At 44.3% G+C, this 144179-nt stretch overlaps 1 protein-coding gene across 2 annotated transcripts; it reads right to left on the reverse strand.

Annotated features, from left to right (window-relative positions):
- Positions 1-20793: 20793 nt before the first annotated feature.
- On the reverse strand, positions 20794-96244 carry C6QH4orf36 (chromosome 6q C4orf36 homolog). 2 transcript variants are annotated; one of them, XM_069630286.1, is made up of 5 exons: positions 96103-96200; positions 90749-90797; positions 87824-88052; positions 74044-74204; positions 20794-21030 (listed from the first exon to the last, which is right to left on the reverse strand). In XM_069630286.1, exons 3-5 carry the CDS (start codon positions 87904-87906, stop codon positions 20822-20824), a joined length of 453 nt encoding a protein of 150 aa, XP_069486387.1. In that variant the 5' UTR covers positions 87907-88052; positions 90749-90797; positions 96103-96200; the 3' UTR covers positions 20794-20821. The 2 variants fall into 2 exon arrangements, with proteins under 2 accessions (XP_069486387.1, XP_069486386.1); XM_069630285.1 differs by lacking the exon at positions 90749-90797 and having other exon boundaries at positions 96103-96244.
- Between the last annotated feature and the right edge of the window lie 47935 nt (positions 96245-144179).

Raw genomic sequence — 144179 nt, forward strand, 5'->3', positions numbered from 1 at the left:
CCTTAGGTTAAGGGTCTTGACCACTATAATACACTGTTTGAAGTGTGGGTCTCTGCTCACAAGAATCTCTGATATGTGGCATTTGTTATTGATAGGCAACGATATACTGCAGTAGGGGTCTAATGTTAGTTGGGTATCTCCTAGGTATGCATCATGGCGTGGTCAGTGGTCTGGCACATGAAGAGACTACCTTACAGGGACACAGGGTCAGAATGGCAGTACGTTTCCACTGGCGAGGGTGCGTGGGCAAGGACACGTTTGTGGAGATGAACGAGCTATGTGCTTAGTTCAGGCTGGTTCACATGCAGGACAGTGATCTCAGAGGAAGAGTGATGTGTTACATTTATTAGCTGTTGCAAATACCTCTGGAGTTTTCCAGTCAGAGTGGGAACGAGAGTGGGGGCCATGTGCTCTGCGCAGTGAGGCCTCGTCACCAAGATGGAGTAGAAAGGGGGTACAAAAATGGATGCCCCGTGTCCTGCTCAGTGGTCCCATCTACGCGAATGTCAACCAAAGTTAACATCACATAAGGGCAAGGGGCGGACCCACTACTGGAGGCACTGGGTCCGAGTTTCTACTGAGAAGTAAAGGATGAGAGGGGCCTGATGGCTCCTCGCTCCCACACACTTGCCTGCATGCCCACCGGCCCATCCATCCCACCCCCCTCTATCAAAGGCGGTTCGCATCCGGGGATGAGCGCTGGCATGGGGGGCTGTCACGGGCGCAAACGGCCTAGGTGCCAACCAAACAGTATGTACACTTCAAAAGGTATCCCACGCCCAGGGGCCATCGCTCACATGGCCGCCTCAGACCCCGTGTCTCCAGGCAGGCCTCCCCTGAGGCAGGCTGCCCCCCTGCAATCCACAAAAGTGTGTCTCCATTCAGCAGTCTTCCTGTGCCTTATCTGCATGCCCACAGGCCCATCCATCCCACTCCCCTCTATCAAAGGCGGTTCGCACCCGGGGATGAGCGCTGGCATGGGGGGCTGTCACGGGCGCAAACGGCCAAGGTGCCAAACAGCATGTACACTCCAAAAGGTATCCCATGCCCAGGGGCCATCGCTCACATGTCCTCCTCAGACCCTGTGTCTCCAGGCAGGCCTCCCCTGAGGCAGGCCGCCCCCCTGCAATCCACATAAGTGTGTCTCCATTCAGAAGTCTTCCTGTGCCTTATCTGCATGCCCACCGGCCCATCCATCCCACCCCCCTCTATCAAAGGCGGTTCGCACCCGGGGATGAGCGCTGGCATGGGGGGCTGTCATGGGCGCAAACGGCCAAGGTGCCAAACAGCATGTACACTTCAAAAGGTATCTCACGCCCAGGGGCCATCGCTCACATGGCCTCCTCAGACCCCGTGTCTCCAGGCAGGCCTCCCCTGAGGCAGGCCACCCCCCTGCAATCCACATAAGTATGTCTCCATTCAGCAGTCTTCCTGTGCCTTATCTGCATGCCCACCAGCCCATCCATCCCACCCCCCCTCTATCAAAGGCGGTTCGCACCCGGGGATGAGCGCTGGCATGGGGGGCTGTCAGGGGCGCAAACGGCCAAGGTGCCAAACAGCATGTACACTTCAAAAGGTATCCCACGCCCAGGGGCCATCGCTCACATGGCCTCCTCAGACTCCGTGTCTCCAGGCAGGCCTCCCTGAGGCAGGCCGCCCCCCTGCAAACCACATAATACCACAACATACACATGTCATTCATTCACAAGCACACCCCTGTTTCTAATACTTTATAAGCCACTTGATATGTCTCATGAGAACATTTTTGTGCTTTGCAAGTCAACTCCTGAACCTTCTACCTGAGAAGCGCTGAGATCTATGCTAATCTGCTCGTCGTCGTGCTATCTGTGACCGCTTCGAGCAAACTCGTCAGTGTGCTACCTGTGGCCATCTACCTGTTCTCCTGCAGCATACTGCCCGGCCTGCTGAATCCAACTGTTTGTTGGTCAAGGTAAGGCCATGTATCCTAATCATATTTCGGTCATTTTTACATTTCTATCTATTTGTGATTACAGTACCCAATAGTACTATGGTCATTGGTCTCATTGCTATTGACTTGAGTTTCAATTGTTATGCTATCAATAGATCTATTTGTTTACATCTGTGTCAATTGTCATCGAATTGCATCCTTCGGGGGTCCAGTCTATAATGTAAGCATGTTTCCTTTTCGTGCAAGACAGAACATCCAAGGGACGAGTCACATGTTCAGAGTTTAGTCACATCATTAAAAAAAATTCTGTAACTTATGCAAATACTAAGCCGCACATGATGAACTGGTATAGTTCCGGCGACCAAAACAAACCTTGCATTGAACATGGTATGGTTCATTTACTTTTTTATGACATTTTTATTCATCAAGGTTTTATAATAATCTTGATATTTACTTTTCAGAATTTTCAACAATGCCTGCCTGTTCGATTAGCGGTTGCCCTTCGAAGACCCATGCTAAATCTGAAGGCACTACAATGCATGTATTCCCGAAAACTGTTGATCGAATAAGAGAATGGGTCAGACATTGCGGATATCCACTGGATGAGCTGGAAAGTAGAGTCCAACAAGTCTTAGAGGACAAGAGGGGTGATCAATACCGCATCGGCAGCCGGCACTTTTCCTCGAACATGTATGCCACATCTTGGGTAACAAAGAAGAATAAACGGCGAACGACACGAAAATTGCTCCCAAACGCTATTCCAACTCTATTCGTCCACATTCTGCCACTGGTGAGTCAAGTGTCCGGATTTAGCTTTAGGCCTTGCGGTAGTGTGTAGGTAGCCGAATGGATTAATTGATATTTTAGGTGTTGTGTCCCATGTAATACTCCCTTGTAATACTTTCGATATTGATATGAGTGTATAGCTTTTTGATTAATGACATTTATCAATAAATTATTTTTCGATTTTATAACCCCCAAAGGAAATCTATTTATGGGCACAGGGAACTGTACTATATTGCACATTTTCAATAGCATTATTCTCAAGTATTCTGTCAGTTTACATGGCAATTTTTTAATATTTGCATTTCATTATCAAACAATAATTTACCTTTACAACTGCTTGACTATCCACTGAATCTGAAGCAAGAACATTCTACATCCGTGACGTACCCGCAGTTATCAACCACTTCTAGCGCGTATCAGGTAATCATACTTGGCTATTCCGCTACAGACTTGTTTTATGCATGTCAAGTAATAGTTTTTATGTATTGTGTGATTATTTTACCAATTGTTTGGTTAGTGCTTTCCAATTGATATACACCTTAGTTGTCGTCCCCTGGTGTTTGTTTTCAGTTATAATTAGTGTTATCCATACTAATGCAAGTACTGTCTTTCAGGGAGATGCTGAAGCGTCCACCACATTGACAACAGCCCTAGATGTTCTTCAGCAGCACGAGGTATGGATACTGACAGCTCCATCAACCATGATCATCAGGACTGGAACACTTGTCGTTTCATTGTTCTACACCATGTTTCATTTGTGGTTAGCCATTGATATGTACCTGTGCGGTCGACCCCAAGTGTGTGTTGTGTTTTCAATATTGTAATCCTTAATAATGCAAATACTATTTTTCAGGCAGTTGTTGAAGCGTCAACCCACGCACTTGATGCAGAGCCTAACATTCAAGTAATTCCAGGGGAAGTGGTAGCGGGACCATGCGGATACGAATCGGCGCAACAGCTTTCGAAAGTGCGCACTACATTTACAACATCCATAGATATTCTTCAGCAGCACAAGGTATGGATACTGACAGCTCCATCAACTGTGATCATCAGGACTGGAACACTTGTCGTTTGATTGTTCTACACCATGTTTAATTTGTGGTTAGCCATTGATATGTACCTGTGCGGTCGACCCCAAGTGTGTGTTGTGTTTTCAATATTGTAATCCTTACTAATGCAAATACTATGTTTCAGGCAGTTGTTGAAGCGTCAACCAACGCACTTGATGCAGAGCCTAACATTCGAGTAATTCCAGGGGAAGTGGAAGCGGGACCATGCGGATACGAATCGGCGCAACAGCTTTCGGAAGTGCGCACCACATTTACAACATCCATAGATATTCTTCAGCAGCACGAGGTATGGATACTGACAGCTCCATCAAGCGTGATCATATAACGTGATTCCATTTGCTATACTTTCTTCCCTATTAACGCAAGTAGTGTGTTTCAGGGAGACGATGGAGCTTCCACTACAATCACAAGATCCCATTTAGATGATGCAGATGTAAAGAAATCGGAGAAATAAGTCGATTAAATCTGATCATACTTAAATATTCCTTGATTCTTTTAGACAATGCAACATTAGTGGTTATCTCTTTATATGTACCTGTGCCGTCGACCCGAAGTGTGTGTTATGTTTACAATATTGAAAACCATAACGAAAGTACTGTGTTTCAGGGAGTTGCTGATGCCTCCTATCCAATACAATCATTCATGGAAGTCCATGCAGAGCCAGAGGTATGGATACTGACAGTTCCATGGAACTAGGTCATCAGAGCTCAAATACTTGTTGTTTGATTGTTCTACACAATGTTTAATTCGTGTTGAGCTATCGAGATGTACCTGTGTGTTGGTCCTCACGTGTTTTTTATGTTATCAATATTGTGATACATAGTAATGAAAGTACTATTTTCAGGGAGTCGATGGAGCCTCATTCCGTGCTGTCTATGCGGATACAGAAAATATAGTCGTTGCAGGGCAAAAGGAAGGGAAGAGATGCGGAAAAGAATTGGAGCTACAGCGTGCAGATGTTGAAGTTCGAGTCAAGAAAGTTGCAAAGAAAAGAAAACAAAATAATGTTACTTACAAACAGTTCATATTTTTATAAATTGTTTTGTGCTGGGGACTATATTATGTTTTTTTCTGTCAATTGTACTATACTTTATCTTGTGTTTAAACTGATCATCCCTTTTCCAATCTGTCCTGTAGTTACCCGTGGGTCTACGCACTATACATACACAGACAGTGAAGCGAATGAGAGATGTTGCTTGCCAGACCATTTACACTATGGAGGAACTATTAATTCAGACGCCGCGTGTTGAGACTAGAGATGCTCATATCTAATGGCCAGAACATGAAATGATTGTGTCCGGAGAATTCAGTAGAGTTGTAATGGACCATTGCTAGAGTGCGACTGCACCACCACAAGAAGATGATACTGAATGTATTGAGGATAGCTCGGAAGTAGTCGCAGATCAATTCACACAATCTACACCCGCCAAAAAATTGCCACCAAAAAAGCTATCGACAATGTTGTGTTCTCCCATCAATGTTGAAGTAACAGATGTTGAAAGGACAGAGAATGAACCAGCAGCAGCATTCACTGATGCATCAGAACCTGATATTGGCGATATTTCTTTCACTTGTGGTGAAATGTCCTCAACGATGCAGTACGAAACAAGTGTGACACCGGATGACAGTCTATTGAAAGAGGGCAAAAACACAGTATTCGACAGTTGTTTGATTGATATATTATAAGTATGCTGAAATGTGGGCATTCCGTCAGAGGGAAAGTATGTCGGAGGCCATTGATTCAGGTGACTCGTCAAAAACAAGGCAGTAACGTCAAAATACAGGCCGCCTGTAGATTTAATAATGCGTTTTCATGGTCTGCACAACCGATGCTGGGGAAGCTGCCAGCAGGCAATCTATTGTGTGCAGCTGCATCACTTTTTAGTGGGTCCAGTTTTAGAAAGTTAGTCTTTTTTCAGTTTATGGGACTTCATTTCATTTCTAAAATGCAGTAGTACAAATACCAACATGATTATCTGTTTCCGGCCATTAGTGATGCTAGGAAAATTGAACAATTGTCTCTAGCAAGTACATTTGAAGGGAAACGATTCAGGCTAGCCGGCGATGGACAGTGCGACAGCCCTGGATTTTCTGCCAAGTACTGCACCTACCACTTTCAGGACATGGATAGTAAGAAAATTGTGAGTTCGGTGGTCGTGCAGGTAACAGAATGTACATCCTCAGTGGCCATTTAGAAACTAGGATTTATAAAATCAGTGGAATATCTACAATCGAGGGGAATGCACATCGACCTCATAGCCACGGACAGACACATTTCAAATGCCAAGACAATGAGAGAGCAGTTCCCACATATTAAACAACAATTCCAAAACTTGTGAAGGGTCAGTGGAAATACCACTTGAAAAATGGCGGTCACTGATGCACCACTGTACCAACGATCACCGCTGGTCAGAAAACCTACATTTCCACCAATGTGAACATGGCCCTTTGTCCCCAGAGGAGGCAAGGAAGAAGAAGTGGTTGATTCCATCTTCACCGACACACAAAGCCATTGAGAAGATTGTTTTCGATAAAACTCTATCAAGAGATTTGAGGGGACTTACAGAATTCTGTCACACAGGAGGTTTGGAGGTGTTCCACAATATGTGTCTAAAGTACCGGCCAAAGCGCTTGCATTTCAGCAAACAGGGCATGAAACGTAGGACTCTACTTGCGGTCTTGGCCCATAACGAGAATCTCAGCCGTGAACAATCTAGGACTACGGGTAATGTTAGGATGCCTCGCTACACTAAGGTGTTTTCTAAAAGAAGTAAGCAATGGGTCATCAAACCAGTCTATGAGGAAATGGAGTTCGACTTTGTAAAAAGCCTTATTGTTGCTGTATTCGAGAAGCACAGATATGGAATTTTGAACGTTTCTGTGCAGAGCACTGATGCATTGCCACCGAACATTGCCACTGTGCCATGTCCACGCAAAGCAGCGCTGGTTGTGAAGTACAAATCCCGGTTTAAATAATTGTAATATGATTGTCTTTTTGTAAATAAATGTTATTGTACAGTGTACTTACAAAGTATGCTAACCCTAACCCCTCCCTTCACCATCCTGGTTGGCGAACAACCTGGGTGTCATGTTTGAATTCTCTCTCTATTCACCTCATATCGATGACCTTGTCAATATGTGTATGTATATATTTTTGTTGCTGTAACTAAGTTTTGCAAGGCTTGCGTATTGCAAATAATAAAACAAACAATAAATCTCACTTTCAACTCAACTCCTCGGGTACGTTATACTTTCCCTGACCTTCCCCCAAAAAGTCAATGTCTCCATAGTTATGGTTCTCTAGGGCTGCAAAGCTCGCGGACAACAAGGACAAATTTGGGGGCCTCAGAACGCACCAAGCGAGCCGTTGCAGATGGGAGAGAAGCCAGTTCACATTTGCACATTGAGGCCTAGTACATAGATGTATTCGAAAATTCAAGTTCTCACAGATGGCTTTACTACGGGATGTTGCAAAGTAAGAATGTATGCTCCTTTAGAGTGAAGGTCAGCGGCTTTGATTTTCAGCTGGCGGCCTGAAGAGGCCCACAACTCACACTGGCAGTATAAGGTTCTATTGTTTTTTGACCTTGAGAGACAGGGACCATGCCGAAAGGACTTCATTTGAAGGAGGGGTGCAATAACATAAAAGACGATAAGGCAGAAAATTCTGAAACTAGACTGAGTTTCATGTTAGTTCAGTATACGAAAAATCGTTGTCAAGAGCACAGTGGGATTTACGGACTGCATTACGCAGAGACACAATGGAAATTGCAAATATAATGTAAGTATCTCTTTAGACGCTTTTATACTGGAACGAAGAATTAATGAATGGATGAATGAATGAATGAATGAATGAATGAATAGCAAGTTAAACGTTTGTGGGATCGTCTTTGTACTGGGCACATGGGCATGCAGGTCCACATTCCAGACGCATGTAGACAAACAGTTGTTTCGCATTGTGTGTTAACCTCGATTTATTTCGTTAGTTTTCGCATTGATTTTAGAGCCGAATATACTCCATTGCACTATCCTTGAAAGCAAATAGTTTCGGATCGGCCGTAATAAATAAAATGAATAATATTAATAAAGATCGGCTGGCGAGACTGATTATAATTTTTATGTTTTCAAAACAGGTATATCCTACCCTACTGCTACTGCCACCAGTTTCAGACCCCGGCAGATGGTTTCTTCAACTGCCAGCTGCAGCTTATCGTAAACAACTTCACCACTTTGACAATCTTATGGGACGATCGCCAAGGGCCCATATGCCCTTACGCGGTACTAGCGGCTAGAAGCAACATATCAACCTTTACGCTGGCCTAGTGCCTAGTTGATGGAACAGCCTTGTGGTTCACCGTGCGACCAAAGTGCTTCTTTTAACGAAAACCAACACCCTGTGTACCATAAAGTAACAGCGCGTGATTCACGATAAAACGGAACAGGATTTGCGAATAGGGAGAAAAGAAAAAAAATGACATTCCGATGTAATATGCCAATTGCTGAATAGTCTATAAACATTTAATGTTAAATAAATGTACTTTACCAAATGTACCGTGTTGCTGTTTGATTTGAAAGTACAGTTTCATATTCCGAATTGTGGCGCACTGTGTTGTGAGTTGATCTGTGTTGGTTTCTGGGTTCTGTGTGAAGTCGCATAGAAGACGACTGGGCGCGTTTGCCTACACAGCGCAGTAACGTCACGGAGAGAGGTGGGGAATATGAATGTTTTGATAATGTCAGGCTCAGGGGCGGGGGATATGATTTAGTGCCACAAAAGCAGGTCAGCCAGGGCGATGGGGCCAGTGATAGGATTATCACAAAATGGCAGCGCCCTTGTGCCCTTTTTTCACGTACGTTTAATGGACGAAAACTTGGGTAAGGTCCATAGGAAATTTTTCTAAAATCGACCCACTTAGGCTTAAAAACACATGGCCGACCCGTTGGGACAATACAAATGTTTGACCGAACCATTCCTTTAAATACATATTAAAGAAAATTAACGTTTTACCATTTTGGCATTGCTATTTTAATAACTGACAGTCTCGGCTTGATGTTTCAATTTAGCAATTTTCACCAGACGAGCCTCAGATCCCCAGACCATCAGTTCTCCTCTGGACGCCCCCTAACTCCTTTACTTGCTGGTAGAGAATTGCAAATAAAATGCTCATGAAACACTTTATCTTAATACCATGTTTCCTGGAATGGAATGATGTCTTTTACTTCAATGAAAGACCACCATTCTGGGTTGTAGGTTTGACTTACATATCCTGCCACATTCCAAGACAGTATTTCCAGTGTGGGAAGATTTATACATGGTGCTCCACCTTGAATGTTTAAATTTGACGGTGGCAAACGGGTGAACCTGAATTAAATCCACCTCATGAAGGCTCTCTGCTCTATCTGATGACACCTACACATGTAGTAGACCATGTAGTTTAATTGCAGCCCTACCCGTTTCAGGGATCAGTGTTGTAGTAGATCCATTTCTTTGTATAGCACCTCTTATTTGAATGTTGCTGCCTCGGGGCGGGGTGGGTTCTGAACTCAATTGCCAAAAGGCCTTCTGCAATATCTTTTTACCCTGCAGTTATTTGTACAATATCGTTTATATGGTTCAGCAATCTTTCTGCTGTTAATATATCGCTCCTGATTACAAACAACCTCAATTGTGTCTAAACCAGTAAATACATTTGTTTATCAGTGAGTCAGCAAATTCTATCTTACCTCTTTCAAGTTGTGAAATACCAATAAGATACACGTGGAATCCCAAATGGTGTTTTGTTCTCATAACATCCCTAGTTTGCTCAGGCAACCTGCGAGCCGTCAAACTGCTCTTCAGCAATAAATATTTTTCGGCTGGGTTCTTGATTTCCCATGACTTCTTTGTTGAGTGTGTTGATTCTTATCAAGAGCTTTAGGATCTGTGAGTGGGGCATATTGCAGTTACCTTTATTACCATTACCGATTTATTTATTGGGACAGGTGGTATTCTCTTCTAGAAGCTTTCTCGATAGAGCCACATCCATGGTGTGCACTTTTTCTACCATGTAAATCAAGCTCATTGTGTTTTTTTAAGTGATAAGAATTAATTTACATGGTGATTACACAGCCCGCCGCTAGTGGTAAGGGAAGTGTTATTGTGCATAAGATCTATACATTACATTGATTGTACAAATCTAGATGATGGATGTGTGGTCTCTGGGTGTGCATTAGTTTTAGAGCTTAATGGAACAACATTAGTATTAAAAATTGGCTTTGTAACATCATCAACATCCTCTTGAGCAAGACCTTGAAATCTATATGTACAGATTATATCATCGGCCACCATCACTTCAGTCTCTGCATTTTGCAGGGAATCAGGTAGCAGCAAATGTGACCATTACCCTCATGCAAGATGGAAGATCTAGACGACTGTGCCTTTAGGGCTTCTGGCTTTTGATTTTTAGCCACCTTATCTAAGATAGAACTAGTGTCTTGATAACCACGGGATCCATTCCTCAACAGAGATAAGATAATTTGTCCCCCCATCTTGTTGTTCCATACAGGGTATTTTGGTCAATATTTCTGCAGCAGGGGGCATTGGGATAATTATAGGTGCCACATTTCCCTTTTCTGATGTTGATTTTAGGGTCATGGAAGAGATGGGCGGGGTAGATTGCAGCAACGGTTACTTTTAATATATAAACAATGCCTTATCTATAACCGGCAGTACATCTGACTTGCTCATACCCTTACTCTTCTGCTTAACACCAGTTAGAGTTAGTCTTGGTGCTAGCACAGGCCCTTCTGGTACATGGCCCCTACTTTCGATTGCAGCTTCACCAAGATCGCTAAGTAATAGTTCAGTTCCATTTATCAGGTTCTTAGCTCCATTGCTATCTTATTCCATTTTCTCTGTTGCAAGGGCACAGTTACTGCTTTTCTCTTGGACTTAACAGCATTCAACTATTTCAGAGGGTTTTGCGAAGATAGATATATCAAGTATTTTCTTGGTCAGTAAAAGTATTCCGGGTCCCCTGATGTAAGTACTTGCATGTTAGGTGATAGATATTGGTAAGCTCTTCTTCAGTGGGATTATTAGTATCCCATCTTTACCTTCCATTTTTGTTAAGCCATTTTTGTTAAGCCTACTTGGAGTTTCTCTCCAGGTTGGGGTGTCATGTGGAATGGCTTGTGGCAAAAGCAGTCACTCAGTTGAGGCTTCTAAGGTATTTTGTGTGGGGTTTCCTTGCCCTCTTTTGCTGTGGGTTTATCTCAAGGTTATTCCTTTCTTGGTCGGGATTTGGTGAAGAGCCCCTTTGGTAGCTGTCACTCTGGATTTTTGTCAGGGCAGTTACATTAAGGGGACTCTTTAGATCCTGGTAATTTCTGGACAGTACTAATGGATGTTACATGCCCTCCACTTATCCGTGGCATTGCCTGTCAATTGTTAGAGAGTAGCCCATTTTGATCCTTCCCCTTAGAAAGTTCAAGCTACTCACATCTCCAAAGGCATCTCCCTTACGAGGGTTAACAGATCCCGGCAAAAGTTGATCCATCGTTCTGCTACGAGACAACAGGACTAGGACAAGTGCTTCAAGGAGGTGCTGTAGAACTGGCTCCCTCTCAGGGTTCTCATGAACAGAGGGGAAACATTCTATACCTGATGACAGCACAAAGAGCGGCAGCCATGGATACCATGGATGAGCTTTAGAGCACCCAGCATTTCTTGTGGAGCAGAATCCAGAGTAAAAGAAATGTGTTTTTATGAAAAGCTGCATCTTTTCATTAATGCATAAATAAAATCAGGTTCAAATTCAAATAAAATCATAGGGTACATTAATCCAGCTCTAAAGAAACTTAGCCTCTGTGTGTTTTTTTAGTTTGTGATCTCTTTATATAATTACAAAACTCCAATCCAGTAATGTGATCACATAATAACCATCTTAGTCCAACATTCCTGTTTCTGCCCTAGCACCCATATGGGAATAATTTCCATCCTCCCAACATCGGCATGCCTTAAAACATGACGTCCCTTGTTTGAAAGTTGTAATCTGCCCTTGGCTCAGTTTACTCTCACAGCAAAACCAATTCCTCGATATACTTCAATGGGCACACCAGCCTTAGAAAAGCGCTGTCTCCCAATGTAATTGGTCCCATTGACTTCAATAGGATTGCCACCAAACCATTTGATTTTGCCCACCTTGGAGACTCAACTGGATGTATGAATACACTATGCCTGATTGAATGCTGCTTGAAGTACTTTAAAAACATACAGGCTAGCATGTCACAGTCCATTTGAGAAATGTGAGTGGTGTAATCGGTCCTGGTTTTTGCCTAGCTTTCTGGGGATCGCACTCTCTAATTCTGGCTCTTTTATCCCAGCACTACCATTTCCATAATGCAAAGTAAAAACAGAAGCACACACGCATCTCAGAATGGAATCTGGAATGTTGGAATGTATGTAACAGGTATTTACATCATGAAATATGTCTTTTCTATATGCATTTTGTTAATTCTGTCAGTGTTCATTATTTACAAATGTGTAGTGGGTGGTATTTGGGAGTCTGAAGAACATGGACGCATAGTTATAGAGTTCGGAGGTGTGCCATGCAGATCAGAGCTGCTACATGGGTCAGTAAATGTGTCCACAAAAAGGTGTCGACAAGACCCTGCAGATGTAGGCATTGCATTAAACAACTGCAGTGGAAGCCCCGGCTATGATTTGCGGCAAGGACTTCAGTTGACACACTGATGAGAAAGATGTGTAATGCAAATGGTGGATGGCAACCATGGCCCCAGGTAGATACTAGCGCTGCAGGGGCGAACTATCAAGAGCCTGGAAATTCTCTGCGGAAAAGCGGCCCAGCTAAAGATACTTTGACAATGGAAGGAATCAGTACAGCAAGATGGTGGACATCACCAAGGTTCTGTTTATCATTGCCAATACCCATTTGGAACTTTGCTAGGTAAAAACCAAATTTTAAGTACAATATAACGTGAATACCAAGGGACTTGTCGTAAAAAGTACAAGACCTGAATGAGTTGGACTACATTTTCAATTGATGCATGATAAAGTGAAGAGAAAATAAAATAAATGATTAACCACCCAATTTATATTCTTCCAGGTTAGCGCAATTACAATTGTAGACTGCCTCTACGCTATGAACTGAAGGAGGATGCATACTGATAATGCCTCCTGCTTCTGCTACTTTTCAAGGATGGGCATCAAAGCCAATTATGCTACTTCCCTTAGCTTTATCTACCCACTAACAATGTATTTGACCTTGAGGTATCTGGATTTGAATGGAACACACAAAGCACCAACTAGTATGCAGTTTCACTTTGATGAAATCTGAGAAATCTCCACTCACTTTATATTGAATTCTATATGATCATGAAAGTATACATGCTTGTTTGATTCTGAGGGATGGGAGGGGGCTTAATCTTCTGTTAAAGTGGTCTCTTTATCAATTTTTAATTAGTCCCCCACAGTGCTACAAATTAGAAACAGAGGTTCCACAGAATGGGTGGACAAGGGTGCACTGAGCCAGTCAGGAAAGATCTTGTAAAGACATAAAGAGATGACTTAGATGAGGAAGGAAACGTCATGGGTGTTTGAGAAGCACATTGTCACGCCCTCACTGGATATGCATGATAGGAATCACTGATTAGCAGATCTACCCAACATCCTCAGCTTGAAGCTCAGAACATGCAATGAGGAAGAAGTTACTATCAGGAGCTGCCTGGCGTACCCAACTCGAAAAAAAAGAGGATCTTCCTGGAATCATTCTGAAGTCACCCGATGACTTCAGTGCAGTTAAAGTTTATTTGGATGATATTTTATCCATAAAACTTACAAATAAAATACAGCACAGTAAAATATACAAAATAATAAGCAAATTGTATATAAAGCATACATTTATATAAACCCCGTATGATTGCTATCCACTAAAGTTACAGTTTCTATTTGGATGAGGTTAAATCTTGCTCATATAATAAGAACGCGTTGACTAATTTTGACTAATCCCACTACACTAAAGAAGATGTGGCTGAATTCTATCACCTGTGGGCTTGCAATGCCATGAGCCTGGTTCTTACTTTTTTATCAATTTCTAGTTCCCGTTGTTTGACTGTACATCCTGAAACAGCATATTCTTTGGTACATATAGTAGTATAGTTTCAGGACAGAGAAACCAGCCATCGCAGTTGATTGTAAACAAAGGTTTTTTAATTTTTCTAAGCCAAGGTATGATATGATGAGTCATTTATAACGTGCCTGTACACAAGTGTTTCTAGGTGTGACAAGACAAGGAAGGGAAGACAGAGGGAGGACAAAACAAATGATCTTACTAGGCTTTGTGTCATTCAGATTGTGCAAGTGCGATACACAAAAGTGCAGGGAGGAGAGAGAGGGGAAGTTCCAGGTGGAGCTAAGGGGGAAGTGCAATCAGGGCTGCACTGCTCTGAGTAAGTGCAGCCAGGGCGACACGGATCTGGGTAAGTGCAAGGAGGCAGGGGACTGTAGGGTTCCAGATACAGCCCCTGAGTGTGCGGCAGGCCTGGAGGTAGTGCAGGGTATGCTGGTCAGGGGGAGCCTGGTACCCAAGAGACTCTGAGGGTAGCCAGGCAACCAGTCAGCACAGCATACAGTTTGGTCAGGAGGGGAGCGAGAGAGAGAAATCAGAAGCAAAAAGGAAGGTCTTGAGCTGCTTCTGGAACTTCAGGTGGTCCGACTCAAGCTCATGGAGGCCATTCCAGACAGATTACCTGCATAGGAGAGAGATCTACCCCCAATCACTGCCTGGAGAAGCATCTGACCCTCAGAGAGTTGGAGGTGGTTGAGCGAAGGGCTGAAGAAGGAAGGTGTTTGGGAAGAGAGAGTCGAATGTAGCATGGGCCCCTGCCCCAGAAAGCCTTGTGGACGATGCAGAGGGCCTTGAACTTGATCCTTGCAGCCAATGGGAGCCAGTAAAGAGATTTCAGGGCTGGAGAGATACAGTCCCTCGGCCTGAGGCCAAGGATGAGTCTTGCAGTCCTGTTCTGGCTTAGTTACAGAGGGCAGATAGCGGTGGAAGGCATATTGAGAAAGAGGCTGTTGCAATAGTCCGGGTCTGTACCTTTTTACCGAATATAATGGTTTACATGAATCAAAAGTTCTAAAAATGCTACCACTAAAGGTTCGAACACCAAAAGTTCGATCCTTTGGTGGTAGCATTGTAAAAAAAAAAAAAAAGAAACGGGGGTTCAGTGTATACTTTATAGTATAGTGAGCGGGGGTTTCAGGGGATAACCCGACAGCCTTCTGTAAAAAAAAATAAAAAAAATAAAAACGGGAGCTGCGGCGCCAGTGTCCGATCACGGGACCCAACGTGAAGAAGAAGGTAAGTGGGGTTTGTTTAGGTTGGGGTGTGGGTGGGGGTGTGTTGAGGGTCTGGGTGGGGGTAAGTCATGGGTGTTGTGGGTGTGGGTGGGGGTGTGGGTATGTACGTGTGTCCGCATGAGAAAGGTGGAAACTTTTGGTAGTTTGCACCTTTCTCATGCAAACTTTACGACCGCGGGACATTCAGCTGCAGTCGGATCACGTAGATCCAGTAGTCCAGCCAAGAGACAGCCAAGGCTCTGGAGACAGTGAGCTTCTCGAGGAAAAGTGAGGAAAAGAAGAATACATATGAGGAGGTGCAGCTGGTAGTGGGCCTTCTTGGCAAGGTCGGTAAGTGAGGGGAGAATGATAGATGGAGTCGAAGATGACACCAAGGTTTTTAGCCTCACAGAAAGACAGAGGAAGAAGGCCCAAAGACGGTGCCAGAGTGAGAGAGGGAAAATGGGAGCAGGGGTCACAATGAGGAGGATCTGGCATTATGGCAGAGATTGTTGGAGGCGCACCACTCCTGAATCGCTGACAGAATGTCAGGAATATGCTAGAGAGGAGAGCAGGCCGAGGGTAGCCTTAAGGAGAGCTGAGTGTCATCCGCATAAAACGGAATTTTAGAGGAGAAGGTAGAGATAAGGCAGGCCAAACGGGCCAAGTAGACAATGAAGAGCCATGGAGGTCAACCAAGCCAGGGCCTGGTCCGTTATGCCCAGGTTCTCACTGAGACAATTGATCAGGATGGCATGATTGACTGTTTCAAAAGCAAAGTAAAAATCAAGAAGGATGAGGACAGAAGGAAGGCTAGAATCGAGATTAGTGAGCACATCTTCATGGGTCTTCAGGAGAGCAGTTTCAGTGCCACTGGCTGCTCTGAAGCCAAACTTATGGTCATGGAGAAAATGCACATATTCAGCTTGGCCAGTAAGAGTAAGTAATGATTTTAATTAGCTGTGACAGGGAAATGTTGAATAGTAGTGGTGAGAAGGATGATCCTTGTGGGACTCTGCAAGATGATTCTCGTGGGCTTGATTTGTAAGTTTTCATCCACTTGTTTCTGTTCTGTTTGTTAGGAAGGATCTGATCCAAAGTAAGGCGTCGTTAGTGATTCCGAATTCTTCCAGTCTCATGATCAGGATGTTGTGGTTAACTGTGTTGAATGCCGCGGAGAGGTCTAAAAGTATCAGAGCGGTGCTGTTGTTTGAGTCTGCGCTTGCCTTTAGATCATCACAGATTGAAATAAGTGCTGTTTCTGCTTTTCTCATTGGTCTGAAGCCTACTTGTACCTGGTTTAATAGGTGGTGTTATTCTATGAATCCTTGGGTTGTTCTATATGTATGTGTTTCCAGGAGTTTAGCTGGGTAGTGGATGTTGGAGATGAGACTGTAGTTGGAGAGGTCCTCTACGTTTCCTGCTGTATCCTTGAGGAGTGGTTTGATGTATGCTGATTTGAAGGCTTGAGGCACTCTCCCTGTTGAGATTGATTGGTTGAGGACGTTCCTGTAGTATTCCATTGATGTTCCTTGTGAGAGGATTGATTTGTAGATGTCAGGGGGGCAGGGATCCATGGGGGAGCCTGATTTGTTGCTTTGATATACTAGTTTGATGAAAGTCTCCACTGATGTGCGTGAAGTTTCAGCGTTTGTTCTGATGTTCCTTGCATCAGTGGGTGTCTTCACTGTTGTGGTTGCATGGTCTGTTTTGGATGGTCTGTTGGATGGTCATGATTTTATTTTTGAAGTGGTCTGCGAGGTCATTGCATAATTTCTTCGATGGTATTGGAGTGTTGTTGTAGCCGGGTGTGTTTTTTATTTTGTTTATGATTTGAAATAGTTCTTTTTGGGTGTTTGGTGCTTTGGGGATTCTGTTGTCGTAGTATCTCCTTTTTGCTATTTGTATTTACTTTTTGTATGAACGACTATGTTGTTGAAGTTTGAATTTTTTTCTGAAGTCTTTATTGATCCTATCCTCAGGGTCGGACTGGGACAAGAAATAGGCCCAGTCTCCCAAAAAAAAAGTGGCCCAGCCCTCGCCTCAAAAAAGTGGCCCACCCCTCGCCTCATGACCCTTGACCTCTGATGACATCACTGGAAGTGAAGTCATTTGACCCCACCCCAAAGTGACATCCCGGGAAGCATGAAACACAACCTTTCACCCCTTGACAAAACAGGAAGTGGCATTAAATAGCATTATTCCTAAGAACACTAAATTACTGTGAATCCAAGCAGACGTCCAAGACCAAATGATAATGTTATTGTATAGCACTTAAGCTTAAGCTCTTTTTTATAGAACAAATATGTATGCAATATCACCCAACCTTTGTTGGTACTCATTTATCGACCTAAGAAGGAGGAAAGGCTTTTTGAAGAAAAAAAAAATTGGAAAAAGTTTTTTTATTTTCATTTTTTTTTCTTCCAAACCGTCCCAGGCATGACCGGAAACAGGCCCCCGCTCCCCAGGGACGATTTCGGCCCAGCCACGGGCCAAAAGACAGAGGGGCCATTCCGACCCTGTTGATCCTCCATTCTAGTTGTAGTTTTCATTTTTTCATTTTCATGGTGCCTAGTAGTGGGGTGAACCATTTTGCCTTTGCTCTTTTGCAAGATGATTGAAAGGTTTTTCTTTGGCGATCTTGTCTATTGTTGTGGTGATCCAATTATGAAGTATATCTATGTTAGTGTCTAGGTCAGCTTTGTCCATGGTTGTTTGTGGTTTGGTGATCTCCAGTCGTTCCGTTAAGTTGGAGTTTTTTATGGTTCTCCAGTTTCTTTTCATGATGATCGGTAACTTTTCTTGTTTCTTGGTTATTGTGGAGGGCAGTGTGATTACAAAGGGGATGATGAGGTGGTCGCTCCAGAGGATCTGAATCAGTGGCGCTGTGGTAATGAGTTTTCTGTTGGCAAAGATTGCGTCTAGTGTATGTGCTGCCATTTGTGTTGCTCCTTTGACCAGCTGGTATGGTTTCATTGTTGTTAGTTGGCTGGTAAGAGATTTCTGTGAGGTTGTGGTTTCTTCATCGAACCAGATGTTTAAGTCTCTGAGGATAATCAGGTGGTTACGCTCGATAGCTAGGTTGGTGATATCTTCTATGAAGTTGTCTACAAAGGCCGCATCATGCGTTGGTTGTCTTTATACCAGTATGAATTTCAGGTTTGTTCTGGGATTTGTTGATAGATGTATGATTAGGGATTTGCATTTGTTGATGTTTAGTGGGTCTTCCGCTTTAATTTCAAAGTGTTCCTTGTGTATGATTGCCAGTTCACCACCTATTTTTGTTTTCCTGTTTACTTGGATGCACTTGAAGGTATTGGGCAGGCAGTTATTGAGGGTGATCTTGTATTTGTCATCTAACCATGTTTCGGTTACGAAAAGGATGTCGATGCCTCTGTCACTTAGGAGGTTGTAGATTTTGGTGGCGTGATTGAACATTGATCCTGTATTAATCAGATTGCAGTGGATCTTTTTAGTGTCATTTGGTTTATTTGTTGTTCCTGGATTTGATTTGTAGGTGTTCAGTTGGGGTGCTTTTCTGTTGGCTCCAGGCGGTTGAGGTTCTGTGAAGGCGGCTTTGTCATTGAATTGGTCTATGAGGTTGATAATTGGGTTGCTGACTTCTATTGTTTTTTCGTCTCTTGTCATTTGATGTGGGTATCAATAGTGCCCTTCTGTTCTTGTGATGTAGGGATTAGGGGGGTTGGCATCATCCCATTCTCTTCTTGGCTCCACTCTTCTTTTGTTCCATTGTTCGGGTGGGTTTTATATCTGTCTGGAAATGTCAGTGTCATTGAATTATCTAGGTCCTTTGGTTGGTGCGAGGTACGGTGTAAGGTATAAGGATTTTTCTCTTGCGATGTTTGTTCTGTCGATAGTATTATTTTGCAGGGTGTGTTCTGTATTGAAGGCACCTTTTGGTCGGGGCGGTTGGCTTGTGTGTCTGTATTATTTGTACCGTCTTCCTTTTCTCTTTGCGTCCAATTCTGTGTCAGGCATTTTGGGTCTTTGGTGGGGGGAGTTGGTCTGGGTGTTGGGTTTATAGGGGCAGTTTTCGAACTTTGGTGTATTGCGCCAGGCTAGTGTTGATTTTAATCCTCTTAAGTTGTTCCATCTGGATGTTTTAGAATGTGTGTCTTTGTTAAGTCAGTTGGGTCTTGGGTCAGTGGTTGCTTTTCTTTCAGTTGTTTTTAATCCTCTTAAATTGTTCCCCCTCTGTGTTTTTCAAGGGTGTGTCTTTGTTCAGTCAGCTGGGTTGGGGTGTTCCTTTTACAATGGAAGGGCTCTCCTGGGGGGTATTGTACGTTGTAGGGTGGGGCGCCTGGGTATGGGCTATGGGTGCAGGTAACTTGGGTGGGGATTATGGTAGTAGTTACTGCCTTTGGTGCTTGCTGGGTGTCCTGGATGTCAGGTTCCTAGGATCCAATTGTAGCAGGTACTGAATACCCAGACGACTGAGAAGCAAGAGGTGGAGAGCTTAGAATTTTACAGGTGGTTTACAATGAGATGGTATTCTTGGGAGTGGGGTGCCAGATGTCCGAAGCGATGTAGGTTTCGGCAGGAGCCAAAAGATAATCGAACAGCTTGATTTCTGATCCTTGGACAGTAGGTAGTAGGACCGGTTCCGCAAAGGCAGGCAGTGATCAAGAATGGGACATCTAGATATCAGGAAGGGGGTTTGGCTTCTCACATGCAGGAGGTGATCAAGTATCAGGTTGGGGACGCCTGGATGACAGGGGAGGTTTAGGTTTGAGTGAGGTAGGTGGTAATTAATGCCCAATATTTAAGACGCCTAGATATCGGGAGGAAGGTTCAGGCCTCTCAGCGGGGCTGGTAGCTGTTGAACACCTAGACTGGGAACACCTAAGCAGCAATTGAACACCTAGACTGGAGTACCTGGATAGAGGGAGAGGGTCCGGCCTCACAGTGTAGCAGGTTTAGGGTAGGAGATGGAGGTGGAGACACCTAGAGTTGTCTTTCGTGTATAGTGGCGGGGAGGCCCAGGTTTCACAGTGCAGTTCAGGCACAGGGACGTACACCTAGGTGTAGTGGTACAGGAGAGCACACCCAGATGTGAGTTTTGCATAGTAGGAGAGGCCTAGGTTCTACACACACAGATGTGAGTTTGCGTAGTGGGAGAGGCCTAGGTTCTACAATAAAGTTTGGAGGCACCCAGGCTTGACAGTCCTGCACCGTGAGGGAGAGGGTCAGGCCTGACAGTGTGCGTTGATACAGGGGAGGTCCTGTATTGAGGCCTAGGTTTCAGAGTGCAGTATATTACAGGAGAGCATGCTGAGATTCGAGAGTCCTGTATAGTGCAAGAGAGGTCTAAGTTTCAAAGTGCAATTTCACAGGTAATTTCAGGCGCGGTTTCAATATAGGGGAGTATACTTAAAGGGTCCTGTATAGTGGGAGAGAGGCCCAAGTTTCACAATGCAGTTTGGTACAGGGGAACACACTGATCTTGAGAGTCCTGTATAGTGGGATAGAGCCCTAAGTTTTAAGTCTGCCTAAATTGTTAAAATCCACTTGCACTTAATCGCCTAAATTTTAGAATTTACTGAAGCACCTCATGAAAAAGGTGCATGGCCTTTCTTTTTAAATAAATAGAAGCCAATTCATTTGCACCATGAAAGCAGCACCAAATAAGAACGACAATTGTATATCAGATTCAGGAATGTACTTTATTCAAGGTCAATAAGAGCTGTTCTTCTTCTGCACTCCCATACGACACGCTGCCCTCCGAGCAACAACTGGCACCTCTTGAAATGGACTATGACATAACAAGCTGCGTCCTCTTGCATGTGTTCCCCGCAAACTAGACTGCATTTGGAAAGCTACCATGTTCTGTTTCTCTAGCTCGTTTAACCGTTTGGCTTCGAGCACCTTTTCTGTCTCAATGGCTGAAAAAAAAAGAAATACAGGTTTTACTGGCAGATATAGTTTTGTGTAACAAAAATAATATAAGTGAAGTTAAAGGGGACCAAGCACAACTCCTGACATTTTATGTTGCGTATAAAAGGGCTATGGAGTCTGGAGAGGCCTCCTCCTGACATTCAGGGGGCTTTTCGGTGCAGAGGTGCAGGGATATCTGAGTGGGGATCCACCAATCAGCAATCACTTCATCTGTCCTTGCCACCATGTCCAATTTGGTAGTGTGCAGTTAAAGCAGTCATTGGAGTGTGATGTGTTATGGAGCTGCAATGAATTAGGCAGTTTGGGCAGTCATTGCATCGATAAAGTTAGAGGTTGGAGGGACTTAATGAGGCAATATGCGCCGATATATAGCGGGCCGACATTGTAGGTAACAGCATACCAGCCAAGTTAAGGGCCTGAGCACAGTGAGGAACCCTTAACGAGGGTGGCGGGCTGTTAACTAGAGGGTCGACCCACCACCTAGAGGCATATAGCCATTAGCACACGTGTAGTTTGCAACATGGGTGCTGATATTTTTTGTAGTTTAAAATGGAAAGTTCTTTCTCTCTGTGTCTCGCCTCGTCCTGTTAACGGACAGAAAATACTATACAAACATGGCCGCCATGGAATAGGAAGCAGGGCTCCATACGGAGCTCCTCTTCCATTTCCATGGCGGCCAAATGAAGTGGGGCCAGGGGCTGCAGGAGCTGCAGCAGTGGCTTCCGCTGTTGCACTAATCAGGTAAGTGGGACTTGGGGAGGGAGAAAAAAAAAGGGTCAGAGGGGGAAGATAACGGGTGGGAGAACCGGTCATCAGGCGACTTGGAATGTGGGATAACACTAGCAGTGTTAGCCCGCATTTCATGCCTCCTGATTGACTGGCTCCCCCTCACAGGGTGCTAATGCTAAATGTGGGAACAAGGATAGGCGTCCCCAACCACGTGGACCCAGAGGAGTAACCGAACAATGAGCAAAGGAGAAGGGGGGGTCACGTGAATCAAACCGCTGAAGAATCAAGCGGGGTAAATTGATCTCAATGTAGGAGCTCAATGAGGGGATAGGCCAGGCCAAGAATCATATAAAATCAGTCAATCTTTATTATACATATATCTAATAACATTAAACATAGTGCTGAGATCATGATAAAACAGCATGCAATCAGACAACCAGTGTTGGATATCTCCAATTAAAGTGCATATTGATCTAGTAGGCATCCTATGAGCTAAAGTGAACATAAGGTGCATAATGCAATTATAATTCAAGAACATATTGCACAGAACCAATTTCCAATCTCAAAAGATGACACCGGAAGGCTGTGGCACCTGTTCTGGTAGACTAGAGAAGAGGGGAACAAGGCTGTAATGGGCAAAACAACACTGCTGTACTAAGGGTTGGAAGAGGACTGGGCAGTAAAACACCCAGTAATCAGCAAGAGACAGGCCGCAGAGAGTGATGGTGGTGGTCCTGGAGCCAAGAGTTGAAAGAAGTGTTGGGAAACAGATGAATATGTCATCCGTAGATTATGACCTGCCCCTGATCCAATAATGTACAGGTAAGAAACACTACTCACTAAGACAACCTTATTGCCCATTTCCCAGGCAGGTACAACAGGACATAGAGACAATTTAAGCTGAAGATGGCAAAAGCAGTCTAACTAACATTGCAACATAAGCAGGCGCATAGATTAGCCACGAAGTAAGCATGCACTCCACATAAAGAACATGTACACTAGGTAAAATATGAATTTTTACATTAAATTAACATAGATATGAAGAACACTAACAGAACCAATGTATAAATTGAATGCAACATGAACGACATGTGTATATAGCTAATTAACATCTCTTAAATCGACAAAGGCCTCAAGACTTCGAGAGAACTAAAACATCTGAAACCACAGAAATATAGAGCTATGCAGAGGTTAAACGGTAGCTGGCAATTAGAGCCAAGGCTAGAATGAGATAGGAAGGATGGGAACAGCAAAACAAAGGCACGAGATAACAATTCCCAAGGCGCAAGCTGGATACTCCCAGATTAAATAAAGGTTTATAAGAATACAACCAGTCTTTGTAACCAGGTGCAGTAAAATAGCAAGCCAAAACGCTCCATGAAGAATAACTCGAGAGTGTCCCTGGTGGAAACAGAAAACACGACACACACATTAATATTAGCTAAAATCCCATGAAATAGGAGCTAATTCCATGTTATTTACAGTCCTCTACCATGTGACTCATAATTGGAGAGCAAAGGCTATTCATTAGGAGCAAGAACGAGAAAGGACACCTGCAAGACTCCCTAAAAGTACATAGGCTGCCCTGCAAGGTCAAGTACAAAGAGACTGCCCAGTCTCATGTGCTGAAGATGAGGGATGGTATCTTCTTTAAATGAGCAGACAGTCTAAGGACCTCGCTCCCCGTAAACCCCATCTGGCTCATATCGTGATGACCTGTCAAGTGTCGAAGGTTGGTTAGTAAGATGCCAACCTATAAAAACCCATAGTGTCATGCCACCTATCGAATCATATCCCAACCAATCCTGTAGCATAGAGATGATGTGTTTTTAGCTTTTTTTGAAATAAGGGTGGTCTCAGGTGGAGCCATCCGATATGTTTAACCCAATCAAATGTTTTACCCTTTTATGATCTATATGTAGCCATACCCATTAACCAATCCCCTTTCCCCATAGGTTTTTGTAACTGTGATTATGTTATGATGTCAGTGATGACACAGTTGTTCTACTTAAATTAGTGTTTTTGTATTCGCTCTCGGAGAGAGATAGAAGATTTTAATGCTTGTATGTCCCTGCTTTATTTGAACAATAATAAAGCTGGGTTTTACCTTGCACTTTATCTATTTCGTCATTGAGTCTGGTTCGGGTTGACTCCAGCTCCTCTGGCATACTTGGGACTTCTGCGCCCGCTTTAACAGAAGTGAGGGAGGAGGGGATGGTGGACAGCCAGTCACAAAGGACGAAAGCACAGAAGAAGGAGAAATTGGAGGTGGCCTGAACAGGAGTGTCTATGGTAGGGGAAGGGCACGGAGGAGATTCCAGAGTTCAGAGTGGGGTGATGCAGTGGAGGTATCCCAGTGGTCAACCCAGGTAAGTGCAAAAAGGAAGAGACCCTAGGAGAGGGATAAGAGGTAGCTATGGGTGAAAGGATAGGATGGCGAAAGGAAACTATGAGACATTTGGAGAGGGGCATGCAACATAGAGAATGAGCTTGACGTCCCAGGAGGTAGTAGTGTAGCAAATGGACTGGACTGGCTAGAACATCAAACATGATTGGAGAAGAAAAGATAAAGGTTAGTCATTAATAGAACTGGGCCTTAAAAGAGGCATGGAACAAGCACAGGACTTTGAAAAATGTAAATACATTGAGAGGTGGATGATAAACGATAGGAAGCAAGGAGTTTGTGGCCCCTTGCCTGGCTAGAGCTAAAGGTGGGACAGGCGTTGGATGAGAGGATGGGAAACAGAAAATGGAGTTTGGTGGCAAGCTGGTAAGTACACATTGAGTCACATACAGACAGTGTTAAGGATATTAAGGTTCAGGGCAGCACGTCTGCTTTGGTTTGGCAGGACAGAGTTCAAGGGGAAAAGGCAATAGCCCCAGTCACAATAGCACAGAGGTTGGGTATACAGGCATCTCAAAATCAATGGAGCTACATGTTATGTCTTTAACAAATGGCAACATCTGGCCGGGACAAATTATAGATATACTGAAACTACTGCATAAAAAAGTTAGATGCAAGTAGGGAGTACAAGGAGGGGGAATGAACTGGTTCACAGGCCGAGGGTCCATACGAACATCAACAATTGGCCTTGGACATTGGCTTTACTGATGTATGTGAGCATCTACTGTCAAAAGCTGTGATAGGGGTGTGTTTAAAGATTGCCATGCTATTAGATGGGCACAGATGAACAATTGGGGAATGGCCATGTGTTGCTATCATGAAGCGCACTAGTCAAAATTCAGAAGCACCAATCCATGACTTGTGGAGCTTGTGATAGAACTGTGCACCCCCTGCATAGCATCCACAAGGCTGTTGTTGACTGTACGTACATAAAATGGTCTGCTTTCACATGCGCTCCTTCTAAGGACCGAAAAAGGGGTGCAGTTTGCTCCTCAGGGAGTAGTCAGGAGGGGTAGACTGAGAACCAAAAGAGGCCCTGGAAACAATTTTCAAAGTGGCCCAATATTAGAAATTTCCAGCAAGCTCAACCCTTTTCCTATGAGAAAATGTGGAAATAAAATAGGTTACCAGACAAAAGAGACAAATGATGCAGAGGCCCACCAGGAAATCTCCAGAGTTCCCATGGACCAGCCCACCCCTAATAGGCAGGATGGGAAGGAGAATTCTGAATGTTCAAAAAATGAAAGAGAAATCAGCAGAAATACTCGAAGTGGACAGGCCAGCATCCAGTCATGCAATGCTACAGTCAGGTTAGGAAAAGAAGTCTGGAGCAAACAACTAGAGTATGGGTGAGGAAAGGGGGTTTATGTGAAAGCTCTTCTTCGCCAGTTAGTTTAAATACATTTATAGGGCACACCAAACACAAACATGTATCTTGGTGATATTGTTACCCCAATTCAGGGCGAGTTGAACCTGTGAGTGCAAGTTTCAGACAGATGTCAGAGGTAAGCTCTTAAACAGCTGTGCTGTCTTCGCGGCTCCAGGGAATGCCTACGTAGTTTGGCAAAGGAGACATCTTTTACTGGCTGTTTCTGACAGCAATATTTCTGGACTGTCAGGCCAATATAAATGTGCCTATTAAAAGCTGTATTAGCGACATATGTGTAAACAATACTCTCTAGGCACCCTGCCACCTGCCTCTTTATGTTTCTTGTTATACACATTAGCAAAGGAATACGTTTAAAGTCCACACTGTTACCCGCCTCTGCCGCTTTAAGGCAGAGGCGGCACAGTTGGGGGTGTGTGGTGTGATGTAGGGGGAAGAAGGGAGGAGTGGGAACGGCACAGCAGTTCCGAGTTTGTATCCAAATAAAGGAGTTGTGTTAACATTCCCTCTGGTCTTGCATCCGATCATTTAGAAGGCCCAGTACGGGCAACAACAGGCGACGAGGACGTCTCCAGCAAGCCGGAATCCATCCCTCTCCAGCGGGTGATCCCACTGCACTCCGGAAGATGTCAGCTGGTGATCCCACCACGACGTGAGTCCATCATCCTCCGGCTGTTGATCGCACCATGTGGCTCCTCCGTTCCTCCTGAATGAAGGTGCGCAATCCGCGCTCCGGGCAGTGCTACGCCTGGCTCCTATTCTTGATTTCTGCCGATCCCGCCACCCTCTTGCACGCCATTGCTCGGGTATCTCCAGCAGGGTATCCACGATCCCGATGGATCAGAAGGCTCAATCCGAGCCCAGGAATACAGCTGGCCACAGATGTCAGGGTGAGAGCGACCGGGGCCGCACCCTGCTAACATCTCACGCATGTGACGGTGCAACGGCGGCCTACTGTTCCTGAAGGTGCCATCAAGGAAGTTGGTAAACTCCAGGCCACACACGCTTTTCACCCAACCTCCTCCTCCTCCTACCATGACATTTCACGTGCCTGCTGCTGCACCTACCTGCTACCAGGCTCTGGCCATAACACAGCGCCATGCTGCCGGCAAATTATGCAACCCACATGCCATATGTGTTAGTGTGTGAACTGGAGCAAGCCACATCTCTTCGCCCAAACATGGCCCAGACCCACACTATCATCACAAGGAGGTTCAAGGTGACACGCACCCGCCTGACATTTAATGTGCACGGCAGTGCAACAAACCCAGGAAAGGACACATCTGGCAAGCCCGCTAGTGTACCCATCCACCATGACTGACCCCACAACGCTGCCTCCCGTGCGCAGCACCAAATCTGTCATGCTACGCAAGCCACTCCCTTTCTCAATGACCCCTCAAGCCGACAAAGGTCCAGTTGGGCCAACTGGATGGAAGACTTTCACCACTTTGTGCAGGGTTCGGGGGAGGGAGACTCACCACACCTACGACATGTGTTCATTAATCTTGTGGGGAGTGAAATAAAGACGATCATTAAAACTATCCCAGCTGCTGACCAGATGGATTTCGCTTCTTTGATCACTGCCCTGAATAAGATTATTGATCCGAATAGGGACTACGAAAGATACCTATTCAACCAATTCACACAGAGGCCTGAAGAAACTGTGGATGAATACATCAGCCGCATGAGGGCCAAAGGGGCACATTCCCAATTCGATGCCTTTTCCCTAGTTGAGGCCATACGTCTGCGCATCATTGAAGGCTATCACCCACCCTCAAACAACAGCTGTTGAAAAAGCCCCTCTCGATAGATGAAGTCAGCCAACACGCGAGGATCTTTGAGAGAGTTGATGCTCAAGCGGCCTCTATTTCAGGCACTTCAGTCGTGAAACATGACAACACCAAACTCATAGCCGCAGTCCAACAAGCTACCACACGGTCAGGGGTGAGGGGAGCCATGCCCTACAGAGCGACCAACCAACCCAGACCTAGGTTACAAAGGCAGTGCTACAGGTGCGGAATGGCTTTCCCCCCACACAGGGTCCTGTCCGGCCCTGGCGCAAAGATGCACCAATTGTAGGAGGGAAGGTCACTTTCAGTCCATCTGCAGGGAAGGGAGACCGTTCCCAACCCCAAGACCTCAGATGCCCTACAGGATGCCCTACCGGCCACCGCACCCTCAGCACTACCAGAACAGGCTCTACCAGTCCAATCAATGGCACTATGTCAGGGCGCTTGAAGAATACCACACTCCAGACTTCCCGCATGACTATGGCTACTACGATTAGCCCTCTCACCTGTTCAATGAATATGACGAACCCCTGCAGAATTATCATGAATATGACAGTCCATACCCTACTTCACCATACCCGACCACCAGCTACTATGACCAACCACCACATGACGAGTATGTCAACCTCATCCAAGATGACAAAGAGGCGGAGGAGGCCGTCAGAATGGGCAACTGCCTCTTCCACTTCCTAGGGGACTCTGGTGCTACTGTCAACAACATGGGGGAGCAAGAATTCCTGAGCATCCCGGACAAACCATCACTGGAGAAGACACAATTGAGAATCTTCCAATGGGGAGTGGCAACACCTCTGCATGCCATCGGACATTTCAAATGTTGCCTCCTTCACAAAAGAGTGCAGACTGAGACTATCATACATGTCATCAGAAGCCCGACCAAAGGACGCTGCCTTCTCAGCTATAACACTGCCTTGCGCCTGGGCTCATCAACATTCACTTCAACGAAAATGGCGTAATTGTGTTGTCTGCCATGGGCGGTGGACGGAATGACATTGTGGGCATCATAGATGCTGTCAGACCCCATAGACTTATCACCAAACTCAATATTGTGGAGATGTTTTCCCAGTTGTGCACAAGACTAGGCAAGCTGAAGGGTCCACCCGTCAAACTACACATTGACCAGTCAGTGCAATCTGTTCCCCAGCACCCTAGAAGAGTTGGATTCCACCTCCAAGAAGTGATCTCCAGAGAACTGAACCAACTGCTTGCTGATGGCATCATCGAACCGGCCAAGGGCCCGACTCCATGAGTGTCCCCACTTGTCATAGTCCCAAAGGAAGGGGGGCAACTACGTCTCTGCGTAGACATGAGGATGGCGAACACTGCCATCCAGCAGGAGAGTCACCTTGGCACGTGCATTGAGGACATGATTGTGCAACTGAGCAAGTTAGTGATGTTTTCCAAGCTTGATCTAATCCAGGGATACCACCAGCTGGAACTCCATCCTGAGTCAAGAATTATCACAACGTTTGCCACTTACAAAGGCCTATTTCACTATCGACGACTGAATTTTGGCATCTCATCGGCAGCTGAGATTTTCCCAGAAGCTATTCGACAGATAATCAGGCCAATCAAGGGTGCGCTAAATTACAGCGATGACACCCTAGTGTTTGGCACATCACAAGAAGAACATGATGCTGCACTGCTCGCCACATGCGCTGCAATCCAATCTGCGGGCCTGACACTCAATATCGACAAATGTCGGTTTAGCAAATCCAAATTTAAATTTTTCGGCCACATCTTCTCCATCGACAGGATGACTTCTGACCCTGACAAAGTCGACACCATTACTAAGCTGAATGAACCCCAGCAAGTAGTAGATGTGCGATCATTCTTGGGAATGGCTGGTTACTGTGCGAGATACATCTGCACTATGCGTCGATCACTGAACCCCTCAGGAGGCTTCTGCAGAAGGAAGCTGTTTTTGACTGGTCCCCCACTTTCCACTACACCTTTGAATCCATCAAGAAGGCCCTGGCTGATGGCCATCACCTTTCATACTTTGACCCGAGCTGGCACACCGAAATCACTGTTGATGTCAGCCCTGTTGGCCTCAGGGCCATACTAGTGCAGACTAGAAGTACGGACACATTTCCTCGACACATTGTCGCATATGCCAGCAGAGCCCTGTGAACCCCTGAGGCTGCATACTCGCAAGCTGAGAAGGAGAGTCTGGCGGCCGTCTAGGCCTGCAAACATTTTCATAACTTTATCATTGGGAAAAAGTTCACCTTAATTACGGACCACCAGGCACTGTTATTCTTGTACGGCAATCCATGCCCAAAAATTCCCCCCAGGATAGCATGATTGGGCAAAAGACTACAGGAATATAACTCTGACATAATTCACAGACCTGGTAGCGACCACAATCCAACAGACTACCTGTGCCGCCACCCAGTGGGTCCTCCTTCTACCTGGGCCGGTGACGTTGAATACATCAATTATGTTGCAGTCAGCTCACTGTCTCTTGCTCTGTCCCTTGAATCAGTTGCAACCGCATCGGCGGCTGACCCTACGACCACTCTGGCAAACAGTTTGACGTACAACAACAGGTGGAGAGACTATCGACGAGCGATGCTGAGCCACCCCGGGGTGTGCAAAGAAGAGATGGAAAGACTAGCTAGGATACACACCGAGCTGGCTGTCAAAGACCACAACATACTACTAAGAGGATGCTGCCTAGTTATCCCTGCAGCTCTCAGGGCCGAAGTGGTCAGACGGCCCAGGAAGGACACTGAGGGGCGGAGAACACAAAAAAACAATTGTGCTGCTTTGTCTGGATCCCTTTCCTAGACTCACTAGTTGATAGGTGGGTCAAGAACTGCCTGGTGTGCCAGTGCACAGCACGTGCAGACCCCCAATACCAATACAGCCAACCCACATCCCAAAGCGACCTTCACCGTTGATTTCGATGGACTACTGGAGTCTGGAGAATACCTACTACAACTCATAGAGGAGTATTTACGTTTCCCCATCGTCAAGAGAGTCACTACCACGTCATACTCTCACATAGCGGCAGCGCTTGATAAAGTTCTCAGGGAATGGGGCAAGAGTTTGCGGCTTTTGCAAAACATCTGGGTTTCAAACATCTGAAGATAACCCCAAGATGGCCCCAGGCAAATGGCATGGCAGAGCGTTTCATGGCCTCCATAAAAAAGACACTGCAAAGAGCCCGCATCGAAGGCACCAGTCCCTACCAAGCTTTGCGCAGACTCCTGCGTGATTATCGTAACACGCCACATGAGGCCACCAACAAGGCACCCGCTGAAGTGATGGTCCGCTATGATGTACAAACTCACCTTGTGAGAGAATCCAGAGCTCTAGGAGAAGAAGAAGATGAAGAGGTCATCTGAAGAGACACTGAAGAGAAAGAAAGATCCAAGCACGAATCAGACTCCCGCTATGCCCCGAAACCCATGAATGCCACTGCCATTAAAGGCATGAATGAGAAGGCCGAAAATGAAGAGAAAGAGGTCACGAGGAACAGATCCCTGTTCAAACACTAAGTCAAAAGAGAGGACTGTGATCCACTCCCTCCGGAACCAGACCCGGACCCACGTGAGCAATGAGATGACCTGTGGGTCCCGTCCCATAAGACGAGTCATTGAAGGGTGACGGCCGCCGAGCCACAAGAGCCAGAAAGCCCAAGTTACAGGAGCGACAGACCCCAGCGAGTCATCCGGAAACCGACCCATTGGGGCGAAGAGTGTTGACCCGAACATATGAACATTTGTCTGAGGGTGGTGTTACCTTCCTCTGCCGCTTTAAGGCAGAGGCGCCACAGTTCGGAGAGTGTGGTGTGACGTAGGGGGAAGAAGGAAGGAGTGTGCACGGAACGACAGTTCCGAGTTTGAATCCAAATAAAGGAGCTGTGTTAACGTTCCCTCCTGTCTTGCATCTGATAATTTAGAAAGCCCAGTCCGGGCAACACACACAAAATGGGAAATTCCTATAAAATATAGGAATATTTATTTATGAACTCTATTTACCTGGTCTTAGTTTATCTAGATTATCATTACTCATATTGTATCAAGTCATTACATAGTTAAACACGTTTTTTCCTCCCACCACCTAGCACTTTCGCCACATATTCTCGGATCAGGGTTTATTTATACTAGTCCTCTAATGTGCTTAGAGGGTTGGTGAGTTGAAGAAAAAAAACACACATTTGTTGTTAGTTCCTAAACATGTTCAATGCCACGCATGAACGTATCATATTGTTGGTGCTGGGCAAGTTTCCACGTCTTCTACACAGCACAGAAACCCTAGCATAGTAAACTCAGGGATGCTCAGCATATTAATAGGATTAATGATCTAATTCTTTGTTTAATTCTTTGCAGATAAGCTTTTGAGCTCAGTGCAAAACACACAGGCCAACTGTAACTTTAAAAAGAAGCATTTTGGTTATTGCAATGGGTACAACCAATGTGGAATTTTAAATCTGGTGCATTAATTAAAACCCGTCAATCCAGATTTGCTACTTAAATCCACACTTAGAATGTCTGAAAACATTTTTGGTTCTATTTACAGCCATCCTGGGCATTTCATCTGGCTCTCCACATACCAAACACAAAACACTTTTAAATGCAATCTATTTTGAATGAAAACCTTTATAAAGCAGTGAATGCGTTTCACTTTATCAATTACTAGCAGGTGTAACCGTGCTTCGCACAGAAATTCCTACTTCAGTCCTTGCTTGAAGTTTATTTAATGAGGTAAACCAATGCTTCTTTGCAGATAATATTGCTAGGATTTCCTGTAGGAGCTAATGTGAACAAATTGTCTTTGTTTTCAACTCTGGAGCAAGACACATTGTTATGCCTAGAAGTAACTGATGGTCTCTCTGGCAGCGTTGTAAGTGTGTCAATGGCGTTTTTAGTAAACCTCCCAACATGATGCTATGTTTCGAGGGAAGGTTGCAACTTCGGTCCCTGTGGCACGACAAGCTCCGTCCCCTATTCCAGTCAGGAACAGTTATGAGGCAGTGTTTCCAGCGGAGCCTTGCGTCACTTCTCTGCCAAGCAGACGCATCGTGAGTGCGCTCCTAGGAGACTCCTACCCTTTGATCCATTTAAACCATTGTCTAAACCTTTCTTCTTCTCTCCATGCTAGTCTCTACCCGCGAATCTACCCTGTACTCCCGTCGAATCTACTGCAACAGCTTTTCTTCATGAAACGCTAGTGCGTTGCCAGGCAATGGTACGGACACCATTTGCTTTGCAGCTGTGCTAAAACGATTATTCTGATTTCGCTACTTCCCGCTTTCACTCTTTAACACTCATATTATTCTTATACGCTGCAGGCAGAACGGAGTGCTTGTCAGGAAACACTCGGAGGCATCCCCAGGCGAACCATCTTAAACGCCATTCGAACCTTCACCTATACAGCGTCCTGGTGCTTAGCAACTGTAGTATTACGTTTCTTTCTCTCTTGCGCCCAACCTAGGTTACTCTGTATCTTGACTCCTGTTGGTTGCTTTCAGCCTGAAGATCACTGGAACACCAGAAGTCAGTTCATCTTACCTCGCAATGGGTTTCCCACGTCATTCTTATCCGCAGTAGCCTCGAGGTATAAAGCATTCTTTGCTTTGCCTTCTTTCGCACGCTCAGAATAGGAAACAGCATATGACTCTTATTCATTCGTAATACAGCCTTTCTTCATCAAGTCAGAATCCTGCCATCCATACAATCCCAGAAATCACTACCTAATTCTCGGTAATAAGGGACATACTTTCTGACTATATATATATCAAAACACATAATTGTACTAATTCCTTTATTTATACATAATAGGCCATCCACACTGAGACGACACTCCAGCAGGTCGTTCAACGCTCCAGCCTGTACATCTTGAAAGAAGACAGACGACATCAGGGATTTCGTCCCCAAGAGGGTTTCCCTTTGGGTACTGGAAGCCCCTTCACTGTCAACCAGCGCAGGGGGGTCTAGGGCCTAGGGGGATGCTTCTCTAGTGCAGCTTGGTACAGCTTCTGATCCTGGTTAGTGCAAGCACTGTGTGGTATCTGTTGTGTTTGCCTTCTCCGTATGACACACATAAAGCTGACCATGAGAAAGGCTTGAATGCTGTAAATTGGTTCCAGCTACTTTGAGTTGGAGCATTGAGATTGCACAGCAACATTATTGGTGTCCTGATCTACAGCAGAGGCAGCAGGGACCTCAACATAAGTGCTGTACGTGTAGGGCTGAAGCGTGTAAGCTTGAACGGGTACGACTGAAGCATGTCAGCTTTGGACTGTTGAGATGGCATACATTCATCAATTTATGGGGGAAATGATCTGTCTGTAATTATCATGATAGATTTTCCACGATGTGACGGACAACATGATTGGGGACACTATTGAAGATTGATTGATTGATAAGTCATTTATAATGCGCCTATACACAAGTGTTTCAAGGTGCAACCAGGCAAAGTGGGGGGAACAGGGGGAACAAGACAAACAATTTTACTAGGCCTAGTTCAGTTTAGATATGCAGGGGAGAGGAAAGGGGAGAGGTGCACCCAGAGCAACAGGGCCCAGAGTTAAGTGCAAGGTTGCAGGGCCTCCCAAGGGAATCACACCCAGGTAGTGCAAGGTAGGCCAAGTGCAGGAAGGCCAGCAGGTAAGTTCAGGGGACAGGACAGAGGGGGTGGGGTTGGTGTCCTGTATGACTCATAGGAACACCAAGCAGCCAGTCAGCATTACTGTGCAGGAGGAGGGAATGTTAGCAGAGGAGAGGCAGAGAGGAGGAGGGGAAAGGTGAGCAGAGTAGAGGCAGAGGCAAAAGTTTAGCAGTGGAGAGGCAGAGAGAAGTAAGAGGCGAAAAGGAAGGTCTTGAGGAGTTTCTGGAACTAAGATCAGATGGAGAGCAGCAGGGATATCATTCCAGAGGGAGGCACCTGCAGAACGGAGAGATCTTCCACCCAGTCTCTGCTTAGAGAAGCGACTCACCCTCAGAGAGTTGGAAGTAGGCAAGCAGAGGGATCTAGTAGGAAGGTACTTAGGAACAGAGAATTGAAGACATTATGGGCCCCGGCCCCAGAAAGCATTGTGGACAATGCAGAGGGTCTTGAACTTGATCCTTGCAGACACCAGGAGCCAGTGGAGGGCTTTCAGAGCCAGAGAGATGCGTTCCTTGGGCTTGAGGTCAAGGATATGTTTTTCTGTCCGGTTCTGGATGAGTTGAAGAGACATGCAACGTTGCCTGTCACAGGCATTACTACAAAAGCACCGTATTGTGTCACCCGCAGTGAGTGCCGCTAATGTCAGCTAGAATACTGATAGTGTGGAATGTTTAGGAACAATGAACTGCTTAAGTTTTAATGAACTGCTGAACTTTAGGAACAATGAACGTAGAACTACGGCAGAGTTCTGGCGCAAAGAGCCATATGGCAGGGGTAAGCATTGCAGACCGTTTAAAAAATAAAAATTAGGAACATTTATATTTTATACTTTTTTTTATTGTCTACACCATGGAACCTACCCACATGCCAGATATTGGGTGTTTAGCATGTTGGGAAGTATTCTGAACATTTCAAACAGGCACACACACACACATATCCAAGCATTGCAGAATGTGAAATTAGAATAATTTACATTTTATAATTTTGTACATTGTCTAGACCATGGAACCACATGCCAAATTGCAGGTGTGTAGCATGTTGGAAAGTATGCTGAACATTTTGAATAGACACACACACACAGTGCTTAATTTGTAAAAAAAATAAGTGCCAGTGCCCCAAAAATATTGGCCTTATAATACCGGGCACGTCGCCGCTCTCAGCACGGGCGCGGTGCTGCCCTCAGCACGGGCGTGGCACCACCCTCAGCATGGCGCCGCCCTCAGCGCGGGGGCGCCGGCCGCGCCAGTTCTGTGCTAGACCTACCTAGATCAGCCCACCACCAGCACATCACACTGCTGCTGCTCCATGTCACATGTTTGGCGCTGCAGCAACTGCTGGCACAGGCTAGTAGTAAATATGCAACTGAGACATGCTCCTCCTGTAACTGTGCCTCGATGCCCCCAGGCTGTGTGAGCGCTTTAAAAATGCAAATAAATAAAAAAGCATTCTGTTTCAGTCACTGTTGAACTGTATTTGTCTCTACCCCTTCTGCCCCATCTGACAGTCTGTTAAAGTACACCAAGTATTGTTAATCGGTTACCTCCAGGAAGAGCACCCTCCACTCAGCCCGTTCTTCAGTCACCTCATCCAGGTGTTTTGTGTAATTAATTTACTCTCAAGCTCTTATCAGTCATCACATCTCATAAATGCACCCCCCTTCAACCTTCCTTCAAGCATGAGCATGGTGTTGTATAACTTGGAAGAAGTCATTTCTGCAAGACATTGTTGTGAAATCAACGGCCTGTGCTACTTCTGCTTTAGGGCCTCTTTCCACCTTAACACATATTAAAAAACTAAATATGTTTTGTCACCCAATATTCAGGAGCCAGAGGAGAATGCATATTCGGATATCTCCTTCCCACTGACATGTTCTTGACATACTTAACTAAACTGCGGGGTGTAACAGACACCCACCTCCCTACCTGAGGATTCCTATCTGAGGATTGCATGTGCTCTCATTCGGAGCACATGCTCGAGCGTATTGTACCCAGGTTAAGGGGCCACATCTGGTGTATAAACCACACATCAGGATAGAAAACATGCGCTGGAATTATGTAAAAAAATGACAGCAAAAGACGGTTGAGAATTATACACGAATACTCAACTAGTGCTTTTATTTATGATGACAGATTAGTGGGCGCGTGCACCATGTTTATCCCCGTCTAGTTCCCATGTGTGTATCTTTAAGCCTGAAATGGCATTTCAGAAGTTTGTCTTTGCATGGGCTTTCCTCCCGAAGTGCAGCCGGTTCGGATTCAGCCCAATACGTGCACCGTTCCGGGTCCCTTCGCTGAAGCTCATTTGTGAACTAATAAGGCTGATAACATTAAAAGGAAGAACGGAAACACCCAGGCAAAAATTCACAGTTCATGTTTTGCTTGGATGAATGCTATCCAGGGTCGGACTGGGGCATAGAATTGTCTCGAGTCAGGCTCGGCACCACTGAAATAGTGCCAAAGTTGCAAACGCAATTCATTCCTTTTGTGACAGACACTAGTGGGACCACGCTGCCGCCCGTGCCCCGCCTGGTCCTGGGCTTTACCCTGCCTTGTCTCAATCACTTAGGCTGCCTAGCCTGATGATGACAAAAAGAGGTGCGCGGCACAGCGGCCCCATGGAAGGTAAGATTTTAAAAGAAAAAACGTATATTTGGGCAGATGGGGCCCATCACTTTCAAAGTGATAGGCTACAGCCGCCACTCAAAATAAGTTATTTCTTTTAAGACCTACCTTCCGTGGGGCAGAGCCCCGGCCATTTGAAATCCACCAGCCTGGCCACCCGTGGCAGAGTCATCTGACTCAGTCTGCGGCAGCCAGCAGCCCCTGGTCACAGAAATTGGCCTGAGCCTGGCACTGACTGCAGTCATCAGCACACTGCACACTGGTCACACAGACAGAAGCCCGGGCGCGGACAGGCCCCTGGTGGGGTCCTGACTCCTGGGCAGTCAGGACACAACAAGGGGACCGTGCCGCCACCCAGGCCCCGACCTGGCCCTTCCTTGCCTGATCACTTGACTGTGACAGGCTCAGGCTGCACCGCACGCAACAACAAGTGACTTAGCTGCTTTACCGGCTGGGACTTGGTCTCCTGTCGGGGCCTCAGGGTGGGGGGGGGCAGGTGCGCACACTGGCACCTGCACAAATGAAAAAGCAGGCAGCGGGGAGCCCAGGAAGCAACTAGGCCGCAACACGCAGTGCAGCAGGGCATGCTCTCTCTCTCACAAGTCAGGACCAACGACGCCACGCCTCAACACCTTCACTTCACAGTAACTTGTGAAATGAAGGTGGTGCTACACTGCCTCCTGTGGCAACAACAACACATCACCATGTAATTTCACTGGCTCAGAAGAACAGCCAATGAAAACTGCACATTCTGTGTTGCTATACAGAATGTATCAAATACTGCATAGTAACAACAGAATGGTAGTTTTCATTGGCCGTTTGTAACAGTTTGTTGTTCATTGCTATTGCTGGCCCCTCCCAGGCCCAGCCAGCCATGGCCTGCAATCTGCAAGCACGAGAGATATCGAGATCAGAATGACAAATCCCAATGATTTATAATCGAAACAAAGCAAAGTGGAAGAACAAATAAAGCAATGGCACATGCACTGGCCACGCATGAGTTCCGGTGCCCAAAAAAGAGTGCTGGTGTTGGGCACCGGCAACCACCCCCAAAAATTAAGCACTGCACACAGATCCACAAATTTCACTTTTATCTATAGAGACATTTCATATGCTCTATTAGCCATTCCATTGTAACCCTCTGTCCCCAAATAAAACAGTTCTCAAAAAGAGCAGCTGTGTAAAAAGGAACACAATAACAGGTACCTCGACTTGGCATAGCCAAAATGTTTTGGCTGTCCTATGTCAAGAGCATTCTGTGACAAAGTGCTATGATTTGGGGTGGCCATGGGGACCGGCTGCCACCACCCGCTCTGTGATCTAGGACCTGAAGGAGAACCCCAAGCCAATCAAAAGCCTCTGAGAAAACACTTTCTCACCAACAGCTAGGGTACCACAAGAGGGAAGTCAGAACCCTGAGCGTAATGCAGATGCCATACAGTGGAGTGACCAGATCAACATCAAACTCCAGAAAATGAAACACACCAAAGAACCAAAAATGGATAGCTAACCTGCTAGAGAGAGTGTCTTTCTCCTTCTGAACCCCATCATTTCAACAGTTGAATGGGCTTATTACTTGTTCAAGAATCTGGCAAAAATATGGAGTCCTCCCCATCACCCCAACTCTAAACTGCAGTTCCCCCTTTGAATGGTCAGAGGCACTGAGAAGGACTGGAGCGGAAAGTCAGCAGCTGCCTATTTTAATCTGAAGAGCCGAAGCTTATGGCGCTGCGTAGCTGATCACAGTCTGGTGTTCGCAGGTGCCTGTTGGGGGGCATGGATCTGTGTCCCCATGAAGAACATCAGTATTTTATGCTGGTTGAGTGGGGTTGGAAGCAGGAAATCAGAGGTGTTTCTGAGGGAAGAATGGCAAGAAATGAAGGGAGCATGAAGGAGAGGAAGGGGGATAGGCAAACAGGAATGGAGGAAACAGAGTGAAAGAAGGGGAAAGATAGTAGAAAGCCATGTGGAAGAGAAAGTCAGAGGTGGAGGAGGAGGGAAGTGGAAAGACCTGGAGAGACTGATACAGTGAAGCGAGGAGAGAGAAGTCAGGAGAATAAGAGTAACAGAAGTGGAAGAAGAGGGGAGATGTGGTTCTGCATCCAAGATAACCATGAGCTTTGAAATTCATCTGTTGTTTGTTTGAAGAATTTCCCTCAATGATGTTGAGGAAAAAAACATGTTGGGGGGATTTCTATGATTATTTCTTCAAATATATACAGCAGTATCGCTGGATAGTGCGGAAAGATAAAGTTTATTTTGTATGATTATATCAATATTGAATTTATTAAGACAGTTAATAACATATCATTGAGCAATATGTGTTTGTTGTTGGGGGCATGCTCAGGAATAAAGATCTGGGTGTTTATGTAGCTGCATATTTGTATGCATGAGAGTATATGGGTTATTCTTGAAGAATAAAATATGTTGATGCAATAGAAAGCTGCATAAAGTGCCATTTTGGAATAAGGGGCCTAACTGGTGGTCTTTCTGGTGCCTCAAATGAATGGTAGTACCAAATGTATTAGTGTGTTTGTGGTACTTGTGCCATAACTTACCCAGGCCTAGAAAGGTCAGGTGCAGCTTCACCAAGATGTGGGCATTTGGAAAGATAAGCACAGTGCCCTTCAAGTGCTGAAAGGTGCAGGTGCCATTCTTGGGGACAATGGTTGTGCGACCAAACAGCCAAGACAAGAAAGAAGTGCAGCGCGGCACTTGACATCCACAAAGTGCAAGTGACTTTCATTTGACCACTGTAGACAAAGGTAAGCAAGAGATGGACTGATGGACCACAGTCATGAAGCAAGCAGGAATCACTCATCTTTGGAAAATGTGGTTTCCCCAATTCCTGCACCCAGCCCCTCCAAAGATCCTTGTTACACTTGTGTTTTGAAAATAAATCCTTTTGAACTAACCTACCTAAACCAGGAGTTTGTCATTGATCTCACAGCTCTTACAAGCCTCAAATGTCCCAATACATGTCATGATATGACTAAAGAAAAGCGGTATAGTTTGGACCATCACAAGCTATAAGTCGCGGACATCTTGGATTCCATTACATTCACAGCAGATGCAACCAGTTGTAACTAAGGCACACACAGAATGTTCAACTTTCTACCAAATCAAATTTGCAGAAACATTGTAAAGAAAGAAAATACTGACACATCAGTAAGGCAGATGTGTATTCACATGCATTTCCACCTACCACCAGCCATACCAATAGTTATGTCTCCGACAAGTATCTCTAAATTGACAATTAAGAACGAAATCCCAAAAATCAGCCAAGGAGAAACAAGAAGTCTGGGCTATACCTCTCATAAGGGGCATAATGTGTGCAGTAATCATGGCTATTGCTCTATGCTATTTTATAGCATAGAGCATTTCCTTCTCCTGGGAGCCCAAGCTGGCTGACTCTTCCCTGTGACCCGATAAGACTTCAGACGGGGACTAGTTCCCATGCATCTCCTCAAACATGAGGTATGAAGAACTCGTGCAGCATTACAAAAAGGTGTTTGCTGATTATTGATGCTTTTTTTCCAAAAATCGGAAAAAAAGAAGAAAGAAAATAGTAGCATTTGAATTTCATCCCTCATTTTTTACTTTTCTATCCAAACCCTGACTGCTGCCCTCTGTGTTCACTGTTAGGTGGGAGCCACACAGGAGGTCTTTCTCTGTGGCCTTGTGGCTTTTTAAAGATGGCCCCTGCCTTTTCATGCTAGTGAAGGCTCACAAGCATCTGCCTCCTTGGCTTTCCTGCACCTGCAAATTAATTTGAGCCCATGGATGGACCGGCAGGCTTTACCCGGCCCACCCCTTCCAAGGCCTACTTTCTAAGGCCCTGTCTGCTCCCCTGTCCACTGCCTGGCCGGGTCTGTGGGTCCTCTCATACACCCCCACCACGTGCACGTGGAGGCTGGGGAAAACTCTATGTTCCCTGGACCTATGGTAAGCAATGGACCTCCGAACACCACTATGAAGGTCAGTTCCTTTAACTAGCCCTCTGATCCTTTCCTTCACACCTGGTCTGTCGATCTGCTACTTCACCTGATCTGGACTTCAACTTAGCTTGCCTTGCCCAGTTACTGAATGTGTCTTTCACCTGCGCTGCTGGCAAAACAATTTTAGCCTTGTCTAGTGCTGCTTGCTTTTCACCTGCCCTGCTGGCAAAACAAATTTAGTGCTGCTTGTTTTTAACCTGCCCTGCTGGCAAATCGAATTCAGCCTGCCTAATGCTGCATGTATTTCACCTGCCCTGCTGGCAAAAGTAATTTAGCCTTGTCTAGTGCTGCTTGTTTTTCACCTGCACTGCTAAAATTCGAATTTAGTTATGCCCTGTGGCTGCTTGTGTTCTCACCAGTTGGCGTGCTGCCCTCTGTCTCCTCCTCCCCCCCCAGTCTCTCCCCACCACCCCCCTATCCCCTACCTTCAAGTGCAACAGTGCTTCAGCCTGGCAAGTGTCCCCCCACACCCCTCCACTTCTGCAAATCATGTCGCTATTTATCTCTCCTATCCGCTCCAAAAACTTCTCTATCTCATATCCTTCTCCTATCACTAAATCTGTCCAGAAGAAACTTAAGAAGGACATACTGGGCTCCAACCCAGGCCTTCCTATTGCAGATACCTAGGTCATGGCTTCCGCCAGAGAGACCATCACTGACATCCTCTTCTTTGTTAACTCACCTGATCTATGGACTCGTTACATGGCCGGCTTTCTCTCTCCTATCGCCTCTTCTCCCATTAATGGTGGCACTGCTGGGAGGTTCTCCTTGACCTCTTCACCATTTCCAGAGTCATCATTAATGTTTATCTTAATGGCACCATCATGGTGCAGGGTCCTCAACCCAACCTTCTTCTCTTCAACAGTCTCCTCCCTAGACTCTCTTACCTCGCCTCTCCCTCAGGCCAGGCTGTCTTACCTCCGGTGCCTTCCTCCTCCTCTGCCCAGGCTCGCTTGCCTCCTGTGCCTTTCTCCTCCTCTGTACGGGTGCCCCTTCCGTGCCTTACTGCCCTGGCTCTCTTGCCGGTCTTGGCTCCTTTGCCATCCTCCACTATCCCCTGCCCCCCCCCGAGGAAGACCTTCAAAGATGGCAAGCTGCTCCACATTGAAAATGGAGTAAGAAATTAGTATTTCCGAAATGCATTAGCCATAGGGTTTTTCGTTTGCCTACAAAAACAGCTAATTAGAAATTGGTGATTTTTAACCAATGACAAGCATTTATCAATTCACAAATTCACAATTTTGTGGAAGATTAAAGAAAATTACTCAAACATTATTTGAATTGAGTTTTATTCATCATTATACATTTTTTGACAAAAAATAAAATACAACATATTTAACCATTCGTGGTAATTACAGGTGTGCGGCCCACACCGATGGCTAATCAGCCTAGGTCCTTTTTTCTTCAGCTGCTTCACATTGCCACCCTCAACACCCGCTCTGCCGTCAAACACTCGTCTGACATCTGCAGCCTCCTCGAACTGATGGGTCTTGATGTGTTCACCATCTCGGAGACCTGGTTTAAGGATAGCTCTGTCACGAGCTTTGACACACTACTCCCTGAAGGCTACAAAATTCTATCTGCTCCCAGGCCTAAAGAGACAGGTGGGGTAGTGGCACTTACCTTTCCAGAATGGATCCCTGTGTCCATCATCCCTACTCAGGCCTACTCCTCCTTCGAGTGCCTAGTCTGCAGACTCGCACTATCCCCAAAATTGTCTCTCACTATGACCACATTCTATCGGCCACCAGGTCAGTCCACTCTTTTCCTCTCTGAATGGGCTGTCCTGGCCTCCTCTCTACTTTCCTCCTCCTCTCGCCTCCTCCTGTTGGAGGATCTTAACACCCATCTGGGCTCTCCTGACTCCTCAGGTCCTTTCCGCAACCTCTGCGACTCTCTCGCACTGTCTATCCTTCCCTCTGGACCCACACACACTGCGGGCCACACCTTGGGTGTTCTCATCTCTACTGACATCCCTCTCTCTATCCCTCTCACTACCTCCCTTTCCTGGACTGACTACTCCCTTATCTCAACACACCTGAAGCTCTCCTCTCCTCTTGCAGAAATACATATGGCACAGCCACTTGGCTTCAAAGTCACCAGACCCATGCTTTTGCCTCCTCCTACTGTTCTCCTCCCATTCCTCCGGCTGACTCCCACCCTGACAGGGCCCTCGCTAACCTCAATCTCTCTATCACCAACACTCTTGACATTCTTGCCCCTGTCATGAGGGTCCGACTGAAGCCTTCCAAAAACTACAACTCTTGGTACGACTCCGACCTGGCTCCCCTTAAACACAAGTGTGGGGCAGCTGAGCGGAAATGGAATGCGGCAGGAGAACCTTCTGACAAACTGGCCTGCCGCCTCCTTCAAAGGCATTATCGACTTTGCAACACAGCTGAACTTTCAAAGTCTGCAAAGAACTGGCCAGCATTTTGTCACACCCACCCAGGACCTTTGCTCGGCCCTGGCTGCACACTTCATCACAAAAAACCAAGACATCCTTTCGACTCTCTCTTCCATACTACAGCATACAGCAACACCAGAGCCTCCCTTGCCCCCATCCCCTTACCCTCTCTTCTCTTTCGCCCATAACACCGGATGAGGTCACCAGACAAGTCTGATCTATGAAGGCTTCATTCAAACAGGTGGACCCCTACCCCTCCAATACCATCAAAGACAATATCGACTTCCTCAGTGAAAAGTGGTTGAGTGGGCACTGCTTCCTTTTTTGTTACCTTTGAAATATAAATATTTGTAATTTAGAAGAAGTGGTAATCTACTCATCGATTCCCTCACCCAGCTTTGGCTGATCTCTGCAATCTCTCCTTTTCCTCTGGAGCTTTCCCAACTGCCATGAAGCACTCCCCTGTGCACCCTCTGCTCAAAAAACCCTCTGCAGAGCCCTCCATTCCGGCAAACTTCCGCCATATCTCCATCATTCCTTTCTTGGTCAAACTCCTGGAGAAACTGGCCATCTCTTTGATGGCCCTCGACACAAAATCTATTGGTTCCTTCGACGACCATCAATCTGGCTTTAGAGCATCCAGAGACACGGAAACTGCTCTTCTGAACACCTGTGAAGACCTGCTCTGAAATCTTGACACTAACACTCCCTCTATCCTCATTCTCCTTGACCACTCCTCTGCCTTCGACACGGTTAACCGCAACATCCTGATTGCACGTCTCCATGACACCCTGGGAATCGCAGGTCAGGCTCTGGCATGGTTAACCTCCTTCCTCTCCGACCACCCATCCCAGGTGGAACTCTGAGCCTTTCACTCGACTGTCACTCTCTCAACCTGTGGTGTTCCCCAGGGATCTAACCTATCCCCCTGGTTCTTCAACGTCTATATGACTGCCCTAGCACGTCTGATCACCACTTTCACATCTAACTTCCAGTGCTACGCAGATGACACTCAACTATCTTTCAGGCTACCCTCAGCCCTGCTCCCACACCCACCTGCGAAGCAAGAAACCCTGGCAGAGGTCATCTTCGACTCCACTCTCTCCTTCTCCTCTCACATTTCAGACATCTCTAAAATGTCTAACTATCAGCTACACCTCCTAAGAGGTACTCTACCTTTTCTCACTTTCCCCCAGAGGCTCACTGTCTCCAGAGACAGGCTGGTCTATTGCAACAGTCTTTTCCTGAACTTCCCTTCTTCTGCTCTGCGCCCTCTGCAACTCATCCAGAACAGAACCGCAAGCTTATCCTTGGCCTCAAGCACAGGCACCGCATATCTCTGGCACTGAAATCCTTCACTGGCTCCCCGTGGCAGCAAGGATCAAATTCAAGACCCTTGTCATTGTTCACAAGGCTTTTTGGGGCCTGGGACCTACCTACATGAAACGCTGTCTACCCAAATACTGCCTCTCACGATCCCTCCACTCATCTACCTTCAACCTTCTGCGATTGAGCTGGTTCTCTGAGCAGAGATTTGGTGGGAGATTCTTATCCTCAGCAGGTGCCTCCCTCTGGAATAACCTCCCTGCCACCCTCCGTCTTGAGCCAGATCTCCTTAAATTCCAGAAACTCCTCAAGACTTTCCTCTTCTCCTCCTTCTTCTCTCTCCCTCTGCCCTGCTAACTTAGTTCTCAGCTTTTTCCCTCTCTCCTCCTCCTCTGTACAGCATACTAACTGGCTGCTGGGTGTACCTCAGAGTCTTACTGATCCCCGGTACCCTGCCAGCCCTCCCTTGCACTTGCCTCAGGGCCTACACCCTACCCCACTCAGTGCACTTGAGAAATTAACCCAGGAGAGTGGCTCTCTCTGAACTTACCCCAATCTCAATCGACAGTGTGCACTTGAACCTCCCCCTCTCTGTGACCCTCCGCGCACTTGCTCGATCCATACACACTGTGTCGAAGGTCGTATGTCTATTCTGCCTTGTCTTCACCCCTTAATTGCAGTGTCTAAATCTGCAAAATCGCCATCAGGCCTATTTGCTGTCCCCCAATCTTAAATGTTCTTTGTACGCACTTACTCTCCCTGTGCAGACTATTATCGTCTCAGAATTTCAAGGGCTCTGAGCGACTGTTTGTTTTTTCCTAATGCTCCCACCATCCTTGAGCCCTTTGAAACACTTGTCTGTGTATAGGCCCTATATAAATAAACAATGCCATACCATACTTTGAAAAGACTCAAACAATGTTGATTTATAAGATCCATTGATAAAACAGAGTCCCTTCATGGCCCCACAACTTGCACAGGGGGCATAGCTGATCTTAACAGCCTTCAATTGTAAATTTCACTTCAGGTAAGGGCCAAGAGGGTGGCAAAGAGAAGAAGTGCAAGGAGTGTACACGCAGGAACCTATAAACCATAATGATAACGACACCACAATAAGTGCAAGTGTAAAAGCCCAGAAACTCTACAGAGCATCCCAGTAAACAATACAAAGAGGCATAGGAGACATGACCCATAGAAAAGGGTATACAGCAACCTTTACTGTGCCCCAGGACTGCAAATGGGTATGTGCAAGGTTCACACTTACAATTGACGCACTAGACAAACCCCAAAGAGAATCCTAGAACAGGTGTAATTCTCAGGGATCATCACTAACAAGGGTAGGGGGAGGATTGGAGAAAGTCAGAAGTCCCAACTAAGAGTCAAAGTATACTCTGAAAAGGAGAGATACTCTGTCCTTTTCAGAAACAACAGTGTTCCCCCCCCCCTCAGGTGAGATGGGGAGGGAGGGTTTTGTAGAAGCCGGCCCTCACAATGCCAAGGTTTCTGGCACCAATGTTTTTCCACCTAGAATGGCAGACAACAAGGGACCCGGAGAAGGCAGATTTTAGGGGATTAGTTTGGCAAAACAAGAACTTATGTTGGAGTTATCCAGGACCCATGCCCCAGAAGGCACAGTGGATGATTTAGACAATTTTCAATAGAATCCAACTATCAACCAGGAGCCAGTACAAGGATTTCAAGGAAGGAGTAATGTGGCAAGTGGGTTGAGGACCCAGTGTGAGTCCAAACACCTTATTTTGTAAAACCTTTAGGTGGTGTGGAATGTACTTGGGTAGGCCGAGATAAAGGCTATAACAATAGACTAGTTTTGAGAGGTTCACTTCCGCCTTGTGTGGAAAATGAGGAAAATAATACACCTAAGAATGTGCATTTTGAAATGGAATTTCTTAGATGGCTCTAGGACGAAAGGGGGTAAAAAGAGTGAGCTAATTGAAGATACGCACAAGGTTCCTGGTCCAGAGCAGGCCAGGTGCCCATAAAGGAGGCCAGGTAAAAGGTTAGGAAGTCAGAATGGCAATGGCCAAGTAAATGGTTTTAGTTGTGAATGTGGGTTGGACCAAGATCAGAATAGTCAGGGTAGGGGGCCTGAGGGCAAGTGCTGGTTAAGGGGTGCCGGAGTAGACTGGACAAAGAGTGCCTGGCGCGTGTAAGGCACATAAGGGACCAGATACCAGTCGGAGCAGCAGCAGGGGGACATTAACAAGGGAAGGGGAGAGTGAAGGAGGAGGAGAACATTTAATTCTTGAGAAGTTTACAGAACTTAAGGAGATCCGGCTCAAGTCTGAGAGGGGCAGGAAGGCTGTTCCAGAAGGATGCTCCTGTCAAAGAAAGCGATCTACCCTTCACTCTCTGCTTGGAGAAACGTTTGATCTGCAGAGAGCTTGAGCTAGAGGACCGAAGGACTCTAACAGGGATGTATTCAGGGAGAGAAAGGTGGATGTAGTGGGATCCAAAGCTCCAGAAAGCCTTGTGGATGATGTAGAGGGTCTTGAATCTGATCCTTGCAGCCACCAGGAGCCAGTGGAGAGATTCTAGGAATTAGGTGGGCTGGCTAGGATCCAGCAAGCCACCCATGAGGTCAGGCATGTCGATGGGTGCTGAGGGAGGCCACAACAGTGCGCTGGTGCAAGAGACTTGTTATGTGTGCAGCTAGACTGTATTGTCATAGGTTATCACTATATTCTAATGACAGAGGTGGTGACGCAAGTCTGGTCTAAGGAGGTAAAACCATTATATGTCCATATAGACCAAATTTGTCATAGTCTTTGCTGCATTCTAAAGTGTGTGGATGGAAAGCTGAGCCTGCTGCAGATGTCCACCAAAGTGATGCATTTATACGTACCTTAAGCTCAGATGGAGCTTATCTTTGATCTCGCTGTGTGATCAGATTGTCTGTGGGAAAAAAACAAGCTATCCTCGTAGGTTCCTCTAGGCACTATGGACAGGCTTCCCTCAAAGTCTTCTAACCACAAATAGACTGGCTATCTTAGCAAGTCTTCTAAGCGTAGCAGCCTGGATACCGTAGGTGTAGGGATCATAGGATTTCCTAAACGTAATAGACAGGCTACACTTATAGTCTTACTATATAATTTCTAAGCTCCATAATAGGCTATGTGAAACAATTACGGGTATCCTCCCATCTACTCCCCTTCGATCTTCCTCTCAGGTGGCCAGAGAAAGGCAATCACTTTTGGATCCTGATCCTGGGGGTGGATATACAAGGGAGGATCACCTGGGAGGAGGGGCATTGGGGTGTGGCGAGAGGATGTCTTCAAGGGAGATATGGCATCCCCTTGTCCGAACAAGAATTAATCCTACCCTCCTATTTCCTCTGTAGGGTTTTGTCAGTCCTTAGCTCTTCCCTACACACACTATGACCCTGAAGTCTGTACCTTTAAGACTGGGACGAGGAAGAGGTGGTACTGAGATGAAGAAGGTGCCTGTAAAGGATCAGGCATGTCCAGTTAATTGGCGAAATGAGGGTCAGGCAAACTACTCACACTTGCAACCTATTGGAAGGCTACAGGTGCTTAAAAGCAGGCCCAAGCAGCAGAACAGAGAGAACCTGCCTGGAGAGAATGTGGCAGGCGTGTGGCGAGGAGCAGGCTGGGGCAGGACTGGCAGAGAGGATACTGTGTGTTCCCACTGGAGGAGAAAGGTGCCAGGACCTGAGATGGCCACAAGAGTACCAAGACCTCAGCAATTAGCTGTGTTACGTGTTCCCAGCTGGAACTGGGGAACACAGAGAACTCCTGACGGCCACGGGACGCTGCTGAAGGTTTTCCAAACAAGAGCACTTCCCACTGGAGCTCCCGATGCATACCCGGCAGTAGAGAGCAGGAGGGAGAACAGCACGAAGATGCCCCGCAAAGCAGAGCAGCTCCGGTGAGTGCGAGACAGAGAATACTTGGACTGAGGTGCTCTGGGGCAAATCTAGGACATTCTAGGAATTACAATGAAGTACAAATGAATCATGAAAAGGTTCCATATATTGGAAATTCAAAGGCATATGTTGAATACCGAACTACAGGGAAGATAGGAAAATCATGTGAAATTATAGCACAAGTGTAAAACTAATAACATGCTTCATTGAAAGGAGTGAAATTTGCTGAAAGCTTTGAGAAACAATGTGGAAGCGGTCATGAATATTTATGAATTGAATGAAAAGCGAGTGTAAAAGACAAGTTGTTGAACCCAGAAGGGCAAGGTGATTGCCAAGTTGTGGAAGATGTCACAACCCTCGCCCAAAACCCCCTCTGGCAAACCCATTGGCCAGGTGGAGTCAGGACTTGGGCCTGGCATCCTCTTCAAAAGCCCTCAAGGGGCCAGTCCTGGCACCTATGCACCAGGCTCATACACCATGAAAAACAATGTGCTTGGGAATTACTTTATTGTATTGTCAGCCAACATGGAGGCATCCACATAGCTTGGTTCCTAAGAACCAAGCTATGCGGTCTAGTGTTTTGGGTGTGGTAGCCTAGGGACTACTTTACCTGGACTATTTTGTTGGGGCTATTTAAACCACACCCGAGCAAGACAACACGCTTTGCGTTACTTTGCAGTTTGCAACGTGACGCTCACCGTGTCCAGCTATTCCCTCGAACCTCAGAGAAGCAGAACCTGCAAAGAGACAAAAGGAACATAATTAGCAGCAGCATCTTACCTGCAGTCTTCATCTTTAAACACTTGCAGCTACTGACAACAGCTTCCTCGAATCTGCACGCCTCCCGGACAGAACGACCTGAAAGAGGAAGATAGAGGCAACATTAAAGAAAGCAGTAGAGACATTTACAAATTACGAACTGCTCATAAGGCTTACCTGGCTGGTCGCCTCTCGGCTGGCACCACTCCGGACATTCCACTCACGCTGAAGAACACCGCGACCTACAGGGAAGGAAAACACAGGTTAGCAAAGGCAAGACTTTGCAGCGCTGCGCAGAGCGCTGCGCATAGCGGTTACTTACCACATCATAGCGCTCTTAATGCGCCATCATTTACCAGCGGGGCTCAACTAAGCCAGTTCGCCGCGCTGAAGCTCTGCATACCTAAGGGAGAAAAAAGAGACATTTTAAACAAAGAAAGGCATGCAGGATAGCAACAAAACTAAAGAACAGCAATAAGACCTACCTGAACAATATCAAAGGGGCCGGCATCAGTGAAGTAACTGGACTGCACTTGCCCATGAAAGACAACGCGCCCCTGCAAAGAAGGCAGGACGGAGAGCACGCCGAATTCTACCACAAGGTGAGGAGAGGGCGCCAGAGGGACTGAACTCATACGGGGGTGGAGGGAGGATACTTACCCCTGTCGGTCAGTCTTGAACACAGTCCTCCTGTATTTTCAGGCAGAACCTTCCCCACAGACCACATTAGGGCAAAGCTGAGAAGCATACCAGCGAGTAACCCGGCTGGGTCGCGTCCCTGTGGATATCAGGTGAGCGTAACAGAACGCAAAGCCTACCATAACAAATCCACCTGGGCACCATGGAGACATCAGAAATGGACCAATTGGCCCAATTACTAGAAGAACTTCGTGCTGAGGTTCATTCTGCCCGACAAGAGACTAATGCCCTCCGGAGAGACCTAATAGTGACCAAAGAACGCACTGAAGAGATTAGCAGGCAATACTTGCAATCACAGGCAGGAGAGATGCCTCTACCTGGAAGCAATCCAACGATGCAAACCCCTGCCGTACCATCCAACAGACTGGTTGCCGAAGCTAAGTGGCCAGAAAACAAAATAACCACGTTATTCCATCGAGGCTTACGAGGCAAATTAAAGGACGTCTTAGCCCAGTTGGTTGATCCACCCAGAGACTGTGCAGAATTCATAAATCTGGTCGTGCAGCTAGACCACCGGTTGCAGGACCGAAAGGCAGACCGGTCTAAGACGGACTCTCGGACCGTGTATGTTCGACCAAGGGAAAACATACCCGTGTACCTGAAAATGCTGTAGAACCCATGCAGATTGGAGGGATACAGCCTCCTTTAACAAAACAAGAGCGGGACAAAAGAAGACAACAACAGCTTTGTTTGTATTGTTGGAAACAAGGACATTTCCTGAAGGACTGTCCAGTAAAACCCCCAAGAAGAACAGTCGGGGCCACAGAGAAGGATGAAGCTAAGGAATCGGAAAACTACCAAGCTCGACAAACGTAGAGGTCAGTTTGTCGAGTGAGAAGAAAGAGTTGCTGACCTCGCACTTTGCAATACCAGTGATCTTAATTAACCACCAACAGTCGTCAAGAAGGCATGCCGTTGAAGCATACATCGATAGCGGAGCAGTTGGAAATTATATTGATCAAGAACTGGCAGCAGAGATGGGGCTTCCTTTGTGTTCTAAGCCAACTATGGACAAGGTAACCACCGTGGATGGGACAGAAATCGCTTCTGGACCACTAACCCAGTGCACAGCCAGGGTAACCTTGCTGTGCCAGGACGGACATCGGGAGTCTACTTCATTCGATCTCATCAAGGCACCTCAGTTCAGGCTAATACTAGGGATGCCATGGTTGGTTGCTCACAACCCTTTGATAGACTGGGGGGGCACGAAAATTAACCTTCCCCGGTGACTGCTCCCCTGCCTGCTATTACCAAGAGGAGAAACCCGACATCAGTATCCCCATGACTCCCGGAGCGACAGTATCAACCCTGGGAGCAACTAATACCTTGCCAAGTGACTACCATGATTTCCAGGATGTTTTCCGAAAGGACCAAGCCAATACATTGCCGCCGCACAGGCCCTATGACTGTCAGATAGACCTTGTTCCTGGTGCACAAATCCCTTGCGGCAGGATCTACGCTCTCACAGAACCAGAAAACCTTCATTTGAAATCCTATTTAGACCAGTACCTTGCAAATGGATTTATCCGTCCTTCGAAGTCCCCCGCAGCCAGTCCTTTGTTCTTCGTACCGAAAAAGGAAGAAGACTTGAGATATAGCTTCACGGCTCAATCATGATCGAATATTTAAGATCAGGGACCCTACCACAGGGCCTAGTAGTCAGGAACGAGCTGCGTTTGTTTTTGGACAACAGATATTTTATTGTCCAATGGAGCTATATAGCCAACAAATGCAGACGTGATTGGACTATTTTGATAATTGATACTGCCCGAGAAAAGGCATTGAAGATCTCAGTGGATCTAGACAAAATGGAAGAAGGAATCAAGAAACTCGTCCCTTTAGAAACATACAAAAAACAACTAGAGGAGATTATGAAAGAAATTACAGAATTCAAGGATTACTGTACACAAGACCGAATCGGAAGGATGAAAAAAGATCTTCTACAGTTCTCACATGAGAACGCCTTCCAGTATACTAAAGAAGGGTATGACCCATTCCAACAAAATCAACCAGGGCAACAGAATCGTTCACAGCAAGTGAGATTCAGTAATACCTCCTTTAATTCAGATGGCTCCATGCCTAGTAACGCACCCCAATCAAGAGGACAGAGAGGAAACCCCAATCGTGGCCGCGGCCACAATCAAAGAAGGAATATTCGTAACCCCCGGACGAGGGGTAACTATTTTCAAGGCAATCAGGATACTACTAATAGTCTGCAGGCACAATTCCAACAAGGTTTTTTAGAACAACGCCCAATGATAGACGATTGGGATTATGCTCCAAGACAGACTCGCAGCACACATCCTGATTAGTGAATCTCTCCTCTTACAATCTAAGCGCAGAAGAGGTGACAGTGCTGAACAAAGGTTTTGGGTTTGTACCTACTGTTAGGTACGATAAATTGAAGACAAGAATAGAAGTAGAACAACTGATGCTGAAAATACACTTACAACAATTCTTCCAACACCAAAAATATGACCAACAGAATAACAAAAGTGGTTTAAGTGCTAAATCTATCTTTAATCCACCAACAAATAGTTACACCCCAGAAGCAGTGGTGTTTGCGACAAGAGTATGGGAAGATCTGAAACGACTAGAACAACAGATCCCACGGCACACTTTTCAAAATATGACTACCAACGAAAGAAATGCAGTTAAAAACTTGGCAAACAATCCAGACGTAATTCTGCCAAAAGCAGACAAAGGAGGAGCCATTGTAATGCTTAAATCGAGACGCATATATTAAAGAATACGAACGACAATTGAAAGATAGAGCGTTTTACAAACCAATAGCTCAAGATCCGACAAGTAAGCTCTTACTCCCGATTACAACAAAAGTCGAAAAAGCAGCCTCATGTGGATGGATATGTGAACAAGAACAAACACATCTAGTGGTTGAAAGACCTACCATACCCAAATTTTACATTCTTCCAAAGATTCACAAATCGTTGGTTGAACCTCCAGGCAGACCAATTGTGTCAGGCACCGGCTCATTGCTAGAGTCCCTTTCCAAGTTCGCCGATAAATATCTTAAACCTTACGTGTCTAACATGTATTACTTCATACAAGATACAACTGAAATAATCAATATGGTGGAAGACATGTCTTTTGATCCAGCAAGACAGTTACTGGTTAGCCTGGATATAGTTTCATTATACACCTGTATACCAGAACTAGAAACACTGAATGTTCTAGAAGAAATATTACTCTCCAAAAGGACAGAAGGCATAACACCGAACAGTTTGATTTTATGGTGTGCCGAGATGGCATTAACTGAAAACTATTGGAGTTCTAATAATCAGCTATACCAACAGATCCACGGCACAGCTATGGGCTCATCAGTAGCTGCATCAGCGGCCAACCTGTACGTGGAGTCATTCGAGCTACAGAAAATCTATAGCGCAACAAATCCTTTCTTTTCCAAGTTGGGTTTTTGGCGAGGCTATATCGATGATATCCTTATAATATGGGATGGTACAGAAGTAGAGTTAAAAGATTTTATGGGTTGGATCAACAGTCAGAACCAATTTCTGAAATGTACGCACACCCAGAGTAATGTAGAAATCAATTTTCTGGACGTCACCATATGGATTGATATTGTACGGAATATTCTTCAAGGGAAACCATTCCATAAGGCTACTGACCGTAATTCTCTTTTGGCTTTTGGAAGTTGTCATCCTCGCCACACGAGAGAAAAACCTTCCACTAGGGCAATTTTTACGCTTGAAAAGAAATAGTTCTACCAAAACTATTTTTCTTTCAGAAGCCCATAAATTGAGTTCCAAACTAGAAGCAAAGCACTATCCTAAAAGATAGTGAAAAAAGCTCTCAAAAGATCGATGCACAACAATCGCGAAGCACTACTTGAATACCAGGACAGGTCACAAGACAAGAAGGGGATTGTCTTTGTAAGTACTTTTACTCCTATGTCCAACCAGATTAATGAGAGGATTAAAAAACATTGGGACATTTTAAAGAACGGAGAATGCCTGTTAGAACCACCATTATGTGCATTCAAAAGAGGCACCAATTTAAAGGATCTGTTAACTAAAAATGACATTACTAAAGCACCCAAAACCCAAAAAAGTGTAAGCGAACTATGGGGACTCCCTAGAGTGACAGGTCATTCGCCATGCGTCCACTGTGTTAACTGTGGACTAACAAGTAGAAGTATAGAGACAGAAAGAGAGTCGGAAGCTACCCCAGGTCAACCGTATTTAGTAGGTAGGTCTAGGTTAGCAGCAAACTAGTGTTTAGTAACTGGTTAGTCAGGGTCACTTGTAATCGTAAAAAACAAATTCAATTTTATTTTACAAAAGAAAACACAAGAAAAACGTAACAAATTTAGAAATGTCGCATATAAGCTTCATGTAGCTTATAATGGACGGTGAATCAAGTAAAAGGTAAAAAACTGTTGTTAACATCACAGTTGAATTAGGTGAGGGTTAGTAGCATAAAGTGTATCGTATTTTATTTCAAATACTACTGTCAGACTTGGTAGTATGATATTACAGTCGACACATTTGTTATGCAGGTGTTTCTGGTTCGGGGGAGTAAACCTTCACTGGGTAGAAGATGAGCACAGATGAATGGTCTGAACTGTCATCAGGACGTTGTTTGGGACTGGTGTGCGCCTAAGGAGACGGGTGACACACAAAAAAGGGTCAATTTTAAGAAAGAGGGCTAAAAAGGGACCATACAGAATGTGTTCTGTATTGGGCTGCGTTGTAGACACATACCTATTTCGTTGGCGGTTGAGGACGTACTGGTTGTCAAAAGCACCTCAGTAGGAAATCTACAGGGGAGGGGTGTAACAGTTAGTTACCAGTATTAATCAGACGAATCATAAGTAATTAATAGAAGGTAGCAAGGAACATACCTTAATTTGTAGGTTTGTGGTCCAGTGTAGGTAATGGACCGAAATTGCACGTGCTGGAAAAGCCGTGATGGTTGGGCCTTGATCAGATGAGATAACTAGCCATGATCGCTGCTTGAGAAAAGGGTGGAACAAAGTTAGTTGATGGGCCCCACTGTGTGACGTTATTTGATATTTTATTTAACAGTACTGAAAAGGCTAGTTTATGCTGCGGTAGCTATGGCCAAAGGTTAACAAAAGAGTTTAGAACTCGTGTTGTTGGGCCGTACCTGGAGTTTCAATTTTAGTGATCTTTAATGAGTAGGAGAGCTGTGCTGTGCTTGCCGAGAATGCCATTGCATGCGCAGGGCAAGAAAAAGATGCTCTCAGTGCAGGTGCTGGATGCTTATCCGGTGGTTTCAGGGAGCTGTCATTTCAGATAACGTGTGTGAGATTCATTTATTTGCGAAGTGCTGGCAGACAAATTAACGCGCTGGCAGACGAAAAAACAAAAAAACAAAAAAATGTGGCGGCAGACAGAGTATTTAGTTCGATCAATAAATGACTAGTAGTGTGAGCATGGTGTGCTAGAAGCACTCGAAAAATTGAGGCTAGAGTTTAGACTTGTGAAAATGCTTTGAAATGCTGGATTGGCAGACAATTCTCAACACTAGATGGCTTGGTTTCTTACCTGATGATTCAGAAAAACACCCGGTCACAAAACGTCTTGGAGCGGAAATGAGCTGTGATGGGCATTGCTGTAGTTGTAGACCTGTATGGTGCGCGATGGGCGCGAGTACGCATGCGCGGATGTGAAAGGCTTGTTTAGTGTGCAGGGGTAAGGCTGTCAAAGTGCACTGTCATTGTGGATAACCCGCATGCGCGGAGTGGGGAACACTTAGAGTGCACGGCTGTGTAATAGACCAATCTTAATGATACGGGGTGGATGAAGCCTGGAAGGGGGTGTGTCAGCCCATGAAGACAGAGATGTTGTGGCATTAACATAATTAAAAGGCCAAAAATGGGGGGGCCACGTCGTGATGTAGACATATAAGTATAGTCATGTCGCTTGTCACGCCTGATATTGATTTCATTTAGGAGGACAACCATGTTCTTGGGTCTTGAGGGACAGTTGGTTAAACAAGGGCTGTGGACTGAAGTGCAGTAGCATTAAGTTGGAGTTGCTTAGTGCTATTCCATATCAATGAAGTATGTTTTTAAACATATATTTCGGTGCAGATCAAGACCAGAAAGAGATGAAAAAAGCTGATATCGATTGCATTCAGGGAAATAAGCACGTATGCATAATCATGGTATTCGGTGTTGCTCAGTGCTTTTTCATATCATTCAGGAGGATAAGCATGTTCTAGAGTCCAGCAAGACACTTAGGTTAGGGAAAGAGCTATGAACCTGAAACGCATTGCAAGAATTCGGGAATACATATATGTTCTATGGTCTTAGTGCAGCTCTGCGGTTAAGATTGAAGATTACATGGTTGTCACTAATGATTGATCGAGTACAAGAGTGATTATTAGTCAGTAAAAGTCGTTTGGGAAACAGTTGTTTGAAAAAAGTTTTTATTTGAAAAAGAGGTTCCATTCGATGGCCATATTTAGGCCTTGTTTTACAGAGTTCAATCGGAAGATCCATTGTTGCTCTAGTTTTCGGAGGGCGAGGTCCCTGTTGCCACCTCTGAAAGGGTTCTTAGCCGTTTGCAAGACAAACCAAAAGATGTCATCATGGGTGTGGTGTTTCTCCTGAAAATGGGACACCATAGGTTTATCAGGGATACCATTCTTGATGCCAGAGCGATGCTCGCATATCCGCTGCCTCACTTCTCTTTTGCATTTTCCAATGTACAGAAGTTTGCAAGGGCATTGGATACCGTACATGGTCCATTTACTTTTGCAGTTTGTAAATGACTCGAAATTCCAGTTTTTGCCGTTAAGGTCGATTGTTTTCATGTTTTTGGTTAGACTGCATACTGAGCAAGTGCCACATTTATAATGACCCTTGACAGGTGGGAGGTTCCACAGGGTAGTTTGTAGTTCTAGTGGTTTCGTAGGTTCTGTGTATGTATTGAACAGAAGCTAAAGAACAAGTAGCAATAATAGGTCACACAGCTGCTCTCTTTGGGGCCCAATCTGGGTACGTAGTTATTCAAAGTTCAAAGCTCAAAGCGATATAAATAGGTATCCAAAATGTATAACGCTTAGTCAAAAAAATAGATGAGTCTGTTTCATGGTTGATACCGAAATATATGTTTAAAAACGTACTTCATTGATATGGAATAGCACTAAACAACTCCAACTTAATGCTACTGCACTTCAGTCCACAGCCCTTGTTTAACCAAGTGCCCCTCAGGACCCCAGAACATGGTTGTCCTCCTAAATGAAATCAATATCAGTATCATTACTATGCATTGTTTATCTTTGTGTGTTCCTTGGCTGCACCAAAATGCGTACCCTCTGGTATGACAATGCACTGAGGCGTGACAAGCGACATGACTATACTTATATGCCTACATCACGACGTGCCCCCCCATTTTTGGCGTTTTAATTATGTTAATGCCACAACATCTCTGTCTTCGTGGGCTGACACACCCCCTTCCAGGCTTCATCCACCCCGTATCATTAAGCTTGGTCTATTACGAAGCCGCGCACTCTAAGTGTTCCCCACTCTGCGCATGTGCGTTTTCCACAATGACAGTGCACTTTGACAGCCTTACCCCTGCGCACTAAACAAGCCTTTCACATCCGCGGATGCGTACTTGCACCCATCGCGCACCATACAGGTCTACAACTACAGCAATGCCCGTCACAGCTCTTTTCCACTCCTAGACGTTTCGTGACCGGGCGTTTTTCTGAATCATCAGGTAAGAAACCAAGCCATTTAGTGTTGAGAATTGTCTGCCAATCCAGCATTTCCAAGCATTTTCACGAGTCTAAACTCTAGCCTCAAATTTTCAAGTGCTTCTAGCACACCATGCTCACACTACCAGTCATTTATTGATCGAACTAAATACTCTGTCTGCCGCCACATTTTTTTGTTTTTTTGTTTTTTCGTCTGCCAGCGCGTTAATTCGTCTGCCAGCACTTCGCAAATAAATGAATCTCACACACGTTATCTGAAATGACAGCTCCCTGAAACCACCGGATAAGCATCCAGCACCTGCACTGAGAGCACCTTTTTCTTGCCCTGCGCATGCAATGGCATTCTCGGCAAGCACAGCACAGCTCTCCCACTCATTAAAGATCACTAAAATTGAAACTCCAGGCGCGGCACAACAACACGAGTTCTAAACTCTTTTGTTAACCTTTGGCCATAGCCACCGCAGCATAAACTAGCCTTTTCAGCACTGTTAAATAAAATATCAAATAATGTCACACAGTGGGGCCCATCAAATAACTTTGTTCCACCCTTTTCTCAAGCAGCGATCATGGCTACTTATCTCACCTGATCAAGGCCCAACCATCACAGCTTTTCCAGCACATGTAATTTCGGTCCATTACATACACTGGACCACATACCTACAAATTAAGGTATGATCCTTGCCACCTTCTATTATTTACATATGATTCGTCAGATTAATACTGGTAACTAACTGTTACACCCCTCCCCTGTAGATTTCCTACTACAGACGCCCGCACCATCTCAGGTGCTTTTGACAACCAGTACGTCCTCAACCGCCAACGAAATAGGTATGTGTCTACAACGCAGCCCAATACAGAACACATTCTGTATGGTCCCTTTTTAGCCCTCTTTCTTAAAATGTATCCTTTTTTGTGTGTCAACTGTCTCCTTAGGCGCACACCAGTGCCAAACAACGTCCCGATGACAGTTTGGACCCTTCATCTGTGCTCATCTTCTACCCAGTGAAGGTTTACTCCCCCAAACCAGAAACACCTGCATAACAAATGTGTCGACTGTAATATCATACTACCAAGTCTGACAGTAGTATTTGAAATAAAATACGATACACTTTATGCTACTAACCCTCACCTAATTCAACTGTGATGCTAACAACAGTGTTTTACCTTTTACTTGATTCACCGTCCATTATAAACTACATGAAGCTTATATGCAACATTTCTAAATTTGTTTCGATTTTCTTGTGTTTTCTTTTGTAAAATAAAATAGAATTTGTTTTTTACGACTACAAGTGACCCCGACTAACTAGTTACTAAACACTAGTTTGCTGCTAACCTAGGCCTACCTACTATATACGGTTGACCTGGGGTAGCTTCCGACTCTCTTTCTGTCTCTATGCATAAACCGCCTTCCTGAGACAAGCCCCACTTTAACAAAAAAGAAGGCACCCCCACCCCATTTTTTCTACCTAACAAGTAGAAGTACAGAAGTAGATCTAGGACTAGTACGTCCATGGGTACAACTGAATTTCACAAATTGCAATACTAGCAATGTAGTTTATGCAATATGGTGTCCGTGTCGGAAAATGTATATAGGGATGACCACACGTAAAATTAAGATCAGAATTTCAGAACATAGAAGTAGCATTAGGAATAAAGTGTTACTAGCTCTCCTAGTTAATCATTTCATGATGGCAGACCATACGAGTGAAGATCTGAAATGGACAGTTATAATGTATATTCCACCAGTTTCACAAAGAGAATCTGCAAGCAAAACCTTATATGCCAAAGAACAATGGTTGATTTTTCAATGCAACACAGCTAATACAGGACTTAATGAGCAGGTTGAGTGGTGCAATCTATCACAAATATGAATAGGGTACTTGAGGTGAAAAGTGTAGTTTTAAAACACCTGAACCCGGATCCTTGTTATTTGTAAAAAATAAAGGTAAGCTGTTAAATATTTAAGTGTTACTACCAGATCCGGTTTTTAACGAGAATCAGGAGCATTAAAAATTGACTCAACTCGAATCTGAGTATTTATGCTTTGTAACTATAGCACTAGTATTTGTATTTACATTTTTAAAGCGCTTACACAGCCTGCAGGCATCAAGGTGCTGTTACAGGAATTGTTTGTTTTGTATTTGCGTAATTGTTTTTCTCTTAGTTGCGTATTTATAACGTGCTTGAACACCCAGAGGTTTCTAAGCGCGGACCCGGGCATTGAACCTGTGTTGCTTCGTGTCGTCTTGTTTCCAAGGCGCGCACGCTGCCGCTGAGCTATCCTCCCAGGACGAGTAGTGAATCTCGTGTGTAAACAAGATAACAAGAGGTATTTGAGAAATAATTAAACAACACCCATGTAATAAACATCGGCGTTTTCCCAAACGCGACGGGCAAGGCAGTGAATTACAGCGAGACCAGATCCGCAACGTGGGCTTTAACTTTTACAAAAAACATCAGTAAGACTGGTCACATGACCTAAGGTCAGGTACACGCGGCTTAGACGTTCAACCAATAGTGAGGATGCTGATGCATTTTAGCTAGAGTCAGCACAAGTCACTATGAGCCAGGCAGATACCACCGATCCGAACGCCAGACGTCCGTATATGATATGATATGAAATGATATGATCGTTTATTTATATAGCGCCTATACACAATGTGTTTCAAAGCACTTCAAGGCAAGGGAGGGAACAAGGGAAAATACAACCACATTCTTACAGGCCATGAACAGTAAGGATGTGAAATTAACTATCGTACTCGGCCTGACGACATTTCAGATAGTGCAAGAGCTAACACATAGATAAGGAAGGGAGGGGGAGAGTGGGAATGAAATGGAAACAGACAGGCGACTACCGTACTAGGCCTGACGACATTTCTGGTAGAGCCAGAGAAAAACAAAAGGTGAGGGAGAGGGGTGCAGAAAGGGAGGGGAGGAACACAACAAGCGACTATCATACTAGGCCTGACAACATTTCAGATAGTGCTGGAGGTGTTGTGGGGAGGAAAAAAACAGTAATGGGAGGGTAGAGGAAACAGACGAGGTTGCTATCATATTAGGTCCAGGGACAATTCTGATAGAGTAAGTGCATAGAAGAAAGTAAGGGGAGGAGATAAGAAAAGGGAGAAGGGAAAGGGGGAGAGAAAAGAGAGTAAGCAGTCAAAAAGAGTGGAGAAGCAAGAGTGGAGAGTGAATACAATTGCAGAAGTCAGTAGTAACACATAATGTTGCAAGCCAGGATGCAAGATGAAGATGGGAACAGCATGATTCAGGGTCACCATGAGTACAAGATGCAAAGGAAGTCCAGCATGAGAGTTGAGAAAGAGTGATGCACCGAGACGAATACGCAGTGCAGGTAAGTCCAGAACGACTAAGGTCAACGCTCGTTTCTATTTTAGCATGAAGTAATACCAACTCGATGTAAAAAGTCGTTTCTAACGCATGTTTAGAAACGACGTTGCTAACAACATGAGAGAACCTTGTAATCCCAAGTGTTGTCTTACCATAACCGCGTTTGGAACATTCATGGAACGATTTTATTAACCCTTAACTTGTAATCTTATTGCTTACCAAGTTATGGCAGTGATCTTACCTTTCCTTAAATCAGTCCACACGTTCTTTTCGTAACAATTCTGCGTTAAGGATAAGTCATCTTGATAGATTTGCACCATACTGAATGATGTCAATGATTTCAATATTATGTGCAACCTCTAAGAACCTTTTTTTTGCAACCTGTTTCCTTGTTGTGTTTTTATGTATAGAGTGTCAGCGGCATACTCTGAAGTCTATAGCACCAAGGAATGGCTCATTAGCCAATACAGATGCACAAGCATTTTAACCATTCTGGTATATAAGGAAGTAAACAAAGTTTACGAGTGCAGTGGTCTTGACATCAATCAAGTAAGTTCTTATATGAATATATATCGATCAGAACTAATAATAGTATTTTCCAGTAACAGAACTAAAAGTACCCAGCTAAAACAAATCTAAGTAGTCCATGGTCTTGTAGCCGGCTCACCTTACACAAAGGCGAATAAGAGTGGGAGCAGATTTTAGAAAGATTGTATTACTGATCAGTAGAGAAGTGAACCTACTAGTACAAAATTCCAATACCAAGAGACTATGTTAATCACAGGGCAGGATCTGGCTCTGATGCTAATATGAGAGACCGTTACTAGTCAGGAATACAATAAATGTAAACCTCTGAACGGTGGGAACTTCGAGTGGTTGATGAGGTGTGTAATTTTGTTTTAATAGATGGATGTCTATTTAAAAAGACACTTCTACCTAACCAAAGAATGATTGATTAAGCCACATTCTGACGGTAAGCCGATTTGAAGACTAGAACTTCATTACGTAGGCTGTAGTATGGACAGCGTCACTAATAGCTGTACTGTGTGTTGTTATCCCTAGAAGTCAAGAAGATCTTTGAGCTGTGGAACCTTTCAAGATTAGAAAGCACGTTTCCGCTTTCATCTGCTGTGTCAAGTTTCCCCTGAAGAAGTTCTCGCTAAAAACAGAATGATGACGATAGAACGAAACATGTCGGGCATATGAACTCTGTACAATAAACAGTGTATAGAATTGTTGCAAACTAGCATTCCTAGAACCTAATGGTAACTCTAATAGGATTCAAAGAATAAGTATAATTAGTAATGTTGACAATCTATCCTTGAAACAAGGGTATTGCTTAGTTATACCTGACTGCAGAATTTAAGTTGTTTTTTATAATTCCAAAACCAATATTTTTAGTTTTTTTTTTAAACATTCTTGAATCTTTCACAAGTTAGACTGGTATGCTATATCAGGAAATGATATCAAAAATCAATGTATCACACGTCTACCTGTCTTAGATTTGTTTTAAGTAATTGTTTAATGTTTTTCAGTATGATATTGTCTTGATGACTTAATAAATTTGAATTATTTTTGCTAAATTTCTATGGTTATATTTTCATGAGTAGTCTTGTAATTGTTGAGATTTAGTAGCTTGAAAGTCTACCGACTCGAAGGTATCACAACACACAGGCGCTTGAGATTTCTTTAGTTGAGAAACATACGTAAGTTACCTTATGTGGACGAATCTCAGAGCCGTTAATCTTACCCCATAGTCTTCATCTGTGTATTGTGAAATATATTACTTTGCCACAGATGCCTTTTATTAACTCGGATGGACGCAATTTGGTTGATTTTCAGTTGAAGGCGTATTATAGATTGAAATGGGTGTACTGTTTGGATTATAATGGTCTCATACAAGTTAAGTTGTTAGAGAGCTTTTGGAAGTGGTAATATTGGCATTTGGTTATTGTCAAGCATGTATGTGCAAATTGTCAAGCAGTACGTGCACATTATTGAGGGGTCAGTTATTTTATGTTTAGTTTCTGCTGTTAGATAGAAAGCTAATTGAAACCATTGGGATTCCTCATTGTCCTTTATTGTGTAGGCTATAGCTACTATTATTTTGCTCTTTTTACAGAAGGTTCTGCGACAACAGACACATACTTGGTCTGGTATTTCAGCAGATGTGTGTTTTGAAACGTATCTATTCCTTTTTTGTATGTCTTTGTTAGTCATTGGTGTTTATGGGGTTTTCTGAAGTTACATAATGTTCTAAGTAAACTTCAGTTCCAAAGAATTTACTTTTGATGTGTTCTATTTCTTGAAGCAGTTCTTTGGCTGTTCTATGTAGGCGAGTGGTATTTAAATTTTGCCATTGTAGAGAAGGACTTTTTGCATAGTATAGTCAATGCACAAGATTCCGTATAGCAGAATAGCGTGTTGCTAACATTTTGATGTGGTGGAAGGTGCTTTTGCAAACAGTTCCTAAAATGCAGGCTACTGAATGTCCTCGAAGTCCAGTGTGGCTGCGCACTGGACAAGAGTCCATGGTTTGTAAAGTTTTCATTTTACTTTTGTCTGTTAGTTTCACATGGTGATTGAGGAATTGTTGTAAAGATGTAAAGGATTGTTGGCATATGTTACACATTGCGCTGCATATCCATTTGGACACAGGACAGTTTGTTTGGGTAAAAGGAGTATTTGGTTGAAAGTTTGTTAGGGATGTTTCTATAAGGGTTTCTTTTGCAGTAATGGTGTCTTCTACCATTTCATACCTCGACTATTATTGTCTATGTCAATTGTTTTTGTTGGTCTTGTTTATAAGCTTCTTCATTCAAATATGGTTCTGTGCTGCGTGTGTGAATCTGTTCACCATCACAGAAGTTTGAAAAGCGCTCTATATTGACACGGCACATGTTTAGAAGTACTTTTTGTAATGTATTGATTAATTTAGTTAGTGATTTCATTCTGCTTAAAATCAATATAAACAATTTTCTCTTTAGTAGAAAAGCACTGTCAACTACAGCTTTGAGGATTAGTCTTCTGCGGTAGTTTTTAAGGTTGGATCGTGACTTTTCAGCTGTTTTTATAAGATTGTGAAGAACTCTACAGTGGAACATTTTTATAACATACATGTTTTGTATTGCTTTACTGTCACTACGTTAACACTGGTAGATACAGTGTTAGGTTTGTTAGTAGGTCTGCTTTTCTTTGTACATATTCTATGTTACCTTTTTTTAGTCGTGGCTGGTTTAGTTTTGTTGAGTAAGGTTACTAGCTCTTTTGTTTTAATGTTGTCTATAAATTGTTTTAGAGGTCATGATTATAGGGTTTGGTTTTATTCTTATCTGCTCTCTTTTCCTTTTTTTTCTACAGAGTTGCTTTTTAGTAGGCATTTTGTTGTGTCTGTTGGGAAAAGACAAAGTTTGGGTTTGAAAGTTGTGCATTGTATATGCATGTATTGTGAATGGGTGTGTGGATGCGATTGGAGAGCTTAATTCAGTGCTTTCGATTGTGAGGTGGCATATCAGGTGTGGTTGGGAAGGTTTTGAGATTAAGAGTCTGTAGAGGTGTAGTGGCGTTGGGTTAGTGAGCATGGGCGTGGTGGTGTGATTGAATCAGTAAGGACATTGGGCCTCATTCTGAGTCGGGCTGTCCGGTAAAAAAGTGCCGGTATCCGTGGATACCAGCACTTTACCGGACCACCCGGCTATGGGTTTACCGGTGGGGCACTTGGGTTACCTCCAGCTAATTGCTGTATGTCAATGAGGTGCCCTACCAGCCAAAAAAGCCCTCATTACTGCCACCAACCTTGCCAGTGGCGGTAATGATGGAAAACACCCTCAGGACTCCATGAATGGGGATTTACACCGTCCCGCCGGCACTCGTAATCCGGTGGCAAAGCCAGGATACTACCATACACCTAATGACGCCCATTCTGCTGTTTTCAGGAAAACAGTGGGTGTTGCAATGGTGGTGGTTAGATGGGAATACGAAGAGTGTGAATTTAATGAGTTAGAGTAAAAGAAATGTTGGTTCGAAAAGAGTAGCCTTGGATAATAAATAGTGGAACTATGCTGTTGTAATTACATACATATACATGGTACATTAATTTACTTACTTTGTAGGATGTGAAGGGTATTCTTTTTTTGGTTCTTGTCTTCGGCAATGTGCTTCTTGCCTATAATTGTAAAAGAAAGTTAGTGGAGATATGTGATAATGGTGAAGTACTTTTAGTAAGCAAGTTTGTTATTCATGAAGGTAGGAGGAGTTGTTTGGAAAAACAATTAATGAAATTGCTTGACGTTTAAAAATGTTTGTTTTTAGGAGCATTTTCATGAATGTTGAAAAATGTGTATTTGCATTTATAGAAACTCTTTGTGTAACGTTTTGTAAAAGAGAAGAGAAGTTAATGGAAAAGATTTGTAGTACACTTTTAAATGGCACTTGGTGTGTGGAAGTTTAATATGTTAGGTGTATATGCATACTTGCCAACATGATACATTCTAATCTCTAGGTGTTTGTGTAGTCCTAGATTTTTTGTTTGCATTCTTGGACTTGCATTTACACTTTTCCAGTTATAAAGGTTAGAATACAAGTCACAGATTGTAGAGAAAAAATTAGGACTGTATAAGCAGCTAAAGATTGGAATGGGTTATGTTAGGAATTATACACGTACTGTCAATCTATTGAACTGGTACACACTGAGTGCCAATTAAAAATGGTCTACAAATCTATTTTATCTGCTTTTACTTTCTTTTATGAAAAAGTGACTAAGTGCTGCTATGAATGCACATATGCATTTTTTAACTTTCATGAAAAGGCTTCCAAAAAGAAATATTTTAGAAATGCACAGCATTTTATGTTTATTTGATATACATTTCACAGTTTCAAATCTGAAGACTACAGAGGCAATAATGTTTCAGAGTATGTTGGTCCATATTTAATACTCTATATTGTTGAATGATGATATATGTGCCAAATGTGTTCAATAAAAAGAAGTTACAACAAAAACAACAGTTTCAAATCTTCAAGTCCAGTCCTGTTTTTTTCCTTGCATTCTGGTACTTGTAGTTTGAGTTTTATAATGGGAAAAGTGGAATTGGAAGTGACAGAATGCAAAGGAAAACATGAAGACTTAATAAACACCTATATATTGGAATGGGTGATGTTGGGATGTATGCATGTACTGCCAGAATAATAAACTCCCACACACTAAGTACCACTTCCAAATGGTCTACAAATCTATTTTATCTGCTTTTCCTTTAGTTTATGAAAAAGTGACACAGTGCTGCTATAAATGCACATATGCATTTTTTAACTGTCATCAAAATGCTTCTAAAAAGAAACATTTTGAAACACAGAGCAGTATAATTGTTTGCTGCATCATGTGAGCAGGTGATGAATGCTGCAATGCATGGCATTTGCTAGAGTGGTTAAAGTGAGAATGTGCTTATTGAGAAGCTTATATTGGGGTACGTAACAGGAACCATATATATATATATTTGTGAAAGAGTTCACGAAAATATGTTTTAAAATATATGCATACCTGTACTATGTCTTATTAGATGCAGATCTTGTTCAATCTGGAAATAGAAATCCTGGACAGTTTCACAATAGTTTTTGATGCAGATGCCTTTGATTGACAGGAGATATGTATTCTCAGAGTTTAAGTGTACATCTGAAGTGTTGAACTGAGATGACAGGGTTAGCTGTGGAGGTTTTGTATGTGATTCGTGGATGGATGTGTCAATCTTTGAAAGCAGCCAATGATGTTGACAACATGAAAGTGGAAAGAGTAGAAGGGCTGTCCCTGTGTTACAAGGTCCGCAGATGGTGTGTGCCACAACCAGGTCTTTTAAGGGTCCTGGCATGGAAAGGGGACTGTGGGGATCAGCAACTTAGGTTTGCTGGGTGTGGGGTACAGGATGAGAGGGTAGCAGGAGTTGTGTTTGCAGCAGTTGTCAGAGCACTGAAAATGGCTATGGCTGTATGTTTGAGAAGGCAGAGTGTGTGGATTTTAGGGGACTCTTCAATTCATTCATTGAAGGTGTATGCTGAAAATCATGGCATCTTTGGAAGTATTGGATTGGCAGAAGTAGATTTTTTGTGGCATGTAGTTTGTGGATTAAACTGGGCATGCTTGTTTTCCTTCTGTGAGTGTATTGCTCACTTTAAATGTCCAGACATTGTAACTGTGCATTGTGGAGGGGGCAGTTTGGGGTATGTGACTCCAGTGTATTTGCAAGTTGCCTCAAGGATTTCTTCTTTAAAAGCCTAATGTAACTGTTTCCTGCTGCCAAGATCAGTCCAAAAACGAATGGAAGAATCAAGGCAGCTTGTCAATAAAGAAGTATCAGCTTTTTTTGCTGCAGGAATGTCATCTTTTGAAAATTAAAATATAAGGTCTGATGGTGTGAATTTTTTGGGTAAAGATGGAGTTCATTCACAGATGTTGCAAATGCAATTTTTCTTCACAATGTTAGGAATTCATTAATAAAGTTCCTGTAAGAATACTGTAAGGGAAGATGTAGAGTGTACAGTATTACTGTAAAAAAATGCAAAAAATGGAAAGAAAAGGTGTTTGTTAACAAAACCCCCAAAAAATGGTTCTTTTCAGAGCCACCACTAAAGAATAAATAACTGAAATTGAGTTTAAACTCCCACATACCTGTTTGATTGGTCACAATGTCTGTGGACACCGCCGTAGTCCGCAAACAGTATGTGCCACATCCGAGTCTTTTAAGGATGCCTGGCATGGAAAGGGAACTGTGAAGACCGGGACAGTCATGGATGTCTGCGGATATCGGGGGATCAGCCAATCAGGTTTCCTGGGTGTGGTGTACAGGCAGAGAGGGTAGCATGAGTTTTTTTAGCAGGAGTTGTGAGAGCACTGACAATGGCTACGGCCATGTCTTTGAGTGTGTGGATTTTGGGGGACTCTTGGGTCCATTGGTTGAAGGTCTATTCTGAGCTGTGTGGATTGGTGAGAAATCTAGGATTCCATGCATTCGAAGTGTCATGATATGGAGTGTGAGTGATGAAGTGGGTGCACTTGCTCCCATTTTGTGCAAATATGGTTCTAATGAAACATCCAGACATTATTATTCTTCATTGTGGAGGGAACAGTTTGGGTTTTGTGACTGGAATTTCATTGCAGTTGGGAAAGTTGAAGGAAATGTTCCCAAATTCGAAAAAATAAATGTTTTGCATTGCTCAAAGACAGGTGTGGACACGTTTGATTTTATTTGGTCCGCAAATGGAAAAAGCGAGGTGAAACATCAATAAAGCTCTGTGTGCTTTTCTGCGAGATGTTGACATGATATCTTTTCATAATGAGTCACTAAGATCCAAGGGTGGCAAGCCCGTAGAACCTTGTTGCCTTGCCAAAATACATATCAATTCTACATTTTCTATTGCACCACTTCTGTTTTGTAATTGATTCCTTTTATGTTCTTTTTTTCATTTGTCTTTTCACCTGTATGTGTAATTAGTCAGCGGTTTGTGGCTACATTGAATTATTAAAAATGATATAAATACATCATTTTTTACCTTTTTGACAGTACCCTCCTTTCCTACATTTTGTAGTATTGATATCTTTTCATAATGAGAACATTATATTTGATATTGCCAACATTTTTCAGAGAGATGGAGTCCATCTAACTGATGTGGGTAATCAGATTTTTCTGGAAAACATTCAAAAAGCTTTAAAGCAGTTTTTGTGAATGTTAGAAGAAATAATTAAGTTCAGTAAAATGTTTCTTAGTTCAGTTTATAAAACCAAACTCTTTAAACAAATATAAATGTCAAAAACACAAAAAGTTTATTTTAATAGCCACCATTTTTTAACGCAAAACAATTAAATTGATTTTCATGCCCCAACCCCACGCCTGGAATTTTTCCGATGTCCGCAGACAAACGTGCTGTCTGCAGACTATGGCAGCTGCATAGGGGCCTGTGACTTTTATTCTCTGTTCTATTTTTGAACTGTGAAAGGTGGCTCCAAAAGGAACCTTTTTTGTGTTTTATTGGTTTTGTAATGTATATGGCTTTGTTTGTGCAGGAGCGGTAAGGTAGGGGAAAGAGAAGGAAGGGAGGTTGCACCAACCACAAGGATGAAGAGGCAGGTGGAAAGAGGAAGAAGTTGGGCGGGCCTTAATCAGGTAGGTGGCAGTGATTCTCGTGCTCCTTGACCGTGGCCTCCTAAGCACTCAAACTGCTCCCCCCTACAAATTGGTGCTTCACAGTACAAACATAGCACTGTGAACCTCGAACAGTAAGGGTCAACAGTGTTCTGTATGGCCTGCAATGAGGTTGTTGGTATCCTCTGCCCCAAATGAGTATCCCTAGTGATGACAGGATCAGTCGAAGAAGATGGGGTAGAGAGCATCGCCCTACTTTTCCCTGAGAAAGGTACTGCTTTCACCAGTGCCCCTGAGTGGTTGGACTTGGTGTCGCGCTGCATGGAGGTGGTCCCGTAGGAGTACAAGCCCAGTTTTCCATGACAGAGTACAACTTTGCACGCAGTGCATCAAACCTTGGCTTCCCGAGCCTTTGGTGCAACCGCTACGGTTGTGATACATTACCACACCCAGGACTCACTCCGGATGCTGGAGATAAGGACTTCCTCTACCTCATCCTCATCTTTCCTTTCTCCTCCTCTTCTGTATCACCACACCTGTACCCTTCTCCAGGCTCTCCAGATGGTGTTTGTGGTGGTGGGGTAGTTTTTAAGCAGAAGTGGCCATATCAGATGCCATGATGGTCTCCACAAAACAAATCTGAAAAACAGAAAACTAGGAACTCAGGAACTGCAAGCAGGTGCTCTCTGTTGGATAGCCAGATTGAGAATGAGGAAAAGTAATCAGTGGGTCCCTTCAGAGGAGCTGTCTGCAGATTGCATGACTGTTCGCAGACTACGGAGTCAAAAATAGGCCTTGGAAAGTTGTAAAAAGTTGCCAGATCAACTAACAAACATTTGCGGAGACCCCCTTCACGCCTATTCTGGTGCTGCCATGTAACCCAACATGTTTTTTTCCTCCAGGTTGAAAAACCAAATAATTGTGGGAACTTCATTAGGGGGAAAAACAGATGGTAATGACCAAATACGTCTGGCATGTGGTATCTGAGAACAGTACCTCTGAAACTCTACAGTTGTCAAGCAATCTCTAGCAAAGAATCTCGCATGGTAATGCTCTGAGGTGATAGCAATTTACGTCCTCAGTCTCTTCTCTCACAGTGAAATGTGTCACCCTAGACCATAAAACAAAAACAGGGATGGGAAAGAAAATAAGAAAGGAGCCTGTGTAACTATACACTAAGACAACATCATATATATGAAACAAAGTGATGTGTACCTTTACGTATACATCAGAGTAAAAAGTTGTTTGCATATGGTTGTGGATAATAACTGTATTTTTTATTCTAAAAACGCATGCTCTCAAAGAAATGAATGTTAGCATTGTATGTTTGTGAATTGTTGTAAAATTGTATTTTATTGAATATGCACTTTATAGGGGTGTTAGGCACTGGACACTTTTTTCAGCACTCGCCACTTCTTGATGTTTTTAATTGAAAACCTTTTAAACTTGTTTTTTATGAAATAAAGGTAGAATGTTTTTTAATATAGTGTTTTAGGCAATCATTGTTTTGTTGAATACTCCATATACTTTGTTGTCCGAACTTCTTGGAATCGAATACTGATTGGTGGTTAATCTCACATACCCTAGAGACAGATACCATAAACTATTAGCGAGGGAGCCCTTTTTGTGTAGATAAATATATATATATATATACATATATATATATATATATACGTATATATATATATATATATATATATATATATATATATATATATATAGCAGGTTTGCTCCTCCCTCTCTACTAATTCGCTTGGAATCCCCCTTGTTTAAAAGAAGTCCTTTGTATGGTGCCTGATAGGCTTTCACTTGGCCAGCGAGTCTATCTCCCCACGCCGCTCTCCCTGCTTGGTCCGGTGAATGTTCCGTGCACCACAGTGTACTATTACACTGTGGGTCGGCTTCCGTCTGGCGCTCTGCGGTACCTGGCCAGTCCTCCTTAATCCTCTGGGGTACACTTGTCTCCAGCTGTGTTTGGCTGTTTGGCCTCCGACCAGCAGATGGGGGTTTCTGTGGCTTCAGTGGGGGTGCTACTGCCGGGGAGGATTAAGTGCCATTTAATATTATTTCTCGCCTGCTGATAATATCCCTTGTTATGGACTGTAACAAACGTGAGTGGCTGGCTCACCTGTCTTTTTTCCCATTCTCCTCTGGTTTTCCCTCTCTCCGGCCAGGGTTTCGGGGCTTAATTCGTAACTCGCGTTGCAGGGAGACTTGCTTCTTCGAAGTGTGTGCACCGGTCTGTCCCTCTCATTTCACCGCTCCATTTCTCCACGGACGCCGTCTATCAGGGCTGTCCACAAGGGTCGTGCCTCAGACACGGGGTAGATTGTGGCACAGTGGGTAATCTTGACCTCCCACAGCTATTGGCTGTGCCGGATTTGTTTTGTTCTTGCTCCATCTGCCATTTTTCTTTTCTCACCGGCTGCTTGTCTCTTAGTGTTGCGCTGCTTTACTTCGGCAGGAGCTCTAAAGGCCTGGCATTTGCTCCTCACACCTTCCCGCGGTTCTTGTAGCCTTGCTGGTCCATATAAACCGGTGTTTCTTCCTTTATTTCTCAGATGTTGCAGAATCAGGCAGGAGCTCTCCTCAAAGCAGCCCTACACCATGGCTGCCAGCCACGCCTCCCCGTTTTATGACTTTTTATGGCCATATCCCATCCCATCCTCATCAACCTTCAACTCCCTAGAGATTGTTTCATTAGTTTGGTAAGTGCCATGTTGTGTTTTTTAATCTTTTTTTACTGTGATGTCCGATGACAATACCGGCTGTCCGCGGATCCATCATGGTGACCGTTTCAAAATATCTGACGCAGCTCACCTTTTTCCCCATCCAATCAGCCGGGGTGCCCGATGTCCGCGGACATCACTCAGGGCTGTGATTGGTCCAGGGGGTTGTCCGTGGACCGAATAGGGAAGTGAGTCCACGGACCGGACCCATACATCACTAATTTTGGGGGAATTACTTTTTGGCCATTTTAAAAAGAACTACTTGATGGATTTACACCAAATCTACAAAAGCACCCTTTCGGACCAAGCCGCCGCTCCTGCTGCAAATTTGGTGAAAATCCGTCCAGTGGTTTGGCCTGTAGGCCACACATTTTGGGACCCCAACTATAACTTTGCCCCCCCCAACGAAACCTCACCAAACTTCCCAAACCAATCCAAGGGGGCCATATGCTTCTTTTGCAAAGTTTGGTGAAGATTCGTCCAGGGGCGTGGGGGCAAAGTTATAAGCCACCTAAAAAGTGCTCTTTCTATGGGTTGAGCACCTTAACCATAACTACACGGCCGCTATGCCATTTGATGAACTGCATAATGTATTCAAATTAACTTTCCTTTTTTAATATTTCAAAGGATTGATTTGATTTTGTATTTGTTTATGATCATGTTTATAAAATGATGTATTGCATTGTTATGTATTTGAATTTGATCAAGTTGGTTTACAATAAGCTGCGTGTATAGTGTAAAGTGTGTCTGTTTGGCTTAATGATCTAATAAACCTTTTTGTGATGATAATGGTGATCTCTGCCTAAGTTCTATTTGCATCCCACATGTGGATCAGTGTCAGAAATTCCCTGTAAGGAGTGGAAAGAATAGAGGAATTGTCCAAGTGTTTCCATTTTGAAATTTGCACTCCACCCCAACACATTGGTTTGATTTGTATACATTGAGTCCAGGGTGACCGCTCTCCACATCTAAACCCTTTTCTAATAGCTATGCAAATTAATCAACCTCTCTCACTTTGACAGGAATCGGCGCAGGGAAATTGTATGTTTAGTCAGGAGATTTGAGCTAATGTCCTCAAGTACTCTTCAACTGACCTAGTGGGGAACAATGATGGCTTCTGAGTATGGAAGTGGTGGGGAGAGCTCCAATTTATTCTATTTTTAACCCACTATCTCACTAATGGATCTAAAATAGATTCCTCCCATATCACTTGCTAACGGCATGTCTTTCGACTAAATTAATAGTCCTCCAATCGGCATCATCAGGATCACCATTGGAGTTAACCTGTCATTGTAGGATTAGGTTTTGTAACAGCTGAAGGAGCGCAATACTTTCTCCATGACCTGCTACTCAGGATAAGCATGCAATAAGGTTTGTCCGCCTGTCTAAGAAGAGAATAATTAGGGAATGGAAGCTTGGCTTTCCATCAATGTCAGGGCATTTTTACCGATTAATTCATTCTCAATAGAAAGTATATTAGTGTGAGGCTTAAGGAGAACCAACAGGCGAGACGAATATTCTAAGAAACATACTAATCTACAATGGACGGAATTCCCAGTGCCTTAGTCTACAATAGTTTGTGGTGAGAGTTAGACCATCCTAAAGTAATCATATAAAGTAACTGACAGTTCTTTGATGGCCCTTATGATTTCTGTTCATGTTGCCATATATAATAATAATTTGCATGTATATAGCGCTACAAATCCTCAGGCATCTGAGTGCTGCTTATTACTACCCACGGTGCATGGTGCTCATTTATCAGAATTGCTGAGTATGGCCCTGCCGGGATTCGAACCTGCAGCGACAGGCTCTGCACGGATGTCAAAGTGAGCGCTCTACTCGCTGCGCTTTCTGACCAGCTTCCCTACATTGCGCACACCCTTCATCACAGCTCTTTTTCTTCCAGGGCATACTGTATGGGGCACCGCTTGATATTAAACCATGAACGCCCTAATTAATGAAGACTACTCAGCTCCGGAAAGGAAGGAGTGGCACGTATGGCAACCAAAGTCAATTGAGCTTTACTGTTATGTTGGTGCCAATGCATTTATATAACAACGCATGGGCGCTGATGGAATCACATGTCAAGGTACAACTCACTCTGGATTGTAGGTATTAATACTTTCTCAACAGGGGTCACTCACGCCTCTCAGGGGGAAAAAGATGTAGAAACATAAACAACATTTATTTTATTACTTCGAACAACAAATTACAAAATTACAAACATTGCAACCGATACAGGTATAGCTTGCTTTGGTAGGGAGGTATCAATACTTTTTAACAGTGGTCACTCGAGTTAGGGAAAAAGGATGTAGACATATAAATAATACGTATTTGATTATGCCCAATGAGAAATTGCAATTATGAATTACAAAAATTGCATCCAACACAGGAACTGCTTACTTTGGATAGTAGGTATGAGTCCTTTCTCAACAGTGGTCACTCCTCTCAGGGAAAAAGGATGTAGAAGTCGAATATTGGCAAACACAAGATTGGATATTGCTGCCTTGGTGTGCTCCTCAAGCACAGCTGTTGTCAATAACGCAAGAGGCCATGGGTCATGTCTGTCCAAAAACAAAACAAAGCATAATAAATATTACTTAAATACTTTAGTACTTTTTCTACTCCTGGAGAAAAGTCTGTGACAGTGTTTGCACAAATGGGATTTTTTTCATCCATGATGCAATATGCGTTGTTGCTGTTCCAGGGTAAGTTGAAGGTTCTTAAACATCACAACGCATCTGAACTATTATGAGTGTGCCGGTGTGGTAATAACGTGCCAGTATTACCACATACCTGCATGTTACCGCACTGGCACACTCCAGGTTTGGTGGTGGGGTGGTCGGAATTACCTGCAGCTCTGAGCAGCCAGTAATTCTGGCATATCACCACCAAATAATGCTGGTGTTACCGGCACTGGTATTACTGGTGACAGTGATAATGGCAATTCCCTCATGGCATCCTTGTTTCCGGACCGCCACATTACGAGTTTGCCTGCAGGGGCCGTAGCGCCTGGCATGCATTACCCGGCCGCGCGCATCGGCCCTGGTAGGCAGAGTCATCACGGAAGCACCGGCACCGTTGGCAACGGTGCTGGTGCTTCCGTCTCCCCAGTACCATGTAGTCCTATGGGACTCCATGGGAATGGGGAGTTACCGAATCTGCCGCCTGACTTCCCGCCCCGCTGGAACTTGCAATGTCCCGGTGGCACCGGGAATTCAGGTGGCGGATTCAGTGTTTGGAGTCGGCAGCAACCCAATGGTGCCAATGGCGGGTTACTGCCAACCTCGTAATGAGGCCCCATGAAATGGAGAATGCCAGCACTTACCATCAATTGTAATATGCCGGTAATTCTGGCAGACAAAATGGCGATAACGGTATTACCGTTTGGTGGTATCCCACTGGATTTATCAGCGGGATACCACCAAACCTGTAAGGAGGTCCATTGAACAGAAAGTTACCTATAAAAGTGTGAAAAAAGGTGAATTTGCAATTTTGGAACAAGGCAATTTGTGCAAAAGTAGGCTTTATTCTAAAATCATGTATATCAGTCCCAAATAAGAATCCACTATTATATGTGCAATGGCGAACAATCAGTTGATGGGACCAAGACAATTACATGTTGCCTAGATGCAACAAATTACAGCTGCACCTGACAATTCTTCTGTGTCACTTCTTTTATTTCTGGGACACAAGGCTTCATATTGCTAAGGGCAAGGGAAGGAGCTTGATAAAACATAAGGTGGTTATGCCACCACCTGGTATATGGAAGGGGGAAAAGGAGTAGTGCCCATGCGTTCATGATTTATAAAGAATTTCCTCGAGCAGTTAGCCAGCATGATGGAGGTCAAATTGTCATTGTCATTAAAGGAAATTCAAGAACTAGCCCCGGTGGCAGATGGCCAGCTTTTCCAGGAGTTTGCCCAGGAAGGGAGTGATGGAGATTGGGCGATAGCCAGGCAGAAAGGGTCGGCAGAGAGTTTCTTATGAAGAGGGTGCACAAGGGAGTGCATCAGAGGGTAAGGGAAGACTCCTGTGGTGAAGGGGTGGTTGTAGAAGTCAGCCAGAGCAGGAGCCAGAGTGTCAATGTGGTCCTTGATGGTTTTGGAGGAACAGGGGTGAGCCTGTTTTGACAAGACTTTCATAGATCGGACTTGTCTAGAAACCTCATCTGAGGAGAACAGAGAAAAGGCAGAGAAGGAGGGAGGAGAGGTGGCCAAAGAAGGGCCGGAGGAAGAGCAGGATAGAGGGGTCAGGGGGGAAAGGAAGAGAGAGAGTGTTTTAGAGATGAAATGAGAAGCCAGGGCGGTTCAGATGGCCTGGGAGGGGACAGGAGAGGTAGAGACTGCAGCAGGATTGGCCAGCTCCTTGCTGATTTTAAAGAGTTTGGCCAAGTTGTTAGATGCCGCAGAGACGCAGACTTGGATGTGGGCTCTCTTCTTGGTGCAGACAGAGAGCTGGTATTGCCAGGCAGGCCAGTTTGTCAGAGGATGCACCAGAAGAACGCCATTTCCTCTCAGCCACCCTGCACTTGCGTTTAAGGGTGACAAGGTTGTAGTTGTACCAGGAGTTGCACTTGACTTTGGGCTTCAAGGAGATCCTCATGACAGAGGCATTAAGAAAGCTCACCAGCCGACTTGATGTGTTCAGTACTATCCGTGACACCTGTCCCTCAAGAGGAATCAAGGGTTGATGTGATGATAGGAGGCAAATCCATTACATTTTTAGTTGACACTGGGGCCTCTCGTTCATGTATATGAGAGGGAAGATACCCAATGTCGGAAAATGCTCAGGAATTCTCTGGAGCTACAAGCCGAGTTCCTTTTACTGATGAATTGTCAGTCTCCATAGGAGAATGTGATATGTCTGTCCATTATTGTATTCACGGCAGACAGCAGTTAATATTATGGGAAGAGACTTGATAACAAAACGTAGGGGCCGATTCATGGAACAAACGTGCGCCGAAAATCTTTGCGCAAGCAGGCGCAAGCAGGCGCAAGCTCGAAAAAACAGGCGCACGCGTGCGATTCATGGAAGTCCCTGCGCGTGTTTTCCTTGGGATGTGCGCCAAACCCGTGCATGGCGCACACGTCACTGCAACATCCCGAAAGGCGTGCGCGACGCGAACAGTGAAAGCGCACAACCTCGGCACATACACCAGAAAGTGGGCGGAACACGGGACGTAACGGCGGAATGGGGAACAACGCGCGAAAATAAGGGCGAAGGCCGTAACTGGGGATGTACTGCAGGGAAGCAGACGGAACGCCAACACGCACTCGAACCACACGTATTCATGGAAGCGAATAGGGCAAAGCCACGCACAGCCAAAGACACGCACAAGCCGAAACACGTCCGCCACACGAAGGCAGGCTGTAGCGTCCCTGCGCATTACAAAAGTGGCAAAATACAGCAATTGGGCCTGTGCGAGCGGGGCACGTGTATTTTGGGGGTGCGCGGGAAGTTTCACACGCGATTGAGCGGGGTATGTGTATTTCGGGGGTGCGCGGGAAGTTTCACACGCGATTGAGCGGGGTACGTGTATTTCAGGGGTGCGTGCGAAGTTTCACATACGATTGAGCGGGGTACGTGTATTTCGGGGGTGCGCGGGGAGTTTCACACGCGATTGAGCGGGGTACGTGTATTTCGGGGGTGCGCGGGAAGTTTCACACACGATTGAGCGGGGTACATGTATTTTGGGGGTGCGCGGGAAGTTTCACACGCGATTGAGCGGGGTACGTGTATTTCGGGGGTGCGCGGGAAGTTTCACTTGCAATAGGCCTTGTGCGAGCGGGGTACCACTCACCGTCTGCGTGTAGAAGAACGCGTAGCCAACACCCACCCGCTGTGAAGTAATAGCGTGTGAACCCCAATGCCTGGAAAACACATGCACCGCACCCCTCGGAAAGCACATACAGAGCAATGGAAATCCATGTGGGATCTTCAAGTCCTGCCAGGGCAACGCCCGTGCGTGATACGTCACAGACGCGCCTACGCGCTAAGGGCCTTTGGTCCAATGAAATCGCGTATGCGTTGCAGATGCGCTTACGCGCTAAGGGCCTTTCCTCGAATTACACGCTGATGTGCAGATTATTCACGTGCCAAATCACTCCGTATCAAGCTGGCCACGCGTAAGCACACGGAACACCACGCTCCTGCCCAAAAGGCCGAATTACTGCCCCCCAGAGCCCGGGGCAGCCTCCCACGAGCCATCTGCTGCTGCCTGCCTGCCTGCTGCCATCGTGCCCTGCCATTTGGTGCCTGCACCCTTAACAAAGAGGGGTTTGTTCTGCCGTGTAACATTATAGGAGCGAGACTACTTTCTGATTCTAGTAGGCCCAAGTAATTTCTATTGTGTCCAGGGAAATACAAAAACACTGTAAATGTGAAAATGTACATGAAGTAGTTCAGGCAGAAATAGGTATTATATACAGCTTGTAAGTTTATTTTGCTGCTTGGTGCATTTAGTAAATCATGCATCCGTATTGTTGATACAAGACTGTTTGTACCGAGAGCCAACAAAAATGCAAAACAAATTTTTCATTCAGAGATACTTGGTGTGTTGGAGGTTAGAGCACAGTCTTAGCCCTGTCCACACACCATTATGATGGCCAAATTAATTGGCAGAATGCAATAAAACAAAGAACAAAGTAACCATCACCATTAGTGACAAGTGATTATCGTGTGTTCAGATGCGAGACAACCCAAAACAAACACATTAAATGGGAAAATTCTTGGTTGTCTGTAGCCAGGCTGGAGGGTGACCTAACACGTGGTCTTGGTGGTCTTTGGTGCCTGCACATCAGCCATCTGCAGGGGTCCAGTTGCTGTGTCCACCCCTGCTGGAACAGAAGACTCCCGACTGGGATACCATCGCCCCACAGCCCAGCCCCAGGATCCAGTTGCCCACCCACGCCAGCCTCGGGGGTCGCCATGTCAGGGCAAACACCATCCGAGACCACTGGCGACCCCCAGCCAGAAGGGCAGAGGGCCACCAGCTTCAGTCAGAAGGAAGTTGGTGTCCTGGTGGAGCATTTTCTGGGGCATTATGATGCCCTCTTCGGATCATCACGCGCCGACAAGGATGGACGGGACAGGATCTGGACGGACATTGTGACTGCCATCAACGCGGAGGGGGTGGCAGTCCGCGACTTCCAACATTTCAAGAAGCGCTGGGAGGACTTCAGGTCCAGGACCCTCAACAAGGCCCGGCGCCTCTTGAAGGCAGCGGATGCTAAGGGGCGCCGGGGCCACTTGTCGGAAGATCAGATGAGGGTCCTGGAATGCATATCCCCAGCGCTCCACGTCCAGGTCCTTGAGAGGCAGACCCGTCTGGAGTCGAGCAGTAAGTGGCCAGGCATTGCTGTGTGAGACAGGGCATGTTGTAGTGTGCTGGTTGTCTGATACTTGCCTGTATGTGTGACATAGGCCATGTACGCGTGTGTGTGTGCAGGGACATCATGGTCATGCATGTGAGACCAGTAATGTGTGAAGCACACGGTTGGTGTATGTGTTTAAATGCTACATGGGGAGCCCTGTGCGGAATGGACACATGCCAGTCTCTGTTCCTGGACATGGGTGGGGGTGAGGGATGGGTGATGATGCCATGTACATGTATGGTTTCCATGTCTGTGTGTCTGACCTGCGTGTCTGTGACTTGTAAATGCCATGGATGCATGACACATGTCTGTGTCAATGTTCAGATCCACTGATGCAGCCTAGCGATCCTTGCATCCACTGTGTCTGGGGTGTACAAGTCCAGGTGGATGAAAGTACGGTGAAGTGTGTGAATGTGATAGGCATGACCCATGATGCATGTGAGTTCAAAAACAACATTGTATGTTTCAAGAGTCCCTTGGACATGTTTGCTTATGTCCATAGCATGTGCCATGCCTGTTACTACATGTGTCTTGCCTGCACTGACCCATGTGTTGTGGAGGGACATGATGGAAGTGATCTTTGACAGTGCCACTCATCTGCTATTTATTCCTCTCTAGGGGACCATTGTACAGTACCCTGATGCTTGTGTTCTATGTCTCCCTCTACACAGCGCAAAGTGAAGAAGAGGGCGGATACGGCGCTGTGGAGCAAAGCGGCGGGGATGCCCCCACGGCTGCAGCGGAAGGGGTGGGTGAGCCCCCACAGGGGCTTGCAACGGCGGAAGACGGTGTGGAGCCATCCAGGTTGGTGGTTTCTACAGAGGAGGAGGAGGCCGCTACTGAGCCGCACATGGGGCCTGGTGGGGGCATCCCTGCTGGTGCAAGTGGTGCAGTCCAGGGGCAGGGGCAGGAGGCAGCACAGGTCGCCGTGGAGGTGCCTGTGCATGTCACTGTCCCTGACACTGTGACTGCACCACCATGCACCAGCAGGGATGCCCCATCCCAGGCCCGTCCGCAGGTAGGGGGGATGTCCATGTCATCTGACTCCCCTCCACCTGCGGACGAGGGGACCCCTGGCCGTATGGAGAAGGTCCTGATTGGTGTTGCGTTGCGCACGGGTGTCATTCGTGATGAGGTCCGTGCTTCCCGGGGGGAGCACGCACGTCATCAACTAGAGCACCGTGCCAACGTGGCGGTCATGGTCGGGGGTCTCGTACATGTGTCGGGCACTTTGGCGACCCTCTCCTCCTCTGTGGAGGCTATGCGCCAGTTGTTCTCCATGCCGTCTTCCGGCCCAGACGCCACCAGGGCCCCCTGTGGACCTGCTCCGACCAATGCAGCCAACTCGGTGGGGATCCCATCCCTGCCACAGTCGGGAGTCGGAGGTCCAGCAGGGGTGGACACACCAGCAACTGGACCCTAGCAGATGGAGGATGTGACGGCATCATCGAGGCAGGGCACGTGCACAACGGCGTCGGTGGATTCCATCAGCCTGGATGCCGTCGTGCTGGCACAGGCAGTTGCGTCGGAGGCAGCGGCAGGCTCGACGTGGGAGGCATCATGGCTCGGGGCCATCAACATCAGGGGTGCAGGCATCGGCCGGAGGGCAGGAGAACCCTGGAATGGGAGTGGCTTCCGTGTGGGAGCGTTTGGGCCAACAGATAGGTGCGGAGCGGCAGCTGGCAGAGGAGGAACTGCTCACAATGGTCAGGGCGGAGAATTCCATGCGGAGGGCGCTGAGGCGGGCTGAGTGCCTCGAGGGTCTTCACAGGGAGTTGGAGCTGGACACTGCTTTATCCCTGCGAGACCTCGGGGCCAGGGAACATGCCCGCCTCCAAGCCATTGAACAGGAGTTCGATGATGCCCTGGCCCATGACAACATCCAGTGAGCCGTTGGACTAGCCCGCTGCCCTTGTAAATAGTTATGTAGTTAGTGTTAGGTTTCCTTTGCTTTTTTCTTGATTTTGAACCTTTTGGACAATGGCCAACATTTTTGTATATAGTTTTTTTATTACGTAGTATTTTTAGATAGGTTTCATTTCTTCAGTTGGGATCATGGACCCTGGATTGTTTATCTGTATATAGTTGACTGTTGGATTATGGGTTTTTTTTTTATTTACCCATGGAGCAATGGTTTTTGGTTTTGTTTTTCCCTTGGATGTACTTTTTTGAACTGTGACTTTGGACACCTTTCCTTTGGATTATGATTTGTGGTTTTTCATTATTTTATGGACATGCTGCTTTTTTGATTTTAATTCCCATTGTCGTTTGTTTATTTTTAATCCCATTTTTATGTTGCTTTTAATACATTTTTTTCATCAAACTTCAATGTGTAGTATCATATCATTGGTTTCATGCATGTCATGATATGGGTTTTGACATTCACTTACACCCATTGTGTGTATGTGAGGGACACGTTTTCATTTACATACTTGCCATTGGGGTTGTATCATGTAATTGGCAATTCTGAGTGGGCGGATGCAATACTTGGGTGGGTGTTTGGCATGTGGAGGCTGCCCATAAGGGCAAGGGATCTAGATTGTGATGACATGTTGGCTGGGGGACATGTGTCAGGGCCTGCTGCCAGGTGCCTCGCAATGCTGGGGGGTCGGGGTGCAGGGGGACATGAGTGGGGGCCTGCTGGCAGGTGCCTTGCAATGCTGGGGGGGTGGGGTGCAGGGGGACATGATTGGGACATGAGTGGGGGCCTGCTGGCAGGTGCCTCGCAATGCTGGGGGGTGGGGGTGCAGGGGGACATGATTGGGACATGAGTGGGGGCCTGCTGGCAGGTGCCTCGCAATGCTGGGGGGTGGGGATGCAGGGAGGCAGGAGTGGGGGCCTGGTGGAGGGTGCCCTGCACTGCTGGGGGGTGGGGGTGGGGGTGCTGGGAGACATGTGTGGGGACCTGGTGGAGGGTGCCCCACAGTGCTGGGGGTGGGGGTGCAGGGGGACATGTGTGGGGGCCTGGTGGAGGGTGCCCCTGACTGGTGGGAGGTGGGGGTGCTGGGAGACAGGAGTGGGGGCCTGGTGGGGGCTGCCCCTGACTGGTGGGGGGTGGGGGTGCAGGGAGACAGGAGTGGGGTCCTGGTGGAGGGTGCCCTGCACTGCTGGGGGGTGGGGGCGCTGGGAAACATGTGTGGGGGCCTGGTGGAGGGTGCCCCACAGTGCTGGGGGGTGGGGGTGCAGGGGGACATGTGTGGGGGCCTGGTGGAGGGTGCCCCTGACTGGTGGGGGTGTGGGGCTGCAGGGAGACAGGAGTGGGGGCCTGGTGGAGGGTGTCCCACAGTGCTGGGGGGTGGGGGTGCTGGGAGACATGCATTGTTGATCAGTAGTGCAAGGTGACATGTGGCTTGGCTGGGGGGCATGCTCATGGTGGATGGGCTGCCTGCGGGACATGAGCAGGGGTGCAGGGTAGTCCCCCGTGGTGTGGGCTGCCTGCAGGGGCCATGGAAGTTGTAGAGCGAACACCTGGGAGGACCCACATGGCCAATTCACATGTAGTACTCCCCGGTACCCCTGAAATACACGTACCCTGCTGAAATCGCGTGTGAGACTTCCCGCACACCCCTGAAATACACGTACCCTGCTGAATTCGCATGTGAAACTTCCCGCACACCCCGAAATACACATACACAGGACATTCGCGTTTGGAACTTCCCGCGCACCCCTGAAATACATGTACTCTGCTGAAATCGCATGTGAGACTTCTCGCGCACCCCGAAATACACGTACCCAGGACTTTCGTGTGTGAGACTTCCCGCGCACCCCTGAAATACACGTACCCTGCTGAATTCACGTGTGAAACTTCCCGCGCACCCCGAAATACACATACACAAGACATGCGCATGTGGAACTTCCTGCGCACCCCTGAAATATACGTACCCTGATGGAATCGCGTGTGGAACTTCCCGCGCACCCCAGTAATACACGTACCCCGCTGGCACGGGGCCAATCGCGTGTGGAACTTCCCGCGCACCCCTGAAATACACGTACCCAGCTGAAATCACGTGAGAAACTTCCTGCGCACCCCAGTGATACACGTACCCCGCTTGCCGTGCTGGTACAGGGTTAGCGCAGCCCTTTGCGCTGGCTTTGGGGATTTTGATGGCTTGTCCCTGCGCAAGGGGCGTTCTTGGGGGCGTAACTGGCGCTGCTGCAGGGTCGCTGCGCCACTGTGCGCCACGGCTGGTTTTGGTGGCTGGAATCCATGAATACGCTGTGCGCGGAAATGTATTTTAGCGCACGCGGCTGGCGCAGGGATTCGCACGCGCCCACTGTGCACCAGCCGCGTGTGCCACTTGTGCGCTGAATTCTATGAATTACCCCCTTAATATGACGATTTCTTTTACAGATGAAGGTATAGTGTGTTCCACTCATGGGATACACTATATGAATGTGGGTGAATTTATATTGGCATTTACAGGGTAGAACCGGAAGTTTTCAATATTGCTATATTTGTTCACTCATATATTATGCTGTTGGGTCCTCTAAGATCTTCATAGCTACAGAAGAACCAGTACAAAAAGCTCATTGTCTCACGCATCTTGCACTCTGCCAGACACAAGGTCAGTTCCAGGGTCGAACAGCATCCTTGATATGGGTGACAGAGAAGACATCTCCAAGAGAAGACAATTATGTACAAGATTTGAAGACAAAAGAAAAGCTGGAGACATGAAACCTAGTGATAAGATATGAACAATCTGGAATAAATGGAGCAGGTATCAGAAGAGAAGAAAACAAGAAGATGCTAGATTGTCAAGGCAAGAATCCAGAAGAGATACAAAGATGCAAGGAAAGAGGCCAGTTACAAATTAAGGGAACTGTGTTGACGCTGGAAAGACGGGCAGAAGGCCTGATTGTGTGCAGGGCAGCAGCAATAACAGGATTTTATGAGCCAGTCATAAATACAACAGAGAATGAATGCATTGCCAGCTGGACGGCTTCTGGCCTTGGCCACACTCAGATTGTTTCCAGGTGGGCAAACTGCAATTGGGAGAATTTATGGAGGAATGAAGTTGCCAAGAAAAGAATAATACTCTAGGGCTGTGTCAGGACCCAGAGATTATTTCAACCTTCCATAAAAGGTCCAATGTTTAAGGAACATTTAACATGATTTTCCTCAATAAACATCAGCTGTTTATTTCTTAGAGCATGCAGGGCATCCTGCCAGGATCCAGGGGTGTTGCTAGGTCTGGCAAAGATCTGCGTTGCGCTAATGTTGGGACTCAGGGCTAACTCGCCCTTTGTTTGTACCCACTGAGCTTCTATCCCGGGCTGCAACCAAAGGACCTGGGGCTATAGCCCCCACTGCACCCCTCAACCCCCAGCCTACCCACAGCAACGCCTCTGCATCGTGCCACCGTTTTAGAAAAGCTACAAAGATGAGCCAGGGTGTCATGGGCTAATCTCCATTACTGGCACCCGAGATCCACAGAAAGATATTTTTGTCAAGATGAAATAACAGGAATGACTCCCAAGGAAGGTATGCATGCAAGTGGTTTATAAAGCGCAGACATAGCTGGAAGCACCGGAAGTGGGATGCAGGTGTAGCAGAGGACCTCCACGTCAACAGATGAAATGCGCCCACCCTAAACAGAGAGTACATTCAGTAACTATGTGTGTGCTTTGCACGGTGTATTGAAGGGTACAGAAGTTACAACAGTATACTCATGTATGTTGTAGCATAGGGAGTTTGTGTGTATGTAGCCGGTTCCATGTCATTTGATCAACAGTAGTTTTTTTTAACAGATTTTTTAACCAAAGATTATTCCTCGAAAAAACGTGTTGACATTTGTATTTTTATTTTGCAGGGTCTCCCCCTAAGGCCCCATTTCCTTATATTATTAATCCTACCCAACCCCGTCCCCATCTATTTGAATCCCTTACCAAGCCCCCATATGTATTTTCGATGAGTTTTTTCAATGGAATTGTTTCGGTAACAATTCCATCGAAAAAAACGACTGTTGGCAAAAGGACGTTGTAACCTGTAGGCACCGTACACTCAATAAAAATAGCTTTTTTTATCATTTAGGCAACTACGTTTTTGATTTATTACAATTCATTATTTTTTCTTTGTAAATTATGTTTACATAGAGAATAGATCTATTGTGTTTACAATTTGTTCGTGAGATTATATTTATTACCGAACAAGTGCTTTGTTTTTTTGGAAGAGGTGCTTCATCAGGGATTGTAAATGGGTAAGTATCTGAAAACACATCACAACTAGAGAAAACATGCACAGAGCACGCACATAAGTATTTTAGACGTACGTACGTATGTACATACATATGTTAGTGATCATAATCATATCAAACCAGCTAAGTTAATTTTCAGGAAAACATGCAATGTTATTTTATCAAATATAAACAATCAACATGTCAGTCAGAGTTATTGAGAAGAGTATAACATTTCTTTTCATTCTTGAAATGTATATTTGCACTGAAGCACTGCCTATAAGCCATAACTATTGCAGCGGCGTACAGCTAAGAGGGAGATGACATGTGAGGAGGGATACACAGCTTGTGGGTGTTGTTTGTTTATTTACCCACCAGTTTACTTCCCATATTCATGCTAATCACTATGGCCATTATCACCCAGTAGTGGCTTCTACCCAGCAAAAACACATCCTCCTGGGATCTCGTTGAGCTAGGTCTGTCAAGCAGTAACATCAAAAGTTGGCCTGCCAGTGTTATTGTCAGCTGTCTGCTGAGAGATAACAACTTAATTGCAGCTTTAAAAGCTCTACTGTGTGTAATAAAAATGTCTTAACCGAAAGTGCTCTTTCTGCCCCTTCTTTTATTTCCAATCCTTGCACTTAAGTCCTGTTAGAAACTAGCATTGACATAGCTGACAGTTCTGGCTTGGGTATGGGCATTTATCAGACTCTGCTATCACATACCCAGGTAGTCACATCATTTTCCATTTGTTGCCATCATATGGCCAGGTGCTAACATTATATAAGTGCTTGGCAAATGCCTATCCCATGCATAAACAAAAGCCAAAACAGTTGTCTTTGCCAATATTTGTTTGCATCACACTCTTATACTAATTCTCGAAATGAGGGAATGTTAAAGAGCTGAAAAACGTGTAAGTGTAACACAGAAAAATTAATCATAGTGAAAGATCCAAGGTGAAAAAGCCATGCCAGACACCTGATACAACAGTGCAACAAATGAAGTGTGACATAGAACAAATTATAGTTTTCTTCTAGTTATTGCATGTAGAACAGTGACAGATACACCAGCTTTTCATATTACTAGATTACTTAGTAGTAACTCTAAGGATTCAAGCACATTGGTTTCATACATAAGAGCCTTGAACATGTAGCTGGCATACAATTCCTTAGTAACGGCATGTTAATTAAAGGGACTAAGCTAACAACGTGCACCAAAATTCCTCAAGAAACCTTTCGACTGTGGACTCAACCTAAGAGCACAGGGCATAGTTGAAGTTAGAAATGCTTTGCATTTACACAAAATGTGCCACTATTTGATAATCTGCTCTGAGTGTGGAGTTGTTAGTTTATATTGTCATCATAACACACTTAAATGTGTTTAATTTTTATTCTAATTTTTGTTCAGCACTGGGCCTACTCAGAGGGTCTCAAAGAGCCTTACAAGGTTTAAACGTTGAGAGCGTGGGAAGCAAAACAGAAGTTGCAAAATGTTTTGAGGGTAGGATAGAATGATTGACAAGTGGGGGCAGGGATATGTGTGGAGGGAACAGGTATGTTTTGAGGCTCTTTCTGAAAGTAGAAATGCAGGGTGCAGTGCCGTTGTGAAGTGTGTTCCATGCCCTGGGTGGTCAATGGGTAAATGCTTGTTTTGCTGTGCATGTTAGTTTGCAGAGTGGAATGTGTAGGAGATGGTAATAGGGTATTATGAGAATTTTTCCAGTGCACATCACCACTTTGGAGTAATGGTGCAGATCCAAGTCAATGGAAGCTGACCTATTGACTCATTATGCTGGGATTCACAAATAGAGTGCACCTGTGCTCCCTAATCTAAACTGGTCACCATTGAAGCTCCTAAATCAGAGGTAGCCATTCTTGCCCAAAATACACTGGCCTCACTTTGTAAATCCTCATACATTGTGTGTAAGGGACCCCATATGAAGGCAAAAAAGCTAGCAAGCTGGCGGATCCCTCAGTAGCACACAGCATCTCCACCCACAGAGATGCCCACGGATTTGTTTGGCGCAGTGGATTGGGGTGTCTAAGTCATACATTTTGATGTGTGCACAGCTTTGCCGCACAAATAAACCAAATGTACATGGAAAGTAAAACCCTGGCATGTGTCTTATTTTCCATTGGATATTTTCCGGAAGGGTTCTTCCTGTAGGACACTTAAGAGTCCCACCGTGGTTGAGAAGGACAAAACCCCACAGTGTGTGTCTTTCCATTAAATGTGACATGTGCCGCTCCGTGAGTTTCTAGCATGTTCTGGTATCCCTATTACCCCAAGCTGTCTACATTACCGATTGACCCCGAAACAACCTCTTCAGAGCTCATTATTTCTAGTCGGATCTGATTTTGATTGAAATATACAGTAGCCATTTTGATTTAGTGTTGGGGTGTCCCATTTTGTGAAGGTACTACAGAAAAAATGAATGCAATTCTCTCACCCCATTCTTATGTTGCCTCTGGGAATCTGCAGAATGGGTCAATCCTTCTAATTAAATCTTTCTTCTTCTTGTGCCACAGGGGTCATCGCATGTTAATTCAAACAAAACGTGTCTTTTTCTCCAGGACTGGGAAAACCAACTAACCATATTATGCTCCATGTTTGAAATGTAGACGCAGTACTTACACGCTGTAACCAAATCCGCGTAGTGCTGAGCGTAATGTCCTCTTCCTGGTCAGAGTGGGTGGTATCCAATCCAGTGTTGACATTCTCGTAGCTGCTCACATGGCCAGTCACAAAAACTCTGAACGCTTTGGTTTCTCATTAAAGTGCTGGTTTTCAGTAATCCCAGTATTTAGGTATGAGTAGCAGATGTTCAGAGCCAGTCAGTACGCAATGTGCAGGCAAGGTCATCCTGAAATGACAAAACACATTGGGGTCATTTGGTCAAAAATGATAATTGCATGAAGGGGAGGTCCAACGTTAGCACTTAAGTGCTCTGGGGTCCTCTGCATGCATTGGATTTATTTTACAAAATGTACTAAAGTAAGGACTAAAAAGAGGCGAACTGCCTGTGCTCTTTGAATGTTCTGCAGTAACTGTTACATTTTCCCTGCTACTCATAAATGTATGTAATGTTGTGTCAAAACCTGGTTATATATGTTATTTATGTATTTATTTATGTTTTTTTGTACAGCGCTTATACACAAGTGAAGTGCTTCAAAGCGTGTCAAGGCGGGAAGGGACCAAAGGAATATAGTAGTCATTCTTAGGCCCTGAAGTTTTCAAAGGATCAAACAAAAAGTAACTAGCGTACTAGGCCTGAACGGCATTTCTCCTAGTCCAAGTGTTATCATTCATCAATAAGTCCACCCCACTCATTCAAACATTCCTATTATGTAATGGATGGATTGAAAAGCAACCTAGTTGAACCGCGATGTCATCCTCAAAGGACCTTCCCTATCTCCTAGCATGCAAATCACCTTGCAAGCAAGCGTCGAATGGCCTATAGGGACATCTGGAGATTTCCAGGTAGGCCACTGCACCCTGGGCCTCTTTAGTCAGGTAACCTATTTTATTTCCAAAATTCATAGGATATGGGTTGGGCTTGCTGAAAATGGGTTGTATGGGGCCACTTTCACATTTATCTCCAGGCCCTCTTTTTGTTCCCAGTCCACCCCCACTTGAAAATGGGACAACTCGGGCTTTTGAAAACAAGAAACTTACTCTTCTGAAACTAATGTGGGCCTCAGTTTCAAAAAAGGACAAACTCCATTCAAGGAATCACTGACGTTAGCACGTGCGGTATTTTGTGCATCCTAGATACAATTTTCAACTTTCAGATACGGTGTGCAAAACTAAAGTCTAAAAATGGGCAAAATCACGTTTACTCTTTAATTTTACTCATTGTTTTGTAGAAAATATAAACAAAACCTGTTAATAAGGCTTTTCAAACCAAATTTACAGTGTAGTCATATGCAATCCGCCTGCTTTTGGCAGGTGCTAAACCATACACATATATTTGTGTTATGCCTGCACGACAATCCCATGCAGTTATAAAACAAGGAGGCAATTGAAAGAGAAGAAATGCATGGTGGGAACTATAAATCCCTTTGATGGCCCTTCTATGCCTACAAATGCATGGAAAATCACTTGATGTGTAAAAGTAGCTTTCTCCTTGCTTTTGACCTTTACTTTTGCACCCCAATACACACCCCATGTGCTGCATAAGATGAGTGAAATGGTTAATACACTTTTAATTAAGAATGCATAATGCAAAAAAGCACAAAAACTGTAATCCTCACATTGATTAATACAAGAATTGCTTGAACATAATAAGTAAAAGCAATACAACAGAAGGCTCAGGGAACAGTCTAACTTAATGATTTCTTTGAACACGTAGAGGTTATTTTACATCTATATTAAGATATATATCTATATATTATGTGGATTAGAAGAAAATCCTTGAAAATGCACAACAAATATAAACTATCAAAAGCTCATCAGTATTGTAAAATCGTTATGGACGCAGATCACAGCCATGACAAAAGAAAAATATTAGTTCAGATAAATAAAATGTAGCATAAATAAATTATTTAAAAAAGATATAAAGTGATATATATGAAAATACACAAAAATCAGTTGAGTCAAACCACTTAATTCAATGCCTTAATCAATCAGACACAGGTATTGTTGTCTTATTTAAGCCTTCTGAGGATGGTTTATTTTTGCAAATGTAAAACGAACTGTCCAGGCACATTCAAGTAGAGAAAGATTATCTGTTTAATTCATTACATTAGGTTTTCCTTGAAGCATGTTTGAGCCAAATTCTCATAGACGCGTTATAAGGGGAACAACAATAAAGAAATGACTAATACTTTCATCTCAGGTAACACAATTCAGGCATTTAGTAGATGCCCCTGCCATCCCAGATATCCCAGCACGTACACAAGGCAGAAAAGGGTAATAATCCTAAAGTGTTTTTGGTAGGCTGAGTTTTGCCTAAATACCCTTCAATACCTACAGTGTTTTTTTTTGTTTTGTTTAATGGTTTTTATTGGATTGATAACAGCATGAAAAATATCAGAGAACCCATTTGACATAAAATGAGATGATTATAAAAAAAGCTGTAAATCAATGGCAAAGCACAGTGGTAATATTAAGTGCTATTTTTAACTGTGAATGCTAGAAGCCTCATAGTCCAAACATCTGCTATATAAGAACTAAATTGTTTGCTTAAAAACTCAACAGGGGGAGACAAATACAGGGGAGACAGACGAGAGAACAAAGGGTAAAGGGGGAGGGAAAGAAGAGTATGTTCTAGTATACAATCAATAGTAACACTACTATAAAATTGCATTGGAGGCGATAATGGTTATAAACAGATAGAATTATGAGCCATGGGTTGAAGCATTAAAGTTGTCTAGATAATGAATGAAAAATGACCATCTTGCATTATATTTGGGAATTGAACCTTGCAATTTAGCCATACAGTACTCCAATCTTTGAATATGAAAAATATTTTTCCACCAACCTTTACTACTTAGGGAGCGAGAATTTTTCCAGTTAGCAGTTATAAGTTTGAGAGCAACAATTATAAATAAATCATACCATTTTCCTCTAGCAGCTTGTAAGTTATTCCCATTAATGGCAAGACCACCTAAAACAATGTTCAAAAAGGAAATTGGAATGTCAATTTTAAAGATTAGCTTAAGATATTTCCAGAATTCCTGCCAAAAAGAAACAACAAAAGAGCAATTAAAAAACATATGTTAATATGAGGCATGGGCAAAGCCACAAGACCAACATTCATCACTAAGTCCATTCTTAGATTTGGAGAGCTTGGCAGGAGTAATAAACGCTCTGTGAATGAAAAATAGGAAGTGTTGCGTGATGTTAGCAGGAACTGAGATGTTTTTGATTCTTGAGAAGATTAAGGACCATGTATGCTCATCTAGGGCAATGCCTGGATCCCTTTCCCATGGCAGACAAATGGACATAGCTAAAGTTTTAGTGTATATTAGAGGCACTGAGGATATGTGATGTGGTTAGTTGCAGTATTCTTATGGCATCCGGTGAGAGGATGTTGTTTGAAAAATGGTGAAGGGCATCCAGACACGAGTTGATCAATTCATTGTAGAACTTGTGTTAGTAAGACAAAATAAGCATTTAAATCAATGAAATGGTAAGATTATGGGACCATTAATGATTTGTTGAATAAATCTAATACCTTTAGTCATCCATCATTTGCGACTTAAAGATCTATGATTAATAACAATGTTTTTGTTATGCCAAAGCAGGGGAGACAAGTCTTTGAAAGGAGATTTATTATGGTTAAAAAGAAAGACCTTCAAAGCAGCAATGGTAGCTTTGGTTGGAACAGAAATAGCCAAAGAAGTAGGATTGAACCTATAAATGAGATTGGCTGGATCATAAGGGAAATTCACATTTTCCTCTAATTTGGACCATGTCTGGGTATCTGATCTGAGGGTAGAGTTAAACCAACATTGCGATTGTTTTACTAGAAAGGCCATATGATATAGTTTATAGTCAAGGATTTTGACACCCCCCTTATCATATGAAGCTTTTGATTTGGCTACTGCTATTCATTTACATTTGTCCTGCCCCCATAGAAAATTGAGTAATAAGGAATAGATAGGCTTGAAAAAAGAAAGAGGGAGCGAAAACGGGAGGAGTTGAATGTAGTACAGGATAAGAGGGGATAACATCATTTTTATTGTATCCAGCCTACCCAACCAGGATAGGTAAAGGGGGAACCATTTAGACGTAAGATTTTTAAGTTTGTTAAGTGATATATTTAAATAAAGTTTAATAATATCTTGTACTGTGGGTGTATAATGAATACCAAGATATTTAATAGTCTTTGCACCATTTTAAGCCAAATGAATCCAACTCATGTTTTAGACAATAAGAGTTAAGAGGAAGTATTTCTGATTTTTCTTTATTGAGTTTGTACCCAGAAACAAGACTAAATTGGTGAAGCAAATTGAGCAGATGCGAAAGATGGTGCTTAGGGTTTTTGATAAATATAAGTACATCATCCGCGTAAGCGGCAATTTTACAATGTGTGAAGCCTTTTTCAATTCCTGGTAAGTCTCTATTAGCTATAATAAGCTCAAGTAAAGGTTCTAACGCAAGGATGTACAAGATTGGAGAAAGGGGACACCCCTGCCTGGTTCCTCTAAGAAGGGGGAAGAAGGGTGATGATTGGCCATTAATACAAATAAAAGATTAGGGACTAGAATAGAGCAATTTGACTAAGGAGATACATGTTTTGCCTCAACCGTGCCAATGCAGAGATTGGAACATGAAATCCCAACTAACCTGGTCAAATGCTTTTTGTGCGTCAAGAGCAATGGCCGCATACCGCTGTCTGTCCTTTTTGTCCTTGGAGACCATATGGATAACGTCCAAAAATAGTTTAGTATTAGAGGAGATGTTTCGACCTTTAACATATCCAACCTGATCCGCTTTTATCATAGCAGGAAGGGAGGATTCAATTTTGTTGGCTAACATTTTTGCAAAAAGTTAGCATTTTATGTTAATAAGGTATATAGGGCGATAATTACTAGGATTAGAGGTGTCTTTATCTGGTTTAGGGAATAAAATAAGCAGAGCTGCGGTGAAAGAGCCAGAAGATGATTTGTCTGAGACAAAGTGAGAAAATAAGGACATAAGTTTAGGAGCAAGAGAGTGAGCAAGAGAATTGAAAAATTCCACAGAAAAACCATCCAGACCGGGGGCTTTATTAGTTCCCAAATTCTTTATAGCATGTATGATGTCAGAGAGTGTAATATCCTTATCTAAATAGGAAAAGTCTGTTTGTGGATATGATGATCTGTTGATATTTTTTAGGAACGATTTAATATTATCCAAAGGTATTAAGGTATCAGGAGTGTACAAGTTTTCATAGAACTCTTGAAAGCAGTTTAGAATATCCTTTGAATGGTTATATACCTTGCCTGAGGAGTCTTTTATGTGAGAGATGCATGATCTTTCTTTTTTTGTTTTAAGATATGAGGCAAGCGACCTTGCAGCTTTGTTAGAGGATTGATACATTTTTGTTTTGTATTTAAGTATGGTGCCGGCTGCCAAGTCAGTCAATTCTTGATTAATCTGACAGCGCAGAGACATCACCTTATGTAGATTTGTATTATTTGGGTTTTGATAGTAATTGCGTTCTAAACATGTAAGTTGAGAATATAGATCCTCATGGTGTTTTTACGCATCTTTTTTTTCCTACCCGCGAAAGCTATAATATGACCTCTCAGAGCAGCTTTGAAAGCATCCCATTTATTAACAACATTAGTATCCTCATCTATATTCTGTTCATAATATTGTTGTAGAAAGGATTGGGCTGAGGGAATGGATTGTTTGTCCTGTAAAAGATAATTATTAAATTTCCATCCAGAGGTTGGCCGATTTAGATCATCGAACACCAGGGAAGTACTAACAGGGACATGGTCAGAAATTAGTATATTAGAAATGGTGGTGTCAACTGTAGTGCCAGTAAGGATTTTAGAAGTAAAAATATAATCCAGAAGTGAGAGTGTATTATGTGGAAGTGAATGAAATGTATAATCTAGTTGTGAAGGGTGTGAGAGTCTCCATGAGTCAATTAAGCCAGATTCAGAAATAGAGCCTAAAAAAGATTTATAAGCTTTAGACAATTTAAATATGCAACTGGATTTTCTATCTAAAAACAGATCCATAATTTGATTCATGTCAACACAAATGACCAGCTTGGCAAAATTGTTTGTAAGAATTATCTTTTTGATAGATGTCCAAAATGCCGGATCAGGATGAGTAAGACAAGAAACATTCAAAATAGTTATAAGTACAGGTTTGACTGATAGTTTGAAGTAAGCCCAGCGACCATTAGAGTCGACATCCTGATCCAATATTTTATAGGACAATTTCTTACATAGGAGTATGGCAACTCCGTTTTTTTTTGGCAACGGCAGGGCTTGCAATAACCTCCTTAACCCATGAGGATTTAAATTTCATAGCTTCAATAGAAGATAAATGTGTTTCTTGCAAGCAGACTACACAGGGTTTAAGGTTATTTAGGTGAGACATAATTGTACACCTCTTAAAGGGGTTATTGCAGCCCTTAATGTTCCAAGTCACACATTTAAATGTCATTGAAAAGGATGATTATCAGTATAGCAAGCATTTCTTGAGACCCACATAGTATAAAACAAATAACAACTATGAGAATGGGCAATATTACAGTTGCATTTACTCCACTCTCAGTTAAATGCCCATTAGTACTTTATGTGTGCATACACACGGATTTGTGGCATCATGTATGACACATAACTTCCTTTTGCATGAAAACTGTGCACATATTAATTCCATATTAAGTCCATATTTCATGTTCCTGCATGCTTAAAGCGTCTTTACATAACAACATTTTCCAGAAGTGGGGACACAATGAGAAGTGACATGAGGTTCACATTTGACAGAATATCATTTTGTCCCAAGGAGTCTTTAGACAAACAAAAATTCAGTCTTTAATTTAAAGTGCATGTACATTTGTAGCGCAAGTCTTACTCTCAGTTTTACTATTATTGGCCCTGAGAGCCAAGCCCACCAAAGGAACTCTTTGAGGAAAGGGATACTCCCTGAAATGATAAAATAATACGCCCTGATAAAAATGTTTCTTTCTGGTGTTGATATAGTGTTTAAAAAATAGCATTTTATTTATTTGTGTCTCAGTTTTAGTGCCTGGTTGGAGACTGTTTTAGCTCTCTGCTAGAGTTCTTGAACCTACATGCTAGAGAGGGGTCCTTGTTGCCAGTCATCTGCTCTGAGATGTAGAATGAGGCACCTTGATGAATCATCTTATTAAGGAGAGGTAATTTTCCATGAGCAAGTGGAACTGTTTAAGTTGGGCAGAGATCTGTTCCACTTGTGTGTTAATATGTGTTTCTCACACTGCCCAATGTATTTCCCTCTTCTCTGTGTTGCTCCCCATTTTGTGCGTTTGTGTCTCCCTGCTGTGGCCAACTTCTTTCCTTGACCTCTGTTTTTCTCCCCATTTTTGTGTGTTAGTGTATTTCCCCCACACCACTCAGCTTCTGTAGCACAGCCCCTGTTTTAGTTCCCATTTTCCTCTTTTAAACAATTATGGAGCAAGCTACTCAAAGATGGCTATGGCATCTGCATGCGTCTTATGTTTGGGAAAGCAGCAGCATGCAAATTCAACACAATACGAGCACAAAAATTGTTTCTGAAAATGTCGAATCCGAAAACAGAAGTGCGCAGTGATCACAGAGATCACACTTGTGCCACTTTCACCCTCCCTGCAACCCAGCACTTCCTACTTACTTTTTGTTCAGCTTACTTACCTTCACTCCCGAACTAACATTGACTCGTCTCCCTGCCACGTAAGTTTCCTATCCCTAAAGTGGGTGCTACAATCCATCCAATGGAATCGGGCGACACCCCCGTAGCCCCCGAAACCATTTTACCAAACAAAGGAAGTGGGGGTGGGGGCACGGGTGCAACCCCTGATCCTCTTGTTCGGTATTAGGAGATTCAGCATTTTCTTTCCTGAGGAATGCGCAGTAAAAGCGCATTCAGCATTTTTCTTTTCATTATTTTCCCACAATACTTCGCTGGCTGAACGATTAAACGTTCCAGTGCTATGTGTTGTTTTCTTTCTAGCGATCTTCCTAGTTGTGTGTTTTTTCCTTGTCTTGTCGCGCCTAGAAACACATATGTACAGGTGCCTTATACATGCCATATCATATCATAACATGTACTTGACTATATCGTAGGTACATTACATTACATGGATTGGCAAAAAGCCAAGCATTCCTTTCTTATACCATAATATGGAGATGCACAATCGATCCCATTTCCCCACTGTTAAACTCTCTAAAACATCACTTGAATCTTTTCCCCTGTTCTTCATTTTATGTTTTAGTCCCACTCACCTTATAAATCTTGTGGGCATTGTTTCTCCATTTTAGGATGCACCAGGAAACCTCAGCTGTATGTCAACATCTTTGGAGGTAGGACTATGGAGAGATACAGTTCCGCTGGTGGTTTCTTCCTGAATGACATCATAAACATTGTGGGTTCCAAGCCACTGTGTTTATGACATCGTGCTGTCTAGATGTAGCATGTCTTTTAATGTGTTTCCCTTTATTGCAGTAGACACCACAAACTCCTTAATCAAAATTATGATCACTGATGTTTGAGGTTACAATTGCTGCTCTTGATGTCTTGCGAGGTGAGGTTGACTATCATAAATATAGTGATGGGTCAACATTGGGGATACTAAAGAAAAATGTACACAAATTGGCTATTACCAATGGCTCCTCCTCCCTCCCCCCAATCTTCTCTAGCTGAGGTCTCTGCGCCTTACTCCGGAACATACTAAAGAAAATCAATGGTGTCTCTTCCCCCTCTCTTTAGAAACGTGTCCTCCCTATTCCATAAATGAGCAGTCAGAGAGGGCTTTCTCCATGTTTTCTGCACTACGAAGAACAAAGCACTCCCTGGCAGCGGTGGGTCGGGGTGTTGAAAATCCATGGCCACAATCTCACTTTTGATCACAGGCAAGCTCAGATGCCTGGACGTGATCCCAGGTGGGCCAAGGGTGTTGTGGTTCAAGGTATAGAGCTGAACGGTACACAAACAGACCAGCTGTGGAACCTCAGTTGTAGTTTCCAGAGACTTTATTGTACATATTTACAAGTATACAGATCCAGTTACTCTTGACTATAATACAGATAAGTAGACATGCAGTACTCCCACCGGCCATCCTCACATCACCAGCTTAGGCCCCCAACTGACACACAAGGAGCATTCAGATACAACATGTAGTATTCCATCTTCTATTATGTTGGCTATGACGTACCTGCATGCCGCGAGGATAGGAATGTTAGTATTTGAAATGCGATGAACGTGAGAGGGTTAGGAAAGAGACAGGGATTAGAGTGTGAGCGGCATAGCAGGGCGCCGGTTTATTGTAGTTAAATAAACATACTTTATTTACATTAAGTTGTTTCCCTGACATACTTCCCTTGGCGACGAGGATTGCGGCGTCCTGAGGACCCACGGAGACCCGAAGAGGGAGAAGTAACCGAGAGCGGCTGCTCCGAGCCCCCGCGCAACGTCGTGCTTGGCTTGTGCTGATAGAGAGCAGACGCTCCGAACTAGCGTTAAGAAAAACGCTGGTTTGTGCTGTCTTTACATGACACCGGAGGGAGAGCAGATGTTCCGAACCGACGTTTGAAGTCACGTTGGTTCGTGCCGTTTTGTTTTTCCTTATTATCTTCCCAGGCATGATCTGATTGGCTGCTGAGCCAGCCCCAACACGGATAAACACCGTGTTTCCTGAACTTAGGAGAAAAGGACCGCCACACGTACACGGATCACGTGATTCGCCCCTTGTGATCAAACAGAGTGAGGAGTAAACACTAGACTCCTCATCCTCTTCACAGTACAATTGTTTTTTTTTGTTTTGCTTAAAAACAAAAGAGACTGAAGTTGAAAAGCTAAAGAAAAAATAAAAGCAGAAACCGGAGCAAGTTCATTCTAGTTACTTCCAACACTGGCATAATATTAAAGAATAATGCAAGGCATTAGCATACAACCCCCAGCATGTTTCCTCCCAAATGCTGGACAGCCTGTTGTAAATGGTCAGAATGGAAGGAATTCTGGTTAAACTATGTCCAAACAATTGATCAAGAAGGTTTAAACCCTCATAAGAAGAAATCGCTGTTGCTTCATGCCTTAGGATTAGAAGGACAAAGGAAATACAGAGAATTGCCAGAGTTGCCAGTGGATGAAGCGGGGGATTTTGATGAACATGAAAAAGCTATAAGGCAACTAGCCAAATATTACACCCCGGAGACTAATGTAGCTATAAACAGGTATAATTTCTACACCAGGACTCAAAAGGACCATGAATCCATAGAAGATTATGTGTCAGCTTTAAGAGTGTTGTCACGCACATGTCACTTTTGCAATGGGATCACATTAGATGAACTCATAAGAGATCAAATTATCATACACGCAAAAGATAGTTTGGTCCAAGACAGACTTTGGATGGTAGGAAACCCATCTTTGCCGGAAACGATGGCCATTGCCAAGCGAATAGAACACAGCCACTTGTGTTCCAAAGAAATGAAAAATAAAAAACAGGAGGCTGTTATGAATATGCAGCAACAGAATGACAAACCATCTCTAGACCCAGGAGAACAAAGTATGGTCAATGCAGTGAGAACCAGAGAACGAACAGAAAACCAAGCTGTCAAGAACAATAAGTCTAGAGGATTTGAAAACAAAGGACAATCAGTTAGAAAGGGTGGGTAAAACCCGAAACCAGGCCAAGTACCGCACAATCCAGAGAAGGCGACAGATGCTACAACTGTGGAAGGTTAGGACATTTTGCCTATGCTAAACATTGTCCTGCAATAGGACAGAAATGTGGAAATTGTGGAGTAAAGGGACACTTCGCTGTCACATGCAGACGAAAAAAAATAATTTCCGTCATACAAGATGAAGATGAAGATTTGGATGAAGATAGAGTATTTACCATTCGTGAACCACCTGAGGGAGATTTCAAATGCCCGAGTTGCATTGTAACAATTGACAATTGGAAACTCAAAGTAAAAGTAGACAGTTGTTCACCATGGACGATTATCACAAAGAAAACATGGAAGAATTTAGTGGCATGTGGCCTCAAAAGCAAATTCAATGAACCAGATATAAAAAACCCTGGTGGATTGGAGGGGTCGAAAATCAAGATGATTGGCTGGTTTTCAAGCATCATAGAATTCAAGGACAGGCGAGCAGAAGTTAAAATATACGTTGCAGAAAAAGGAGTTAACATCATTGGCTGGAGAGATCAAGCTGGCCTACGGATCAGATTAGATCCTTGTGAAGATGAAAAAGTCTTGATTGTCAATACCAGTCACAAGCAAAGAGAAGAAACCAGAATTCAGAGAAGTACACAACAGAAGAAAATGGGACTATTAAAATACTTTTCTCATAGAATTCGCTTAAAGGAAGGAGCTGTGCCTGTCAGACATGTGAAGTCTAGACCCATACCTTTTGCCATAGCAGACAAGGTTGAACAGGAACTGGCGAAGTTGGAAGCAGAAGGAGTGATTGAAAAGATTGAATCGTCGGAGTGGGCAAGCCCCATTGTGGTTGTAATGAAGAAAAGTGGAAAACTCAGAATTAGCGTAGACCTCAGAGATGTGACTAAGAACATCATAGTTGTTATTTTTCCACTTCCCGTAATATCAGAAATGCTAAATCGCATAGGTAGTGCCAATGTGTTTTCCACCATAGATCTCTCTAGTGCATATCACCAGATATCCCTGACAGAAGATTGTAGAGACATAACAGCATTTGTCACCCCACATGGTTTATATAGATACAAGCGCATGCCGTTTGGATTAGCATCTGCGGCGGCAGTTTTCCAGAGGGTCATGGAACATGTGCTGAAGGGGTTGAAGGGAATATTTGTATACCAAGACGACATCATCGTATTTGGCAAAGGTCGAGCAGAACATGATATGAGGTTGAAGGATGTTTTGTTAAAATTGGAGAGTGTGGGTTTGGAAATTGAGAAGAGTAAATGCAAATTTGGCATGAATGAAGTTGATTACTTAGGACACACAGTCAATGGCAAGGGTTATAGGCCAAAGAGTGATGCTATGAAAGCAATCGGGGAATCGCCCAATCCCAAGAACAAGGATGAACTTAGGTCATTCCTAGGCCTTTGCGAATATTATAACAAATGTGTTAAAAAGTTTGCCAATATAACAGAACCATTGAGGAAATTGTTAAAGAAAGAGGCCAAATTTGTGTGGAGTAACGATTGTAATGAAGCAGTAAATTGCATAAAGAGAGAAATATGCAATTCCACAGAATTGGGTGGGTATATTTTTGGTAGGTCAACCAAAGTTACAGTCGATGCTAGTGGGAATGGCTTAGGAGCAGTGTTATCGCAAATAGAGGAAGGCGGCAAAGAGAAGACAATATGTTATGCCTCCAGGGCGATTTCAGACACAGAAAGCAGATATTCTGTAATTGAGAAGGAGCTATTGGCATGCTCATGGGCTGTTAACTATTTTAGAAAGTATCTATGGGGTTGCAAGTTTATCATACAAACAGACCACAAGCCACTCGTTGAGGTGTTGACTGTGAGAGGAATGTGTAAAGCATCACCTAGGTTGGCTAGATTAAGCATCAAATTACAGGATTATCATTTTGTGACAAGGTATGTCCCAGGTAAGAGAAATGTTGTTGCAGACTATTTGTCACGTTTACCATTAAAGAATGTAGATTTGGAATCAGATAGCAATGAAGAAATGGTGGCGGTTGTTCTTGAAGTAACCTCGAAGGAAAAATGGTTAAATGAGATCACTAAAGACATGACGCTACAAAAAATTGCACAGTTTACAATGTTAGGTTGGCCAGATAAGAGATCAGTTGATGGAGAGTGCATGAAGTTTTGGGAAGTGAAGGATGAGTTGTCCATGGAAGAAGGATTTTTGATGAGGGGAAGCAAATTAATACCTCCTAAAGTGTTACATGATGAGCTCATAGAAAAAGCACATCAAGGTCATCCGGGAATCACGGGGACGAAAAATAATGTACGGTCTGCATACTGGTGGCCAGGAATGGATAGTTTGATTGAAAGATTTGTTAGAAACTGCTGGCCTTGCCAGAACAGTGATAAAAGTTGTAAAAGTTTCAAATCAGAGCCTATTGTCATAGATAAAGGAGAGGCTCCATGGATGAAGTTAGGTATTGACATTGTCGGGCCATATGCAAGACTAATAGGGGAAAAAAGGTTTTTGATTGTGTTGATTGATTATTATTCAAGTTGGGTAGAATGGAAAGCTGTCAAAAAAGTTGATTCGGGAGAAATTATCAAATTCCTTAAAGAAATTTTCAGAAGGGAAGGTTTTCCCAAAACCATTATCAGTGATAATGGTGTTCAATTTAAAAGTAAGGAAATTAGAGAGTTTTCCACTACATCTGGGATTGATTGGAAATGTTCTGCTTTGTACCATCCCCAAACCAACGGGTTGGTGGAGAGATGTAATAGGATGGTTGTGGAGGCAGTGGAGTTAGCTTTGAGAAACAATTTACCTGTGGATGAAGCACTCATGGAAAGATTGTGGAGCGTAAGAATGTCAGTCAAAAGAGGTTTGGAGTTGTCTCCTTTTGAAATGATGAGGGGCAGAGCTCCCAACACTCTACTCACTCCAGAGTGGGTAAATTACCAAAAACCATCAGGACACAAGGAAGTAAAACATTGTAAATACCATGAAGTTAAAAAAAAAAAATGTCGGTGGGTTACAAATGTAAGGTTTAAATTTCACCAGGTGATATGGTAAGGATAAGATTAGGTCATGGTGTTAGAAAAGGTGAATCTAAATACAGCAAGCCGGTTAAAGTTATACAAGTTCTAGGTAAAGCAATAAGAGTAAGTGGTAGATCAGTATGGAATATTGACAGAGTGAGCAAATGGAATTGGAATTTAAGAGATGGCAGAAGGATTCATCCCAGGCAGGATCAAAGATTTAGTGAATGGATGAGGAATGATGTAGGATTTCATTGTGGTAGTGAAGAAGATGTAAATGTAGAGTCTAATACTAGACCACAAAATTTGGAGGAAAGTGTGCAAATTAGAGAGAACTGTGATACCATAGCTGTTGGCCAAGCCTTGAGAGGTAATCATCGGGAGGATAATATTGGGGAAGGAAATGTCATTCAAGAAATTAATACCAGTTCAATTGATGGTAACAGAAGTGTTATTGGAAGTCAAGATGACCATATTGATTGTGAAATTGTGCGCAACCACAGAGAAAGGAAGTTGCCGTTTTGGTCAAGAGACTATGTCATGGGGAAGTAATGACTCAAAAAAAATGTTTTTAGTTTTGTGGACCTGCTTCCTAAATTGCAATCTTTTCAGTGTTCATATTTTTGTTATACATTCATATTTCATGTTCTATGCTTTACACATGTTGTATGATTTAAATACTTCATCATTATACTTTAAAATAAATAAATAAATAAATGGGGGGAGATGGTGTAGTTTGCTGTATATGCAGTGTTTTACCTTTACAGTGTTTTATACTGCTTTCACATTTTTCGTCTTCACGTATCCTGCTTTCACAGTTTCTGTTTTCTGTACTGTTTCAATTACAATATTAAAAAGGGGGAGGTGGTGTAGTATTCCATCTTCTATTATGTTGGCTATGACGTACCTGCATGCCGCGAGGATAGGAATGTTAGTATTTGAAATAAGAGGAACGTGAGAGGGTTAGGAAAGATACAGGGATTAGAGTGTGAGCGGCATAGCAGGGCGCCGGTTTATTGTAGTTAAATAAACATACTTTATTTACATTAGGTTGTTTCCCTGACATACTTCACAACACTCACCCAACATTTTCCTGAGCTGCCAATCAGAACACTCATCAACATTCTACCATCATACATCAATGGCCAGCAGGATAGGACACGACTGGACATATATTACAGGGGTCACACTGGAAGTTTTCATGCAACCTTGACCACCTCCAGCTCTGTCTGGAGAAGGACAGCTCTCTCTCTATGTGCACATTTTGGTGTCATGCCTGGAGACGAGAGATTGCATATGGCGGTCAGGACAAGAGTAAGATAAGTGAAGAACCAATCACTATATATTTGTTTTTCTAGGTTTAGATAATAGGTGTTTTATGCCTTCTGCCATGTTGGCTTGTGATCCGTCTACCCTCTATGTGGGCCATGAGTCAGAGAGATACTCGTGGTCCTGTTTGTGTCACAGATACAGATGATATAGACAAAGGAAAACTTGACGCCTGAGTCAGTCACCACCTGGTCGGGATAGAGGTCATGAGGAACTCCAGAGCAGGAACCACAAAAGGACATGCGAAAGGGGCGGAAACAGCAGAACCAGTTCAAATCATGCCTGGCCCCCAAGGCACAGATCTTTTTTACATGGCCTGTCCAAATCAAGGACAGAAATCCATGCTTTAGTTAAAGGGGCAGTAGCGGCAGCAGTTGCCGAGGAGTGAATGAACCCATGCCAGCCACCACTTGCCAAGAGTGGAGGAGGAAACATTAATCTAGACACCAAGGGTTGCCACATTAGCAAGGTGTGCCAGCCAAAAGTCTTAAATGTCTGTAAGACTCTTGAATTTCCAGCTCCTACACTGAGAATCGGCATGAATCTCAAGCAACCAGCTCTTTATTCGGAAATCATGCAAATCCACCAGGTCACATAAAGAGCAATACAGCATTTCCATGCAAAGCAAAAGACACTTAGATGAAACAACCATGAATGAAAACTCACTAAATACAGCCATCAAGGCATATTACGGTAAGATAGAATTCATACATACTCCCAAGTCCCTGCCTAAGCAAGGTGACAGTCTAAAGCACATTTTTAGAAATTACTGACTTTAAAAGATCAAATGCTAATGCAGTTGTTTTTATTTGTTCTCTATGGATGTGGGGAAAAGTCACCTCCTTCTACCTTTGCGACACAATGGGCAGAGGAGCAGAAAATGGGTAATTGATTCTGGAAAATTCTACAAAACTGACAATTCCTGTCACGACTTCGTTGCCATTTTGCAACTACAGTTGCTAACGGTAAAATAGTCAATCTATATTGAATTAATTTCTTGGGCTGTACAATCCAATTGAAATAAGGCTCCATTCCCAAAACATGTATGCCTCAGATACGTTGACACCAAAGAGCCAATGGAAGACCTGATGAAAGATGGCCCACACGCCCAATTATCAAAAGCATATTAAACTGCATGTATATCTTTGTGCAGAATTCTTGCATGTTATTCCAAAGATGAGCAAAGCCTGGGATAATTAGCATCTTCTTAATACAGAGTAACCTTCCCAGTTTATCATCTTTTTGTTATGTGAAAAGCCTCAGTCAATTTTCTTTTGTAGAGAAAGGTTTAGGCAGAGCCAAAACACAATAGGAATTAATAGGGGATCATAGAAAAGGAGCCGTAGACCCACTTCGAAGTACATGGGTACTCTTGGCAGATTCATTAGTTACAAAAAGCAAAAGCTTTAAAAATAGCGTTTCTGCTAGCTCTCAGGTTTTGGTTTAAGCAAGGTCCCAGAGTTCAGCCCCATACATAGCCACTCACGTAGCTTGCACCTTATAAATGTCAACGGCTGGAGTTACTGTTTTACCAACAAATGTATTAAAGAAAAAACAAGTAGACCCCATTCTCTGGGACTACAGACCTAAATTACATTCAAATAGTGAGTGCCAGTTCCCCGGGGCTGTTAATCGAATACCTAGATAATCCAAAGGATTACTTGTTTGATCATTTCCCCAATAAACCTAAGAACCGTCTTCACCTGTATGTTCCTGTGGCAGGACATAGCAAATGTTTAAAATGTGTTGACTTGCAGCAGCCTCTCAGAGCAAATCTGGCTGAGCAGATCCAGTGGCTTCCTCATCCCAATTGGAGTTTATGAGATAAAAACAACATTGTCCGCATACAATAGATTCCTATTCCCCCCCACCCCACATATTGAAGGGTCATCATAGTACGACTCCTGGATAAAATCAGCTAATTGATTAACGTACATCAAACATAATATTGGAGCAAATTCACTGCCTTGTCTGCCTCCCAGCTTAACCTTAAATGGGAATACACATCTAACTCCTGCACCATATCTTATTCTTGACATGTTACAAATATACAAATCTAAGATTGCATTAAATAATGTAGCTCGAATTCCAAGAAATGTTTAAAATGCCCAAAGCATCCCTCTGTTGACACTATTGAATGCAGATTTTAAATCGATAAAAACTAAATAAAGGCATGCTTTTTCTCAATTACACATCTTTGGATAAGAGCAATTCAAATAAAGGCTTGTCAGATAGGGCTTCCTGAACCTACCTTGAAACACTGATAAAATATTATTATTCTCTGCCCAGGCTTTCAATATTGCCAATATAATCTTACCATAGATTTTCAGAGAGCTGGACGATAGTTTTCTGGTTTTCTGGTCACGAGAAGTCTCCCTTTACAAATAAGAACAATCTTGGCTGTCATCCAGCTATTGGGGGCAACACATGACTGATTGATTACATTGAACAAGGAAGTTAGACCTGGTATCCACACATTGGGCTCTTCGCAAAGGAACTCAATTGGAATGTTATCAAGGCCAGTGGCTTTACCCAGATGTTGTTGGGTAAAAGAACGTCTACATTGTTCTGAGTAAAAATCAGCAGGGGAGACTTCACCAATATTGTATTGTGGGCGAAGTCTCGGGCTACATTTACATGCTCATCAGCTTCATCCCAACCGTTGCTACCCATTTTGAAATTTCCTGTGGCACCATGAGTATACAAGTTCTTAAAATGTGGTAACCGTATATCAGGGTCTATGATTACACTGGAGACCTGCTGCTCCGATGAGTCCATTACCTTGGCAACAATGGACCTTATTACGAGTTTGATGGTAAGTGGTAAAGTTGGTGGTAACTCTGTTATCGTCAACTTTACCACCATGCCAAATTACGAGTTTGGGCCTGGAGTGGAGGAAAATCCTGGAGGTATTCCTCCAACTCACTGCCGGAAAGTCAGCAGAATCGGCCGAATTCCAGCCAATAGAAAACATTCGGCCTCATCATGAGTTAAGCAGTAGCCCTTAAATGTGGCAGTAACAGGGTTACCACCACATTTACTGCTCCACCCAATCTTGTGCCTGCCGTATTTACCCCCAGCTGAGAGCACACTGGAAAAATGCCAATTTTTGGCGCAATTGGCGCCAGTGGTATTATCGCTCTGTAATTGCGCCAAAAATTCCCCAATGGACCCATTGGAGAATGGGGAGTAACGCTTAGCGCCCAACCCGTGATACGGCATAATACTGCTGGACAGGTGGGTGATAACGCAAATAAAGTTGGGTCAACTCGTGATGAGGCCCATTGAGTCCAATGGACTAAAATTAAATGGGGAAGTATACCGCCACCGCCACTAGTAATCCAGCTGAAATTCCAATGACCGAGTGGCAGTAACGGTAATTCATTTGGGCAGTATACCGCCCAACTCGCAATGAGACCAAATGTACCTTGGTCTTTAAAGCAAGCAGGTTGCATCAAGGATTCCCAGCATTTTGAATCACATCAAGTTCAGAACAACAGGGACATGATCACTTTCAGGCCTTTGAATGACAAGGAAATCTTAGCCCAAAACTAGTTTACCGCATCTATTAAACAATTAATCCAGAAGAGAGGAGCTAATGCCTTTCCTAAAGGTCAGTCTCACAGGTAAGACCCTCGGCAATTGACCGGTGCAGGCTTGTAGGCCTAATTCTAAAAATTGATTTGCTAATGTTGCAGCGTCAGGATGAACCCGACATGGAATAATCCCCTCCAAACTCAGATTGTTACAAAAATAATCCACTTCCCCCGTTAAGTCTCGATTTCTCAACAGTGGTTCAAATTAAGCATTAATGTCTCCCTATCACAAGTACAGAAGCATTTACATATTTAGCCTTCAATTCAGCCAACAAATCGGCTCTAATGTCTAGACCACTAAAAATTAACCTTCCCCTTACTGAGCTCACATTAATAATAAATACAATACAATCAATATCAGTAGTTCTATGCAATAATAGACTGCACAGATGAAGTCTGGGCTCCCAGTGTCATTCCGAAGGGGTCTCAAATGTAAACTGACACTTACCCATGTAGATGAACCCTGCTTGGTCTCCCCATCAGCCCCTTCGTTGCCATATTACATAAACTCTGATAACCTAACTTTAAAATGGTGTTGAAAGATTCGTTTCCTGAAAACAAATTACGGGAAATGGCATAATAAAAGGTAGCCATTTTAGAAGAGAGGCCGTCTTTATTCCATGAGATTATACAGATATCCGTGCCAGGGATGTCAGATGTGTCAAGATCAATGGTAGTATCGACAAACAGGGGAGAAAGGTCCCTTATTTGTTGACCTTCGAATAGATGGGGACCGTCCAAACATATTCAAAGACCAGGTAGTTTGGGTAGCCACCATCTCTATGAGCAGTAACCACCTTTGAACCTTTGAACCCAAATCATTAGCAACAGTGGAAGCTGGTAGGAATATCCAATTACAAATGTTAGAGACTTTCAAGGGAAGGTCCTAAAATCAATACACATCTACCCCACAACCAGATCAGAATGTATCAACTCAACCTTATTGGGAATAGGTTCAGAGTACTTTTTAACCATGCGAATGGGCCTCATTACAGGTCTGGCGGTAATCCTGCCAGTGCTACCAGCGGGTTGCCGCCAGACCTGTAATATTTTACTGCTGCCAGACTTAATCGGGCGGAACCCTATGACAAAATGCCCCGTGAAGACCTGCTCTCAAACTTTGACACTAACACTCCCTCTGTCCTCATTCTTCTTGAACTCTCCTCTGCCTTCGACATGGTTAACCACAACATCCTGATTGCACGTCTCTGTGACACCCTGGGAATCACAGGTTAGGCTCTGGCGTGGTTAACCTCCTTTCTCTCTGACCGCCCATCCCAGGTGGAACTTGGAGCTTTTCTCTCGACTATCGCTTTCTCAACCTGTGGCATTCCCCAGGGATCTAACCTATCTCCCTGGTTCTTCAACGTCTATATGGTTGCCTTGGCACGTGTGATTGCCACTTTCAACTCTAACTTCCAGTGCTATGCGGATGACACGCAACTATCTTTCAGGTTACCCTCTGCCGCCTACTCCTCCTCACTCATATCTGACTGGCTGTCCGCTACTCAGTCATGGTGTGCTGCAAATGACCTTTGCCTCATTGCCAGTAAGACTGAGATTGTTAGCATTGGGACCCCTGCGCCTGCTTTCCCACTCTCAGTCTGGCCGGCCTCCCTTGGTCCTGCACCCGCACCCACCTGCGAGGCTAAAGAGCTTTGGGTCATCTTTGATTCCACTCTCACCTTCTCCTCTCACATCTCGGACTTCTCTAAAAAGTCAAACTATCAGCTGCACCTCCTCAGAGGTACTCTACCTTTTCTCACTTACCCTCAGTGGCTCAGTGTTTCCAGAGCCCTGGTTCTCTGTAGTGTGGACTACTTCAACAGCTTCTTCCTCAACCTCCCTGCTTCTGCCCTGTGCCCTCTGCAACTCATCCAGAACAGTACCGCAAGACTTATCCTTGGCCTCAAGTCCAGGGACTGCATCTCTCGGGTGCTGAAATCCCTTTGTGGCTGCAAGGATCAAGTTAAAGACCCTCTGCATTGTCAACAGGCTTTCTGGGGCCTGGGACCTACCTATCTACAAAGTTGCCTACCTAAATACTGTCCCTCCAGAGATCTCCGTTCATCTACCTCCAACCTTCTGTGAGCAAGCCTGTCCTAAAACAGAGATTTGGAGGGAGATCCTTAGCCTCAACCCAGGCCTGCCTCTGGAATAGCCTCCCTGCCACCCTCTGTCTTGAGCTTGAGATCCTTAAATTCAGGAAACTCCTCAAACCTTCCTCTTATCCTCATCCTTCTCTCTCGCTCTCTGCCCTGCTAACCTAGCTCTCTGCTCTTTTCCTCTCTCCCTCCTTTTCGTCACAGCCTGCTGACTGGCTGCCTGGTGCACCTCAGAGTCTTACAGGTCCCTTGCACCCCCGCCAGTCTACTCTCGCACTTCCCTCAGGGCCCGGCCTTCCCCACCCCACCCTCACTGCACTTAAGAAATGACTCAAGAGAGTGTCTCTCTCTGCACTTACCCCAGTCTCCACAGATTGGGTGCACATGGACCCCCCCTGTAACCATCTGTGCACTTGCATGATCCGAATGCATCGAGCCTGAAGATTGTCTGTCTGCTCTCCTCTATCTTGACTCCTTAATTGCGCTTGGTAAAACTGCAAAATCGTCATCAGGCCTATTTGCTGTGTCTCAACTGTTAATTGTATTATATGCACTTACTCTGCCTGTGCAGAATATTATCATCCCAGAATTTCAAGGGGTCTGAACAACTGTTGTTTTTTTCCCAATGTTCCCACCCTCCTTTAGCACTTTGAAACACTTGCCTTATAAATAAACATTACCATTACCATTCCTGGTGTCACCGGTTCAGCTCATTACGAGTCCAGCGGCACGAAAAGTTAGGCTCCGGCAAATTGTAAGTCCCCATTCCCTAAGAGTTCTATGGGACTCTATGGCAGTGGGGACACAGAAGCACTGGCAACGTTAGCAACGGTGCCGGTGCGTCTGTGAACAGTCTGTCTACAGTAGCTGCTGTGCCTGGCGGGGTCAGACCTGTCGGGCATAGCGGCCACGGCAGGCAGACTCAGAGTTTGCCGATACGGAAACAAGGGTGCTGATGAGCTTACCGGCACCCTTGTTTCGGTACCAGAAAACTTGTAAAGAAGCCAATTATCTTTCTTATGGGTTGAGCTATTTTTAGAGGCATTGATCATGAAAATACATTCCATCCTGCATTCTGGTAAAATCCACGTGGAAGAACATTCGCTGGATCAGAAGAGTTATGGGGAGATTTTGTAGATCCAGAATTCCTATGGATGACTAGGTCTTGACAATTATTTGAATTATTTAAAGGGTTTAAAGAGTGGGAGGTCTTTTTATTCCCCTTTTAGGGCCCCCATTACATGGATTATGAACCTTGGAAGAATGATCTGACTGGGCACGATCTACTATTTTATTTGAAATAGACCTTTTAATCCCAGCTGTATTCAGCATTCTGTTGGAGATAAGCTTTCTGTGGAGGTTGAAGCATCACCTGGTGGGGGAAATTCCATCTGCAGCTACCATAAAACCTTCAAAATATATTCTAAAACCGTGACTTCACTTCCAAAAGAACAAACTAAGGTGGACATAACCTGCAGAATCGTATTACATTTTTGGCATGAATCCAGATTGCTCATACTACTACTACTACTACTACTACTACTACTGCTACTGCTACTGCTACTACTACTACTACTACTACTACTACTGCAGTGTCCACACACGGAACCATTCCAATAATGGATGGCTCCAGCAAGAGAACATTGGGCCTCATTACGAGGTTGGCGGCAACCCACTAGTGACACTGTCGGTTCGCCGCCAACCCTGTAACACCGTTTCGGCCACCTGAGATCCCTGTGCCACCGGGACTTTACAAGTCCCGGTGGCCAGGGATATCAGGAAGTGGAAAATGTTGTGCCCCTCCATATGAATATGTCCCCGGACACACCGGCACCGTTGCCAGTGGTGCCGGTGCTTTCATGGCAGCCCTCCCTGCCGGGGCTGATGCGCCCCACAGGTCAGACCTGCCGGGCACATCTGCTCCGGCAGACAGAGTTGTAGTCTGCCGGGACGGATAGGGTGCCAGTATATTGCTACCGGCACCCTTGTTTGCGGGCCGGCAGACTCGTCATGAGGCCCATTTAATGTGTTGTACAATGATCTGATCAATAGACAGTCGTAAAATCTATTTGAGTGGACACCAAATTAACTAACTCAGTTTCTTTCAAGGGGATAGCATCTGCCGATGTAAGTAAGGGATCAAATCTGTTTTGATAATTGAATAACTTCCACAATCGAAACCTGCGAAAAAAGGACTGACATGGGCAGCTCATGACGCACCTCCACAGGAAGGATATATATATACGAACAGCCGCCTTCTTGCTTAGCCAGGCAGGAAATCACAAATTGTGCTAGCGAGCCCACATGCTGGTTTAGCACCATAGTGATACTTTCTTTGGACCCTGAAACTGTAATAGAATCTGTTCCCCCCAAAAAAGTAGAACCACTGAGGTTGTCTAAAATTGTGTCTGTTTCCAAATTTAGGTCGTTTTCTTATTAATATAAAGCCCCAGAAGTGGCTGTTTTCCTTTTGGAAAGAGGTCTGGGTGATGGATTACCTGTCCTTTTAAATATTGTGCTGCGAAACACACAGGGGACTGCAATAAATGTGGCGAAATTGAATAGCATCAGGGTCAGGCTAATAATGGGCAGATCTATGGGATCACTTAGAAAAAGAAAATACCGAAGCCTGTATTGTGGCTAGCTGCACTGTATGAATGGCCATGTGAGACTCCTACGTCTCGCAGGGTTCCTAGAAGGAATGCGGGGTCAGAGACAGTTGGAGCTACAGAGGAGCAAAGAGAGATGGAGCAGGCGTGCCTCTTTATATTGTAGATTACCTAATAAATATTATACTTCTCTGTGGACATTATACTATATAATTGGCAACGAGCGCCTGAGCCACACACTTGCTGGCTATCAGGAGAGCCCTGCGGACTGCTCCGGTGCCCCAGCGTGGCACGATATGTTTTACACCAGCATATGCGGAGAGAAGAACAGAGAAGCGGGAGCGGCGCTGCAAGCATTGTCAAGATTGCTAAGCAGCATCAGAGTTTACTGGCATAATTCATGGGAAAATAATAGGCTGCAAGTGCGCTTAACAAATGCAAATAAACAAATAAATAAATAAATAACAGCATTTTACCTGTGTCCTCGCGCCTGCATGTTCGTTGGATATTCGGGGAAAGGACAGTAGAACATCAGGACTTTTCCATGGAATCAACTAGACTGTCACTTTCTCTTTGGTTATGATGCGCAGTGCTCTTTCTCACTCCTCCTTTTTGCACTGAGATCCGTATTCAGTCCCCTCGTCACAGTATAAATAAATACATTTAAAAAAAAAATCAAAGAATACAATAAGGGGGAAAGACACATTTGAAGAAAGAAAGAGAGCATATTGAGCACATTTGAGCCTATTTAAGCAGGAAAAGTTTCGTCAATGAATGAAAGGAAACATATTTGAACATATTAAGTGAAAAAGAAAGGGAAGCATATTCAAGCATATTTGAGGAGCACATCTTTATGGAGTTTTGAAACTTGATTCCCTGAGGTTTTCTTGTCATTGAGCTGTACAACCACGTCCTTGCATAGGGCTGCAGGGGATATGGCTTACAACAGTATTCCTGCGCCGACGTTTTTGTTACCTGAAATTGGAGATCCAGTAGTGCTCTGAAAGAGATGGATCAAGTCCTTTGAACAATATGCCAATGTGGTGTGTGGCAATAATTATTACAGTGTGGAGAGCAAGACATTTTACTCTTGCATTGATTGTGTTCTTTGGGGCAACAGAAGTTCGAAGATCTTTCAATACCATCCAGGAAGTGAATGTGAAAACATGAAGGACCATGAGAAGGCGGTCAGGAAAATGGGCAAGCATTACGAAAAGAAACTGAGCATCATATTGCAACACTACAAGTTTGGCAAATGAGTACAGGAGAAAGAGGAAAGTGTGAACCAATATATCATGGCCCTCAGAAAACTGGCCAGAACTTGCAATTCTAACAGTCAACTAGCTGAACATTTCTGGCACCAATTTATGTTGTAATGCAACAGTGGAAAAGTCAAAATAAAAATTATAGGCACAGGATGACCCGATTGAGTGAGAGAGACAAGCATCAAGACGGAGGTGGTACTACATCCTCTGGCAGCACCTAGTACTGCCAGAGCAATAGCAGCTGTCAGCACCAACCCCTCAGTGAGGAAGAACATTTCTGATGACAGGAACTAGCAGAGAGGAGGAAGGAGAGAAGACGCCATAGGAAGGACAGCCTTCCGAATTAGAAGGATTAACCCAAGGAAAAGCAGCCCAAGGAGATGCTTCAGATGTGACAGCGTGTCACACTGGGATGTCAACCCAAAGTGCCTGGCTTTGAAAATTATGTGTGGGGTAAGGGGCACTTTAACAGCTTTCTTGTTTCTGCATCATCTGGCAAAAACTGGATTGGGAGTGACAACAGCAATGAGGAAGGCAAAGAGTGCATTCCATGGTTGCAGATGATGAGGAGCTTGACAGTCTGAAGGCTGCTGTTTCTGTTGATGGTGTCACCATAGTTATGATGATTGACTCTGGTGCCAAATATACCCTCATGCCACAATATGAATGGGAAACATTATGATGAAAATATCTCAATGAGGTTGCTATAAGGCCAAGGGCCTAAGGTGGCGCGAGAATAGACCTTTTAGCATGGTTCTGGCCAAGATTAAAATTCAAGGACAGAGAATCTAGGGGCAAGATATATGTATCAAGGAGTGACATAACCTCCCTGTAGAGCTGGATGCACCAGAAGAAAGTTCAAGTTAAGTTGGACCCGAATGCGGCGGATGTTGTGTTGGCTGTTGAGAATGGTCCCATTTGGAGTGATGATGTGCAGTCGTTTTGTTTGGTTGTAGTAGATCTGCTCACTAGGTGGGTAGAAGTTCTGATGAAACCACATGTAACTGCAAAAGGTGTAATTGAATTCTTAGAAAAATTATTTGCTCGAGAGGGATATCCAAGTGTTATTGTGATTGACAATTGGTCACAATTCAGGTCGAAGGAGATGGAAGAGTACTGCTGCACATACTCCATAGTACACAAAAAAGTGGCATATATAACCCCGAGACGAACGGGTGGTAAAACACTTCAACAGGGTCTTGAAGGAGGGGCCATAAGGTGGGCATGGACCAATGGCAGAGACTGGAAAGTTGCAGGAATGTGTCATAGCTCATAGGTTCAACCATCACTGCACCACTAGGGATTTACCTTTTGAACTTACCATGGGAGGAAGGCCAATTCCAAGCTTATGCCCCCCTCAATGGGGAGAGCTCCAGTGGCAGGAGGTAAGATGGAGAGTGTGGTGGAGAATATCAGGAGAGGTCGGTCCATAGATAAATAGTTACATGACAAATGTGGTGTGAAGGAAAGGTCTTCTCCCGAAGTAGGAGACGTGGTAAGGATTAAACTGCCCATGGCCCTTAGAGATGGAGGAAGTAGGTGGTCAACCCCCATTAGGGTGAAACAAGTATTATGGTATGCGATTAGTACAGACGACAGCAGAGTGAGGAATATGGGGAGGGCAATGCTGTTAAGAAGGAAGTGTGCTAGGATTGAGTGTTGTGATGGGGTGTGTGACAAGGATTCTGGTGGTGGTTTTTCCTTGCCAAAATCAACAGATGGAGGATCACACAGTTCGAGGTCAGGGTATCTCAAAGAATATGTGTAGGAAAGGACCTGACATTCTCTGTGAAGTGCATGGTGGAACTTCGTGAAGAGAGGGGGGTTGTAGTGTGGCTAGCTATGCTGTATGGATGCCCATTCGAGACACCTACATCTTGGAGGATTCCTAGAAGGAACACAGAGTCGGAGACAGTTGGAACAGTAGGGGAGTGGAGAGAAATGCAGCAGGCAGGGCTTTCTGTATTGTAGATTACCTAATAAATATTATATTCATCCTCCCTGTCTCTGTGGCCATTATACTACAAAGCCCAGAATGCCAAATTATGTTTTTTCTTTCTTTAAACCCATTTTACCACATATATATGCAGGGGGAGACCCCACAAAGCCCTCCCCAAGGGCTTCTTCTTTAGTCATTAGGAGGGCAGGCACCGGGGCTCGGAAGAAATTACACGCACAGCAAACAACGCAGTCTTTTGTGCTGACATCTGTGCATACACAGGCATGCCACCAGCCTCCTCTTTGCTCCTTTCTTCCATGTTGGGGCATCTGCTTTGGTCCTCCGAAAATGATTTTCAAAGTTATTACCATTCAGAGTGCTTTAAACAGGGAGTGGGCAGATGCTGAGAAACTGTGGGGCCAATGTTTCTTTCAAAATGACACCCTTTATAAAGGAGTGAAAGGCAGTAGCACTGCTTTATGTGAGGTGGTTCATGTAGACTCTGTATTACCTGGTCTCATAGGGAGTGTCTCATGGCTGTAGAAGGCATGGGCTCTCAGGACCAGGGGGATAGATATGTTAATGCGGCCATCAGATAGACCTATTCAGCATCAAATCTATCCCACAGGACAGCTATATGAAGTTGATTTGGCGCAGTGCGTGCTGAAGGATTTAGCATGTCTCAATACTTCCATGGAGAAAGGAGAAGACAGTACTAAATTACTCCATGATTTAGATACAGGCATGTGCCCATGGCAATTACTGAAATAACTGGGGGCATGGCAATTGCAGGTCTGCATTAACCGGTGTGCATGGTGATTGCACCTCACTGTTACATCTATGTATAGGACTGGAAGACTGGCATTATTCAGAAGAATATTCTCCTGCACATGCCCTTTCGAGGGGGAAGTCTCTTTAGGGATAATCTTGAGTCTCTGGTGAAGAAATCCTGTGATGGTAGATAGTTGTTGGCTCCTATGCAGTGATCTTCTAGCAGTGTTGCCAAGAACATAGGACCGGTCTTCAGATTGAGAATCTATGCAGAAGAAGCCAGGCTACACATAATCAAGAGGGAAATACACTGGCATTCTCTTAATCTCTCTAGGATTGTCTATCGACCGGAGGGATGCTTATCTCCAGATACCTATTCACCAGAGCTACCAGAGAGATCCAAGTTTCACCATGTAGAATCATCGCCAACAGTTCATTTGTTGTATCTACAGATGAACTTCGTGCATCCCTATTTTGATGACATGATGATCCATGTACCTTCATTCTATTCAGCAGTGGCAGAAACTAATTCAGTATGTGCAGCCCTAAAGAGATTTTTGGGCCTCATTCTAAGTCTGGCGGTTGGAAAAAGGGGTGCTGGTAGCAACGTACCAGCCCCTTTTCCAGAACGCCACACTACAACTATACCTGCAGGGGCCGATGCTCCTGGCAGGTCTGATCTGCCGGGGCCACCGGCCCCTGCAGGCAGGGTTTTTACAGAAGCACCAGCACCGTTAGCAATGGTGCCAGTGCTTCTGTGCCCCCTGGGGACTTATACTTTCCACCACCTGATATCCAGGCACCCGGAACTTGTAATGTCCATGTGGCAGTGGGATATCAGGCAGCGGAATGGTGTTATGAGTCCAGCAGCAACCCGCCGGTAGCACCGGCGTGTTACCACCAAACTCGTAATGAGGCCCCTTCTGCCTTCTGATATACATAAAGAAATTCCTGTTTTTACTCTCAGAACATGGAATTTATTGGAACTCGATTTCAGACACACATTGAAAGAGTTTTCCACCCAGAAGCCGGAATCCTGAAGCTCAGGAATCATCTTTCCAACCTACTGAATTCACAATCAGCTGTGGTCAGAGAGTGGTTCACCGGGCACGTAGAAATCGCCCCCATGACACCTTGGGCTACAGCACATGAAAACCCTTTCTGAATGTAGGTTCCGCTCTTCAAGGGACTTCAAGGTAAGAATTATGGTCTTGCAGAACATTCATCTGGTTCTACAATGGTGGCTGAGGGAGGGGTTCCTGGATAACGGGATTCTCGTAAAGCCTCTGGTTCCATTGGTGCTGTCCACAGATATCAGTGGAACAGAGCAGGGGGGACAACCTTAATTTACCTGAAGATCCATGGGAAGTGGTCATTGTCTCACAGCTGCATATGTTTCATTTAGTGGGAATTGATAGCAGTTCAGGTGCCATTGTCCCATTTTCCGCCCTACCTGCAGAAGTAGAGTGAGTGTTGTTGAGATTTGACAGCACTTTTGAGAACTCTTCCCTATAGGCATAAAGATCCATTCATTAGGGAAGTGACTTCTCAAACAATGGATTGCACAGAAGATCAGGTAGAATCTCTTCAGGCAATCCATTTGAAGGGGGTGTTGAAAATGGAACCAGATCAACTGAGCTGCTCCTTCCACTCTTCCCTGGACTTCTCCTTGTCGAGATTAGCTAGTTGTGGACAAATCGAATGCCCAGGTTGAACTTTACTGTTCAAGGCTTCAGGACCCAGTAGCCTCGGCTTTGAATGCCCTGGTAATGAATTGCCAGTATCATCTCCTCTTTGCTTTTCCACCCATTCCCTTGATACCACAGGTCATAAGGAAATGTAAACTAGTGAAGGCTATAATGAGCCTGGTAGCACCTCACTGGGCACAAGATGCCCTTGTTTCCTTATCCTCCACTCTTGTACGGTTGAACAACCATTCCTTGTGGATGTGTACCCCTACCTTACTGCCACCACTATCGGTCAAGACATTTTGACGACTGAGGATAGTGCTGTGGAAATTGAGAGGCACGGACTGAGCTGCATTGGTCTCCTTGGCCAGATGGCAGATTCACGGGTTATCACCAGATGTATCTCCATTAGAAATTCTTATAATCATCACTGCGTAAATTGTCAGCAGTGTTGCGAGGAGAGGGCGTTCACCCTCGTTCCACTGATCCTTCAGTAATTCTTGATATTATCCTCGAAGGTTTTATTACAGCTCTGGCTATTTCCACCTCAAAGGCTCACTGGTTGGCTACTAGGCTATTTGTATCCCTTAGGGAGGCATTGAGGTGTTCGAGACAATCGATCCAGGTTGCTTAAATCCTTTTCTCTTTATATAAAGTTTGTTTGGCTCACTCAGATCTTTCCTTTGTCACCAGGCACCTTATGAAAGTTTGTAGGATGTAGAGTTGAGATGGTTTTCGGGGAAGGTTTTGTTTTTATTGGCTATTACATGCTTTTGCTAGTTAAAGGACATTTGAATCCTTAGTTTGTTCTCACCTTTACTTGAGGATACATCAAGAGGCTCTGGTGCTTTGTTCAGGCCAAAGCTTTCTTCCAAGGTTACGTTAATCTTTTCACCCTTCAAAACTTTACTTGTTATGGTTGTGGTTTGGTGTTGTCCAGTTATCATTTACCTGGATGTTCGTAGGAAAGTACTGGTGTCCTGTGGAATTCTGCAATTCATGTATTGCCTGTGGCATTACCAGAAACTGGATGAGACACGCTTATCTGCTGAATTAGGCTTACTATCATTACAAAATATTAAATATAGGGTATCCCCCCTCCTCCCTATTGTTCAAAGACAATTCACTAGGAGGATTGGGGCATCTTGGGTAGAGGCTCTTGGGGTTCAACCGATTGAGGTCTGTAGAGAGGCCACTTTGGCCTCCAAATCTATTTCCATTTGACATTGTAAGATTGATATGTGAAGGTTGAAATAGTATTTGCTGGGGGATTCTGGACTGCAGACAGTGTTGATTGCTTAGATCTGTGACCCCTGCTTGACTATTAAGCACAGATTTGGCACTATTCCATTTGTTGTGGTTTACAGTAGGTGTCACAACAATATTTAAGTTGTTGGTATATCTTTAGACTGTGAGAACTGGAATGATGGAGGAGCAACCAGGTGTTTTACCTAGATTAAGTAAGTTAATAAATATTACACTGGGTCCCCTCCCTCTCCCAGTACTCATGTCCCTCTGAGCCCTCGCAAGTGGGTGCTACTTCTTGGATCCATTCTTAGGATGAGGCCATCTCGCATGGTTCATTTATGGGACAGAGAGAAGGCATGGCTAAGGAGAGAATTGGGAGCTGCCATTGATTTCTTCTTTCATATTGTGCAGCGAGGCACAGTGACTTCAGATAGTGAGGATTGAGACAAGTGAGTAGACCCAGCATAATGTCGATTACCTAATGTAGGCACTTTTTCCTCCGAGTGGATTCGGCTAGTAGATCACGTTTTTCTTTATTTCTCATTAAAAGTATGGTTATGAGATTTCTCATACACATAATGCAAATCCTGCAATGGATGTTTGCAACAAAAGGCTGTACATAGAGGCTGCTATTTAACGCGTGCCCTGCCTGTGTGGAAGGCTAGATCTAGCACATGTCTTTTTGCCATGCTGGTAACGTGGAGTTGTGTTCCATGATTCCCAGAATGACACAGGGGTACACTGTTCTGATTTCATTACCACTATGCTGTCCCTTTCTGCAAGTGGCAAACACTACTGCCTATTCTTCATTGTTTTATAGCAGACCCAGGTCAGTGGTGGACCTGCCATAAGGAAGACAAGTGTTGTCTCTGGCAACCTGGAAGTGCTGTGGGCGAGCTTATGCTAGTCCCAGTAGTATGTGGGTGGGAGGGTGATGCTACCCACAAAATAAATCTTACGCTTTACCTTTGAACATGCTTTTTTACAGTGTGGTTCAGATGGGGAGCAGATCCTTCTTCTCCCTTTTTGTCCTCCCGCCTTTTCCTCCTGTCTTTCCATATCTGAGACCCCTCCTTTTCACTATTCCACTTCCTTCATGTGTGTGCATTCGCCTCCTCCTCTCTACTCGTGCATTTTGTTCTTCTCTTCCTACTGCCCTTTCCATTTCTGAGCTCCCTGTTCTCCCCCTTTCTATTACTGGGCGGCATCCTTATCCTTCACATTTGCAATACTGAGCTCTTTCTTAGTCTTTCTTCCTCTGTTTCAGAGTGATGCCCATTCTTTCTTTCGTGCTCCCGGTTCGGATCACCCCCCTCTTTCTCCCTTGCAATCTTGTTCTGATCACCCCCCTCTTTCTCCTTTACTATCTGGTTCTGATCACTCTCCTCTTTCTCCCTTACTATCTGGTTCTAAACCCTCTCCTCTTTCTCCCGTACCCCCATTCTGATCAACCTGCTCGTTCTCCCTTAATCACCGATTCTGATCATCCTCCTCTTTATTCCTCACTCCCCTATTATGCTAGACCTCCTCTTTCTCCCTTTTGCTCAGAGTCTGATCACACTCCCCTTCTCCCTTGCTCTCTTCCCTGCCCGCCCCCTCTTTCTCCCTTGCTCTCCACTTGTGAACTCAGCCTTCTGCTTCTCCCCTTCAAGTGTGTGCCCCCTGCTTATCTCCAGCCTTCTCTGTCCCTCTGACTTTCCTTGAATTTCTGCACCCCCTATCAATTGTTTATTTCCCTATTTGTCCATTCCAGAACTCTCTTCTTCCACTTCTTCTCTGCTCCCTGTCCACCTTTACAGACAGTGTTCAGGGTACATAGCACTGCCCCCTGCAGCACACTTACCAGATGACTGACATATCTGACTCTAACTAGCATTGTGGAATACAAGGCGGAGGATGTCACTGTGTCTCAACAGTAGTGCAAGACAACTCTACATATTCTGCTCAGGCCTAGTAAACAAATATGTCTTTAATGAACCACATTGTAATATTATGCATTGACCCAGTGTCCTCTGAGAGCATGCACTGGGTTCTTAAACATATGACTTCTTATGGAGTATAAACGAAGAAAATATTCCAAAAACCAAACTGTTTTAAAATATGTGTACCTCCCAGCACACAGTACACTTTCGGTGGAGAGCTCATTAGCTGTGCTCGTTCTGTATAATAAGAAACTTGATTGACAACACTTTCCAGGGCTGCAGATGAATCAATATTTGTACAGTGGTAAGACTGGCATGCAAACACTGGGTCTTCAGTGCTTTCCTATTGTCGACAGGCATATCAAAGACTTTGATTAAAAACACTGTTAATCGCATCCTTGTCTGAAAACACCAAGGGGCTATTTTTAGAGTTTCCTGTAAATCACACTTAGGAGCAGTGGCATCACTGGTGTAGAGCCAGGGGAGGGGGGTGGGTTTTGGGTCCTACTGGCCTCCCCTTCAAAATGTTGCCAAGTCTACTTACATTGGGCTTGTTGGCTTTGCAGCAAAGCCCATTACACCCCGTGGCTGAACAGAGCTCGACTGGCCTGCAATCGTGACTTTAATGACCTGCAATTATTCCTTTGATTTATCAGTGTACCCTTCTTCTTGCATATGTTTAAGCATTTGACACTCATGGGTTCTGTATTGCACCTGAAGGACTCCTCACAGCTGGTAAAATGTTCTTAAGAGGTTGCACGACAACAAGGTGGAAGTTTGTGATAAATGTAATCTTTATACTAATGACGTTACTAAAAAACGATTTTACTCATTCTTAAAGTGAAAAAAGTACAGTTGGGTAAATGGAAGGCATTGTTCAGACTTGCATTAATTTGCATTCTGGAACTCCTATTTTTTCCTTTCTAGACATCGAAAATAAAACTACTACAATATTCTTTTGGCTTCACATGCTTCACTAAGGAGAGGCAACTAACTGTGAAATGGCAGGAGTAAACCCAGGGAACCTTCGGAACCTGAGGTGAACAGAAGAAGACCTCCTGCAGTGAGATAGCAGAGGTGGAACCAGGTGAACAGTCGGCGCATTGAGGCTGAGAAGAAACTGAAACCTGGGAGCAGAATTAGCAGGCCTGGTGAGTCAGAGGAGGGGAGCCAGATGAGTGCTGCCCGTGGAGAGAAGGGGACAACAAGCACCTTTCCCCTCCCACCCACCACCAGACTGAAAAATCGGCCAAGGCCAATCAGAGAGGCAGCGCAAAGAGGTGGAGGAGAAGGCAGACCTCACTCTAAGAACCCAGTCCACTGAGCAGCGTATGAACCTATAGGTGCAGTGCAGTCAAAGCGCGGCTGTGCCAGTGAGTGGGGGGGGGATGCACGAAGGGAGAGCATTCACTTTCATTCCCCAGCACGAGGGAGCCCCGATGGAGAGGGGCATGGTGGCAAAGTAGTCAAGGAGGGCGGAGGAATATAAATCGCCTTGTAAGACAGCTCTGGGAACACCTCACCCGAGGAAGAAGCACCAGTGAGAAAGGGGAGCACCCAGACAGACGAGAGCGCCAGGCCAGGGGGTATACAGCACATGAACCAAAAGCCAATGGAGGCCAGGATCAGGACAGAAGATGTGTAGCATGCCGCAATGGTCTGATCTATGATTGGGAAAGGAAGCCATAGGTGAAGTACCGGTCCCGGGATTAAGAGCAGTGAAGTATACCCGGTGGGGGGGAAACGCGAGAGAGGAGAGAGAAATAGACCCAAGAGGGAGACAAATACGATGGCATCAGCAATGAGAAAGGAGAAGAATGCTAAGGCGACTCAGAGCAAGATGGACAGGTACACGGTTGGCCAAGCAGTTACAATTCATGTACACGTCCATTTCAGCAGACCAGGCCTGATTTCGGACCAGCTAGCCACCGCAGGGTGGATGGAAACAAAGATGGCGCAAGTCTTGCAAGCAGTGACAGACATGAGGGCTAGCCTCAAGGACAGGATAGGCCAGGTGGGTGTAGATGTCTCCCTACTCTGCACAGATCTGATGGTAGTCTTAGAAAGCGTAGGAGAAGTGGAAGACAGGATACGTCAACTGTAAGACACAGTGAGGACCATCCAGACCAGGCACAAGTGCTTCAGGGTAAATCCCATTGTCTGGAAGAGAGAGCAGAAGACCTAGAGGAGAGATCCCGCAGGGCAAACATCAGAATTGTGGGTCTCCTGGAGAGAGCAGAGGGGCCAGCTATGAATCTCTTTCTGGAGAAGTGGATCAGAGAATACCTACAATAGAAGGGCCTCAATAATTTCTTTTCAATAGAAAGGGCTCATTGAGTCCCAGGCAGACCACCACTATCGAGAGCTCCGCTTAGACCAGTGGTGGCAAAACTTTAGGGATAGGGATGTCATACTACAGGCAGCAAGAGCCAGGAGCCTCATTAAAGTGGGCAACACCAACATCATGCTCTTCCTGGACTATGCCCTGCAGGTGCAATGGGCGAAAAGGTGCTTTGAGGAAGTGAAAGACAGCTGTGCAATAACCACCTCAAATACATGTTGGTGTTCTCAGCTAAGCTGAGAGTAACAGTGGGAGAGAAAGTGTGGTTGTTCCAGGAAACTGTTGAGGTATAGAATTGGCTGCAGAAGCGAGGAATACAGGTGGTGGGAGCCACAGGGCAGGCTAAAAGGACAGACACCAAATGGGCCATTGAAAGGTGGGAAGCAGCTACAGGTAAAAGGAGGAACTCTGTCATGGGCCGAAAAGAGATGATCCCAATAATAACGGGTTCAAGGTGGGATCGTATGGTAGAATCAGCAGAATCGAAGTGTGTTCCATAGAGGAGGTCATTGCACTGGAGGCTTCCCAGATATTGGGAGCAGGAAGCAAGGAAGTTGTCTGAGTGCCCAAGTAGGAGCATAACTGACCAACTGGCGCCTAGACATACAGGCAGTTGCACCTGTGGACTGAGGCAAAGACCTTGGAGGAGAATCTGAGAAGGTCCACATTGTTAGCAGAGAATGGGGCATAAAGTCGTGAGGGAACTGATACTGGGACATGCAGAGTGTTGCAACAAGAGGGTTAGGGGAGGGGTCAAGGGGTGGGTGGGAGGACAGTGGTCATGTATAGGGGTTACAGATACTTAGCAGTTGCTGAGTAAGTATGGGGTGGCTGAGAGAGGGAAGAAGGGAGTAGTTGTGGGTGTAATTCGGGGAGAGGGAATGGGTAATTTACTTAGACAGAGGCAGAATGCAGGTACAATAGATAGGAGGGACAGTAGAGAGAAAGGAGACAGACAAGGGAAACGCTATAGAATAGGGAGATATCAGAATGGATAATGCAGGCGCTACACTGTATCTTGTGGAACATGAATGCCTGAATGATAAGATAAAGAGGAGTGCACTGTACCAAAACTTTAAAACATATAATCCAGATGTGGCGTTACTTCAGGAACCTCCCCTGCTGAGGGACATGCGTGGCACACTAGGAAGATGAAGGGGCTCAGCGGTATAGGGATACTCATTAAGAAGAACCTGCCCATGCAGATCATGAAAACTTTTCAAGATAGGAGAGGAAGGGTGATGGGGATTTCCGGGAAAATGGAAAAATATAAAATTTCCTTCATTAATTGTATTCACCCTAATCGTTGTTGGCAGAGACGCTGGAAGAGGTAAAAAGGGTGGTCCTTGGAGGGCAACCAGGAATAACGATAATCCTAGGGGTCTTCAACGCAGTGGTTAAGCCCAGCTGGGCAGGTGGAAGGAAAACTAGAGAGCAGACAATAGGGACACAAAACGGGGTGCTTTTTTGGACGCAATGGGGCTGGTAGACCTGTGGAGGGTGACTTGTAAGTCCGGGAGTTCTTTCTTCTCTTTTTTAGAATAGATGACGTGTATTTGCCACACTCCGACACAGTTAAAGTGGTTGGAGTGGGATGTCTCCCCAGAGGCATCTCAGACCATGCACCACTCACATGGAGAGTCAGGGTACAGGCTTCACCTTTTGGAGGAATCTGGAGACTGGGCTCTTATATTATGAGATTATGGCAGAGCCAAAGGAGGTAGCTGTGCAATTATTCCACCTTAATTTGGACATGTTGACTTGAAGCAAACGCTGTGGGAAGCGCATAAATAAGTGTTGAGGGGGAAAGCTGTGGCAGTGAGTACGGCAATAGTGAAAATGAGGGAGAGACAATACAGAAGTAGAAGGAAAATGGGGAGAAGTATAGTTGTGGGATTTATGGTGGGAACTCAAGAGGACAAACGAGTAGGTTTGAATTGTAGCACTCGAGGGGATTAGGTGGGATTTTGGCACAAGGGGGCGTGTATATATGGGTGGGGAGACAAAACTGGGAAACTACTTGCCTGGTTAGTGCAAAGAGAGGATAAGAGCCAGCTGGTATATGATCCACAAAAAATTGGGCAGACCTTTGCTTCAAATTATCAGCAGCTGTATATGACCCAGCTGAACAAATATGTTTCTGGAGCAATTGTCGATGGCCCCACCATTCAGCAGAACACAGTAGTGCGCTCGAGAGAGACTTACAGGTAGAGGAAATGGAGATTGCTAAGTCTCAGTTATGGAAAAGGAACACAATGGGACCGAATGGACTGCCTCTAGAGTTATGGCTAGAATTGAAAGAGGAAACGGTGGGACTGATGAGGGATATGTTGCAGGAAAGTAGAAAGGGCTTTCTCCCGCCAGACCTAAGGGAAGCAACAATGCTGCTTATTCCAAAGGTGGGGAAGCCGAGGAGGAATTGTGGGTCATACAGACCCATCTCTCTGATAAATATGGAGACCAAAATCCTGCCCAAAGTGCTAACAAATAGGATACAAAAAGGAATAACAAACTTAATGAAGGAGGACCAATGTGGGTTTATCCCAAATAGGTCCACAAGAATGAACATCAGACATCTGAATTTGTTTCTGGTATGGCGAAAGATAAACAGCAATCACTGGACATACTGGCACTGGGCACCCACAAGGCGTTTGACTTGATTGAATGGAGGTACATGTTTGTGGTAATGATGAGAATGGGAACTAGGGAAGGGTACATTGGCTGGGTGAAAATTAAAAATGTTACTTGGAGCGGGGAACCAGACAGGGGTGCCCGCTGTGTCCCATGCTATTTGCTCCAGCACTGGAGCCATTGGTGGAATGGGTCAGGAGAGACCCAGAGCTTACAGGGTATCTCTGGCTGGGTGGGTGGAAAGAAGAACGAATATCCTACTGTATCTGACCAACCCTGTGAGCTCCATACCAATGCTGAAGTGGCCTCAATTGACGGACACTCAATTGACGGACACTCCCACTCCCTGCACACCTGCTATATTGGTAGTCACCAGTCACAAGTTCAAGAAATTTGTAGTGACATTGACTTTATAGGTAAACACAATTATATCTTTAGATTGCACGAGTATTAATGGAAGTCATCTGTTTATTCCATATAATATGTTTTTAATCAAAAGCATAATGGTTCAATATAACATAATAAACATAGAGCTCAACGCATTTCGGGAATGTATATCCCATCATCAGAAGCAAATAAACTTTGAACTAAATAAAATGTTGATTCTTCAAACTCCAAAAGTATCTACAAGGCAAATAAAAAATGTGTATCATATAACTATACATAATTCTGTTTGTTTTACAGTGTGTAGTTTTCAAAACAATAAATACATTAAGTAGAAATCAATTGGGTTGAAGAGTTTTAAAACAAAGTTGATATACATCTGTTTCATGAATTTGTCTTGTGTTCAGACTAATATATCGAGTTAGAGGGTCTGTTGGATAAGCAAAAAAGTAAACAAAGAAAGGATTGTCTCACCATGTTGACCATCAATCAAATGGAAATCATGAAAGTTTAAAGGAAGACATATCCCTTCAAGTGTAGTCACTGTGGGGACAGAATTCTCATTCAAATAGTGGGTAGTGTGTGTTGGTGTTCGAGTGTTAATGACGTCCCATTCTTCAAAAGTCTCTAAAACATACAGAGAGTATGTTGTGATTGTCATTCATTCAAAACATCAAATCTTACAGTTTTGTGGAAAGAAAGAGTGGCCTACCTCCTCCAATGGGGAGGTGGATCAATATTGCGTCGTATGGGCTTAGATTTCTCAAGTCCCTCTGGGTCCATTTTTGATTGGTATCTAAGAGAATGTCCAATCAGGGATTTAATATAAAATATTACCAAAGTTCTTTAATATTGGGTAATCAACTAGGAAATTAAATTCTTACCCCGTGTATGATGGTTGAAGTCCCGTTGTAAAATGGTGTAACACTGCGTTGCAGCTTCATCGCTCTGTAATGGAATGAGATGCGTCGAATTTCATCAGCAGGTTTCTCAAATGTTCACGAATGCTACTAAAAACCACAAATCTCTCAAATGTTACTTACTTAGCAAAGTAGTTAGACCCCGAAACTTGCAAGTTCTGGCAAAGTGCAGTGTGTCTTCGTATGAGTGAGAATCCACTTTGTAAACAAAAGCGTGTTTTAGCTGACTCCAGGAATGCCTGCAAGTCCCCAAGAGTGTAGTAGCCAGCAAAGGACCTCTTTGCTTTCGGTTATCTTACTAAGGATAAGGCATGATTTCGATTGGTGTGGTCAACATGATGATCACATAGATCATGTTACTATACATATTTGTAACATTTTGTGCATTTTGCCAATAATAACACCTCATGTAAAAAGTACACACATTTTTGACAATATGTCAGTTTTAACAGTAATATGCAAGTGAAAAAAGCACAACTTAGTTTCACTGAGGTTTTCTATGCCATCTGAGACGGATAAAATCAGGTTCAGATTTGATCAAGAGAATATATTTTGCCATATGTGAACCTCTGGTAAAGTTGGAACAGAACAGAATGTTGCAATAACACCTCAAAGTTATCTTGGTGATGGTATCTTTTAGGATAGGTAGTGTCAATGTATGTACTTTTAATACGGTTTCTCACACTGCTTCGATAATTACTAAGTAATCTTATAGTCACATGTATTAAAATTATACTGCATTGATGATGTGTTGGGACCTTTGTGGACATTCACTATATAATAAGTATGCCAATCAGATCATGTAAGGGAAAATACAAACTTGGTTAAAATATGTAATGTGTGTTTAAAGAAATATTGTAAGTGAGTATTCTTCATTTAGGCCATTGGAAGCCATCGCATCTAATTTGTGAATACAGAACATTTCTCGTCTTGCTAATGCAGGGTTCACATCCCCTCCTCTTGGTGGGGTTTGATTTTTTCTAGTACAACATACCTAATTGTGCAACTGAATCCTGCATTTCTGTAAAGTGTCTGGCCAATGGGGAAGTCTGATTGTTTGTACGGATGTTGGATTTATGTTCTGTAAGTCTTTTTTTGATCTTGCAAATAGTTTGGCCTGCATAAAATTTGGGGCAGGGGCATATTAGGCCAAATATTAGAAATTCAGAGTCACAGGTTGCAAATTGTTTGATGTTAATCCTTTGTCCTGTGCTAGGATGTCTAATTTTTTTCCTTTTTGAACGTTGTTACAGTGACTGCAGTGTAAGCACAGGAAGCTCCCAAATGTAGGCTTGCCCAAGAAGGTTTATCTCCCTTTGTCTATTCTTTCAGCCTTCACCAGATCATCTTCAAGATTTCTGCCTCAAGTATACGCAATCATAGGTGGTTTTGGAAATAGTTTACACAATTGGGTGTCCAGTCTTGTGAGTTTCCAATTCTTCATCAGAAGTCAATTTATATGCTTACTCTATCTGGAATATCTCATCAGGTGTACAAAGGGTGGATCCTTATCATGTATTTTTGGTTTCAAGAGGTTAGTTCTTGTTTGCACTGAACATCTGTTTTTTGCTTTTTCAAGTATGTTTTCAGGATATCCTCTGCTTTTAAATCTTTTGGTGACGGGCACCCAATGGGGTTGGGGTGGCACTACTGGCACCGGTACAAATTGCGCCATGCAAATAGTGCCGAAAACAGCCAGAAAAATGCAATTTTCTGCCCAACTCGTGATTTGGCCAGCCCTTAAATGTGGCGGTAATACCGTTACTGCAGCATTTAAGGGCTCAGGCCAAACTTGTGATGAGGCCAAAATCTTTTATTCCATGTAAAATCATTTCCATCAAAAGAGGTGGGATTCCAAAAGGCAACCTGTTAAATATATAGTTCAATCTGGCTACAATCATAATTTTCACGATCACCAGCCTTCCCCATATTGACAGGTTTAGCGATGTCCATATGGCCATATCTACACAGATTTTGTTCCCCACCTTTTCTGTGTTATCTGTGATCATATCCACCAGACCTCTATTTAAATGTATTCCCACATTTACCCACTTGAACGTCTGGCCAGGCACATCTCCGTTGGACGTGTCCCTATTTAGCAGCATTACTTCACACTTCTGCCAATGATTGTATACCCAGAAATGGTGGACAAAGCTTTATGATTTTCACTAGCGTCTGCATAGCATGGCCTCGGTTTGGCTAGTGTTAACATTATATCATCTGTGTATAGCAGGGTCTTCACTTCCCCGGTTGGTGTCTGTATCCCTGTTATTTCCTTGTTTCCCCCGTATTGCTACAGAGAGGGGTTCCAAGGCTAGTGTGAACAGTAGCAGTGAGAGTGGGCATTCCTGTCTTGTTCCCCTGGTGATCTTGCACTGAGATATGCCCCTCTACGTTCACGCTTGCACTTGGTTGGGAGTATAGTAATTTGACTTTTTGTATGTAATCTTCTCAAAGCAAAATCTCTATAACACTCGAAACAGGTATCGCCATTCTACTCTATTGAAAGATTTCTCTGCATCTAGAGAAAGCACCAATCCTGGGTTGCCATCTCTTTCTTGCCAGAACGTATGCAATAATAGATAGAAAAATGAATGGTGAAAAATTGAGCGTTGCGCCTATCCTCTGAAATATTTTAAAAAATGATTCACTTAATTTAATATTAGCGACCCTGCTGCATGTACCAAGGTATAACTGTAATTCACCCCACAGCACAAATTTGAAATACCAAACAACAACTACCTCTGTTTCTTGCACTGTTTTGTGGAAAAGTCGATGTAACCGTAAATAGAGCAATACGAACGCAAAATAATAATAAACATATAAATAGAACAAAAGATTTCCCAAAAAATGTATTGTAATCTAAATTACAAGTAGTGGTCCAGATAAGCAGTGGTCCAGATAAGCAGTATTATCCTTGCTTTTCACATTGGATTTGATATTGACAATTTTTATAAACACAAGTTATTGCCGACACAAGCCTAATGGTGAACGTGCATTGTGTTTCACCCACATAAGGTTTCATCAAGGTCTAAACATGTTATTTGTATTTCATCACGTCATCCCCCAAATTGGGCTACCCTGACAATTATTGTCTCATGCACATAAAATAAAGTCGAATGTTGATGGAGAAATCAATATTCATTCAGACAATTGTAATGGAATCAAAACAATCTTTGCTCTGCGAACCAAAAGGGAGAAAAGGAAAAGAAGGAGGTGGGGAAAACCCGAAAAAAAACATGTATTAGAATCAAAGTCCCAAGTAAAAACTTAGGAATTATATATTTGTCCAACATTGCATTGGATTTACCAATATTGGAGACCCCTGCTGTGTGTGGTCATGACACATTTCCTTTAGTAAATACTCATTGCTTGATTATACCAAAATCAAATTGTTCTGCAAAAAAATGTTATTCTAACACATGTTTTCTTTTTTGGGGTTTTCCCATCCCCTTCTTTTCTCCCTCTTGGTTCTCAGAGTAAAGATTTTGTTTGATATCATTACAATTGTCCGAATGAATATTGAATTCTCCATGATCATTCGCCTTTATTGTATGAACAATAGACAGTAATTGTCAGAGTGGCTCAATACAAATCACATGGTTATGCCTTGATGACACCTTATGCGGGTGAAACACAACGTACGTGCACTATTAGGCTCGTGTCAGCAATACCTAGTGTTTATTCATTTCTTTTTGTCAAGATCTAATCCAATGTGAAAAGCATGGATAATACTGCTTATCTGGACCACTCCTAACTTGTAATTTGGATTACAATAAATTGTTTGTGAAACCATTCCTTCTATTTAGGTTGTTATTATTATTTTGAGTTCCTATTGTTCTATTTTTGTTTCCATCAACTTTTCCACAGACCAGTGCAAGAAACTGAGGTAGTTGTTGTTTGGTAGTTCACATATGTAATAATAGCCTCACATTCTCTGGTTTATAGTCATAAAGTCAAATTCAATAAAGTCGAAAGACATAAAGTCGAAAAAATAATGGAGAAAAAAAAATTTGAATGTCTTTTTTACTACATTTTTTATTCGAAATGGGGGGTTCACCCCAACCCTCCCCCCTTTTTAAATTTTTTTTGTTTTATCCCTTTTTTTACTCGCGGAACCTGAAAAACACATAAATAAAAAAATAAAACATTCAATTTTTTTTTTGTTGACATTTTGTTTTCGACATTTTTGTAATTCGACTTTATTAATTCGACTTTATGACTATCCACCATATTCTCCCTGGCTGGATGAGCAGGCATGTACCCCACTGGAGTTTTTTTCACCAATTTTGTTATTGCCTTCCGAAGCCTAGTTGCTAGCTCTTTTGACATCATTTTAATATCTACATTGATTAGAGATATTGGTCTGTAGCTTCCTCAACTCGTGGGTTCTCGTCCCGGTTTCAGCAGCACCGTTATTAATGCCCTTTGAGTCTAGCGCTGCCTCACTCTCTGTCTAATTGTAGAGCAATATAAGCATTTCTACTAGCTTGCTTCCTCCAACCTTCTATTGCGAAGGCATCTTCCAATGCTCCCTTATTCGCTGCCATTTCTACTGAGATTGGACTTCCTATCATCTCTATGTCTTCCCTACCTAACATTGGAAGGGTTATAGCGCTCATAAAGCATTCTTACTCCTTCTGGTCTGGGGGAGCTTCCACTGTTGTATACAGATGCTCGTAGAATTTGCAAAATGCCCCCCCCCCCTATTTTTTCTGGGTCTATGATGTTTTCACCTGTTTCTGCATCTTTAAGGAGAGTGATTGCTACTTGTCCTTCCCTCTACTTTAGTTGGGCCGCTGACAGACATCCTGCCGTCGCCCCTTGTTCATAGTGAGTAGCTTTTAGTTTGAACAGAGCATATTCAGTCTGTCACGTGAACAGCACATATAAGTCATATTTTGTCTTTTGTACTTCCATCAAATTAGTCATTGATGCTTCTTCTTCAGTTCCCTATTTTCTTTCCTTTTCTTAGCACCTTTTTGCAGCAGCAGTCCTCTTGTGTATGCTTTTCCTACTGCCCATAAACTGCTCACCTTATCTACCGAGCCTTCATTCATATAAAATACTCCTTAATATCTGGCTTGCCTTGTGAATGTCTGATCGCACCAGTGTTCATCCTCCATCTTCACAGCCATATTTAATAACATAATCACAGCCTCATGGACTGAGACGCCCCCTGGTATGCTGTCGCTTTTCATTACATTCGGGTGCGCTTGTCTCGACATTAAAAAATAATCAATTTGTGTTCTTGTGTCAGGAAACCACAACGTAAACGTGAGATCTCTGCCTTTTTAATTGAATAGCCTCCAGGGGTCAAACAGGCTATAGATGGCCATCATTTTTTCAGACTCTATATTTCTTGTTCCCATCATCAGATCTACCCGATTTATCTGCAAAGGGGTATGTTGCCAGATTCCAATCTCCTCCTATCAGCATGTGTTTCCCTTTACCGTCACCAGTACCTTGTATAGATCTATAAGGAATGCCTGTTTACTTGCCGTTGGTGCATAGATGGAGCCAACGATGATCCGATCACTGCCTATGTGCACTTTTATTACCATATATATATATATATATATATATATACTTTTATAATCCTTATGTCTAAGAATTGCCACCCCACATTTCTTCCCTTTCTCCAGACAACTATGATATACCTTTCCTACCCAGTCCCTTGGTAGCTTTTCTGCATCTTGCATATTGAGATGTTTCCTATATAAGTGCAATATTCACTTTCTTGGTAGTTAAGTATTATAGCATTTTCTTTCTTTTGATGTAGTGCATCAGGCCATTGGCATTTAGTGAAAGTACCCTTGGCTCTTCACTCATCAGTATCTCTATATGTGGTTTTGCTGCCTGGGTTCCCCCCTTTGTTTCTGTATGCTCCTCCTACCCTTTGTAATGTTGCATGCACCACATTACGTATTCCTTTCAAGATCCTTGTAGTTGAAAAACGAACCACCTGTATTCATGAAACTCAACATCAAACAATCTGTTAGTTGCTGCCTCCCTCTTCTCCTCCATCTCAACGGTGCAGTCCACCTGATAAGATATCCATCCTGTCTCCCCACCATCGTTCATTGGTGTGGTAACCAGACCCTTACATCTGGCCTCTCCACCCCTGCATGCTCTCTCTTGGTATATGGTCATAAGTTCCCTGTGAACCAGTGCCTGAACGGTTCTAAAATCACAATCGTCATCTGCGATGTGTCTTTGCTATCATGCTGTTCTGGTTCTCTCACTTCTGTTGACTATAATGTATTGAGCCGCCTACTCCTACGTAATTGTCTCTTGCATGCCTCTTGTCAATTAAGCGGTCTTTGCCATTGTTCTATTCTATTTCTGGTTCTTCAGCAGGGATCTTGACCCTGTCTAGGAGAGTCCCTCTTTCGCTTGTTGCTTCTTGCCTATCAGCTTGCGCCTCGCCACCTGGTTCCTCTCCAGCGCATCCTCTTTTGTCCTCCCTTGCAGACGCTCTTGCTGTCACCCTTCTTCCCTTTCATCTCCTTTTGGTTGTGAAGTGTCCATCACCTGCACTTCTAAATCCTGCAGAAAAAAAATATTCTCGTTTTTTGGTCCTACGTGACTATCATCCTGGCCGGCTCTAGCAGCCATACCTGAAGTCCCATTTCCTAATAATTTATTTTATTTTATTTTTTGAGCATTTGTTAGGCGCCCATACAGCAAACAGTGTTTCCAGGCACCACAAGCCAGGTGGTGGGGGAACAGAGGAGAAAACAACAATAACGGTCCTACTAGAACTTGTGACAGTTGGATCGCGCAAGTGCAGTACCAGGAAGTGCAGGCAGGAGGGGGCAGGACAGGGAGGAGGGATGGGAGAGGTGAGAGGGGGAGATTGGGAAGGGCAGGAGAGTGGGGGCCCCAGGGGCTGGGAAAGTGCCCAGGGAAACCAGGGGTGAGGGTCAACTAGTGTGAGGACAGAGTGGAGCAGTAGTCTAGTCAGGGAAGGGTGCAAGAGGCCAAGTGCTGGTTGTGGATGTGCTGGGGAGACTGGTCGAGGAGGGCCTGGCCCCTGTAAGACTCATAAGATACCAGGAAACCAGTTGCAGCGGCAGGGGGAATTAGCAAGGCAGGGAGAGAGGGAAGGAGGAAAGTCTTGAGAAGTTTCTGGTACTTAAGGAGATCCAGCTTAAGTCTGAAAGGGGAAGGGAGCTGTTCCAGAGCTAGGCTCATGCTGAAGAAAGAGATCTAGTCCCCACTCTCTGCTTGGAGTAAGAAGGACTCTAGCAGGGAGGTATTTAGGGAGAGAAAGTTGCATATAGCGAGGTCCCAGGCCTCAGAAAGCCTTGTGGGTGATGCAGAGGGTATTGAATTTAATCCTTGAAGCCCCCGGGAGCCAGTGGAGAGATTTGAGGGCTGGAGACATGCAGTCCCTGTGCTTGAGGCCAAGGATAAATCTTGGAGTCCTATTCTGGATTAGTTGAAGAGGGCGGAGGGAGGAAAGAGGCCGGTTGAGGAAGAGGTTGTTGCAGTAGTCCAGCCTGGAAAGAACCAGAGCTCTGGAGACATTGAGTTTCTGGGGTAAGTGAGGAAAGGGAGAATGCCTCTGATGAGGTAAAGCTGAAAGTGGACCTTCTTGGCAAGGTCAGCAATGTGAGGTGAGAAGGAGGTGAGAAGGAGAGAGATGAACACCCAGTTATTTTGCTTTTGCCTCACACAAGGGTGAAGGGAGGGGGGCCCATGGATGGCAGCCAAATAGTAGGAGGCAAGACAGGGGCAGGAGTCCCAAAGAGAAGGAGCTCGGTCATACTGGCCTTAAGGCAGAGTCATTAGCAGCACACCATACCTGAATAGCAGTCAGACAGTCGGGAATAAGAGAGAAAGGAGAGGAGGAAGGGAAGCTTAAAGGAGAGCTGTGTGTCATCAGCATAACACTGGAAATGAGGAGAGAAGGTGGAGATCAAGTGGGCAAGAGGGGCAAGGTAACTGTTGAAAAGCCACAGTGAGAGGATAGAGCCCTGAGGGGCGCTGCAAGTAGAGAGTGAGGTTGAGGGGAGAAAAGGGCCCAGTTGAACCTGGGAGGGCCAATCAGAAAGGAAAGAGGTCAACCTGTCCAGTGCCCAGTCTGTTATGCCAAGGGTATCACAGAGTCGATTTATGAGGGTGGCATGATTGTCAAAGGCAGAGGACAGATCGAGGAGGATGAGAATGGAAGGAGAGCTGGAGTCAAGGTTTGAGAGCAAGTCTTCACGGGTGTTCAGGAGAGCAGTTTCCATGTCTCTGGCTTCGATGAAGCCAGACTGGTGGTTGTGGAGACAGCCAACAGATTCAGTGTGAAGAATTAGTTGGGAGATGACCGACTTCTCTAAGAGTTTGCACAAGAAGGGGGAATTGGAGATAGGGCAGGAAGGGTCCGTAGATGGCGTTTTTAGGAGGGGGTGCACAAGGGAGTGCTTGAGCGGTGGTGGGAAGAAGCCAGGGATGCAATGTTGTCCTTGATAGGTCTGAAGAAGGAGGGAAGCACCTGTTTGAGGAGACTTTCATAGAGCAGACTGCCTTGGTAACCTAATTCAGTGCTATGGGTGTGAAGGTGGGCAGAAGGAGGGAAGGAGAGAGGAGAGCCAAGGGAGGCCTGAGAGCAGGTAGCAGAGGAGGTATGGGTGGAGGAGAGTGAGGACAGAATATCCTGAGTTTTTTAATGTGAAATGGGAGGACAAAGCCATGCAGAGGGATTGGGAAGGAGGAGGAGAAGTGGAGACTGCAGTAGGAAAGTCAAGTTTCTTACAGATTTTGAAACGTTCAGCTGTGTTGCTGGTGGCACCGGAGATGCAGCCTTGGAAATGGGCCCACTTCTTGGAGCGGATAGAGAATCTGTATTGCCTTTGGAGCAGGTGACAGGCCAGCTTGTCAGAGGATGTGCTACAACCCAACAACTTCCGTTCTGCAACTCTGCACTTGCTTTTCAGCAAGGCTAGGTCGGAATCATACCAACTGTTGCACTTGGAAGCAGGCTTCATTCAGATTCTCATGGCAGTGGCAAGGGTGTCAATGGTGTTGGAGGTGGAGAGGTGAAGGTTAGCAAGGGCTGAATCCGTGTGAAAATCAACAGCAGCGGTGGGAGGGGGAAGGAAAGAGGTGGCAAAAGCAGCTACTGACACTCTCTTCATCAGTCGAATGAGGGAGAAGGAGACTAGCATTGCGGCAGAAGCTTAGCCGGTGAGCCCAGGAGCTCCAGATGAGAGCAGAGGAGAGCATTGTGGGACCAAGAGAGAGGTGTAGTGAAAGGGTTAGAGAAATGGATGTTGCAGAGATGAGAGCATCCAGGGTGTATCTAGCCGAGTGGGTCGGACCAGAGGGAAGAATGGTGAGGGAAAGAGTCACAGTGGTTGCAGAAGAGTAAAGTGGCCATATCAGGAGAGCAAATGGTGGTGAGACATGACTGCTGCTTTTGGACTCTTTAAAACTATCATCAAAGACTTTTCCATCATCGATGAGTGACTTGTGGGTGGACCTTGCATGGGTGATGTTATGTCTTGTTTTCCTGTTGGCAGTGTTTTATATTTGTATGCTGTCTATGAACTCATCGACAGTCTCATTGTTTTTACCCCTTGGGTACTCATCAACGGACGAACCATTGCTGGTCCGTGGGTGCTCAGCCTTCCATCCATGGACGGCGTCATCAACAGAGTCATTGCCTGTATTCTGTGGGTGGTTGCTGACGGGCCTCTCGTCATCGAGACGTGGCCACTCAATGGCAGGGTTTTCCTCTTTGTTGATGCTTCTTCAGCGGGACCTTAGCTGTGGTCGAGACTGAGGTCATCGACGGGGCCTCCGCTGGCATCGCGGCTGGTGACTTTTGTTTTTTATGTATCTCTGGCTTGTGTGGTGTGTCCTCTGACCTAAACCTCTTTTGAGGCTTGGAGGTAACCCTTCGAGATGGCTTTCCTGCTGCCACACTATTTGAGGTGGGGGGGGGGTATTTTCACTTATTTAGCCAGCACACCAGCTTCTTATCCCTATTTCTCAGCGTTATTGTCCTAAAGCCTTGACATATCTTGCAGTCATCAGTGGCATGATTGGGATATAGGCAATAAATGTATTCCTTATGTCGGTCCTCATAAGTATTTTTCTTTCCACATTAGCACATGTGTTGAAGAGAGATTTTTTAAATTTGCTCTCCATGGTGCCTACAAAATCTCCTTCACTACCCCTTGAAAAAAAATTGTGTCTGAAGTTTTCTCCTCTCAGCAGAGCATGCGGTTAGAATCTGAAGATGGCCTCTAGTGGTGGGGCTTGGTACTCAACATCCAATTCAATGGGGTTAAAGCACTGATAAAAATGTAGACAGACTACAAATCAAACCTGTTTTTTCTTCATGATAATAAAAGTAGGAAGTGTGTATCCAAGGGTTCCCAGCCTGACGACAGGTAATAATCAAAGCACGTGAATCATTTTAAAGTATGTACATTGTTTCAAAGCATGTGAATCTATGAAAGATCCAATGCTCGAGAAGCTTTGAACCCCTGCCTGTGGGAATGGAGGTGCGAGAAAAAATAAAATAGAATAAAAAGCCCTAAAGAAACGGTCCCACTCAGCTGCAGGGAACTGTGAGAGAGCTATTGTCCTGTCAGATGCAGAGACAAGGGCTGGTTGTTTAAGCCAGGGGCACGTGAGAGCGGGAGGAAAGATGGCCCTATCCATCACCTTTCTGGACATAATGACATCCTGACAGATTTATAGTGACATTTTTGAATGTTACAATTTCGAATGCATTTTCTCGAAATGAAAAAGTAATTTCAAATTTTTTTTTGTCGCGTTTTTTTTAATGGGGGTTTTTAATGGGGGTTCCCCCCACCCCCCTGTTTTTTTTTATTGACCCTTTTTTACTAACTAAACCCAAAATAAACATATAAAATAAACAAATATATATTCGACATTTTTTCTTTGACATTTTTTTTCCCGACAAAAATGCATTCGAAATTGTTCATTCGAAGTTGTAACTGGATACCATCCTGACAGTATGGGGGATTGGAACAGGACGTTTTCTGCTTGTTAACGCTTTCAACGATTCCAATCAGCTACTGTTATCACCTCTGCCTTTCTCACGACCTTCTATCTCCAGTGCTGCATTCATCAGTCTCTTAGTGCGCCATTCTTTCCCACCTTAGTCCCCTGCACATTAGTGTGCTGTGTAACATACCTTTAAAGGCCTTTTTATGGTTCCAATCCCCTGTACTCAAAGTGCTGTTTTTCAGTGCCTGCTCCAGAGTCCCTGTCATTCAGTAACATACTTCTGCCATGTACTGTCTAGCACCTGCCCGGTCTTTCGTGTGAGCTCTGCTTTGCTAGAATTGTGTGTTCGGGCTTGTCTTCATTAGCTCTTTTTACGCAATAATTACCATCCCCCTACCCTCCTGCCTATTAACTCGGTCCCTGGGCCGTTACCACCTGGTACATCCCCAGGAGACAGTCATTATTTGTATAGAATTGAAGTCCCATGGTAGAAATGCATTTGTTTGAAATAATGGGTCACTGGAAGCGAGTGGGCCATTGTTTCAGACAAATACTCACGAGCATGGCCGCTATGAATTTGGTAGGGAGGCTGACAGCAGAGCCCTTCACAACCCGCTGACGTTCTTTATAACACCACACTTTTTTGGAGTGCGCTTCCGGTATTCCATTACTTGTCATTCAAATCATACAAAATAATATCTTTAGTTGTTGATTCATATCTTTGTTTATTGTCAAACATATGATTTTCTCCTTCAATTGTTAAACTATATTGTCTCTCAACACGTGTTTCTCCACGCCCAATATGCGTGGTTCATCAGGAGAGTTTCAATTTTTTAAGATTTTTGTGTTTATTTCGATTTTTAACTCATGAATTATTTCTTTATCCATGAAGAAAAATTATTGTAATTCTTTTTCCATCTTCTAAGTGTAGTATTTTATAAAAAATCTTGTTGTCCAGGTACGATTGCCTCTAGCCCTTCGTAATCCGTGCTACAGCCCGCTGACGTGTATCGTTGATGAGGAGCACAGCCACACAACTTAACATGCCAGTTCTCATCTTTTGAGGTAAGATTTTTGGTCAGATCGTCATGTTAGCATTTCTAAATATGCCAGCATCACACAAGGTTTTATACTGCCCCAGGAATCCCAGTGACTCTTTCCCGCCCTGTTTTTTACAGTTTACGAACCATAGCATTACAGAGACCTACACCTGCAGGAGTTGCCACCATTGGGCCCATGTACAGACGCCTTGAGTAAGCTATGATTGATGTTCTCCACTTACCCTCCACTCTCCCCATGTTTATTGATGAGTGTTAGTGACAGGCACACTCTGTATATTTTTCTCTTCCAATGCAGGGGCTCACTTTGTCTGGACACCAGGGTACACAGCTATCTATTCACCTGGCGCCCCGAATATGAAAATTGCTGTGCCAGACTGGTTCCACAACTAGAACCACCCCTATCGGAGTGAGTACCACAGATTGGTGTTACCCACTCCCCCTATCAAAAATTGAATAATTATGTAGCGCAGGGCCACTAACTCTGTCCTTGGTACTTGTTTGTTTCTCTCTTTACTCTGCAGGTGAGGTACTAACTTGATATAGATTCCCCACTATTGGCAGAATACACGCTAGGATTCTCTCCACATTGCCGAGCCCCCGGCCCCTGGTAGCCAGAGGAGGTGAGTCGGCTAGATACCACTAACTAATACAGTTGTACGAGTTATCATTGATAGGTTACAAGTAAATGAAGATGACAATACTGTTTGACAAGACTAATGTAGCCTATTTTATTATCTTGTCGACAATTGAGGCTCTCCCGATCCACTCCCCCTTTTTTTGTTTATGAAGAAGCAATGTGCATTTGACGTTTGCACTACGTCCTGAGGAAGGTTGATTATAATAACTGGGCAAGGAAACTCTACCCTTGTTTGGAAACCCAACGAAACATGTGTCGACAATATTTTTCCAACCCCTGGAGATGTACAGAGGGTCACATCGTTTATTACTAGAGTTTAAAGTGACATTTACTTGATTAGAATTTGAAATAGTAATATCATTTTACCTTATTAGCAGAATGTATGCGAGCATGAGAATTGTATGTATGAGTTATGATTGAATAGAACACGGAGGGATGCTTTTGGTATATTGAGCCTATCTTATTAAACTTTGTGAAACTGTTTCCTGTAACTGTAAAATAAATATGATGTTTTACTAAGAGTTGGTAAACAGTTCTTGTCATCTTTGGTCTAATTGGTCCAACCCCATTTTTCTCACACAGCACAGCCCTTCCTCCAGTTCCCTGTCAGTCTGGGGGGCATGGAAGGAGCAGCATAGCAACCCTGACAGGTAAGTGGGAGGTCAGGAGGAAGGGAAGGCAGCATTAGGAATGCCAGGAGGACAGAGGGAAGATGGCGGGCAGGTGGAGCAATGGTAAGCTTGCTCGCAACAAGGGCTTGGCTCATGAGATTCAGCCTGCAAGCCCAGCAACCTGATTGGTTGCAAGGCCCATTCCAGGAGCTAATTGTAAATCCTTAGTTCAGCAACTGGTTGATTGTGTTTCCTAGGTAATATCTGCCTGTGTCATTATCCTGTCCTGCTTAGTTTCCCTTAAGCCTTCTTTGCTAGTGATGTTTCTATTTCTTCGCTTCAGAAAGCAGCCACCCTTCTGATCCTGTTGGATGTATGATGACTATCGACTTGTGTGAGCATATTTTTCTGGACTGTACCGTAGTGCACTGATAGAGAAGTCCATTTCTGTTCATTCTGTCCATGAACGAGCAACGTGAGACCCTGTACTAGCAACTTACTCAGAAGGTCATAGAGTGCCTCCAGTCATCTTGGGAAGTCTAGAGGCCATTCGGGACAGAGCCTCAGTGCGTGCCCAGTTGGCTGTCACAGTAGCAACCCCTTGCGTGTATGTCGTCACTGCTTTGGTGTGGTTATAGTCTGTAACGTTGCCTGCAGACCTTCTCGTTGGTCTCAGGCCATTTTGCCTAACTTTCTCTGCTGTTCCAGCATGGGGTTCTCCTCACATGACACCCTTGCACTTGACCAAGTCTCACAGAAAACCAAAGCTATTGTGTCTTAGTTTTACGACAGACTGCAGACATATGGTCAAGCCCTTCAGTTGGTTCTCATAGCTATCAGACCGGCATGGGTGAATAAACAGGTCAAGGCAACAGAGCGTGCATGTGACAGCAGATATTTACTCAAAATGTTTTAACTCCATTGGTCTATGTTTGGGTGTTCAGTTACCACCCATCAATGTCACAAGGGCACCATTGTAAAATTTAAAATGTACTTATACTTCCATGGCAGATTCTGCACTTTCCTAATTCCAACCACCAGCAATTGTTCCATTTTTGACCCAATAATGTTTGTTATTGGCATTTTGTTAGAAGATAACAGGTTCTGTGTCAGAAAATCGAAATGCAAATTGTACCAAACATAGGCGCAGGCATTATGTACTGATAATGCAACGCCGGATGTATAGTTTCTAGTAAGAAGATGGAGGCAAGGGGGATGAACTGGTGTCCTATGGGTTACGGTCCAAAGGATAGACTCTGGTAAAGCAATGCTTTGATGCTCGTCATCAGGGGACTGCTTGGGAACAGTGAGCACCTCACACAGGCACAGTCGTACATCGACCCTTGGGTCTGTGCAGGACTGGTAATGCCTGTATGGAGACAGCCTCTCATATCCTAAGAAAATCATCACTTCCATGTTTTTGATAAAACTGAACTGGACGCTGACTGCAAACTTCTCTTCTTGGGTGGCGTCTAATGATGATCTGACGTGCAGGTCGAATTTGACAATGACCTCTGTGCTATCTCTACTACCGCCACTAATTTTCACATCTCCGAATCTGGATCCAATCAGTCTTTGACAGGAACCTTGGGTTCCCTTCTTTTGATGCTGAATCTTTTTGTTCATATGACCCAGAGCAAACTCTGCAAAGAGGGCATAGTAGGAGTCATTTGTCTGTGACGTGTAGTATCCCTGACATATGCACAGGTTTGGATGTATCCGTGGTATGTCCTCACATGATCGATCAGCAGAAACTGGGCTCAATAGTCCATTGATAGTTGTGTTATAGGTACGATTTTGTCGAAGATGGGTGTCAACAGATGGTAGCAAGCCTTTCAGGGTGTAATGGACATCAATCAGGCTTATCAATCGGTTTTGGTTCAAGCGTAAAGATTTAATTTTGCGTTCACCGAGTGCAATGGAGGCACGGTCTGGAACAATTACGAATAGCATTGGGTGGAAAACTTCAACTTGAGCTTCTGCAGAAGCCTCTATAAATTGTCCATACGTGTTTCCATGGTCAGAAATAATGAAGGACACAGTGTGTTGCTGGCTTGCCAGAAAGAAAACATGCCTGGCTAGGTCCTCGTCTAGCTGCTTAATGCGATTGCCTGTGTCCTCATGGCCAGTGTCCAGAATAAGAAAGGTGAAGGTGGGCTTTTTTAAGCTGGAGAAGCGTGTCATGAAATATTCCATGTACTGGAGAAGGTACACGTGTTGATGGAATCCATTGTAGCATATGGCACTGGGCCCATGAAACATATCCCTAACGTTGTTTGCTGTCAGAATACTGCAGCTGCTGTAGGAAACATCAACTCTGTCAATCCCAGCACGCTTGATGGCTCTATTGAAGAGCTTTGCTCTTATCGGCAAAGGTGCAGCTGGATTTAGAGCCCCCTGTTCTTGCACAAGACCCCACTCCCACAACCAGCACATATCTTCCACATAGAGTGTCTCATAACCAAAGGCTTTAAATGTACCAAGTGTTTCATTCAAGCCTAGAGGCTTTGAAGGTAGGCCAAAATCAGGAAGTAAATCAGCAACAGTGCCACCGAACAGAGCTTCGAGAGATTCAAATGTTCTTCCTCTGGTTCCTTGAACCAGTTTGTAATCAAACACCCGTTGGCCAGGGAATTTGACCTCATTCATCTTTCTGAAGGCATTGATGGTTTGTGGCATAGTTCTGTAAAAATGGTGCCTCGACACAGAATCCAATAACAAGATATTGACATTTAGAAGTGGAGATCTTCTTCCGGATCTTCTGGAAAGATCCATGGAGTGGTGCAGCGATGGAGGAAGAATAAGCAGCTGGCTTACCTGCCTCCCAGTTGGAGTTTGGCATCGGATGAAGCAGTAGCCCGGGTGGAGAATATGAAAGTCCACCAGAAGCTCTGAGGTAATAAAAGCTTCCAGTTGCTTGGACGTGTTCACTTCATGCCACTGGTGTTGCCCTGTTCCCTCCTGGTATAATCCAATTGAGATAGAGGAAGAATTCTTACAAACATCATGGTGGCAGTGAATTTGAGGTTTTTCTGGACTGTATTCCTAATAAAAGGAAAAAGAAAAATCAATTATGAATTAACTCCTAATTTGGGGAAGTATCTGCCCATTTGTTTTTAGTAATGCCTGCAGGTAGCATTAGGTATTATTATTCAATGTGATCATTCAATGGTAAAGGTTAGGCTTAAATGGGAAATCGATGTGGGTGACCAATTCACAGATGGAGAATGGACTAGAGTGCTTGAACATGCAAAGGGGGTTTCTAGAAATGCAAAATTCCAATGGATACACTATAAAGTACTGAGACAGGCATTATCACCCCTGTGAGTGTAGCAGAAATGGAGATCCGTGCGGATCCATACTGTTGGGATGTAAAGAGGGGAGACTGGGACCTTCTTACACATGTGGTGGGGATGTGATCAAGTGGTGGGGTTGTGGGATGCTGTTTGATCTCAATTGAATGAATTACTCTCAGTAAGGGTTCGGCTCACAATCAAGCATTGCTTGCTAGGATTACTGCTATGGGGGAAGGGCAGACGAGGAAGGATGTGACTGCAGCTCTGGCGCAGGGATTATTACTAGCTAGAAGGGCAATAGCTATGGCATGGATGGCATAATGGGGGTCATAGGATGGGGATTGGCGCCGAGCATTGCTCAAATGGGTGAGGGCAGAAATTGATTTTAAAGACCAAAAGTACCCAAGTGAAAGGACTGAGTCACGTACACTGTGTGGCATGAGATCTGGGATAAAATCGGGATGAACCCAGATTTAAGACCACCGTGAGGGGATAGGTTAGATGGAATATCTCCAGTGATTATGAAACTGAGTGGGGGGAGGTGGAGTGCAAGACTTGGTTCTCTGTGTCTGGATGGGGATATAGCTTACACTTCACAGTTATGTTTGTTGAAATCAGATATGACAGTTACAGACCGATTGCTTTTTATGAGTAATGTGTATGTCTCAAGATGTTGTTTTTGTGCCAAGAAGTTGTACTGGTCAACCTATTCATCAATGCCAGATGACCAATTATGAAACTGGGGCCTTCGTTTTAAAATGGTTGGGGCGTTCAATAGAGGTCGTCATGATTTTAAGCCTGACAAAGGAAGAGGAGAGGCACGGAGTGGAGATAAGATATCTGCCGTGCTGACCTCCTCCATCTAGTGTGAGCACGTCATTTTATGCTTGCATGGCATTTTCAAGGAGACCCAATACCACGTAAGTACCAACCTTGGTTGTCTCAAAAGGCAATTCAGTTTTCATGTAAAATGAGGCTGTATGTCTCAGTACTAAAACTTTGTCACGTGCTGAATCTTGCAATGGAGTTATACATGTAATGATATATCTACTGGTATTAGCAGCTGGAGATCATTATTGGCATCCCCTCGACCAATCACAATACTCAGAATGCAGTCAATATCTACTGGTATTGACTGCATTCCAAACATTCTCACTTTAAAATCAGACTGGTCTAAACATTCTCTTGAATTCAAGAAACAGCAGGGCAATTTCCCAACAACATTTCTTTCAGAAAGACACCCTTTTTTCACGGCAGTCAATATCCAATTTAACACACAAAATGAAAGCTAAAACATGGAAAAATGATTTTATTTTGTAAAGAGAAACTGTTAAATTTTACAGTATTC

Source organism: Ambystoma mexicanum, chromosome 6q, assembly GCF_040938575.1.
Source record: "Ambystoma mexicanum isolate Mex_15411 chromosome 6q, UKY_AmexF1_1, whole genome shotgun sequence".
Classification (NCBI taxonomy): domain Eukaryota; kingdom Metazoa; phylum Chordata; class Amphibia; order Caudata; family Ambystomatidae; genus Ambystoma; species Ambystoma mexicanum.

Coding starts and splice junctions, on each gene's coding strand:
- C6QH4orf36 (XM_069630285.1), bottom strand. CDS start 87,906: ATGTCAACACTGGATTGGATACCACCCACTCTGACCAGGAAGAGGACA. Junction 74,205..87,823: donor CGCGGATTTGGTTACAGCGT/GTAAGTACTGCG, acceptor GTTTTTGGACAG/ACATGACCCATGGCCTCTTG. Junction 21,031..74,043: donor ACTCATACCTACTATCCAAA/GTAAGCAGTTCC, acceptor TTTTTTTTTCAG/CCATTGAGACAGAAAAGGTG.